The sequence below is a fragment of the Python bivittatus genome, unplaced genomic scaffold (genome assembly GCF_059951505.1).
Source record: "Python bivittatus isolate LINGU-HERP-01145 unplaced genomic scaffold, Pbiv_v1 ctg000610_np1212, whole genome shotgun sequence".
Lineage (NCBI taxonomy): Eukaryota > Metazoa > Chordata > Lepidosauria > Squamata > Pythonidae > Python > Python bivittatus.
The window spans coordinates 6968082-7112260 of NW_028277088.1; the positions used below are offsets into that span (position 1 = coordinate 6968082).

Genomic DNA, 144179 nt, shown 5'->3' on the forward strand with positions numbered 1-144179 from the left:
TGAATCCTTCAAAGAGTAGCTCTATTCCATAGATTAGTTCTACTAAAATCAATGAGACTTAGTTCAGACTAGCTTAGAAATGACTTAATCTGGATTTCAGTGCATCTATTTTAAGTCTGAGTCTAGATCTAAATTTTGGAACAATCATGTGTAAAGGAGACCCAGTAAGAGTAGGATCTTATGGTAAGATTCATTGGGCCAAATGTTTTCAATGGATAGCTGCTTGAAATATGACATACATCCAATCCCTCATCTAGACATGAGTGTCCAGTGGTCCAGGCTAGTTCTGGACTCTATATGAAAAAAAGCAGTGGAAGATTGGTGGGCTGGGGTTGGGGGGGGGATGAGGAAGAATTCCTTGCATTCTTTGAGCTATCCTGCTCCTCATATTGCTCAAAACTGAAAGGGTATAATGACCTGGCAGTCATGCCTGTGATAGTTGTAATGTTCCATTTTTAGAACACTTGTTTCAATACAAAAGTTAAGATGATTGGTGGGGAAATCTCTTATAAGAAATAATCATCTCTGCAACTCAGACTCATTTTTAATATTTGCTATTTTTCCCCAAAGGCGCTTTCCTTCTCACCCACAGTTTTAGCAAAAGCTATTAAAACTGGCATGATGCTGTCTAGGTAAGTAATGGAGCTGTGTTTGTGTGTGTATATGTGTGATATATATACACACACATATCATCCAGCAGAAATATACATAATTTTATGCACTGTATTTTTTGCAGGAAACAAACAAGCAAAAAATAAAAGTTTTTAAGAACCCAACTTTTCTTTTCTTTTTAATTAGGGGACAGATAATTAAGGGCTTATGGAATCAGGCATGGCTTTGCCTTTCTCTCTCTCTTGCTATGCATATATAAATTGAATCATTTTTCCAGGATGAACAAACATCAAAGTTTGTCTTTTGCTGTTCTACGAATCAATATAGTTTTCATTCTGAATTCCATTTCAGTGACTTATAGCTTGTTCTTAAAATTTATTGCAGCTGAACTAGAATCTATTTGTTGGGTGGTTGTGGTCTGCCATACAAGTGCAATGTCATAGTGTTAAATGTGTGTTGCTCATATGAGTGTGACACTGGCACTGCAGCCACAAACATTGTTACTAGACTAGTAAGGCTACAATCCATGGCATCATTTTCTAGAAGTAAGTCTTGAGCTCAGTTGGATTTTCCAAGTATGTGAGGTTAGAGACTTAATCTTTCAAAGAAATATGGGATATGCATTTGGACAGAAGAAACAGAAAGAGGAGATAACCAAGAGTGAGAAAGGTCTGGAACTTAAATAAATTAGCAAAAAGAACCATGAAGATCACTCCATGCACAGGGGAGCAAATGACAACTTGGGTAGGATGATGCCATCAAACAATTCCCATAACTTTCATACTTCCGTCAAAAGTGATGGTGTCACTTTTGTATGTGTGTGTATGTATGTGTGTGTGTGTATGTATGTGTGGCATTTGTGTGATGCCATCACGGCCTGCTCTCAGTTTGGCATCGCTTCAGTTTGTTAAGATGCCCCTGGTCACTCTTTAATGTATTTCAGGTTTTTTGATGTCTCCCCCACAACATGTTTCCCAACTGCTTCCAATAATCCTAGGACATATGACAGATTTCATGAAGAACGCGCTGTCAACCATTTGAGGTAGGCTAGGTCAGGAATAGATACCACAAGAAATACTAGAACTCTTCCTTTATTGATGTAAGCTATAATATTAGAATCCTAAAAGCCTGACAGTGTTTCTTCTTCCTCCCCCCTTATTTGAAAGAGAGACAAGGTGGGGGAGTCTTGAATTTCTCCCTCACTCCCTTCTGTTTTCCTAACAGTTGCCACATTTTTTTTTCAAGGCCATTTCTGTGCTGTTTTACCCACATGCAACAGCTCAGCATTGTTTTTCTCTGTAGCATATATCCATTGTGCTTATTCTTACAATAGCAAGGCAACATTGAAAATCCTCATGAACGTTTCCTCCTTAATCAGGCATCTTCCATATGCGCCGGGTTACAATTCTCCTCATACCCAAATGTGGTCATCATGGTCATTGGCCAGCAGACAATGGTAGCTATGGTGGAAAACATCTCAGTGGTGCTGTACTGGGGAAGGAAGGTTTAGCATAATGTGATCTGTATGAATTCATTAAGACTGTAGAACACATCAGTGAAGCAGAACCTACAGAAGGTAGTTGAATGTGGGGGTTTCATATAACCTACTTGCCTCCTCATGTACGTGCAGCTGGAAAGACTCAGTGACCCACTGGAAAGGAGAAGAACATCCCAGCATCAAAATGCAAAAACAAAATGTGCCATAAATATTTTTATGTCCAGGGAATGATCTCATTGTTGATCGGCTCTAATAAAGATCTTGTTCTCAACCTGTAAGGGACTCCACTGTTGTCTGGTATAATTAGCCGAGGTACAGCACTTCCTAAAGCATGCAGAGGGGTGGTAAGAAGACTTCTCACATAGGTTCCCCACCTCCAGTATTGTTCGGGCTCCCAGTTCGTTTCCAGGGACAAGGCAAACTATGGGCTTTTGCCAGCAGAAGATTGAATGTTGGGGAGAAGTCTCACCGAAGGACCCATCTTCTGGTCTGATTCTTCTCAACCATTGTGTTTAACACTGATTGCCCTACGATGCTCTTTCTGTTATGGATCAAGTTGGAAAATCCAGATATTTTCATCTAATTTAAAGCGGTGTTTTTCAAACATGGCAACTTTAAGATGTGTGGGCTTCAACCCCCAGAATTCTCCAGCCAGCATGCTCTAGAATTCTGGGAGTTGAAGTCACACGTCTTAAAATTGCCATGTTTGAAAAACACTGATTTAAAGCTTTAAGTGAAGTTCCAAATTGTTTTTTTAACTGAGCTTTTAGTCTGAGTTGTGATTCTGTCATCCTTGTTTTTAGGTTGAATTGTTTTATCATCATGTTGGCGGTAATGTATGAAACTGATTATAGCCACTTGTACTGTTATCATTGATTCCCTCAAGGGTTTGGGTTTTTTTGGTTGGTAGGAAATAACAACACCACCACCATCAAACAACATCTGCCTACCCCAGGTCCTTGGGAAGGACTCGATAGGTGGATAAAAATGCCAAATCCAGTCTAAACATCTGGCTGACTGTGCGACCAACAATAATAATTTATTAACATGCTTAGTGATCCTTGGTCCAATCGCAGTTCATAACCGCCTCCCCTAACCTGGTGCCCACCAGATAAAGAATTCTGGCAACGGTGGTACAAACAGAACTGAGGAAAAGCCAAGTTCAGGAAGGCTGACTGAAAGACATGAGTGCATGACTAGTTCACGATATGGATGCAGTCATACTTGCTGTGGAAAATATTGGTGCAATATCAACATTCACCCGCAGGAGTGGACAAATTTTGTGTCCTTTAGGGCAGTGAATAAAAATCATCTTCAGGGTAGACATAGTGACCAGCATGATTCTTTCCAACTATATGCGTCTGTGAATCATAAAACAGGAGCGGTTGTTCTCCCCTTACATCCCTCCAGTTGTACCATTGCCTGTGGGCAGCCATGGGTTGCCTACTCTGTGCTAGCAAAATAACAGTCTTGCCTTCAATGTAAAGACTAGCTTCCCCCTTCCATTTTTGCACCACGTTTTCCGGAAAGCTTTAGAGCAGTTGAATGAGTAGAATGGCTCCATCTTCTCCGCCTTCCCTTCAAACAGCTCCAGGTTGAGAAGGCACCACCAAGCCAGAAAACAGTTCTGCTCATATGTAATCTTCCTGATACAACGTGGGAAAAGTGATCACTGCACATAACAGAAGACTCAGCAGGCATAATGTAACATTTCCTTGATAGATACCTGTGAAAGGGACAGTAACTTTTTCCTTGGTTTAATATTGCAGCTCTCTTGGAAACATTCTTGGTGAAGCTTTCGAAAGATAATCCAACACGCCTGCATTTACTACAGGGATATTTATAAGGAAGTAATACATAAATTAGTTCCATCTTTCATTGGTCTATAAATACCCTTCAAGATGTAGACACGGAGGCGTCTGCATTTCCCCTAATCTGCAAGATGTGATCCAATATCTGCAGTTCTTTTGAAACCTCCTTGAGCATCCAGCTGCCTGTTTTTGATTTCACAACGGAACCAGCATAATTATGAAGACGGTCAAGATATTTTTCCTTTGCACCTCTAACGGCTTTAGGAGTTTGCGATTGACTTGACATTGGACAGTGAAGGTCAGTTTCCATAAAGGTATTGCTTGGATACTCTTGAGGAAATCACACGGGGCGCTATCTTCCCACGGTGTACATCAGACAGACAGATTTTACCGTGAATGAGGTAGTACAGTGTAATAGTTAAAGTTCTGAAGCAGGGCTAGAAATGCCCAAGTCGAAATTCTCAGTGACGAAAATCTCTCTTGTTGACCAGAAAACACTTTCTGTCTCTAGGCCAGTGTTTCTCAACCTTAGCAACTTGAAGATGCGTAGACTTCAACTCCCGGAATTGGCAATCCTGCCCCCTACTGGAGTTACCTAGACATGCAGCTGTTTAGTTTGTGGAAAATTACTGTACATTTCATGTGAATTTAGAACAGTGTTTCTCAACCTTGGCAACTCTTAAATAAGTGGACTTCAACTCCCAGAATTCAACTCCCAGAATGGCTGGCTGGGGAATTCTGGGAGTTGAAGTCCACTTATTTAAGAGTTGCCAAGGTTGAGAAACACTGTTCTAAGCTGTATAAGGCCATTGCAGCAGCTGAATGAAGGTCTGAAGAAAAATGTAGATTATCACAAGATTTGGGAAGTGTTTTTTGGGGGTTTGGGTTTATTTTTTCATGATGGCACCGGAGCTGCTGCAGATTTAGCTTTCTCTGTCCTTCCATTGTTTTTTTAACTCCAGTTTTTACAGAATACTTCTTATTCTACTACTTTCATTCACCTAGTCATTTAATCTTCTTAGCCATCAGCTTTTTTCCATTTTGTTCCATTTATTGCATTTCACTTTGTCCCATTTTTTAGAATTAGCTTTTAGAAGCTTACTCCTAGGACAATAAACTCTACGCCATCTTGATTGTGAAAAAGAAGAAAAGAGCTCAGACAAACTCTGATCAACTTTGTGTCGGGAAAGCCTTCAAACAATCTAAGATGGATGAGTTCATGACAACTATGGATTGAATTTCAATAAGTGGGGATGATTCATTCACTTTGAATAAGCAGTTTGACCCCCTGTGTTTAATAGGAAACAAATTTGAAGATCTACAGATCAATAATAAAATGAGTCCTTGAAAGCAGACTTTTCAGATAACCCGCTGAACAGCTCTGGCACAGAGGATTCACATAATTTAACAGCCACTCTCTCCCAACATGATGTGCTGGCAAGACAGTGCTTTTAATACTTGACATGGTACCTTTGATCTATCTGAACCTTCTAGCCATTAATGAAAAATCTGATGCTGTACAACTTAGCAAATCATTCCTCTGATTGCTGGATAGCTGAAAGATGGAGAGAAGGCCAATTTATTGCTCCCTGGAGAGACTAAAGTGACCCCAGATGGCAACCTGAAGTCCCCACAACCTCTCACCTTTCTGATGCTCCATCTAATTACATTCTACAACCAACTCAAATCATGTTCATTCTTAGAAACAACATTGCCAACCAGTTCAGCGGGACTTCTTGCAAGACTCTGGATGGGCTAGGTGTTAGGAAGTCCAATTTCCTTTTTTTTTTAAATAGTAATTGTATTAAACGTTACAATTAAAATGATAAAAACTAACACAAACTAAACAAAGAATAAAAAGAAAAAAATAGAAAGTATCAAAAAGAAAAAGAAAAAAAGAAAGAAAAATAGAAAAGAAAAAATACAGTGGTACCTCGGGATACGAACTTAATCCGTTCCGTGACTCTGGGCGTATCCCGAGTTGGTTGTAACCCGACGCAAATTTCCCCATAGGGTTCAATGTAAATCCGGTTAATCTGTTCCGCCCTCCGAATTTGGTCGCACCCCGAAGCAAATTTTCCCATAAGGTTCAATGTAATTACCGTTAATCCGTTCTGGCGTCCGTGGACCACGCGTCAGGGGCGGGAAAACGGCCGGGCGCTGCGCAGCAGGGTGGGAAAATGGCTGCAGACCATGTGTCAGGGGCAGAAAAATGGCCACGGACCACATGTCAGGGGCGGGAAAATGGCTGCGGACCACGTGTCAGGGAGGAAAAATGACCGTACCCCGAGGCAGAGTTCGCACATCGAGGTAAATTTTTGCGGCCGGAGCTGGTCGTAACCCGAAAAGTTCGTTAGTAGAGGTGTTCGTATCCCGAGGTACCACTGTAAGTAAAGAAAAATACATAAAGAAATGAATTCCCCTTTTTTCGCAACAAGTATAAACAATTTTAGTAACTTATCACCTTCTCTTAAAATACAGTAAATGATCTCTTCTTCCCATATGCCATCCCTTATCTATAAACAAATCCTTAAAACCTTGTCTTCAGTCCTGATCAGCAAAAGCCCATTAAGGTTAGCAGAGATAACAACATATCTATTTTAACCTTATGCGCTCCAATTTCCCACATAAACACCAAGCAATAGATTGCCTTTGTAGCCCATCACCTGCAAAATCTTACATTCAAAACTCCGGCGGTCCTGTTCATGTCACTCAAAATGCGAAAACATCTGAAATGTTTTCAGATCTCCCCCAAACATGTTTTTGGTGACTTGAACATCAAACCTTTGTTGCTCACATAAAGCAGAGGTGTGCTGCCAAGTCACTTCACTGAAGAAACCATCTGCAGACTACATCAGTTGAGAAGAGAAGCTAGCCTTGAGCACAGATAGCAATGACTTGCTCAAGGACCATTTAACTCTCTCTGCTCCAGGTGCCCTCCCAATGAAGCCTTAGTAAAGAGCTCTTTCACGCAGCTACCCAAAACAGAACGAGCAATTATCCAGGTTAGAGGGCCCAAAACATGTGCTATTAAAACGATACTCTGCGTTGCTTTTAAAACAGCCCTACCTGTTAGCACCAGCACTTGGGCCTCCACAAAACAACGCTTAGAACCTTGCATTATCAGTGGCCGAGTTCCTATAGCCCCTTGCCAATTAATGAAATAAATTTGGTTTCATTGTCCTCCTTCTTTGCCCAAACCTACATCCAGCCTTTCTCGCTATGCTGAACCACAGGAACTATCGTTCCACAAATAGCCCCGGTGAAAGTGCCAAGGCATGTCGTCTGCTAATCTGCTTTTATAGCTGCTTGGACCAGCAAGTCAGCCAAAGGCTGAGTCCTTTATAATTCTAGCAACCCATTTCAAGCTTTACAACTCAAGTACATCAGCATTAGAGACCAACTCAAATACAATTTTCTCATGCCTGAATGACCCACCGATTGCCCTGTCTGGAGCTGTACTCTGGGCTTCTCCAAGAACGCTTCTCAACTCAGTGACTTGGGATTTCCAGCTGACCTCCTGGAATAGAGCTCCAAAGAGAATGACCCGGCTTTCGTTCCTCTGCTAGAGGAGCATGATCAGGGCCAGATTAAGGCCAACTGATGCCCTAAGCACTGCAAGATTCTGTTACAGTAACCTAACAATAAAGGTAGTGTTAGTACTCATGGGTGGTGCTTCTTGTCTGGACTACCTCGAAGGGTTGATAACAATCTTGCAAGTCTGAAAGCATATCTCTCCCCCTTCACTTCTACAGCCCAAGAAACTAGGGAGGGTTCCTGCTGAGATGTTTGGCAGGCCCCCATTCCTTCTGCAAGCTCAGCTCCTCTTATCTGATTGTTGCCCAGTCTGTAGCTCCTTTTCCTCCCCCTCTTCCTGTCCTTCAAGGACATTCTCATAGACCACCACAAATCTAAAGATTCTGTTATTATAGTCATTCTTAAAAAAAGTAGTTTTAGCCTTCCTGTGGAGTTGATTCCCAGCCTTGGTGGGGCTGACAGCAATCTCGCAAGTCCAATTATGCTGTACCTCCTTCTCCTTCTTATACTCCTGTGAATCAGGGAGGTGTCTATCTGAGTCTCTTCCACCTATTTTCTGTCTGTTGTGGACTTAAGATATGTTTCCCCCCTTATTGCTTTGGTAATGGAGGTGGTACATCTCCGACAAGGTCAACTTCCTTACTCTCTACAGCACCCCAGCCAAGGCCAACTCAGTGGCTGCCCTAAAAGCAGAATGCAAGCCACTCTTAGGAGGCAAAGAAACTGTAGGGGCAAAGAGCCAACTGGGAACGACTGATGTGTGCAGCCATCTTTTGCCACTCAGTGGCCAATTCAGTCCCTGGGCACAGGGAACTCAAACACCTCTGAGGCCTGGATTAGCAACTTTTGCAAACTATTTGGCCAACTCCCTAGGATGGGAATGCTGGGAGTTGAAGTCCACCTAGCATGGGAATTCAGGGAGCTGAAGTCCACCCATCTTAAAGTTGCCAAGGTTGAAAAACACTGGACTAGACAAAGCCATGGAGATAATTCTACAGAGAGTCCTTGAGTTGGATAAACAGAAGGACAAATCCGTCCTTCTATCTTGCTCTCACCCCCCCCCCCCACCATTACCTCTCTAGAATTACTTCTGCTGCGCATCCAAGAGTGTTCACATTTGCCAGGTTTCGTGCCTCCTTCTCAGGGTTAACTAGGGGAGATGCAATAACCTCTCTTAGGTGGAATGTCTCTGCATCTGTTCTGTCCCTGCAATTGAACCGGTAGGCCACGCTTCCCTTCACTGCTTCTCTATTGCACTTGGCCTGTTGAGCTTATAACCTCATTCCTTTCCCACTGTGCTGGCTGGTCTGAAATGGAAGTTATCTCCTTTTTACTTGCTGAGTTCTCCGCTGAAATTATCAGGAGTGTAACAAAGTTTTGCTCAGTTGCAACTGCTATTAGAAGGCACTGGATCTAACTCTTAGGCTGGTTAAGGCAAGGCTGCTGAACATCTCTATATCTGTCTGTCTGTCTCTTTCTCATCTACCTATATCTTTTATTTGTAATTTTTATTCTATGTGATATGATTCCATTTTTTATAGACAGCTGTTAGAGTATTATCTCTGATCTATTTTTGCAACCTGCTTTTTTGTCCTTTGGGTGAAAATTAATAAAGTAAATGCTTTGGATTTGATTAGGAAGAGATGCTTTGGAATGAACAGGAAGATGCACACCTGTCTGGAACTCATTAAAGTAGACACATCTGTTTCTGGGTTGTGTGGCTGCAGCAGAAGCCTCTCCTGAAAAAAAGATGCGGCTGCTTTAATGAGTCACAAAGAGATGCTGTCTTTGCACCCATGGGCATTCCATAGAAGCTCTTCCAAATCAAATCTAAAGCAAATCATTAGAGGTGCTTCCAAAGAACATTAGCAGAAGTAAAGCCCCTCTCCTTGAAGCCCTGAAGCAGCCAGATCCTCTCAAAGACTCACATAACTCTTTTGACAATTTCCCAGTTGGTCTGCATGTGCATTTACTTTCTCTTTCTTTTTTTAAAAGCCTTTATTTATTTAATTAAACTGAAGAACCATTTAAAAAAGCAGTGTAGTTGTGCCTATAGAGAATATTGGTAAGAGTTCAGGTGCATCTGGGGGTGAGGACTGGGGAGGAGGTATTTAAAGAAGTCAAGATGCAAAGCGTGTAAAATAAGTGAGGGGTTTTGGCCATGAGGTGAAAGTCCCCACTTCTCATGAACTACAATGAGAGGGGTCTTGGAGGCAAACATTCTCTGCAGAACCTCCCCTCCCATTTGCCAGATGAAGTGATAAAAGAAACCTCATTTATAAATAAATAAACAAGGACATCTGATGCATGCATATATGTATGTAGAGTTTTATACAAAAAGTTTAAGTGAGGACCATATTTCAGTATAATCATCCGTACATAATCTATGCCTGTAAGCAACTCATTCATCAATCAAACGTCACATCAGATCTTCAGTCCACTGAGTAATTGGGTCCATAAATTTATCATTCTAATGTTGAAGAACAAATCTGTTAGCAGCAAGAAGGACACAGAGAATCTGTTTTCATGCTGCAGCTGTCAATTCCATGTAGCAGGTTCAAAGAACATGGACATCCAAAAATATTAAAACCTGTCTCAAAGCCAATATTATGTAATGATGTCTTCCTAAAATATAACAGTGAGGACACTGGAGAAACATATGTTTGACTGAGGTATTTTTTCATTTCATGATTTACTCATTCCTTTTCTGCTCAAACACAGTACGGTCCAATCAGTCAAAATAATATTTTTGACTGAATAAGCTTGATTTTTTTCTCATTCAATGTCATAGTCTAGGGCAGTGATTCCCACCCTTTTCTATGCCCCATACCCCTAGGAAATGTTTGATTAATGTTCGCACCCCCTACAAAAGGAATATCACATTTGAAGATGAAGAAGTCTAAATTGTAATGCGGGTGAACAAATTGAACTTAAAAAAAAAAAGCTTTGAACTCAGTGCATAGTTGCACTCCCTGAAATTCCATGATCTAGGGAATCAAAAAAAAAAAAAAAAGGATTAAGAATCCAGGCATCATGGTTGATGTTGCAACCATATTGGCTGCAATGTTTGCCAGATAACATCTACCATTAGAGCCAGCCTTGAATGAAGGCCAAAATACCAGTAGGAAACAATGAAAGGGCCAAGAGGAGATTTAAAGAGGTTTCACATGTAGGTAATCCAGTTCTAGTTCTTCCAGTGATGGTGGATATTCTACTGTTCTCTTCTTCTCCTGCTATTATTTCTTAGACAACTTGGGTCATCCGTTTTGTTAGACTTCCTACCAGGATTTCCTCACTCATCTATACCAGTGTTTCCCAGTCTCCCTGAGGAATTAGGGGAGTTGAAGTCCACACATCTGAAAGTTGAGAAACACTGCTCTAGATCACCCCAAAGCAACTCAAGCTGTACCAGAACTAGTCCCATTTCAAAGAACTGTTTCCATGAACGTTCTAGCAGCAAAACTACAACCACAAAACCTCAGAAGGGTTTTGTTCTCCTCAGCTATTACCAGAGAATAATCATAATAGGTTGAGTCAGGTTACAGCCACAATTTCAGGTGCACAACTGGCTCTCAGAAATTGTTGTAGCTCTTTCTGGGGACTGTTCAGGACTGGCTATCCTTCCTTCTCTGGATTCAGCAACACAAGCAACTTGATTTGTTGTCCCCAGCTCTGCATCCATGACCAAGTCTTGCTACTGTCAATCGTAGCTTCTCATGACCCCTAGTTGAGAAACAAATGCAATTGTCCAGGGTTTACAAATGCACAACCTCCATTTCATGCTCCAAGAGAAAGCCAGGGTTGAGAAACTTGATCTAATTTGTCTCCTGAATTTATAGCTCTGATTTGATTTGGGCCCTACTGTCGTAGCATCTGTGTCTGTAAATCCATCAAAATTCACAGTGATTTTTTTTTTCTTGAAAGAAGTTTCCTCCTCTTCCCCAACCTTTTGGACCAATGCAGTTTTGGTTCCCCTATTGATTCCTTTCAGATTTCTAATGTAATCTATGTCAGCCCCTTTCAGTTCAGTTGAATGCCTGGGGCAGAGCAAATGTGCGTTTCCGTGGCTTTTTTGCTTTTTAAACTTCCAGAATTAACATGCCCGTTTCCTCTGCCAACGCGAGCTACATCAGCATCTCATTGCACTCTGAGTCTTGACTAGAAGGTCCGTTGCTCCGAGTGCAACTTCTGAAGATCAATGTTTAAAATGAATGAATGTGATTCATTCTCCTGGCTGTCAGGGCTCTTCCCACTGACTTTCAGTCTGACTGCTAAATTTCTGGCATTGTGGTTAGCTGGTGTCTCTGCTCATCCTCATTCACTGCTGACCCACATGAGACACCATGCAAGTTAAGCAGGATTGACACAATCTTTGTGCAAAGGCTGTTGAGGTAGCATTGTGGTCAGGATGGCTGGGGGTGGAGGGTATGAATGGGGGAATTATTGCATTTCAGTTGTCCCCTGGGGGGAAATATGTCGAGATTGTTTATATATATATATATATATTCAGAGTTTGATTTACTGGACTTGGTTGTTTTTTTTTGAAGTTGACTTGACAGTTTGTGAATATTGCCAAACAGATAATCATGTATTGTTCTTTATAACCTGCCTTTATTTTTTTTTCACAACTTAAGATGGTATACATAATGCTCCTTTCTTTTTTTTTCTCCACAACAACCCTGTGGGGTGGGGTGGATTGGCCCAAAGTCACCCTGCTGTCTTTCATGCCTAAGGGAGGACTGGAACTCACAGTTTCCTGGTTTCTAGGCCAGCACCTTCCCCACTGCGCCAAACTGGCTCTCTATGCATATGCTTCTACCATTCTTATATGCATCTTGTTTCTAAGTTCGCCTAATATGCATCATTTTTGCAAACACTTGCTCCTGATGTCATGCATTTTTCTACATTATTTTCATGAATACAGGTAGACCTCGCTTAATGACTGCCTTGTTTAGTGACTGTTCCAAATTACCCCAGTGCTGAAAAAGATCAAAGTTACGACTGGTCCTCACACTTACAACTGTCTTAGCAGTCATATGATCAAGATTGGGGCACTTCACAACCGGTGGGCATTTACAACCATCACAGCATCCTGCAGTCACCATTTGCGCACTTCACAACCAGCTTCTGACAAGCAAAGTCAATGGAGAAGCTAGCAGTAAAATTGCACGCCAAGGTCACATGATGTCTTGCTTAAAGACTGACATCATAAGTCCGTCCTAGTCACGTGATATTTCACTTAGCAACTGCACCGCTTAGCGACAGAGTTGTGGGTCCCCATTGTGGTCAGTAAGTGAGGACTACCTGTATGAGCTTTTTTGGCCATAAGTTTTCTCTTTTTTCATTATTGGCAAACTGCATCAAACAATTAGAAGAACAGCCACTTGCAACAGTAACTAAGTCACCATTCCTGTATTTCAGGAGCAGGCAATAGTGTTTCAGGGAGGCCATAGTGAGGTGGGGCTGCATCACACATGTGGGTGGGGCTTGTTTGTTTCAAAGAGTTTTGGGAGGAAGGTTTTGTTTTTGTTTTTATTTTCTTTTTCAACAGTGATCTGCCATCCCCTGAGGTGTCTGCAGGGGTGGGAGGAGTCAAAAAAGTCAAGGTGCTGGTTGCCACTGCACGTAGCTCCGCCTCTTTTTTATATGTGCTATAAGTGTGACACACATAAAAAGGGGCAGGCTTTTGATTGCATGGTTGCGGCCGCCCACTTGACTTTTTTCCCCCGTGGACCTCCCCTCCCCCGATTCCCTTGTTCTGCTTTCTGAATTTTTTTTGCTGTCGTTTTAAATTAAGGTGAGTATGATTTCAGACAGAAAACCTCCTCGATAAATGCTAAAATAAATAATATATAGATGAATGGCGGAATGAACGGAAGTGTCCAAAGTTAAACAAACTGACAAAGAAGGGCCGACCTTAACCAGGATGGTGGCCTAGAAATCAAGGCCTGTCCCCGGTTTGTGCATTTTCTCATCTGCAAGAGAAATGACGCATCTGCTTTGCTTAATTCATTTGCGTGCTGCCGTGCTTCCTTTTTATTTATGGCTTCCCCACTGGGGCACGGACCTGGTAATATGTCCTTTATATTGCTTGGCCAAGTGCTGTGTTGTGGAATAAGTTAAAAGAAAACAGCCAGCGCCGTGCATTGCAAGCACTGAATTTAAACGCGGCCATTGTCCCATTTGACAAGAGAACCCATCTTTCTGCTTATTACCAAGGAGCATCTTGTGATAAACCTCTGACAGGAAATGCAGCATAAAATGACACTCCTCCTCTTGACGTGCACTCACCTTTCCATTAGGGTTTGTTTAACAAACCCAGATTCCCTTAAGGTACATCCACTGCGAGGTCACTTGGCTTCTCCCCCTCTACTGTTTGGGTGCGTGCCTGTGTGCGGGCGCATGGATTTAAAAAGGGCAAAGCCCTCTAAACCATATCAAACCATAATCTTTATTTTTAGCCCCATTTCCTAAGTGATCTTGAGCAATTTCTTCTTCCCCTCCTGTGGTTTGGATTACGTCGAGCGTGGTATTGATTGGGAAGGGTTTGATGAAAGGCACTGGTGAGTTGTAGGTATTGTTTACATCTTTGTCATTGCGACATCATCTTGCGAACATTTTCAGGAGCACTCGGCATGGCTTCCCAGAATAGGCTTTAAGTCTTCCATTAAAAAAACAAAGCGATACCCAATTCTCTTTGCAAGCAGAATAAATAGCTGTGGTAGATCAAGACATTATAGAATGTGGAATCATTAGCAAAAGCCTTCATGGTTCAAGGGCAAAGAGCTGGGTCTGTTCAAAGAGGGATCTGAGCCTGTGGCTGAGATTAATTGCATGTGCTTTGTGGCAGTAAGGGATTTGAACTAGGCCATGCAATTTAACTGCATGTAACTCAAAGGTGTTTCATTGTACACCTGAACAAAGGCCAGCTTCAGACAGGCAAGCAACCTCAGGGTAAGCAACACAGTTGTGGATTTTCAAATGATGGGCTATGGGAATGATGTAGAAGGAGATGTTGCACTGGGTATACAAATGAAAGCGACTGAGGTCTTAACCAACCAAAAGAGTGATTTGGATAATTTTCTTATATTGGATTTACAAAAGAGACTTGTTAAAAGTTTTGAAGAATGTTGGGAGAAGGGAGCAAGAAAAAAATGGAAAGAGATCAAGTTCTAGGACGTTACTTGAAGGGATTAAAGATCAAGATTGTGCAAAGTAAAGGGAAGGAACATAAAGTTGGTTTATTTGATCAAGGTTAAAATAGGTATGTTATTATCTCTGGTAACCCTTAATGGACTTTTGCTGATCAGGACTGAATGACAAAGTTTTAAGGATTTGTTTATAGATAAGAGATGGCATATGGGGAGAAGAGCTCATTTGTTGTATTTTAAGAGAAGGTGATAAGATACTAAAATTGTGTGTGCTTGTGATGAAGGGGGAATTCATTTCTTTATATATTTCTTTTCTTTTTCTTTATTATATTTTTTTCTTTCTTTTCTACTTTTCTTTCTACTTTTAATTTTCTGCACTTTCTATCTTTTCTTTTTATTCTTTTCTTTTTCTTAAGTTTGTATTAGTTTTTATCTTTTTAGTTGTAATGGTTAATAAAATTACCATTAAAAAAACAGGTAAGTGACCCAGTTCATCCCTGAGCTGATAGAACTATTTTGATTTCTAACAGTTAGACTAGGCACAGTTCTAGAGCAGTGTTTTTCAACCTCAGCAACTTTAAAATGTGTGGACTTCAACTCCCAGAATTCCCCAGCCAGCATGCTGGGAGTTGACGTCCACACATCTTAAAGATGCTGAGGTTGAGAAACACTGCTCTAGAGATATACAACCTTTTCTAAGGTTCAAAGCCAGGTCTACATTCTTTCAGTTACATAGCTCTACAACTCCCACGCTCGCAACAAGTACCAGGTTTGAAGGTATGCTGTAGTGTAAGAGTGTTGTAACTGGTTCTGGCAATCACAGGGATGGAAAGATTCCTCTAGAATTTTAAGACAAGTGGGCTTCAACTACTGCATTGGTGAATCCTGGCTGGGGAATATGCTGGCTGGGGAATTCTGGGAGTTGAAGTCCACACATCTTAAAGATGCTGAGATTGAGAAACACTGCTCTAGAGATATACAATCTTTTTCTGTCCAAGCGGTTCCTTTGGCTTTTGACTGAGGCCCTTGGAACCCTACCCCCAAAATGCAGGCAGGGCCAGGAAGAAGATATAGTCAAGACAAAGCTTAGCACTGGGTTCATCCAATCATACCATGATTATTTTCCACTTCTGACAATCAGATGTACAATTCTGAAGCAGGTTATAGAGAATTTGAACACAGAGAAGGTTTTCTCCTTCATTCATAATCAGGGGCCCTGATTAATACTAATTTGGGGAGATGTGTGTCTGATCTAATCTTTTATAGAACGCATAGTCGAACGGTGGAATTGCTTGCCATAAAATGGGACGATGGCCACCGTTTTGAAAGGTGATTGGACAACTTCATGGAGCATTGCTCTATCAATAGCTATTAACCTTGATGGCTGTTCATTACCCCTGAAATCACAGACAGCATTGTTTCAATTCCAGCTTAGGCCTATCCAACTACATCTTTTTTCCTACAGAACTATAAATGTCAAATGTGTTACCTTTCAATCCAATTCATCTTGGCTCTGATAGCAACCTGATCCAGCAAGAAGTGCAAAAGGAAGGGAGAAGGGTCTGTCTCCATTCTTCTGCCGGCATTAACGCTTTCAGTTTTAGGGACGTTTTTGACATAGCTTGGAAGGTGAAGCATAGAGCTGCTTTTGAAATACTATCCTTCTGGGCATCAGAGAACTGCACTGCCTTCAGGGCTGCTGTAGGGCAGGAACTGGAGTTGCTATTCTGCTGGAAGAGGTAAGTAAAGTTTCATGAGCAAGAGTGCAGGCATGTTGTCCAGAATGGAGGACTCTTCAAATAGGACCTCTATTAATAGCACTTTAGAACTCTTCTTGCTGAACATCCTCTCACTGAAATGATGCTGATGGAAGAGAGTCATCAGAGAAAGCAAAGAATCTGTGCTTTCAGTTCTTCTTTTCTGATGATTATGCACCCAGACACCTAGTCTTCATAAGTTAAGGTAAACATTAGTTGGTTCAGCTTTCTTCCAGGTAGTTCTTCTCAAGGGAACCTGAAGCACTGCAAATAATTGAACTTTGCAGAGGAAAATTAGGGGGAAAACAAATAAAACTGATTCCCTGAAAATTAAGCAGTTAAGCTTTCTGAGCCTCTGGAGAAGGAGTCATCGTGGAAGGTCTTGGTGGTCCTCAGCAAGCCGGCAATGTTCTGCAGCTGTTCAGAATGGCTCAGGATTTGCAATCTGTAGCCTGAGCTATGCCACTGACCATTCAGAGAATCCAGGATTTCATAGCCAAGGCCAGAATGTATTTTAGTGAGCTTCCCGTAAACCTCAGAGATACCTTCAAACACATCGAAGAATGAACAACTAATTGATCAGTTGCTCACTATCCAAAGTGTCAACATCTTTCTTCTTGCATCCATATCATTTGGCTGTAAGAAAAGAGAGGATTTAAATAATCTGATAAAAGGGATCCAAATCCCCAAAGCATATGCCATCATAGATGGGCTCACATATTATAGTAATCTATGGTTTATTCAGTGACAATTCATTAAAAAAACTTGTAGCTCAGCAAAATGTAGAGATCCTGTTGTTCAAGAAGTCGTAAAGGATTGAAACCTTTCTGGGGCAGGTAAAGTCAGTGAGTATTTGAATGCCCAATTTATCTAATTCTGTAGTCATGTTTCCAACAATCCTCCCTCCCTCTCCCTCTTTCATGCCTCTCTCACAATTTCTTTTGTTTCTAGGATTGGATCCAAAGTTGGTTAGTCGTGCATGTTAAAACCTTTCCCCACGCAATGTCTTTTCTATGTGTTTGGACTGTAGCTCCTAGAAGTGCCATTAGCACGTTCTCTATCTTTGATTCATGATAGGGCTCATATTCTACCTGCTGTTTTCAAGACAAATCATCAAGTAGGGGCAATGATGGGTATAAAGCAACTCTCTCTACTGAATATGACTCGCAAGGTCGAGTGAAAATAACACGGGAACATTCCAGATGCAACATCCCTGAATAGAAGGAAGAAAGACCTATTAGCATTCACCCCTAAAAAGTAAATTAGATTCAAGCCAGAACATTCGACACGGAACAGCATTTCTCTTTTCCTTCTGCATGAATCAGTGATTTCTTTTTAAAGGAAATAATCCACACAACACCACATCAGAACACATATTTTAAAATGGGTTTCTCTCCAAATCCATCTTTTAAATGCATTTAATACGTGTATCTTTAAGCTGAGAACTTCAGAGTAACATTCAGAAAGTTTACTCCCAGCCCATTTGCAGCAGGTTTAAGGGGAAGAGCTGGTTTGATCCACTAGCTTGCTCTGCTTCCAGAGAAGTCATCGCCTTCAACATGGCTGTGTGCATTGCTCAAAAAAGTTTTGATTATTTTCAATTACATTTTTATTATTAGGCGACATCAGTTTTAGTTGTGAAATTACGATGTTGCCCTTGCTTCTGTGTCACTTGCTAAGTAAGGGTGTTGTTTATTTTTTCTTTGGTGGAGAAATTGAATGAAATAATTACTAACAAAATTTCTAGCCCACCATTGCGGTTTTTTGGGGGGGGTCCCTAAAAACAAATGTCCTTCAGATGAAAAATCGCTTAGCCTCCCCTTGAAATGTCTGTGCTGGAACTAATTGGGCTTTGACAACAGGCCAGCATTTCAAAACTCTTCCCACCAAGAATTAATCTTTGGTGTGTGCATATTACTTTTGGTACTAGCAACCAAGTCAATTCATCTCAGAATCCCCCCCAAACTGTGTGTCTTAACCAAACTCCTATGTTCACCTTTGTACTGTTATCCTTGCACGCGGGTGAATAATTCCCTCCCCAACATGCACACAGCCAACTGTTGCGCCATCACAAGGAATGGTTATTGACCCCAATCTGGACAAATTACAGTAAGACGTTACAGCATCGTGGACTGCCATTCATATGATCAGAGGCCTGGAATAACGATAAGTTAGATGTGGCCCAGTAAATTATCTTTTTAAAAAATTATATTGACACAGGAGAAGGAAAAGGAAAAAACATGGAAATGGGAGCTGAAGGTTATTTAGGATTTGGAAAACTGTTAAGGTGGGATTCAGTACCTGCCTGATTAAATTTTTTTTTTACATACATTGTGTAAAATTTTATCAACAAGGGCACTCTGGTCCATCTCGCTAAATACCTCATGTTTAAAAAGTTTTTGGATAAATACAGTTAAAAAAAAATAATCAAAATAGCAGGGGAAATTGCAGGAGGGATCCAAAAAGTCAAGATATTGGCCATGACCACCCCCTCAAAGCCCCACCCCCTTTTTATGCGTGCCCTGGGCCACATGTACAAAAGGGGGCGGAGCTTTGATTGCACAGCTGGGATCACCATCTTGACGCCAGTCCCTCTCTCTCAGCTCAACCTACCTCACCGGGTTGTCGTTCTGGAGATTAATAGGAGGAAGGAGCACGATGCATGCAACCTTGAGCTTCTGACAAAAGGTAAGACTTGAATCTAATAAATCTACATAATAAAATATCTGAGTCTCTGTCTTTAGGTAGTGTTAGTGAGTTGAAATAGAAGTTGTGTCTGTGAGCAATGAGGATGGGTTCACAGAAGGCCCTGAATCCATAATATCTAGAGTTTCATGTGCTATGAGCTTTTTAATACATCTGCATTTGCATTCTATAATCACGCATAGGAGGTAGAGATAAAACATTATACCCATCAGTAATTAAACATTAATTACAGTCTATTTTATGGCAGGAGCAACACATCCATTTCTTCTTTTGACCTGACTTCAAAAACATGCCTTCCTTCTGCTCTGAAACATAGGTGACAGCAGGGGGCAGCATCTAGCCGATCTTGGCTAAACCCAGGTAAAAAAGAGGGCGGGGCTTCGATTGCCATCTTGACTTTTTTGACACACACAGACCCCGCCCCCTGCAGAAGCCCTTGTTTAGACACCTGTAGGTAAGTTTCTGCTTCATGTAATCAAAGGCAACGTGAACTGACTGTCTCTGTGGCTACACATCACTCTTTTAAGCCAAAAGCTGGCAAAACGTAATTCAACTCATGCCTCTTATTAGAAATATAAACACTCTAAGACAAGCAGAATGTTATGCTCAGTTTTCAGATTAAACTGTTAATTAGAAAACCAACAGACTGTAGCCTCTATTTTGACTGACAGAATAAAATCCACCATTAACCATTGATAAATGACTCTATTGGGCTTTTTTTCAGGGTGAATATTTCATCAATGATAATCCGTGTGCCGTTCAGTTACCTGCCGGTGCTGGTTTCCAGCCACACAAATTGAGAACTATTATACCCCGTTTGCAGAACTGGTCCCTCAAATATTGCTGTAAATAATAGAAATGATTTGAATTCAGCTAATGGATATTGTTTTCTGGACAAGATAATTAGAAAACGTGCCTTGGGGAAGATAACGCTATCTAGTCCTTCAATTAGTCATGGAAATCCAGATTTTTAATCTTGTGATCCAAAAGAGATTATAGTCTTGATTTTTAACTGGATGGGCTTTAAGTCTCAATTCTGTGATTCAACTATACTAACAAATATTTAAAATTTGATAGTATTAAAATTGTATGATGACCACATGATGTTAGATGAATTTTCCAAACCAGCTAGCAGCAGCGAAGAGGGCTTGGGATTGGAAAACCTGAGTTAGAAGAGAATCTCTGTAGCTCAGGGTTGAACTGTGGAGTCCTTGGTGTTCTCTGAGCTTGGTGGTTTGATTGCAGACGTTTCATTACCCGACTAGGTAACATCATCAGTATGAGTGAGTGTGGGGCTTGCTCCCTGTTTATATACAGTAGCTTCACCTGCTTGTTTTGGTGAATTCCAAAAATTCCATTGATTTAGACTCTGCTTTGAATAAAGTGCAAATTACACAAATGGACTACAGCTTTTATAATTCAGGAATCCAGATGTGATGCACGAATAGCTTTGTTCTCCTCTCTGTTTGCTGAGACTTCAGCCTCCTGAAGAAGTAACTGCAGTCTTGAAAAGTGTTCAGCAATCATATCATCCCTGTTTCTACAATGTGAGGTATCTCAAAACCTTCCTGAGATGATAAATAGACTTTGCAAGCCTCCAAAATGAGCTGTGAATGGATTGTATTGTGATTGTATTGTATTGTGATTGTATTGTATTGTGATGCTGAACTTTCTCTATGGAGTCCTTGGGGTTCTCTGAGCTTGGTTGTTTTCTTGCAGACGTTTCATTACCTGGCTAACCCGGGTAATGAAACGTCTGCAAGAAAACAACCAAGCTCAGAGAACCCCAAGGACTCCACAATTCAACTCTGAGCTACAGATATTCTCTTCTATTGAACTTTCTCTTATAATCTTGAGCTGTCATCATGTACTTTTAAATATTCAGTGATGAATGTGGGTCACTCATAATCCTTAGGCGTGAATCGTTTAGACTTGATAAATATCAATATTTATTTCTTAGTAAGGTGGTAATTATTTATTGCTCTTGATTGTAATCTTTGCAGGATTATAATTTTCCCCCAGCACTGTTTGGCAATCCTGAGAGCTCAGAGTTTATTGATCATCGCCTAGCAAAGAATTTTAATGTAACCACAAGGGCACGGTGAACGTCAAGACTGTGATCCTTTGCGTTTGCAAAGGAAATACTGTGCAAGCAAATGAAGTTAACCTTGACTTTGATCCTTTCTTCATTCCTTAGCAAAATAAATGAAACTATATTGACCACACTGAGTTCGCTCACAGGCACTTCTTAAGTATCTCGCTAAGTTCAATATTCTAGTATCCAGCTGGGTCCCTGTAATTAAATTCTGTGGCTGACAGCTCCTTCCAAACACTGCAACCATAAGTGAACCCAAGATGGAAGTCCATGAAATTCCTCACTGCCATCAACAGCCTGACCTCTCTTTGACATTTTGAAGAACATCTTGGCATGAAATGATTGAAGATGCAAGCTGTTCTACATATTCAGTGTTTAGTAATAGGGCATTTCTTATTTAAAGGAAAATAAAGCGATACACAGCAAGAGTGGTTAACTAAATTATATTTTTGTCAGTGAAGCTTAACCTGATCCATACATGTCCTCACACTGCTTGCTAGGATTGTCATATCATGTCTACATCAGTGCTTGTGATTATTATTATGTTCTCTAAAATATTCTTTCTTTTTTTCTCCAACCTGCTATACTCTTATTTACTGCATTTACAACCCAACTTTTCTAAGAGCACTCAAGCGCTGAAGACGCACCAAATTTCATCCCCGCAACAATGATCCTGAGCGGTGGGGCTAAGGCCCAAAGTCGCCAAGTGAGTTCCATAGTTGAGTGAGATCTTGTTAGCCCTGCAATGTACTCCAGACGAGAAGTACAACCAGGAGTACTAGTGCTATCTTTATTGTAAGGTTATGTTAACAGAATCTTGCAGGACAGAAAGTATTTCTCCCCTCCTTTCCTTTTACTTTCCAGAAAGCTAGGGAGGGTCCCTTCTGAGATGCTTCCCACATCCTCCTTCCATCTGTGAGCTGAGATACCTTTTACACTCTGTTTGTCCAGTCTGTGGCTCTCCCTCCTGTCTCCCAAGGTATTCCCACAGACCATTACAGAACCTGAATGCACGTGCAAAGGGAGACTGAAGCTCAAGGACTATACAAAGAAACAATTATACAAGGAAAGGAAAGGGATTCACACACTTCCCTTACCTGCTTCCTTACTAAATAATGGAAAAAGCCCCCCATCGCCATTCATGGGTGTTTCTTCCAACCCCTTTTCTGCTAGAAAGCAAATTCTCTTTCATCAGACCAGTAAGAACAGGCAGGAAAATATGCAAGATTTTTTTTCTGCACAGTATTAATTAGAATATATGTTTTGGGTAAAAGCTATAACGATAGAGGCAAATTGCTTATCAGCGTTGATGTCCTGCAAATTGATTTGTCACCTTCAGCAGAGTAGAATGGCCAGTTCCATGGGAAAATCTAACTATTTTGTACATGTCAGGTTAGAGATAGAAACATACTTTTAGAACCCACTTGAAGTGATGTCTGAGGATCAAAGTATGCCAAGGATAAGCCTTACAACAAACAATTTCCTCATACTGTATTAGAAGCTTCACTATGGGACTTGATGAACTTCATTTCCTTTTGCTTCAGTTCAGGTCCATACTTGGGAAAACATCATGAGAGAAAATTCATTTGAGAAGAGGAATAACGTTGATTTCTTCTTTAATGAAAACTTGACAATAAGGATCGTGAGTACTCCAAGAAAGAAGGGAATAATACATAAAATAGCAGTTTGCGAGGTTTCATACAACCTATCACTTTCCAAGTTCTCTGTTTTGACTACTTCAGCTTTAACACTGAAATTCAATCTCATTTCATTGCCTCCAAAGATATGCCTAGTGTTGCCCATAGCTGTGGAGAAAAAATTGAGGTGAATGTTACATTCTTGGGTTCGAGCCTCTCTCTCTCACAGTAAATAGGTGTCCATGCATATAGCTTTTACTAGGTACTAATTACTCTCCCCCGCCCCCAAAATCCTTGGAGGGCCTGCACACACGGGTACTAATGGCAACACTTTCCCACTTTTCCTTCCAGTTCTGTTGACAACTCAAAATTGTCAACAGAATGAACTTCCTGCTCCACAGGATGGCTTTCAAACAAGCTTCTAGGCCAGTGTTTCTCAACCTTGGCCACTTGAAGATGTGTGGACTTCACCTCCCAGAATTCCCCAACCACCATGCTGCCTAGGGAATTTTGGGAGTTGAAGTCCACCCATCTTAAAAGTTGCTAGGTTTGAAAAACACTGCTCCAGATTGATGCTGAAGCTCTTTCCTATCCTGTTGATTTTTCTGACCCTGTCAAGCTGCTAGCAAGGTCAATTCCTCTCATGTTAACTCCTTTCAACTGGTGTTAAAAGGATTAGGATTGCTGGTTTTAAATGGTATAGGGATATTGAGAAAGTGTATATAAATTTGGATATTTCAAATAATGTTGTTACTTGGTGATGGTCCGCAGACAAAGAGTAATTTTGAAAAACCTTAACAGTTGGGAAAAATGTAGGAACAAACATGTAAAAGGGGGGATTATCAAGATACATACAGTCAGAGTCAGGGGCATCAGGGAGGGTTAGACAAAATCAAGATGGCAGCTGTAACTATTCCTTTTTTGAAATGCAACCTGACATACTAGAAACAGGCAGCGTGTTTCTCGCAGATAATTTGTATAGCATCTTCCTTTTGAAATTGGATGAAAAGTATCCAATTAGCTGCAAAGAAGCTTTCATGCACTAATGCAATTTAATACACTAGCTGGATTTTCCTGTTCTGACTGAACCCCGACTACTTTGAAAACATTAATCTATGCAAAAATTGTTCTGCATTTTCCCAGTTTTTAGCAATTAATCATTTAGCTGAGAAAAATCACATGCCGTATTAGCGGCCTATTCTTTTGTGTGATGTCTTTACTTCCACCCAGTTTTTAATAGAGCAATTTCATGCCTTTGTAACTAATGTTTTCATTCAGTGATTGCGAGCAGGGTGGGGGGTGGAAAGGAACTGTGATAGGGTATTATACAGTTCTCGGCGCCTCTTACAAGTAGTGTAATAGCATGCTATTTGTATGTGTGTGTGTGTGTGTAACTCCACATCAGTTAGAGTTACAAGAGATTTTTAAGAGTTGTTTTAAAAATGTTTAAAAAATGAAGAACATTGCATTTAAAAGGATTTCTTAAAACCTACAGATAATAAAATCCCCCAAACTTTCATCACAAAGTAGAATTTATACCAAGCTTAAATTATTGAGTATTTTCCCACGGCATTAACCTTCTGTTTTGTCTCTGCATTTGAGGATTGTTCCAGAAAACTCACGATCCTCACCTTGATAATATTGACTAGGTAGTGTAATGAAAAGGGGGACTCACTTTTCTACAAGTGACAGCAAATGCCAGGATAATCTTTCTTTTGAAGTGTATATTCCTGTGGTTTTACACATTATTTGACCACCAGGAGCCAGTAATACATAAAACCACAGGGATATATCCTGAAATAGTCCCCCCCTCTGGAAGGGGGGAGTCATGGAAATTCTACTTTGAGGACCGGAGAGAGAAGCTCTATCTCTCTTGTCTGAGAGGTCAAATAAGGAAGGTTGAGTCTTTCCTCACAATGAAAGAAAATGCTGTAGACCAGTGTTTTCTCAACCTTGGCAACCTGAAGATGTGTGGACTTCAACTCCCAGAATTCCCCAGGCAGCCATGCAATCAAAGCTCTGCTCAGTTTTTACATGTGCATGTGATGCACATAAAAAAAACAGGTGGAGTTTCAATTCCATAGTCATGACCACCATGTTATCCTTTTTTTAACCATACCCTGCAGACACCCCTGGGAGCAAGAGAAAGAAGCTTAGTATTCAAACCTTGGGGGAGGCAGAGACATAGAATCAGATTTGTAGTCTTTACAGAGATTGCTCTTCTTTATAACTAAGCTTGCTTGTACTTGCAATAAGATACCTTCTCTAGTCAAGCTTAGTTCTTGCCTTCTTCTGAGAGGACCCTAGCATGGCCTGAGGCCAATGCTGGACACCATACATTCAAAGCTCCTTTTGACCTCTGAATCTGAAACCCTGCACAGTCCTGCAGTCCTTATCCTATTCCTGATGGAGAAATAAGGATACATGGTTTTGCCCTTGAGTCCAATTCATCATTTTAACTATGGCAAGACAACCATGAGTAGGTAGTACTTACAAGGATGGGAGCAAAACATTCCCGGCCAGCGATATTTATAGTGCCACATGGTTGGGAATGAGTTAATTTGTTCCAGGAACTTTTACTAAAAGGGACTGTGTTGATTTGTTATCCTTAGAAATACTACAGAAATGCAGTAATATCACTTCAAGTCTCAGTAGCAACTTTGCTGTCTGAGTATGCACATGTGACGTGTATTAATGGACGCACTGAAGAACTGGGATGTTTTGAAGTCCATCTGGGATTACTTCTCCTTTAACTATTGATTAAAGTTCTGTTTGATGTGGAAGACATATGTTCTTTCTCTAGAGATGGAGGTTGTTTTGACAGAAACACAGTAATACTGTAATTCTTATAGGCAATTGTCCTACTTTATAGAGGGCATACTTAAAGCCAAATCCTAGATAAGTCTGGAATTTTAAAATGCCCCCTTTGTTCTCTGCCTTGGATTCTTTCCCATTCACAGGGGTCTGCAGGGAAAGGGGAGAGGGCTAAGGGCTGGAACATACATGGTGACATTATGTTGTAAACTTTATGATTTATATGTGACTTCAGGACACAGATGCAAAATGCTGGGAATGGTGCTGTAATGTCCCAGCACACGTTTCATCAGGTTTTTGTTAGCACTATTTGCAATTAATATCTATGTTTTCATAGTTTACAATAGGGATTTCCAAACTTTTTAGGTTGTGAATCCTGTTTTAAAAAAAAGCAAAGCTCTAGTGACAGAAAATTGATGGTGTTTGAGTGAACTTTTTCTTTTTCTCCTTTTTCTTTTTTCCCTTTCCTTCCTTCCTTCCTTCCTTCCTTCCTTCCTTCCTTCCTTCCTTCCTTCCTTCCTTCCTTCCTTCCTTCCTTCCTTCCTCTTCTTCTCTTTCTCTTCCCTTAATCTCTCATGGAACCCCACCAATTCTTGCAGAATTCTATAGTTTCAAGGAGCACAACATGAAAAATCCTGATTTACATCCACATGGCTTTCTTAGTTCCTGAGATAACATTGACCTGAGGTGATGAAACTTGGAGAGACGCATCTTTAAGTTAAAATATGTAATTTATTATATATGAATTGCAAGTTCTTGTACTAAGATTTTGCTTGGGACAACCAGTTCCCCAAGAATTCTTTTACTCATTAATTGGATAGATGGATGCCCTGATTTTACACCAAACAATGGCACATAACTGTTTAACAATAAAAAGAAAAAGGGACAAAGTAAATTAATTAAAGACAGTAAACATAATCACTACCACTGTAAAGCAGTAGACATATAATAAAACGTTATTAAAGGATGGAAACACCACTGAACTGCTGCCTTGATGTGTTACTGAACACTTTGCAGATAAAATCACTCCATTCCCTTGGAGTAGGAAGCTGTCTGGGCAGAATCCAAAGAATTGATGGGGGCAACATCTGGCCTTGTCATCTGGGAACATTTTGATCCTGAGGAAGTTGACAATCCTTGATGAAATAAGGTCTGTCACTGGTATGCTAGTGTGAGCTGGCAGGGGTGTTGGCTCCAAGCCATGGGGAAAGTCTCATGGGAAGTAGAAGTGCCAGATTCTTGAAGAGGACCCTGGTGTGGCCCCTCCTCAAGGAACTGGCTTTAGACTCAGTTGTCCTGGCCAACCACCAGCCAGCTTCCAACTTCTCCTTGGAGGACTTTGACAGCACTGGGTATTATTATAATTATTGAATGTTGGATTATGTTTATATATTTTGTTGACATTTAATATTATCACCTTTAAAGCCCTTCACAGCACAGGACCAGGTTATCTGAGGATCTGTCTCAACCCCGTTATATTTGTCCACCCCACTCGGTCTGGCAGAAGAAGCATGTTGTGGACCCCGCCAATCAAGGAGTTTTGGCTGGCAGGGTCTAGGAAGAGGGCCTTTTCTGCCATGGCCCCTGCCCTGTGGAACAGCTTGCCAGCCGAGGTACAGGCTGCCCCCACTCTCCTGGCCTTCCGAAAAGGTGTAAAAATATGGCTATGCTGGATGGCTGGAAGCCTGATGGGGGCTCGCATTGCTGGAACTGGCTCGTGGGATGACTGATATTGCTTCCCCCATTTTCTTGATTTGTATACTGCTTTTATAGATTTGCTATTTGTGATTTAATTGGGGGGAATTTGTCTTTTTTTTTTTCTGTCTTGATTTTTAATTGAAAGCCACCCAGGGTCACCCTCTGGGGGAGATGGGCAGCATCTACATTGAATAATAAATAAATAAATAAATAAATAAATAAATAAATAAATAATTCTGCCGGCGATATTATGTGCTAGCTGTTGTAAGCTGCTAAGATTCTACTGGTCAAAGCAGCAGAAAAGTACCTATAATTAAATTAATTCAACTTAATTCGACACACCTAAAACAGGGCATGGGCCTTCATTTGCATAGACATGGCTGCCATCTTGAATTTTTGGAACTTCCCTCCCCTCTGCAGACATTCCCGGCAGCGACACTAGAGATCTGAAATGGAAAAAGCCGAGGTTTGTTTTTTGACAGCAGAAAAGACAGGGATAGAGACAAGTGCATAAATTGAGAGACTGTGTTCTGTAGCTTTAAACTTGGTTAGAGGAAGCTGGGTTGCCTGGGGCCATGTCTGCTTAAGGTGAATAGCTCTGTGTGTCCATACATTTTTAGAAATGGAACAAAGGCAGTGATCCAGCTTGTGATGCATACATCTTGCCCATCTATAGAGCTTTGACTCTCTATATGGACAAAGACAACTAATTGATTAATCTATGTTCAAGGCCCATGAATAAACTTTCTTTTCATTTCCTTGAAAGTTTATTTTTGGTTTGTAAGCATTTTTTCCAAGGGGGCTGAAAAAATGTTTCTAGAATTATTTATTCATAGCTATTAAATACTTTAGGTTTTTTTTCTTTGCTAATATAAAATAAAATTCAATATCCTCTAAGAATTCAATGTACAGGATTAATTCAGTATACACTAATCTGATACTGAATGATCAGCTGTCATAAATTGGCAAAGTTACCTTAGTTCATTAGATTATTGGATTTTAATATTGGCAGCATGTGAATTTGAATCTGTTCTGTCATTCTGATGGCAATCTGAGCTTTGATTGCAGCTTGGAAGCAAAACTAGCAAAACTTTTGTAGAAAGAATAGTTCTGGGATTCATTTGGATAAACTAAACTTTAAACACAAAACTTTTGCAAACCTGTTTTGGGATCCTTTTATCTGAAGTTACTGCAGAATGAAACTGGAATCTATACTTGAATATCACAACTTCATTAACTGGTATCTTCCATGTGAATCAATAAACATTTCAGTTTTCTTGACCCAGATGTATTTGGATGACATGGCAAGCTAACACGTGAGTTTTCCAGAATCCTCGAGAATTCTTCATTATATTCTCCAAATGAAGGAATTGAAAGGAAGAAAGAAAACCCAGATCTGTGGTTCCCAGTTTCCAAGATGAAACCTGTAGACTGAATGTACTATTGAGTGACTGTTGGTATCTTCAAGTGCTATATTTGGGAGTTATGCACAGTGAGAGCAAAATGGGGAAATACAGAGTGGTAATAAAGCATATGGAGAAGGTCTTCCAAAAATTACACGAGTTGTGGGGTATCAGGTCACTCAGAGAATTCTCTCTCTAGTCTTCCCAACCATCACCTCCAATGAAGGTTGATCCAAAATGTCTTTGACATCTTACTTCAATGTATGGGCAGGATATTCCGTTAGGAGTACTGATCCCAAGTTGTTAAGGGATCAGCTTAATATTCCCTTGTAAGGGTGTGGTGATACCCTCTGGTTTCAAGAAGGATAGTGAGATACATTTCCCAGATTCCCAGATATTCTTTTTATAAGGAAACTGTCTTGCTAGTAGCTGTCCCTGGAAGATTCATACTAGTCAGGGAAGGAAGCAGGTACAATCCAGTACTTCTCAAGAAGCCAATTTTTCTAGACTTAGAAACAATTGCCTTCTTGCATGTTTCAAGAAGAGTTGATAAAGAGTTCTGTTAAAGGTATTTTCTTCAGTGCACTATTCAAACGGCTGCATCTGGTCAAATGTCACCTTCTTCCCCTCTGAGTGTTCAGTCCAAGCCAGCCCAAGGTCCTTGCATCTCTCATTCAAGCTCTTATTTGTCAAGACAATGGAGAAAATACCGGATTTCTCCCCTTGCAGGAAATGAATGTGCCCTTCTAAATCTGTGAAACAAAAAATGCGTGCCTTGGTTTAGATTTTTACTATATGTTGCTATTAACTCCAGCTCTGTCCAGGTTAGATTACTACAGCCTCCCCCAACCTAGTGCCTGTCCAGGTGGGTTAGAACTACAGTTCCCAGCATTCTCAGCATGGCTATTGGCCCCAGGTGTGCTCTAGAAGAAATAACATAAAATGGCTGCGATGATGTAACATGGACATTCCGTTAATATTTTCATATTAAAAATGAGCAAAAATGCCCATCTTTGATGCAACCTGTGCATGTCCAACAGGCTGTTGCTTTTGATAAGCACTGCACCAATTTAACTTGATTCTGCTAAACATACCAGCACGGCACGTATTTATTCCTCATGTCCCCATTTGAATTAAGGGGAACACAATTTTTTGATCTAATGATCAGATTCAAATATGGGGGAAGGGGGTGTTCCCCCCCCCCAGAACTGGGCAGGGGAAACTAAATTTCATTTAAGTAATTAAGTGGAATTTGATTAAACTTAAAATTAGATTATGGGAATGAAAATGATTACGCACCCTATAACCTTTTAATCTTTTCCTCCCCTCCCCTTTGTCCCATTCAAATTATTAATGTGGTGGTTACTTTAATGAGGCTCTGCATCCTGCAGCTAAGACTTGGGGGGGGGGGGCTTATATCTCTAACAGTACAACTGGAATGACTCTTCCCCATCTTCTTAGGAACACAGACAGTGTTCCTAGCACAAAACACAGCAAAACGGAGCAGTCATCTAACACAACAGAAAGCAAACTTAATCAGTTCAGATTCCACAAAGGTGTGGTACTCTCCTCTTTCAAAGAAGACTATCTATCAAGTGTATATGGTGCCTAACGTTTTGCTTGTACCCCTGGCTGAAGATTTAACCATATATACTTTTATCTTTGGAATGGGGATGGGGGATACGGTTAGCAGCATCTTTCATACTCAGAAGACAAATAAATGAAAGGAATGGAGAACATTTTATTATACCTGCCATGCTTGGAAGTACAGCCAGAAGACAATTGGTTAGAATGTTCACAATTTCCAGTTTAAGGAGCCTTGGAAGTGTCATAGACTTTTATGGTTGTCCATCTAGGACGGATGCATTTTTTGGCAGGATGGAGAAGTTTCAATGTTATTACAAGCCCTGTGAGCCAAAAGGTTTTAAGGTTAGACAGCTGCAGAATCATAACTGATTGAGTGACTTTCCAGAGACCCAAAATTGAAATACAAGCAGCGTGCCTACTGGTGTTCTCAGAGACTGAGATACGGATAAGCAAGCATGTTAAAATTTATTTTCCTCCATAAAGAAATCGACTGCAACAGATGATACATGGGATTATCTAGAGTTTTTAAGTAAATGAAATGCTTTCTTTTTCTCCACAGGTCTCATCTCCTTTCTATGAGAAAAAAAAGCTCTCCTTACAATGCTTTCTTTTTTAAAAAAACAAACCTGCAGGTATTTTTATGAGGATTAGAATATGCTGTTATGATTTACTCAACATACTCAACTCCCCACCTATATCACAGATTCTAGATTAGAGAATGGCATTTTTTTACCTCTGTGATGTGAGATTTGCCCCGTTCGACAGAGAAACTCTCGTGACACGTGTGGTTCACAAAGAAGGTTTACTCATGCGTAACGTAGTAGTCACAAGCAAAGCCAGGACTGGCTTGGTACAATTGCATCACTTGTTATATTCCCCCCTTCCCGCGCTTTTTCCCGCCTCGTGATTGCGTTGCGGCTGTGGGCTATTAGGCCCCCCAATGTCCCCCCTGATCGTTCATGATGGCAGGGTCGGTCAGAGTCCATTGTCCTTGATTGCCAGTCCCCCTCCGGCTGGGTTGGTCCCTCCCTGCTACGTGCAGACCCGCGGGTTCTGTGCTGCGTTGCGATCTTGTTTCGCTGCCCTGCGGCCCCGTTCCTTGCTTGCTCGCGCCGTTATCAGTTCATAATTAAAAGCTTCCGCTGCGGTTTTCCTGTTTAGCTGGCCGCAGGTGGCTCGTTAATTAGCGGCGCTTTCGGTTCCTCTTTTCCCCGCTAGCTACCGCCGGTGGATTCCGCGTGGTCTGGTTGCGAGCTTCCCTGCAGCCCCGTGCTTCCCTGAAGCCTCGTGCTGACCGAACCTGACATGTGACACGTGGGGGTGGGGGTGGGGGTGGGGAATGGTGCCATGTGTATGAATGATAACTCAGTCAAGGTTTTTAAAGGATGGAAAGCAATGAGTTCTCTTATTTTGCACACTGTTTTTCCAAAGACACAGACACAGACAATATCACACAGCTGAAAGCTGATGGTGCTCATCTTGGATTTCAGCAGCATGATCTGGAAGTGCTTAAGGAGAGGGAAACAAAATTACAGCAGAGGGGAACATGGAACTCATCTGGGCTGCTGTAATGGTACGTGGGAATGACCCTGGGAGATGGGGGAAGAGATGCTGCCTAGGGAACAATTAGATAAGAGGGGGCATAGCCCACAGCTGCATAATGGACACAGAAAGAAACTCAGAAAGGATCCTCCCTAACTTATCAGGTTGTAAAGAGAGATGGCGGGAGATTTGTACTTTCAGACTTGCAAGTTTCTGTTATGTAGCCTTACAATAAAGTAGAATTAGTTCATCTTGTTGTGCTTCCTGTCTGCTCTACCTGGGAGGGCTGACAGCTGCCCACTTTTGTTCTACACTATTCTTCTTCTTAGCATTTGTCCCACTTGATTCAGAGTCTGCTTGTTTGTGCACTGTGCTTGCTTAATTTTCACAGGAAAGGTCTCTATGCGTGATGTGACAAGGGGTTTTGTCCAGCCTGTTGCAGAGCCTGATGCTGATTAGGGCTAAGAGGGAGTGATAAAGTCACCCAGTTGACTTTTGTGCCTAAGGGAGGAGTAGAACCTGGTTCTTCCTGATCCTAGTTCAGTACCTTCACCACTACATCACCTTGGACTGAGAGAGTGTGATCGGCTCAAAGTCCTCCAGGAAGCTTCCATGGCTTAGGAGGGACTAGAACTTGAGTCCTCCCACTCCTAGTCTAGGACCTTCCCCACTACCCCACTCTGGTTGTAGGTAATCTGTGTCAGGTTCGGTCAGCACGGGGCTTCAGGGAAGCACGGGGCTTCAGGGAAGCACGGGGCTGCAGGGAAGCTCGCAGCCAGACCACGCGGAATCCACCAGCGGTAGCTAGCGGGGAAAAGAGGAACTGAAAGCGCCGCTAATTAACGGGCCACCTGCGCCCAGCCAAACAGGAAAACCGCAGCGGAAGCTTTTAACTATAAACTGATAACGGCGCGAGCCAGCAATGAACGGGGCCGCAGGCAGCGAAACAAGATCGCAACACAGCACAGAACCCGCGGACTTGCACGTAACGGGGAGGAACCAACCCAGCCGGAGGGGGACTGGCAATCAAGGACAATGGACCCTGACCGATCCTGCCATCATGAACAATCAAGGGGGATTATTGGGGGCCAATAATCCGCAGCTGCAACGTGATCGCGGGGCGGGAAAAAAGCGCGGGAAGGGGGGAATATAACAAGTGATGCAATTGTACCAAGCCAGTCCTGGCTTTGCTTGTGACTACTACGTTACGCATGAGTAAACCTTCTTTGTGAACCACACGTGTCACGAGAGTTTCTCTGTCGAACGGGGCAAACCTTACATAAAGCCAGGACTCACCGTTAGCGCTACCCGGTACCACCGAGGAGCGTTTCCTTTTCCAATACAGGCATGACCAGCGACGAGGAATCCGTGGGTCAGCTGGAGCACGAGGAACCCAGGCTCGAGGAGGGGCGGTCAGAGCCACCCGGGAGCGACGGGACAGCGGCCAGGACCGGGCGCCCTCCAGCCGAGCGGTGGTCGATGGGCGTGAACCAAGGGCCAGACGGTTCAGGCGTCACGATGACCCGAGGTTCAGGGTCCCGGAACCGCGAGTGGGACGAGAAGTTCGCCCGACTAGAGGAGAGAGTCGAGCGGCGCCTAGACGCCATGGAGGCGATGCTCCAGACCCTGCTACAGAGAGTGGGACCACCGGCGGTGAGCGAGGGGGCGAGCAACAGGGGTGGCGGTCCGGCACCTCAGCCGGCACCGCCCACGATGCCCCGGTTGGTGGACCGACGGGCGGCAGATGCCCTGAGACTTCGAGGTATCACTGGGAAGTTCTCAGGGGACCCTGAACAGCTGCCGCACTTTTTGACGCACGTTAGGGGGTTCATGCAGAGGGATGGTCACCTATTCGCTAGGGACGAGGATAGAGTATCCTACGTGGCCGAGCTGCTAGATGGTCAAGCAGCTAGCTGGGTGATCGGACTATACGATGCCAACGCGGCGGAACTACGGAGTTTCCCGGACTTCATGCAGGCGCTCCGGGACAGATTCGAGGACACATTGAGCACCAAGCGGGCGGAGGACGACATCCTGCAGTTCCGACAGCGGGGCAAGTCGGTATCAGAGTACGCCCTGGAGTTCCGGAGGTTGGCAGAGAAGCTCACGGACTGGCCGGAGTCCCTGAGGGTGAAGTATTTTAAGAGGGGGCTCAATCCAGAGATCCTGGAGCGGGCACTGGGGCGGGACAACCCGTCCACAGTGAAAGATTGGATCTGGCTGGCCGGAACGGCGGAATCGGCATGGCGGCAGATCCAACAGAGCGCGAGGCGACGGGACCAGACGAGGGACCAGCCGAGGGAGAGAACCCCCGAGGAAAGGCGGAGCAGTCGGCGGCAGTCCACTGGGGTGCGAGAGGCGACCAGAGCCCCGAACCTGTGCTTCTGGTGCGGAGGCAGAGGCCACCGAGCGGCGCAGTGCCCGACGGAGCGGGAAGGAGCCTCACCGTGGCCTGAAGTCAAGCCCCCGCGTGCAACCGGGAAAAGGGCCGGCGACCGATCGCGGAAGGGGGCAGTGGCGGCGGTGACCGAGAAAGGACGCGGGGGGTGGTCGACCCCGGAGACGGCGTCCTCCGGAGAGGACTCGGAGCCGGCGGGAAACGAGGCGCGCTCGCACTGAACGGCGTCCCAGTGCGAGCAGGGGAGTCGAGGCGCGCGGACCCAATAGGAGATGAGGACTGCCCTCCGTTCCGGGTGAGAATACACATCCGGGGGGTGAGATCCGGAGGGGAGGCACAGCTGCGGGCGCTACTGGATTCAGGCTGCACCCACTGCTTGATGCACCCAGCTGTGGTCTCGGGGCTCGGACTACAGCTGAGGCGCCTCCGGGAGCCCATTGCATTCAGCCAGCTAGACGGCACGCTGGCAGGGGGGGGCCAGCTCAGTATTACACCGAGCCGGTCCAGATGACGATCGGGAGTCACCGGGAAGAACTGAGATTTGTGGTGGTCCCGGTGGCCGACTACGCGGTGGTACTCGGCTTGGCGTGGCTGCGGCGACGGAACCCACGGGTCGACTGGACGGCGGAGGCAGTGCGGTTCGGGGTCGACAGACCGGCGAAGTGCGAGAGCAGAGGGGACCGAGCCGTGGAGACGGGTGCGGCCGCAACCACAGACGGGCAAGTGGAGGGTCCGGGACACCGGGAGACGGGGCGAGAGCAGACGGAGCCTGAGACCCGGCCGGCAACAGCAGCAGCAGCAGCGCTGGGACCCCGGAGACCCGCAACGATCCCGAGGCGTGGGGAGGCAGCGGCGACTGGCGAGACAACCGCAAAGAGAGAGGCCAGGCCCGGGGAACCCACGACGGGCGGCGGAATCCCGAGGCAGTATCGAGACCTGGTGGCAGCGTTCGGGGAGAAGGAGTCCGACCAGCTCCCACCACACCGGCCCAGTGATTGCGCCATCGAGTTAGAGCCAGGGGCGACCCTGCCTAAGCCGAAAATGTACTCCCTGTCAAGGAGAGAGATGGGGGCTCTGCGGGAGTTCATAGACAAGAACCTAGCGCGGGGATTCATCCAACCCACGAAGTCACCATTAGCGGCCCCGGTACTATTCCGGGAGAAGAAGGATGGCTCGCTCCGAATGTGCGTGGACTACCGGGGGCTGAACGCAATCAGCACGGAGTACAAATACCCCCTCCCCCTGATGAAGGACTTGATGTCGCATCTGTCTAAGGGGAGGGTGTTCACAAAACTGGACTTGCGCGAAGCTTACTTCAGAGTCAGGATCCGCGCAAAAGATGAGTGGAAGACGGCGTTCAACACACCGCTCGGAAGCTACCAGTTTTCCGTGATGCCGTTCGGATTAAAAGGGGCCCCGGGGGTATTTATGCAACTAATAAATGAGGTGCTGCACGACCTACTCTACCGGGGCGTCCTGGTCTACCTGGACGACATCCTCATCTACACCGAAACCCTGGCGGAGCACGTGAGCCTGGTGCGCACGGTGCTCCAGAGACTGCTGAAGGCACAGCTGTACGCGAAGCTATCGAAATGCGAGTTCCATCGAGAGCAACTAGACTACCTCGGCTACCGAATATCCAGCCGGGGAATTGAGATGGACCCGGCGAAAGTAAAGGATGTCCTGGGCTGGGAAGCGCCGCGAACCCGGAGGCAACTCCAAAGCTTCCTAGGGTTTGCGAACTTCTATAGACAGTTTATCCCGAACTTCGCCCAAATCGCCCTTCCCCTAACCGACCTGCTAAAGACCAAGGGCACTGGGAAACCCCCCAAGCCCAGCATGGCACTTGCGTGGACTGCAGAATGCCAGGGGGCGTTTGAGGAGCTAAAACGGCGGTTCACAGCAGAGCCGATCCTGCGCCATCCCGACCCAGATCGGCGGTTTATAATCCAAGTAGATGCGTCAGACGTGGCAACGGGGGCAGTCCTGCTCCAGCCCAGCCCGGAGGGGGCCATCCACCCATGCGCCTACGCCTCCCGCAAATTCACCGAGACGGAGAGGAGGTGGATGGTGTGGGAGAAAGAGGCGTACGCAGTCAAGTGGGCACTGGCCACGTGGAGGCATCTACTGGAGGGGGCAGCTGAACCGTTCGAGGTGTGGACGGACCATAAGAACCTCGAGGCCCTGAAGACCCCACGTAAGCTATCCCCCAAACAGGCGCGGTGGTCCCAATACTTCGGGAGGTTCAGGTTCACACTAAAACACATCCCCGGGAAGCGCAACTTCCTAGCAGATGGACTGTCTCGCATGCCCCAGCATGCCAGCCTACGGGAGGAGATCGTGGACTCCATCATCCCTGCCAGCAGACTGGCTGCAAAGGCGGTGACCCGAAGCCAGACCAAGGGGGAGCGACGGGACGCGGCGCCTGAAGTAAGGCAAGGGTTCGCAGAGGCGGCGGAGCGGGACGCTTGGCTCAAGCAGAACCGAGAGGCGCTAACCAGCCAAGAGGGGTTGTGGTGGCACGAAGGAAAGCTGTATGTGCCCGAGGGTTGCCGACGGTAGGTCATGGAAAGAGCCCACGACAGCCGGAGCGCGGGGCATTACGGCTTCGTAAAGACGCTCCACTTAATCCGGCGGCAGTTTTGGTGGCCCACGCTCCGTAAGGACGTGGAGGCGTACTCGGGGGGTTGCCCGGTGTGCGCGACAGCGAAAGGGGCCAAAGGCAAACCTAGAGGGCTACTCCAGTCGGTAGCGGAACCCGACGGCCCATGGCAAGAAGTCGCCATGGACTTCATAGTAGAGCTCCCGGAGAGTAAGGGGAAGACCGCCATTTGGGTGGTTACGGACTTATTCTCCAAACAAGCGCACTTTGTAGCGTGCCGGCGAGTCCCCACGGCAGAGGGGTTGGCGAGACTGTTCGTGCAACATGTTTACCGGCTCCACGGCGCGCCCCGACGGGTCGTCAGCGATCGGGGCGGCAACTTCATTGCGTGGTTCTGGAGGGAGTTCCTGAAGCGGGTGGGGACGAAACAAGCCCTTTCTTCCGCGGCGCATCCGCAGACAGATGGAGCCACGGAACGCCTGAACGGGGGGCTCGAACAGTACCTGCGCTGCTACGTGGGGCACCAACAGGACGATTGGGCGGAGCTACTACCATTCGCGGAAGTGGCATACAACAACGCCGTCCACAAGAGTACCGGGTTCTCTCCGTTCAAAGTAGCCACCGGGAGAGACTTCGTCCCCATGCCGCAGTTGCCTCAGCCGGAATCCCAGATCAACTCCCTGGACGCCTGGTTCGCCCAAATCGACGCGACCCGGCGAGCGGCGCACGCGGCATTGCAAAGAGCCAAAGCCGACTACAAGAAACACGCGGACCGCAAGAGGCTCCCCGAGGAGCAGTGGAAAGTGGGGGACCAGGTGTATCTGTCAACCAAAAACCTAAAGACGCACCAGGCATCGAAAAAACTCAGCCTGAGGTTTGTGGGGCCGTTCCCCATTGCAGAAGTCATCAATCCAGTAACCGTCAGGCTGACGCTCCCGAAAAGCCTTGGGAAGATCCACCCGGTGTTCCATTGCAGCCTGCTAAAGCTGCACCAGCCGGGGAACGCCTGGCACAAGACAGAGGGAGTGCCACCACCCATCATGGTCGGGGGGGAGCAGCATTTCGAGATCAACCAGATACTGGACACCCGGAGGCACAAGGGGCAGACCCAGCTCCTAGTGCAATGGAAACATTTTCCCAAGTCCCACAGCGAATGGGTGAGTAAAACCCACATAAGGGCACCGGACCTAGTGCGGGACTTTTACAAAAAATACCCCGGGAAGCCGAAATAGAGCCGGGGGGGGAATTGTCTTCAGGGGGGCGGTATGTCAGGTTCGGTCAGCACGGGGCTTCAGGGAAGCATGGGGCTTCAGGGAAGCACGGGGCTGCAGGGAAGCTCGCAGCCAGACCACGCGGAATCCACCAGCGGTAGCTAGCGGGGAAAAGAGGAACTGAAAGCGCCGCTAATTAACGGGCCACCTGCGCCCAGCCAAACAGGAAAACCGCAGCGGAAGCTTTTAACTATAAACTGATAACGGCGCGAGCCAGCAATGAACGGGGCCGCAGGCAGCGAAACAAGATCGCAACGCAGCACAGAACCCGCGGACTTGCACGTAACGGGGAGGAACCAACCCAGCCGGAGGGGGACTGGCAATCAAGGACAATGGACCCTGACCGATCCTGCCATCATGAACAATCAAGGGGGATTATTGGGGGCCAATAATCCGTAGCTGCAACATGATCGCGGGGCGGGAAAAAAGCGCGGGAAGGGGGGAATATAACAAGTGATGCAATTGTACCAAGCCAGTCCTGGCTTTGCTTGTGACTACTACGTTACGCATGAGTAAACCTTCTTTGTGAACCACACGTGTCACGAGAGTTTCTCTGTCGAACGGGGCAAACCTTACAATCTGTAGTATTTGGGTAGAGGCATCTCAACAGGATCTCAAATTGCTTCCTGTCATTGTTCTTCTGAAACAAAAGTTGAGGATTTCCTTATATGTACTTTTGGTCTTATTTATTAGTCAGCTCAGTTTCCCCCTTGGCACAATACAGGGTTTCCACCTAGTAAACATGTCATGGTCTAATCGTTGGTCTTAACTTTGTACACTGCCCAGAGTCCCTTCTATGAGGTAGGCAACCATATAAATCATTTAATGACGCTGAAAGTTGCCAGCCAGAAATGGTCGACGCTTCAGCGGTTCGAGTCCAGCCTTCACGTTAGCAGGGTGAGCTCCTGTTTCCTCCCCAGTTCCTGTCAACCCAACAGTTCGAAAACTCACGTGAGTAGATAAATGGGTACTCTCACTCCAGTGGGAGGAAAAATGTTGGCGGCGCCTTGCAAAAAGGAGTTGGGAGCAGTTGCCAGTAAGCGTGAAAAACCACACGCGCCCAAAAAGGGCGCAAAGCAGCGGAAACCCCGCCTCCTGCGCTCACCAGCTGGGCTCCGCTCTAGGAAGGAGGCCATGGCAAACCACTTCTGAAACACCTTGCCTTGAAAACTGCAAAGGACTCGTCCAAGCAGTCACTGCAGAGTCGGTAACGACTGAGCGCAGATAAAAAAAAAATAAGCAAGCAAAGCAATAAATAAATTAGGGACACACTTCTGACTAAGAGTAAGCCTGTTTTACTCTGAGATGATATTTAGGGGCAATTGTGGAAAGGGCAACAGATATGATGGAATCAGATGCCACTTCCATCTGTTGTCTCAATCATGCCAGTTCTGTTGACATAGGCTCTATTCTGCCTTTGATTTAAACTCTTTTTAATTGTTGAGCAACTGACACAAGGAGAACATAAAAAATAAATGTGTGTCGATCTGTTTAAAAAGGAGATAAAACTAGATGCAAATTAAAGTGCTGGTTTTGGCCTATAAAAGCTAAAGGTTTGCCCTTGCCAACCAAAATCAACTCATCCGATACATACATCCAGGGGAAAATGTTGGTGATATAAATTATTAGCTTCCTTAATAGTGTTTATTTCATCATGATGGTGCAAGGAGCTGCTTCTGATGGTTTCCTTGTCTTGCATCTTAACTGCCTGGCAGTGAGAAACCCATTTTAAGCAGCAAGGTTCTTGTTTCCTAAGGACCTTTGCAAAGATTGCTGAAAAGAAAAAGAAGGCAAGAAAAAAAGAAAACTGATCAGAAACACCTCAGTATAATCACAGTTGTAACTTACTGGCCCCAAGTTCAGAAAAACCACCCAGAATATTATGGAAATAGTTATTTATTAAATTTCTGTACAGCCACAGTCAAAAGACTCTTCGTGGTATACAACATCATGAGAACATAAAACATCCATGGTAAGATTGAACATCTATGTTAAAAAGTATTAAATAATAACAGAACAGCCAATATCCATATAAACCAGTGTCACGCATAGGTCCAGTCAACCAATGATGACATTCCCTCTAAAGAAAAGAGGAAGCACTCTGAAAGAGCTCCATCTTACCCAGGTCCCAGAAGGTAATTGATGTTGGGCAATTCTACCTTCTAAATGGAACTTGTTCCATGGCACAAGGGTGTAGAGGGAAGAAGGATTGGCCTTGAGGGACAAGAGGAAGAACCATTACCAAGACAATGATCAGATAAAAGAGACCTGAGTCCAGGGCAGAACTGTATCCCGAGAAAACATCTCAGACAAGACCACCCCCCCAGTTCTCAAGGGAGGGAGGGGGAAAGTGCACCCAGACTTGCAAGATTCTCTTACCATAACCTTATAATAAAAGTAACACTGACCTACCTGACATTGGATTCCTAGTCTGATCTACCCTGAAGGGCTGACAAAAGGCCATGACAGAGAAGCAATGCCTTCTACCAGGGGTGTCTGTAAGTCAAGATGGTTAAAAAAAGTCAAGATGGTTTCCTCGACGTATACAAAAAACCAATGGAACTTTGATCACACTGTCATACTCACCAATCTGACTTTTTTACACCGTATTGTGTGGACACTCCTGCTTTCCACCCTCAGTGATCTGACCTCATGGAAGTAGGATACCACCAACATTTTTCCTTGGATGCATGTACAGGATGAGTCAGTGTTGGTTGGCCGAGACAGACCTGCAAATACCTTGATGTCAACCCAGATAGGGCTTTGTAGGTCAAAACCAGCATTTTAATTTGCACCTAGAAATTTATTGGCAGCTAATGAAGGGCACACAGCACATGTGCTCCTGGCATCTAGAGCCAGGGGTCAAGTCCCACACAACTGGGCAAGGCCAAGGAAGCCAGAGCTGCCCAGATGTCAGGGAGGGATTTAATGCTACTCTGGGGGGCGGGAGGTAAAATACAGAATCTTGAAGAGATATTTCCTAGCCTCATTTACAGCAAATTTACTGAGGCAGAATCTCTTTGAATGATTCAAAATGTTTCTTCCCAGATTTCTCTGTACCTGAGCTAAGCTGCCATTTATGAGATAAGATGTCAAATGACCTCTTGATTGTTCATACCTGCTCTCTCTTCCATTCCTTTCCAGCTTCCCAACAGCCTCTCATAGCCAGTTTTTCTTTCTTTCTTTTTTTAATAGTATTTTATTGGAATTTTAAAGTTACAAAATGACAAGTTAGAAATGAAAAAGAAAATTGAAAATACAAATTATAAAGGAAAGGAAAAGAAAAGAAAAAGTGAGATAAAGTAAAAGAAAAAGAAAAAAGATATGAAAAATAGATAACTTCCAATCTATCTCTGGTTTTAGGAATAATAAGAGTATCATAAGTGCTAGTTTTTAATGCATTAAGTAGGAATAATTCTTTGTCAAAACATATCCCATTACATTTATAATCTAATCTTCAAATCCCCATGTAAGCTTCACCCAACCTGCATTCTGCAAATAGTCCATCAATGGTTTCCATTCTTTAAGGTAATAATTATTTGAGTTTTCTTTTAATAAGCAAGTCAATTTATCATTTTCTGCCATTTCCATCAGTTTTAACAACCGTTCTTGTATTGTTGGTAGTGTCTGGGTTTTCCAAAATTGTGCATAAAGAAGTCTTGCTGCGGTAATCATGTATTGAGTAATTCTAATAAGATGTTTTCCTATTTGAAAATCCATTATCCCCAGCAGGAATAATTCTGGTTTAAATGGAATCTGTATTTGTAGTATGCTCTGCATCAAGGTTTGTATTTGAGTCCAGAATTTCTTTACAATTTTACATGTCCACCACATATGGTAAAACGACCCTTCTTGTTGGTTACATTTCCAACAAACGCTGGAAATTGTCCCATACATCTTTGGTAGTCTTTGGGGTGTCATATACCATCGATACAACATTTTATAATAATTTTATTTCAAATTATAACATAAAGTAAATTTTAATCCTTTAGACCACATATTTTCCCATTGCTGCATATGTATATTATGTCCAATATTTTTTGCCCATTTAATCATGCATTCTTTAACATGTTCTTCAACCATTTCCTCTCTCAACAATAATTTATACATTTTTGCTATTTTCATCTGTTTCATATAATTGAATTTCAAATTCCGATTTATTCTGTTCAAATCCAAATTCTTTTTTATCAGTTTTAAATTTTTCTTTATATTACGTATAAGAAAGCCATTGAAAGGTATGTCCTTCTAAAACCAATTGCTCTTTTGATCTGATTTTATATTCTCCTTGTTCTTTTTCTAATAAGTCTTTGTATCTCATCCATTTATTTTTATCTCTTGTTTCAGTTCTACAGAAGGCTTCTTGTATAGAGGTCCACATTGGCATCTTAGGGCATAAAAGTGGTCTCCATTTAGTCCAAACTTTTAATAAAGATCTTCTAATATAGTGGTTTTTAAAGTCCACATTAACTTTAACTTTATCATACCACAAATATCCACGCCATCCAAATCTCAAATTATAACCTTCCAAATTTAATAATTTTTCATTTCTCAAGGTAATTCATTCTTTAAGCCATACTAAACAGCAAGCTACATAGTACAATTTCAAATCAGGAAGACCCAGACCACCTCTTTCTTTCACATCTTGCAAAACTTCATATTTTATTCTTGGTTTTTTCCCTTGCCATATAAACTTAGAAATATCATGTTGCCATTGTTTAAAGGGTGCTTCTGAAGTCAATATTGGAATTGTCTGGAAAAGATAAAGAATTCGCGGCAAAATATTCATTTTAATCACCGATATTCTTCCTAGTAATGACAATTGTAACTTTTCCCATCGGTCTAAATTTTTTTAATATCTGTCCAGAGTGGAACCTGGTTTTTCAATGATTCTAGTTTCCAAGGGCAGAGGTATCTGCTGGGAATTATGGGAATTATAGTCCAACATATCTATCAGGCACCAGGCTGGAGAAAACTAATTTTAAATGCTGCAGGAAGTGTTTAAATGTAGCTCCTGGAGTGCTATTACTGGCAAAAGATTTTTTGGAAAGCTGATTGTTAACACACAGGTTGTCTCTTGCCCCCCCAATGGAAAAAAATAATAATGAACCAACTGGAAAATAATTAACAAAAAGCAAAATGACTCTGGAAAACAAATAACAGAAGGGTTGGCCACTTCTGACTTCAGGCCTGAATATGACCCAAGTCACTTTTTTGGACCCTTCAAAATACCTACTGGCTATAATTGCTGGAAACTAACAGCAAATATACTACAATTTTGAGGTGGGAAGTGCATCACAATTCTAGTGGAAACCCATTATTGCCAAGACAGCATGGATAGATACAGATGCAGATCCAGAGATAGATATATAGATTGATTGACTGATTAATTGATTGATTGATTTATTATTAAACTTGTATGCTTCCCATCTCCCCCAATGGGTGACTCTGGGTGGCTCACAATAACAAAAAAGGAAAAAGCACCAATCCCTCCAACAATGGGTAAAATCCACAAATAATTAAAAATAGAAACATGCATTAAAAATATCCTTAAACCCCCCTATAAATTCTAGCCCTAAAACCTTCAAGATGCTGGGGGGGCCAACCCATCATCCCACCAGCCATCTCCACAGATGCGAGCCCCCCTCTGGCCTCCAGGCCTTCTGGCAGAGCCAGGATTTAACTCCTTTTCTGAAGGCCATGAGGGAGGGGGCACACCGGACCTCGGGAGGCAAGATGTTCCATAGGGCGGGAGCCACAGCAGAAAAGGCCCTCTGCCTAGACCCCACCAATCGAAATTCCTTGACCGGTGGGGTCTGCAACCTGCCCCTTCTGCTGGACCGAGTGGGGCAGGCTGAAATAGCCAGGGTGAGACGGTTCCTCAGATAACCTGGTCCTGTGCCATGAAGGGCTTTAAAGGTGATGACCAACACCTTGAATTGGACCAGGAAGCAAACTGGCAACCAATGCACCTCCCGCAACAGCGATGTTATATGTGCCCTCCTAGGGGCATTGAGAACTGTCCGCACCGCCGCATTCTGCACCAGCTGTAGCTTCCGGATACGCTTCAAGGGTAGCCCCACGTAGAGCGCGTTACAGTAGTCCAACCCGGAGGTGACCAGGGCATGAGTGACCGTGCGGAGGGTTTAGATATAGATTTAGATATAGATATATGCAATGCAGTGATGTCCTTCTGCATATTCCGACCTGTATGTCCTTCTGCAACCACACTGTTGTCATCTAGGCTGGAAAAGTATCTGAAAAACACTGCAGGCTTTTAGTATTCAAGTTATTCGCTATGATATACAAATTATTTCTAAAAGCTTCTTTTGTTTACAATTTTCCAGTGCAATGAATATATAAATTGAACGTAGTCTGCAAAAAATGATCAATTATCATTTTTCAGAGGTTCCAGAGAGGCATCTGTATTGGCCCGAGGCAGCAAAACAGAAATAACAATGTTTCTCAGGGCACCTTAAAGATTAACAAACGTATTATACCATGGGTTTTGGTGCCCAGAATTCAAAAAAGCCTGTCATATAATAAATATGCTAGTCTTTCAAGTGCCACCACGCTCTGATTTTTAAACATGGTTTGCACAAAGTACAGAATCACAGCCTTTAAGCCACCATACTTCCATGTTCGTTCCATGTGTCTTGTGATAGCTTTTCTGCCTTTCTAAGGTCATCAGAAACTAATAATGATTTTAAAGGGGACTGGATTTGAGATTGATGATTGACATCTCACAAAGTGGGCCCCATATTGCATAAAATATAGTTCTGGTCTTTTTTGACCTTTAATAGCCCTGATGTGATGGATGGGTCTCACCGTTAATAAAAGATCCCAGAGTCCCAGAAATTAAACTTAGGTAAATAAATCTGCTGAACAGAATGGTTGCAGTCAGGCCAAAGGCCCACATCCACAGGTGCACAAATCCTGCCTTCAGAGTAATTTGGCGGCTCACCTCTGTAACTCTTCTTGCAGCCCAGGCTTCAAGATTCATGCAGTCATGCCAGTGGACTTCTGAAAAGATGGTAAATTTCTTTGAAGACTTGATCATGTCACATGATGTTGCAAAATAGATAGGATCTTACATGCAACGTCAGAGTACGTCTCGGCTGAGGCCCCACATCACAAGCCTGGTACGCAATCGATGGCTTTCCAACTGATTAGAACATATTCTACAGAGATGTGCATACTCATGTACGCAATATATTTACCAAAAGTAAGAGACAGTGAAACAAGTAGACTCTTTCTTATTTACTGCCCAGGTACACACAGGGGAATTGGGACATTCCAAAGGGGTCTTTGTAGGTGACTCTTAGCTTTGCTTCCAATTTTTATATGAATTTTGGAACGTGTGCTGGTTCTCCCCGTAACTGTTAGTTCTCATACTTTGTGAGAAAAATATCTCTTTGGGTGAATCTTTGGGTAAAAGAAGCAAGTTTTGAGAGGCCTCAGATGAATGGGATCCCCTTAATAAAATTGAAACATAAAGGAATGTGTAGCACCCTTGAAGCTGGTATGAACTAGGCTGCTTGAAAAGCCCTTATCACAAACACCCCCATAGCAACATAAGAGAGGATGTCTTCTTCCTGGCAGGTGGCGCCTTGAACAATTTGTTTCTTCCCCTCTGACACTATTGCCTTCCTTATAGATAGCAGTCGTTCCGTCCTTGTAGACACCAGCCAAGAACAAGGACAGAAAGTAACTTGAGAAGTATTGCTCATTTAGGTAAGCCTGCATCATGATATGAATATGTATACATATGTGCTCTTTTCCCTTCCCTTTTTTTGTAGAGCTATATAAATATCAGGGCATCCATTTTGCCTACAGGGGAGTGTCTCCCACTCACCTTTAGTGGGGTTCCCCTCCGGTACGTACTGCCTAATAAACATTGCAGTGAAGCCTCGGTTATTTTGCCTCTGTGTCCTGCATTTTGATTCCACAATTTCTTTTTGTTTGCTGTTTCCAATACCTTAAAAATCCTTGTTTATGAATATCAGCATGCAATCCCCCTCAATCGATCTTTCTTTGAGTGTGTTTAAAAGAACTTTGCACGGTGCCAGTTGCTTACTCTGCATTCTTTAATCTAACCCATCTTTAATTCTGCTCCTTTATCTCTTCCTCCCCTTTGCCTTTTTTGGTCACTGGTATAACAGAAAGATGCATAGAATAGAATAGAAGGATTCCTAGAAAATGGAGTAAAATATGAATATATTATATAGAGAATACAAGCATGATTTCATACCAACATTTCTTGGAAAGTCTGTTCCATAATGAAGAGGGTTCAATGCCAAAAAAAAGAAAGCATATAAAAAGGTTATTCAACCCAGTTTGGAAATATATGACTAAGTAAATTGAGAGATTTCACCTGCCTTACTACAGAAGGCCCATGTAATAGCTCTCTTTTCATCTAAAAAAATGTTCTCCCCAATCTGCTTTATATCCCTTTCACATTTACTGAGGTCCCACTTCTCATTTTATGCTAGCATTTTTGGTCGCTGTTGCCTTTTAACAAGGCATGCTATTATTTCTCATGACTGTTATTAGCCTGCTGGCTTCTAATTTGGAAAAGTGGAGGTTCTGCAAATATCTATGCTATTGGAGATCTTCTTTTTCTCTGACAGGTGTTCTTATAAATATAATGTACAGAGAGAGAACAGCCTGAAGAGGAATATTTACAGGAAGAATGAACGGTGTGCACAAGTGAAGGGAGCAGGGAGTTTCATTTTCTTCAGCTCAAGAATACATTGAGTTGGATGAAGAAATAAAGAGGCGATTCAACATGGGAAGGAAGAAAATGAGAGATCATGTAAGTTAAGGATATCTCTAAACAACAGCATAATTAAAGCAATGCGCTTTCTAGAAGTAATACACAGCTGGGAAAGCTGGATACTGAGAACGTGTGAGACAGACACCTTCGAATTATGAATCTGGAGATGGTTATCAAGAGTACAATGGCCTGAAAAAGAACCAGTCAGTCCTGGACCGTATACATAAAGACTGACACTTCCCTTGAGGAGTTGAACAGCAGGGAGCAACTTTCATCTGAAGACTGTAATGTGGTGGACTAGTCAATGGTTATGCTCATCAAGGTCAAGGGCAGTAGTAGAAGGGGAAGACAATAGATAAGTGGAAAGATGGGATCAAAGAGCATATTGGAATGTCTTTGGAACCCGTACAGCTTATTACTGAAGAGTAGTCAAGATGGTGAGCATTTATTGAGACTGTCACCAGGAGTCTCAGTACCACTTAACTCACAGGAAAACTCACTTGAAAACTAAGAAGCAGTAGGGTGGTTGTTATATAAGACAAAAGATTCCCAAAGATAATATTGTAGATGCCTTTTTTAAAAAAAATCATATTAGCTTTCTCATTGAGGACAATGTCGGTGACATTTCCTTAAGATTGTTAAATTGCTCTTCAGGCAGGATTCCATAATGTCAGTGGGGACAAAATCTGCATGCTAAGAACTCCTTCGCTGCTTCACTTCAACCTGTGAAAATGTGCCTCCAGTTCATCGGCAACTTTTTCTCTCTTCCTCTATCAAAATTTCCCTTTTTAAAATTCCTTTGCTCTTTTTTTCCTTTTATGTGGTCCTCCTTTTTCACATAATCTCCATGTTCATTCTTATTTTTTCATCAGTTCCTTCCTTTGTACTCATCCTCCAGCTACCCTACTTACCTGAATCCTGGCTCCCCTATTTCCCAGTCTTTTTCCTAAATCCTTATTTTTCTCCATCCACAAACCCTTTGAATCTATGTCAAAGTGCAGGAAAGCCTAGGAGAACTATGGCCAGTCTTTCTCTTACAGGAAGAGCCAAATCAGGGGATACTGGGTGATGTCAGGACTGGGTAATCTTGGATCCTCCAGAACTAAACTTGAAGCCACACCAAAACCCCAGGATTGGAGCCCATAACCTGGATCTGTTCTGTTTTCCTTTTATCTCTCATTTCAATGGACGGAAAGCCAAAAGAGATGTGTGAGTATGAGTCTAGAGAAAACCTGTCTGCCACCTCCAGTTTTGACCAATACAACTTAATAAGATTTTGGAAGTGGTAGATAGTTTGTTATGTCACTGTATATCCCACAGACCAATGCATGACCGCTCTGTCATTCATCTAAATGGCATAACCAGAACAAATCAAACAAAGGTTTTGTAGGGCGATAATACAATATGACAAAGGTGTCTGTGTATTTTTCCCCAGCTGACCAAATCACAGCTTGAGGAATGTGATTTAGAAAAGGGAAATGCCATGTTTAATGCCATTTAATAGATCCTTTCATGAGTCGAAGATGAGACTATAGGATAAAATAGAAATAAAATAAAATTACAGGAAACCTTTTATGAGTTTGAGGAAAACACAGTTGTTCAGCTCTACTGAGTGGTTCTAATTATGGTTTGTACTCTGGGTTTATATATTTTTACTATTCTTTGCCTTATGTTTTTGATTAATTTGCTTTTGTATTTCATTTCAAATGAATAGCATCTACTTGAAACTGGGGATGGGTGGTTTAGTGGATTCTTGCACCAAGCAGGGGTTTGGACTAAGTAATCAAGAAGGTCCCTTTCAAATCATACATTCTGTGATTCAGTGATTCTAATATGGAGTTTGGGGAGCAATCTATAAAGCTTTCTGCAGCTTGGTACCCTCTAACTATGTTGTTCCAATCAACATATACAGGCTTCTGAAAGATACCTAGATATGAAGGACTGGTCTATGCTGGAGGAAATTGATACTAGCATAAAATATATTAACTCAGAAGAATTCCAGTGACTTATCGGTTGTGTTCATTAAGCAAGATTTTTCAAATAACATCTGAGAGACTCACTTGGTGAGCTTCAGAATCGGCTTATTTTCAACATCTCTATTTTCTTCCAGTCTCCACCAAAATGCTCCAATACCTCTAAGGCTAGGGCTGAGTCCATCAAATTCACATTGCCAACATAAATAAGCCAACAAGTAAGAGAGATGTGGAGGGAATGGGGAGGTTCCAAGAAAGTCTTCTGTGCTCAAGAAGGTATTGTGATTAAGCTACAGATCTATTATGTTGTTGTTGTTGTTTAGTCGTTAAGTCGTGTCCGACTCTTCATGACCCCATGAACCATATTGCGCCAGGCCTTCCGGTCCTTCACTGCCTCCCTGAGTTGGCTCAGTTTCATGCTCATTGCTTCAGTGATGCTATCTAACCATCTCATCCTCTGCCGTCCTCTTCTCCTTTTGCCTTCAATCTTTCCCAGCATCAGGGTCTTCTCCAAAGAGATCTCTCTTCGCATTAGGTGACCAAAGTATCTGAGCTTGAGCTTCATTATCGATCCTTCCAATGAGCAATCAGGGTTGATTTCCTTTAAGATTGACTGGTTTGACCTCCTAGCAGTCCAGGGGACTTTCAAGAGTCTTCTCCAGCACCACAGTTCAAAGGCATCAATTCTTCGGCGCTCCACCTTCTTTATGGTCCAGCTCTCACAGCCATACATTACTACTGGAAAAACCATAGCTTTGACTATGCGGATCTTTGTCGGCAAGGTGACGTCTCTGCTTTTTAATATGCTATCTAGGCTTGCCATGGCTTTCCTCCCAAGGAGCAAGCGTCTTTTAATTTCATGGCTGCAGTCTCCGTCTGCGGTGATCTTGGAGCCCAAATAAATGAAGTCTGTTACTGCTTCCATTTCTACAACTTCTATTTGCCAGGAATTGATGGGTCCACATGCCATGATCTTAGTTTTTTTAATGTTGAGTTTCAAGCCAGCTTTCGCACTCTCCTCTTTCACCCTCATCAAGAGGCTCTTTAGTTCTTCTTCACTTTCTGCCATTAGGGTGGTATCGTCTGCATATCTGAGGTTGTTGATGATTTTCCCTGCAATCTTAATTCCGGCTTGTGATTCTTCCAGCCTGGCATTTCTCATGATGTACTCTGCATATAGGTCAAATAAGCAGGGTGACAGTATACAGCCTTGTCGTACACCTTTCCCTATTTTGATTTACATCGGTTGTTCCATGACCGGTTCTAACTGTTGCTTCTTGGCCCGCATACAGATTTCTCAGGAGACAGGTAAGGTGGTCTGGTACTCCCATCTCTTTAAGAATTTGCCACAGTTTGTTGTGATCCACACAATCAAAGGCTTTTGCATAGTCAATGAAGCAGAAGTAGATATTTTTCTGGAACTCTCGTGCTTTCTCCATGATCCAGCGAATGTTGGCGATTTGATCTCTAGTTCCTCTGCCTCTTCGAAACCCAGCTTGTACATCCGGTAGTTCTCGGTTCATGTATTGCTGAAGCCTAGCTTGTAGGATTTTGAGCATAACCTTGCTAGCATGTGACAGATCTATTATACAAGTAGTATAATAGCAAGCTTCCCCTTTTTTCTCTCTTTGGTCTTCCTGTGCCCTTAATACTTTCGTCTCCATAGTTATAGTCAGTACCACTGTCAACATCTCCACAATTACAGTCAGCATCACAGTCTGGCTCATACTACCTTTATCTTTTGTTTTGTAAAATCCATCAATTGTCTGCACTCTTTAATAATGAACAAAAACATTCCCACAAAGGTCCGGATTGTTTGTCTAATTCAATTCCAATTTGTTCAAAAGCACTTTCACCAAAATATAAATATCAAAATAACTGTCCCCTTTATCTGTTTTAAACTTTCTTACATCGACTCCTTATTAAACTTTTTTTGTCAAAAGTTTTTAAGTCTTCAAAACCTTTTCTTTTTCTTTATCCCTTTGTAATCCAGAAAATTTAATCACTCACCAGGTGGAATTTTCTTACCTTGCCGCTCAGAAAATCTCTCTTTAGCTATGAATTAATTACATCCAAAAGAAATGAGATTCTTGCGAACTTTATGTCCATATAGGCTGCGTTATGGCTAGGAGCTTGATTGGAATCCCTCAACTCCCAGCAGCTCAACTCACAAGCCAACTGCAAAAACCTCAGTTCCTGCAGTCTACTCATGAGGAGCAGCTATCTGGAGTACAAGTGGGCAATCTCTCCTTTTTCCAGAGAAACTTTGCCAGCCAAAATTGACCATCTGGCCGCCAATCTCTGCTGCGATGCCATTCCTGCTCCTTCAGAGACATCTAGTTCACCGTGAACCCTCACCGGAACCCTCTCTTGGGTATATAGTGCATAGTTTCCTGCACTGCATGGAAAGGAATTTCTTGGGACTTGTGGCTCAGCTATCATGCCTTTCCCCTTCAGGAAAAGAATCAAAGTAAGCCACACCTTTTAAATTAGCTTAATAATAAATTTGGCTACCCCTCCCCCAGACCTTAAAATCCTAGGTTTAAAAGTTTTTAAATTAACTTAATAATGAATGTAAATCCCCACCCCCATATTTTAAAGAGGAGCATCCCTAGGGGGAGGTAAAAATCAAACTAGAAGGTGGTTGCAACTTGATTGAAACCCCACCCTTTGTTTAAGTGATGGATGTTAAAAAAGGGTGTGTCTTTGATTATGTGGTTGCACCTGGTAGACCCCTCTTGTGTCATAATCTGCTTCCTATTTCCTGTTAGCTGCCTTGAGTGTTGCATGGTTAGAAAATCCAGGTACAAGTTGAAAAGGTAAAGAGAAGGCTAAACCAAATAAAACTTACATGGGACATCTGAATACATGCAAGCTTATGCACAGAAAACTACAAACAGAATGTCCTAAACCAGTGTTTCTTAACCTCAACAACTTTAAGATGTGTGGACTTCAGCTCCCAGAATTCCCCAGCCAGTCAAGACATCTTAAAGTTGCTGAAATTGAGAAACACTGTCCAAAACTAATAGACTTGTGTATGAAAATAGTTATTCCCTCAGTAAACATCGGCTAATAATATGGCTGATTAATTTTTGTTTTTCCCTTTATATGAGCAGGTGGGTAGGTAAGTAGATGGATGAATGGATCGATTGATCGATTGATAGATAGTTATAGAAGATAGATTGATGATAGAGATAGATAGATAGATAGATAGATAGATAGATAGATAGATAGATAGATAGATAGATAGATAATGATCGAGATAGATGAGAGAGAGGTGATGATGATAAATAGATAGATAGATAGATAGATAGATAGATAGATAGATAGATAGATAGATAGATAGAGCTGGCATTTTGAAATCTAATATCTGATGTAGATCTCTGATTCTTACTCTCTTCGCTCAGTGTTCTTTCTGCAGAAAACTCCTTCATCTATTGCTCCATTGAGGTTTTCAGAGCATAGCGACTTTTATTTGAATGCCATGATAAAATGTCTTGCAATACATTGCTGAAATAATTATTGATGCTCCATTTCCTTCAGAAAATCCCATTACACCTGACTTCAAAAGACAAGGCTTCATCAGATATGCTGAGAGAGTTATGTACCTCCAATAAATCGCCTGTCTAATAGTGCTTCTCTCGCTCTCTTTTTAAATTGAAGTCTAAATTATTATTTCAATTTGTATTGCAAAACGGCAGTTTTGCACCCATATACCTTCCATAAATATGTGCTTGGCAGAGGCCATGTGAAGCCAAGGTAGAAAAGTTAAGCTTTATATTGTAATTTACAAGAAGTTGAACTTATCGCTGGTTTTCCATCATGGAGTTTAGTGGCTGGATTGCAAGTTCTTTTCTCAGTTATTCCTGTGCAAATGGAAACCACATGATAGCTTCTTACAACTTTTGTTCTTCAGAAGATACAATACTGTCCGGTGGTATCCACAGGGGCAGCCCAAAAAATCAAGATGCTAGTCATGGCAATGAAATTGAAGCCCCGCCCCTTTTGTAGATACCATCACGTTGCCACCACCACCACCTTGACTTTGACACTGCTGATTCTGTACACTGTCAATAAAATGGATTCTGCTTTCAAGATCTATCATAATGGACTCAGTGATTTATATTTATGCATCATTCTTCTGCCAATGCATGAAAATGGATTGATTATGTACCATCAAGTTGGTATCAACTCTTGGTGACCACATAGATAGACTTTCTCCATGATCTGTCTTTAACCTGGTCTTTCAGGCCGCCCAATGGTGCACCCATTGCCACTGTAATTGAGTCCATCCAACTTCCTGCTAGCTGTCCCCTTCTTTTTCCTTTCACTTTTCCCAGCATTAAAGCCTTCTCCAGGGAAAGAGGTCTTTACATAATGTGCCTGAAGTAGGATAATTTGAGCCTGGTCATTTGTGCCTCCAGTGAGAACTCTGGGTTGATTTTGTTTGATGATCCATCAGTTTGTTTTCTTGGCAGGCTGTGGTATTCTCAGGAGTATTCTCTAACACCAAAGTTCAAAGGCGTCAATATTCTCCTTATCCTACTTCTTCAAAGACCAACTTTTGCTTCCATAGAGTGTCACAGGGAATACCGTGGCTTGCACAATTCTGATCCTTGTAGGTATAGTGTAATGGTATGTGGGAATGATCTTGGGAGACAGGGGGAAGAGCCATAGCCAGGGGAACAGTCGGATAAAAGGCAGCTGAGTCCGCAGAAGGAATGAGGGTGTGGCAAATGCCTGAGAATGGACCCTCCCTAGTTTCTTCAACTGTAAAGGTGGCGGAGGAGAAATGTACTTTTGGACTTGCCAGATTCTGTTAATGTAACTTCCAATAAAGTTAGAGCTAGTACTTCTGGGTGTGCTTCTTGTCTAGACTACCTCACAAGGCTGACATCAATCTTGCAAGTCCAAAAACACATCCCTCCCTCATCACCTTTACAGCCCAAGAAACTAGGGAGGGTCCCTTCTCAGGCGTTCGCCATGCCCACATTCCTTCTGTGGGCTAAGATGCCTCTTATCTGACCTTTCCCCTGGCTGGGTCTGTTCCCCCTTTCTCCCAAGGTCATTCCCACATACCATTACATTTAGACACATCATGGCATCTGAATATCTTTTCCAAAGCCTTCATGGCTGCTGTACCAGGTGCTAGTCTCCGGTACACCAGGTATTTCTTGACTTCTTGTTCCTTTATTGTTGATGGTTGATCCTAAAAGGCAGAAGCTCCCCACCACTTTGATATGTTCATTGTAAATTCTAAGGCTAGTTGTTCTACCCATTCTCATTAGTTTGGTCTTTTTATATTTAATTTTAGACCCATTTTTCACTGTGCTCCCTGACTTTTATTACTAGAGCTTGCAGATCCTTTGCATTTTCAACTTTCAGTGTAGTGTCATCAGCATAGCATAGCTTATTGATGTTTCTTCCTCCAGTTTTAAAATCACGTTAATCTTCTTCCAATCCGGCTTCCCATAATATATAAGTTGAATAAGTAAGGGGAGAATATGCAGCCTTGTCTCGCTCTTTTGCCAACCTGGAGCTAGTTGCTTTGCCATGTTCTGTTTGTATTTTGGCTTCCTGACCTGTGTATAGGTTTCCCATGAGGATGATAAGATGGACTTGGAAATGAATAAAAATATGTATCTTCAAAGATTTCCTTTCAAATTCCTTCTACCTCTTCAAAGGACATTGACTTAATATCTGGCTCTGTGGGACGGCCATGAATCCCCAGTATCTTTAAAGGCCAGGGCCTACCTAAAAAGAAATGGAACAACATGTATTCCCATCACACTATTGAGCAGGACATTTTTCATTCACCTTGATTCTTGACATTGTAACATCATACCTTTCCTACAACTTTATTCTATAGCAGTGCTATAGAATGAAACCCTCAAATTTAGGGGATTTTCAGACCTGGGTCCAGATTGAATAAGAGATCACAATGACATACTGTGATCTGAGAATCAGATAAGACCATAGCGGGTGGTTTGCAGACAACGTTTTCTGATCTACTCTGTGGTTCAGGGTACGGCCATAACAATGCAACGAATGCCGCTACTCACAGCTTGATTCGGCTTCCTTGCATGGGAGATGTACTTTCAGACTTGCAAGACTGATGTCAGCTTTGTGAGGTAGTCCAGACAAGAAACACTCTCAGAAGTTCTAGCTCTTACTTTACTGTAAGGTTACAGTAACAGAATCTTCCATGTCTGAACGCATATCTTCCCCACCTTGCTTTTATAGTCCAAGAAACTGGGGAGGATCCCTTCTGAGACATTTGCCCCATTCCTTCTACGGGCTCAGCTGTCTCTTATCTGACCCTTGTCTAATCTACAGCTCTTCCTTCTGTCTCCCAAGGTCATTCTCACATACCATTACAAGTTGCCATAATCAGCAACATTCCAATTCAAGCCAAGGTGAAAAATTTTCTGTAAGGAACGTATAAAATGTTATAAAAGTATCCTGAGGGGCCTGGATTGCACCATGAGAGGTCTGCAATTACACCCTAATAAAAATGAGTAACTTCAGCCCTGTCATTTTGAACGTCTGCTTCTCAAATCCTCTGCCTTCAGACAACCAAACCTGGCCTGAGCCAATGGATGATAGAGCCAGGAGTGAAAGCCACAATCAGTAAAGTCAGACTTGATTTTCCTCCTCAGGCTGAAGTAAACCTACCTAGTAGAGTAAGGTGAACCAGGGATACACCTTGGAGAATTTGTTCCAACCAGAATCTGAGACAACAAAGTCTCAGGCATAGGAGTGTCCACTGGGTGTGGGAAAAACGTCAAGGTGATGGCTATGATGATGCGATGGAAGCTTTGCATCTTTTTTACGTGCACTGCATGTGTGATGCACATACAAATGGGCAAAACCTTGATTGCACTGTCTCAGTCACCATCTTGACTTCTTTTTTTTGGCCACACCCTGCGGACACTCCTGTCACCTCAGACTTTGGTTGAAACAAATTCCCTGGGATGTGTCTCTGGTTCACCTTACTCTACTAGGTCCTAACAAGTGAGCAACCAAGCTCTGGCCAGATACCTATTCATTTTGCCTGGCTATGAAAGCCGAAAGGGTGTGGATAGGACAGCAATTCCTTGCCTATAAATCTGCCCCTGTCAGGTTCAGCCCAAAGAACTCCAAGAGACAATGCAAATACAGTTCTGTTGCGTTTATTAGCTACAACCTCCAGACAGAAATCTCCCCAGACTGAACCCTAGCTCCCAAGCCAGCCAGCCACAACACCATGAATTCCTTAGGGAGGTGCCAGCCTCATCTTCTTGAACTTCCCATGCTCCTGCTGGGGGCTAAGAACACGCTTATCTCCCTGAGCCTGGCCTTCATACATCCATTCCATCACATCCCCTTGCCTGTTAAAAAGATCTGAAATGGTCCAAGCCACTTTGAACATACTGAGTGGGTTTTGAATTAGAACCAGAAAGGTCTGGGAAGGTTTTCTACAAGTCCTCCTAGTTTTAAGGTGACTTTTGCTTTGGCGTAAATATCAACACAGCCAACGTGCAATGAAAGTAGGGAGAGCAGGTCTTGCTGTTTTAATTAAAAAAAAAGAAGTTACTCTAACTCTTTGTTGTCATCTAGTAGCCACCAGGATTTTACCGCCCACGTATACTTGCCCTAGCCTTATGCAAGGGGAGGTGGAATTCGCCCAACTGACTAATTCTGGACCTAAATCCCTAAATCTGTCAATCCCTCTTTCCTGAAAAGAAGCTGCATACTATATTATACGCAATCCATTATTCCTGTCCATTAGCAACTCTTTTACATGCAACTGTGTTGCCCAAGAGTAATGCATGCCTCCTCACTTTGTATTTTCAAATATTCTTTAGTCTCTCTTGTTTGTGTGTGCGTGTTTAATTTTTATTTTCTTAACAGCACAGCAGGAGCCTGTCAGACAGCTTTCCTTAACTGCCAGATCATGCCTTCCTTTGCAAAACTCAATTTTCACATGTGCCCTTTGTGGCACACTCAGGAGAAGGCCCTTCTAATGATGATACATACAAGAGCCATAAATCCCCTTCCATATGCTAGGCTTGGAGTGGCAGTGGGAAGGGACGTGGTTAACTCTCCACTTATGCCAAGTTTGACACTCAGCTGGGAGCACAGAAGTCTTTGGCCTGGAGCATCTTTTGGTCAGAATCCGAAGCTGCAACTTGGCTTTCTGCCCTTCTGCTCCGTACTGGCTGCTGGGTTGGGAGGTCTTCCAAACAGCTCTGAGGCTTCAGATCCAAGATCCATCTTATTCATGCCCTGAACAGCTTGCATCTTACTTGACATTGCGTGTATTTCATATTGTGACACGTCTCAGAAAACAGAGTGTTTTTTAGAGAGTGAAACTTCTGAGGAAAGTGCAGTTGCTTGGCAGAATTCAAAGGCTGAGTGAAAACCAACCTTCTTTAGAAGCATCTACATTTAGTCCACTGATGAGAAGAGAGAAAAGTTTTTATTATTAATTCCATTTTGGGGGCAAAATGGGAGCAGTCTTCTAGGATGGTGCAACAAACATCATTCTTTTCATGAGCCTTTATTTAGGAGACTAAAATAGAATTTAAAGACACTCTCAAACTAAGTGTGATTCCTAATGATTTCCACTGACCCGTCTAACATAATGTTATCTACCATGTTGATTGGGTTGATGTAGTACCATAATGTGGTGTATTTAGCTCAGCAGGTGGTGTAAACCAATCCAACGGTGGTTTATATATAAACCGTAGTTAAACAAACCATGGCTTGCTGTGAAGTATGAAACATGCAGAGGTTCTTCTAGATGGAGGACTTTGCCAACCATATGTGCAGCTGCCTGGCCTTGAGTATAATTGTTTTAATGTCCTCCTTTTTAAACAGTTTGCTTTTCAAAGCCGCTTCCATAAAAACATAAGATGCTTAAGGGAAAAAAATAATTTGTGCAGAAGCAAACATAGCAGCATTTAAAATCAGTAGAGGTGAATAAAACAGAAAAAATCAGTCACGAAGCGCTGGCAGAATAAATAGGTCTTCAACAACCAGCTAAAAGATATGAAGAGCAGGGGTTTGCTGAACCTGCAGGAGGAGAAAAGTTTAAATTGAAGTCCACCCAGCAAGACATCCTGCTCCTAAAACCTCTTAAGATCCTTGCTAACGAGGGCCTGGAGAGCAGGACTTCAGATGCTAAATGGCAGGTCAGGATAAGGCCATGTACAAAGTTGAAATTTAAACTACTAAATAGCCTGAGACCTTAAGTACCAAATTCCTGGGTTCCTATCTACAAAGTTCTATTGGGGCACTGTTAATCCTTCAAGGTAGTCCAGACAAGAAACGCAACCATGAGTACTAACTGTCTTTATAGTAAAGTTACTTTTGACAGAATGTTGCCCGACTGAAAGTATTTCTCCCCTTCTTTCCTTTTACTCTCCGGAAAATAGGAAGTGTCCCTTCTGAAATGCTTCCCACACCCCTTCTCTTTTCGTGGGCTGAGAAATCTTTTACCTGCCAGTTGTCCAGTCTGCAACTCTTCCTCCTGTCTCCCAAGATCATTCGCACAGACCATGACAGATCCACAAAGGGAGAAGCAGATGTGATTCTGAACATTAAGAAGAGCAAGAAGTGGGGAAAAGCTGGTTTTGTTTTTCCACGGGATTATTGATCTCCCAGAACAAAACACTCCAGCTGATTAGCCAGTGGCATGGAAGAGGGTTGCAGGATGAAGCAGGAGGGAACACCAGGGATCACCCACTACACCCTGACACACATTCTGGATAGCGATGGGTAACTGTTTTTCCTGCAATGCCAGGTGGGGGGCGGGGGGAGAGAACCAGGAGATCCACCAGACACTGCCCTGAAACTGTCCTGTATTAACTCTGTAAGGACAGTACAGGTCTTCAGCCTTATTGCTAAGGCTAAGGAAAGTTCAGTTTTGATATCAGCACAATTTGTGCTGACATACTGTTCTATCTGTGGAAGGAGGGGAAGAATGCATGTTAACCTGGCCCCCAGGAAGTGCCCTAGACAATTAATTGATGCAATTCTCATATCTGAAAGAACATCTCTCAATGCTGATGCTGGATGTAATGCCAAGTATTGAGGACCCAGGAGGACAGTTGTAAGTTCTTCTGCTGCAAGTATATTGAACTGAGTTCATCATTTCAGATTGGGAACTTTTATGAATTTTGTTAACTGAATCAGTGTAATAGGAAATTCTATTTTGCTGGTTTTTTACTGAGAGCAAACTCAACATTTCCTCTGCAAAGGAAAGGAATTTCTTGATTAATTTGGAAAAGAACATATAAATGAAAGAGAGATGGGTTCAAAAATGATTTCTTTCACACGATAGCAACTAAAGTGGTAGGGAAATATTTATTTAACAGCTTAGTCTTATATCGTCTGTCTGTCTGTCTGTCTGTTTGTCTGTCTGTCTGTCTGTCTGTCTGTCTGTCTGTCTGTCTTTCTTTCTTTCTTTCTTTCTTTCTTTCTTTCTTTCTTTCTTTCTTTCTTTCTTTCTTTCTTTCTTTCGTGCCCTCAAGTCAGTTGAATACATGAAGTGCAGTTTGTTGGCAATATATTTCAGGTGTGGTTTGCCCTTGTCTTCTTGCCAGGGCTGAGAGACAGGGACTGGCCCAAAGTCAACCAGCTTGGTTCCTGCTTAAGACAGGACTACAGCTCATGGTCACCCAGTTTCTAATCCACCAACTGTATCCAGTACACCAAGCTGGCTCTCTCTCTAGATTTACTCTGAAATAAACCAACTTTGGACATACTCCCAGGTGATAGGGTTTGCAGACTAACAGATTACTCTATAGAGAACCAGTTTTGTGTTGTGGTGAAGGCACCCGGTTAGTAACCAGGCAACAGTGAGTTCTAGTCCTGCCTTAGGTAGAAAGCCAACTGGGTGACTTTGGGCCAGTTACTCTCTCTCAGCCCTAGGAAGCAGGCAATGGCAACCCACTTCAGAAAAACCCTTCAAGAAAACTGCAGGGACTTGCCCAGGCAGTCACCAGGAGTCAAAGCACACACACACACAGAGATTATTCTATTACTCTCTCTCTCAGTGACAAATAAAAGTACAATAGAAAAATGCATTAGGAAACTGGAGCTATGCAGACTGCAGGTAATCTACCTTGCATACACATGTCTATTTATTTTACCCAGGCATAGATGCCCAATGTCTTCGTCTACTTTGATCAGCTGCTCTGTTTTCTTTGGTTGTTTAGTCAATTTATATGGTTGCCCACTTGCCAGAGTGACTCTGGGCAGCTAACAATGAAAAAATAGTCATAGATTGATGTCAACCCTTCAAGGTAGTCCAGACAAGAAGCATGCCCAAAAGTACCAGCTCTTTATTGTAAGGTAATATTAACAGAATCTTTCAAGTCTGAAAGTACATCTCTCCCCCCCCCCCCCGCCTTTGCCTTTGCCTTTACAGTCCAAGAAACTAGAGAGGGTCCTTTCTGAGGCGATTGCCACTTCCCCATTCCTTCTCTGGGCTCAGCTGCCTCTTATCTGACCCATGTCTAGCCTACAGCTCTTCTTCCTGTCTCCCAAGGTCATTCCCACATACCATTACAATGTTGGTGTTGCACTGAAACTGTGGGAGGAAAGAGCTGAGACATGGTAACACTCCCCAGCTTTTCTTGTAGAAAAGATAGGGCTTGCTTCATGAAACTCACCAATTTTAATAATCCACAATTTCTACCCTAGAAAGTCACTTCAGTGTGTAAACCAAAAAAGATAACACAGGTCAGGACCTCCTGCTGGAAATGGGATCTGCAATTAGGCTCTTCGTGTAGCAAAGTTTGATAGTAGATTTCCAAAAAAAAAAAAAGTTTGTATATCTCATTTTCAAGTTCAGGAATGGTGGAGGTATAGGATTTAATTTAATGTCATTATTTGTTGGATTTATATCTTCTCTCCTCTAATTTTTTTCCCAGAGCAACATTACAGGTTGGGCTGAGAGACAATGACTAGCCCAAGTCAATGGCTGAACCTGGGACATTTGATCCAAAGTCCAACACCTGAACCTAGCCCTCCACTCATTTTCCATTTCCAGTTTACTGGAATTAGAGAACCGGAAAGATGATAGATTTATGAAATCCTCAAATTTGGCACCAATTTTCATTTGCACCAAGTTGAGTCCTGCTAATTTTGGAAAGTGGGAAATGGTGATGGAATAATTCTTGTTCTGAAGAAAAGAGGAAACTAAACAATGCACTTAGGAGCCAGAAGTCACTACTTTAAATATTGATACAGCACAACATAATTGTTAACAGTATTGCTTTCAGCTTTTGTTCTTTTTTGTCTTTTGTTCTCCATAAAGATTTTTATTTTTGCCTGCAGCAGATAGTTTTATGACAATAAAAGCACTAGAAAAAAGCAATAAAAATAATGGGCAGAAAACAAAACAGAGAAAATGGCCTTTTTGGATTGTTATCTTCCCTGGGCTATATTGTGTATGTGATCAACTGATTTCCTGCTTGATGCAATGGAAAAAAACAAAAACCCACTGCAGTCCACGGCGTTGTGTGTTTCTCGCACTTGTCGGATCTGTTAAAAGCAAATGCCCCTGCCTTTAGGAAGAGCAGACAAGATGCAGCAGATGCAGGAGGACACATGTTGGACCCATGTCTGGCCACCACATGGCTGGTTCTCAGTCCCCAACCCTAGGCTGCTTTTCTCAGATGCAGGAAAGCAGGGATGGGCACGGCTCATCTTTGCCTCTCCGGTTGCACCTGGAATACAACCCCCAGGAATTCCAGCCAGTATGGCTCATGGCGAGGGATGCTGGGAATTGTAGTTTAGGAAACGGAAGTGCTCCAGTTTGCTTGCTTTTTCTGTATGGGCCATTAGCTCATAGCCCTACTGGCCATGCTAAAGTAAGACTCAGCTGCCAATCGGGTTGAATGTTATTTGGGGAGGGATGGGCAGAAGGAACAGTTTTATCCTTGTTGCTCCCAGAAAGATTCAGAGTGATGCTTTTAAACATCCCTATTGCTCTAACAATCATCCAGCAGGAATGGCAGCCTATGGGGGAACCATTCTTTGGGGAGAAGATTGGCCATGGCCAACAAGCTCTTCTGGAATTTGGCATTGCTCTTGGGTAGAGCCCAAATTCCTATGAAGTCATGTTAAGGTCCAACAGGTGTCCTGTCAAACTCTTGTTGTGCTTCAATTGTTTTATTTGATTTATTTTCTTCCATTTGGCCTTTGTCTTTCAAGCACTGCTTTATTGTGGGCATTGTTTCACCCATATTGTTTTTTCACGTTTGCCTAGAATACATTTTTTGGTGGCAACCTCTCCTCTGTTACTGTAGCTCTCTGCTCAGCTCAAGGGTCCATTTATGGTGGTTTCCACTTTCTTTAAGTTTTCACATTATTCCTTTTTTTATCCACGTGTGCATTTTCCACAGTGGAATTTTCCTCCTTTATCACCTGCATTTTTGTAGAGTACTTATTTTTTCATATTTGGAGGAAAGTTGATTTTTTTATTTGTCAAAACCTCTTTTTCTTCAGCTCTTTCCCCTGTTTTTCAATGTCTTATCATCCTGGAGCTAAGTTCTCCTCTTATTCCAAGGCCTTTTCAATTTCCAATTGTGTTTTATTCTTGTTTTCCCCCTTGACTATGCAACAGTTGAGAGAATTTTAGGACTCTTGCCCCATTTGCTGCAGGACATTTTATCTAATCTAATTGTCTGATTTCATAATCCATCTCTGGCTTCTCACAGGATCAGATGATCCAAGTCCTATCTGGCATTTTGAAATCTGCTGTTCATTTGTGTTCAGTTCCTAAGTCCTGGGTGCGTAACAGCAGTTCCTTCAGTCCAGTTTCCTGCTTCACCCAGTGAGAAACCAGATGTCTCTGGGAAGCCCATGAACACTTCATGACGGTAATCATCTATCTCCTATCTGAGCATTTTAGATCCTCTGTATTTAGGACCAGGAGAGGGAGCATAAGAATGAATGAACTATGGCTGCCATCTCACCTGTATCTGTCGCTATCTCATGTTGACTTCCACAAGCGGAAGGGTGAACCTCCAGGGCAGAACCTATTTGAGTTGAATAGTCTCCCTGCAGAATTTATAGCCTCGAATCCCCAAAGGTCCTAGAGAAGAACTTCTTGCTGCAGATGTATACCCTCCAACCATAGAGCATGTCACTGTTTAGATATGGCCCATCAACGCTGCATCAAATGATTATATTGTGGCTAAGGGATAAAAATGATTGGGTTTTGGGCTGGCTTGTTTTTGCTTTGGGAACGTTCTACTTTCTCTCCCTTGCTTACATGAAAATGTCATTGAATGGAGGCCATCTCATCAGCACGTCTTTATACAGTTGTCAAAAACACAGGCGTATAGTGATTTTTAATCAGCCTGCCAGACTGGCGTATCACTAAGAAAGATGAGGGTTTGAGCGTTGTTGTTTTTTTAATACTCAAGATTTGTACTGTTCTGTAACAACTGTAAGACAGATGCTCAGGGTGGCTGGAAAATCTGTCCTATTAGGGGGAAAAAGGAGGCAGTAGCAGAAGAAAGATGTGCTTAAAATTAGGAGCCCTATCCCGTGTCGTATTTGCCCGCTGTGAGTAGTGCTTGTGGTTAAGGATGAGTGTCAAATATATCTATGGTCTCATGCTCTTGGAAATTCATAGGCAAATGGAATCAAGCTAGAGTCCAAAACAGTGTTTCTTAACCTCAGCAACTTGAAGAAGTGTGGACTTCAACTCCCAGAATTCCCCAGCCAGCATGGCTGGCTGGGGAATTCTGGGAGTTGAAATCCACACCTCTTCAAGCTGCTGAGGTTGAGAAACACTGGTCCAGAAGATCCTGCTGGGGGTTCATTCACAGCCTAGGAGGAAGGGAAACAGGATAGTTGAAGGGCAACCCAAGGATAAGCTGGGGAGGGTAAGATCAAGAATCAAGTTCCGATAGGCTTAATCAAGGTAGCAGCAAGATAGTCTGCAATGAGGTGTGAGTTTTAAGGCTTCGGGATTGCAAGGCACAGATGTCACATATTTTTTTCCAGCATCTGCCTGTTCTCAAGAAGAGGCATTTATATCCAAAACTCCAAGACTTTGCCCAAGCTGAGCTGGCATTAATCAACTGTAATCAGGATGCCCTTTCCTGAGTAAGTTCTACATATCTCAGCTGTCTGACTAATGTTCCTGAGGACTTAGTACTATTACATTGGGATCTGTATCAGGGTTTTGGGCTGTGGTGCCAAAGGTTATGGGGCTCAGCACCAACCCAACTTCAATGTTGAGAATTAATTCTTCAGTTTCAGGAGCTCAGCAGACTTTTCCTGTAACTTAGGTGAGGACTTGCCGGAGGGGGCCCTGACAAAGTGGTGTGCACTTTAAGAAATTGCTTCCATTTAAAGAGAGGGCTCACAATTTAGAAGGCTTTTATTTATTTATTTATTTATTTATTTATTTATTCCCTTTGAGTCAGTTTTTGATTCCGGGAGACTGCCCGGAGAAGTCCCTGAAGTTTTCTTGGCAAGGTTTTTCAGAAGGGGTTTGCCATTGCCTCCTTCCTAGGGCTGAGAGAGAAGGACTGGCCCAAGGTCACCCAGCTGGCTTCGTGCCCAAAGCAGGACTAGAACTCATGGTCTCCCAGTTTCTAGCCTGGTGCCTTCACCACTACACCAAACCGGGTCTTTTTCTGTTATGTCTACCCCACTTTTTTCTATGGTGGCATTCAAAGCTTTTTACGCTAGACCTCCCAGGCAGCTTCCTACAAAAGCGGTGATTTGTTAAATATCCCTTCGCTTCAGCAAGGCTTCTGCATGATGCGCCTTCCTCCCAAGTCCTGGGGCTCATGAGAAAGCTGCTAAACAATCTGACATTTCCTTGCTATTTAAACCTGCTGTTTTCTTTGCCTATGACAAGATATAATGTCTCTAGGAATTAATTGCGGTAAAGAAATCAGAGACTGGTGCTTGTAAGAACCTATCTAAATACCATCTCAACCTTGATGCTGCTGTCTAATAGGATTTCAGGGGTATAATGCTATCACTAACCATTTTATACAGATTGGATCTAAATTATAGCATCAAGGACAGCACTTTCGCCCTTGCGTACATATATATATAACTGAAACAGGCTTCAAGGGCAGACAGTTCTGTGTAGCTGCTGAGTTTGCCCCAAAATCAAACTTTCCTATACGGAGGATGTTGAGAATAAGTAATGCAAAAGACCTCACTTCCTTTTTCAGCACATTTCTACTGACGAAGGGACATAGCAGAAGGTTCAGAGCATGATTCCAATTTCATGTTTTTATCTCCTACAGAAGAGAGTGCATAAGGATGAATGCATGGGTAAATGTTCACAGTTCTCCTTTATAATGTGCTAAAATAATTATCCTTGCATAGATAATTATGCAGAAAAGAGAAAGCATCTGCCGGGCAGTACTTGGAGTCAAAGCTCATTGGGCCCTTACAGCACCCAGAAAGTACAGCAAAATAAAGGTTTTGCATGACATTTGCATATGCTGGTTTATATGCAACTTTTGAAATAATTACAATACATTTATCCATAATGGGGAAGAGTGAGACTGAGTAACTAGAACTCTGGGAAGATTTGATTTGAAGAGTCCAATCAAAGATAATTCAATCAAATCGTTCCTTGGAATTAATGCGTCAAATTGTATTAGGTGTCTCTGAATTGATTCAAAGATTCAGTGGAATTTGGCCATGTGAGCGTATATTTTTGTTGTATCAGACTGAGTCAGAGCAACTCAGCTGTTCATGTTCAACTACAGATTTAACTCAGGTCTTAGTTGGCGCATATGAAGTTGACTTATATGCCCATTGGCTGGTCTATTATTCTGTCACTAGCTGTTGGCAAACATCATCAAGGCCTTCTATCATTATCATAAGCTGTGCTTCCAACACAGGATGTCTTCAAAGAAGCATCTATCTTCCCACACCCCTTCAATATAAAAATTATTCTCTGGAAGGTAGGAACCAGGACCTATCCTCATGGTTATAGAAACTGAGCATTTCAACTGAGACCACGTGGTCAGTTCAACAACAGGAATGAATGGATGTATAAGAACATCCACCTTATGCTTCACTGTTCCATTCCAATGGCCGCATTTCATTATTCACTATATTTAATCTATCCTTACAATGTCACAGAAGATGCAGTGGCACAGCTCCTTGTGGCAAGCATACACAAGAGAAGATTTGTTGGGTCATGCCTTTTAGATCAGGTGGTACTTCAATGGTGCCCCTAAAAATATAATTTCAGATTACCAATACGGTTGTTTACACAGTTGAATTGCTCTTGAACACAACAAAGCCAAGGTGTCTTGGTTTGTCTGAAGGAATGCTCCAGTTACTCTTTGACTAAGTCAACTCTCCAAAAAAAAATGAGTTTACTTGACAAGAGACCAGTGACTCTCTCTCCAAAGAGACTCAGAAGCTATGTTTTAAAAGTTTTAAATCTCTTTGAGAACAATACATGCATAGCATAAAGAAATGTTTATTATAGCAGATCAGCTTTGCAATCGCCTAATGAAATTTCTGGCTTGGAATCTGTTTGCTTTTCAAAGTCAGACAGGTACATGTTAACTTTGTTTGAGAGATGACTGACAGTTTAACAACTCTATTTCTTGTGGACACTGAATGTAAAGTAGCTACGGTTGTATTATACTAACCAAGTGTGTGTGTGGGGGGGGGGGTAGTTCTGGAGTTAAATGCTGCAGTTGATAACTGGAGAAGTATTATTCTCTTGTAATTATAATAATATAACTAATGATTTAATAGAATTGAGGTTCGAACTTGATCCATTTTGTACTCCCCAACAGCAGTTCCCCTTTAAAGTGGAAGTATTTTTCTATTGTATCATTTAACCACCCCTAAAAATAGACTTGTGAGCGGGCAGATCTAAACATAATAGTGCTATTATTAAAAGTAACAAGAGCTCCTGAAAGGGTTTGCTGACAAGATGGAGCATTCAGTAGCTGAAAGGAAACAAATCTTCCTATAATGATGAAATATAAACTCTGGTTGCACTATATAGGGATGAGAAAAAGAAAGCAGGTCATTTTTAAAGTTTTAGTGGTAGCATAAAATGAACCTCCTGGATTTGAATGTTCCATACATCAATAGTTTTATTACCAAATCATTTAACCTCTTTTAATAGCAGCACAGAGCAATCTCTCATGCTCAAATCCCATCTGAAAAAGAATGAAACCCTGGATACATTGAAGAAACATCTCATGTGCATTTTAATGCACATCATAAACACCGACCTGATCTTCTAAATCAGTTCCTGCAGGGTTGACAAGGACTGTTACACAGTTATGGGTTGCCTCTGCATACAGATTCATCCACAACTATGCCTAAGTATCTTTCAGAAAGATTCAGCCATCTGAACTGGATGGGATAGTACAGGAATGAAGAGCACTGAAGATCTTTCCTCATTACCTGAATCTAAAATTTATACCCTTTCAGCACTTCAATTTTAGAGAGAATTCTATTGGTTTCATTATTTTTCAAAACTTTCCCTATAGAAATGATTTCATTCTATGGGTTAACTCCCCCCCCAACAAATCATCTCCATTTACTCATTAATCAGAAATAAAATATGCATTTATCTTGATTCTCCCCACTGAGTAAAGGCTTAGCTAATCTTGGCTGAGCTCAAAAAGTTCAACAGGATTAAAGTAGGTTCATTCTCAGATGGGCAATCACTAGAAAATCCCAGACCTTTAAACCATAGGGAAGTTAAAAAACATTCCAGAAGAAGACAATGGGAAATGCTTCCTTATTGTCCCCAAGATGATTCCTTGGGTGCACCCATAGTCATAAGAAGTTGAGCTTGTTTCAAAGGATGCAGAGGAAGCAGTCTACTTTAAATCACCATGACCATCCTTTGAGGACTATGGCTGCAATGGTATGTGGGAATGACCTTGGGAGACAGGAAGAAGAGCTGCAGGCTAGACAAGGGTCAGATAAGAGGCAGCTGAGTCCACAGATGGAATGGGGAAATGGCAATCATCTCAGAAGGGACCCTCCCTAGTTTCTTGGGCTGTAAAGGCAAGTGGGGAGAGATGTACCTTCAGACTTGCAAGATTCTGTTAATATTACCTTACAATAAAGTTAGAGCTGGTACTTCTGAGCGTGCTTCTTGTCTGGACTACCTCGAAGGGCTGACAATGGCAGAGTGTAATGCAAAACCTGGCTGTGGTCAAGGTCCTTTCTGGTAATAATCTGATAGGAAACACTGAGCATAGGATTCTTTGGTCCAACCAGGCATATTAACTTGAATAGGGGCAATAAAATCTTCACCAAAATCCCTACACTGAGGCCTTCTTAACAACAAGTCAACCCCCATCTCGATCTCCTCTGTACCACATAGGCACAAGTGCTACAGGAATGGGGTTGGGGAGAATCTGCTTTTCAGCAGGGCCACAGCAAAAGCCTGGCTCTGATTAGAGGCGATAAAATTAGAGATCGATTCTGCTGAATGGTGCCTCCAAGAGCTAATAATTGAACATGTGGTCAAAGTATTCCCCTTCCCCCCCCCCAAAAACACACACACACACACACACACACACAAAGCAAAGTTGTTGCAAGGCCAGCCTTTGAAGAACAGGCCAGTGATTTTGAAATTATTTTAATTAAATTGTAATATTTCACTCTTAAATGGAAACTCATGACAGAAGATCAAATAAAACCTTCCTAGCCTACATCTTTACCCAGGAACTGGGTAAATATGGTGCAACTGAATGTCCTTTGAACTGGAGATATCAGCTAAAAATTACCGCTCTTTGTGGTAGTGTTTACTAAAGGGAGCTAACGAGACAGCCACTTTGGTGTAGTCCCTCTCTCTCAGCCCTAGGAAGGAGGCCAGGGCAAACCACTTCCGAAAAACCTTGCCAAGAAAACTAAAACTGCAGGGATTAGCCCAGGCGGTCACCAGGAGTCAAACTGACTCAAAGGCGCACGCGTGCACACACACACACAGAACAGAACAGCAAATGAGACCATGCCTTTTACTGGATTAACAACTTTAAATTTAATTTAATTTAATTTAAATTAACTTTAAATTAAATTAAAAAGAGAGAGAGAGAGCCAGTTTGGTCTAGTGGCGAAGGCACCAGGCTAGAAAGCAGGAGATGGTGAGTTCTAGTCCCGCCTTAGGCATGAAAGCCGGCTGGGTAATTTTCGGCCAGTCCTTCTCTCTCAGCCCAATTCACCCCACAGGGTTGTTGTGGTGGGGAAAGTAGGAGGAGGAAGGAGCATCAGGTATGTTCGCCACCTTGAGTTATTTATAAAAATAAGAAAGGTGGGATAAAAAAATCTAAAAAACCACCCCAAGGGTTCTTATTTTACAGACTCAGTCGCACAGTTTCGTTACACAAAAACCCTTTTGCATGCAGACCCTTTTGTTCAGAGCTATAGGACTTAAGTAAACGTCAGAACAAAATCAAAGTTTGTCCAGCAGAGTTACCTCTCAGGTTTGGCCTGAACAAGTAAGAAGCCAGGACACGTGTCTGAGATCTGCATTACTTGATATTAGTAGGGGTGGGCTTTCCAAAGAGGTCATGCCAGGGTTATCTTCTGCAAGGGAGAAGAGATGGACATAAGAAAAATATGATTGTTGTAGTGCTCAGTCAGGAGTAGGCTGTAAAGGCAGGGTTTTTTCTTCCCAGCAGAAGTGAGAGTAAATTTTCTGGAGATATTTGCTTCAGGCTGTAAGAGAGATTACAGCAGGACCCAACTGTACTCAAATCGATGGAATGAGGTACGCGTTCCTGAAACTATGCATTCAACCCTTTGCAAGTGAACTGCAAGACCTACCGCCAGAATAAAATCATCCAGCTAAAGTTATGTGCCTGCATACATGTGCTCAGGCTATGCAACGCTTCAAAAGGATGCTTGTTGTTGACGATGCTTGAAGCAAATCATTATGAAGCTTCTTCATAAAACAGCACAATTTCTGCACGCCCAAAGAGTAAGGCAAAGCTGCCACACTGTTACTGGGATGTCTCTCCAGGACTTCCATTAAGTGGAACAGCCTGAGCGGCTAGAAACCCCAGATGAGAACTTCTGCACTTCTGCAGTGCATCTACAGAAGTTTCTTCTGGCCATTGGAAGTTCTGAAGTTACATGAACTTCTCAGAAGTTCATGAAGCCTCCCAGTGAGGGAACTTGTGTTATGGAAGCATAGGCTTACTATATGTAAGTATGCTTACTTTTTAAAAGACTCCTGGCTGGCTTCTTCGACAATGCTGGCTTCTTCAACAATAGGACAGGTTCAATTGTTGCCTTACAGTTGATGATTGGGATGGAGGTCAGAAGAATGCATCCTGCAAACACCTGGCGTAGCCCTTTCTGAGCCCTTAATCCCAAAAGGTTGCCACCCTTTTGATAATACTCTTAAGCGCTCTGGAGAATGGATTCAACATGTGAGACCAACATCACAACATCCTGTCCCTCTCCAGAGACGTTGGCAATGAAGTCTCAGAATTCCTGGTCAGCATGCTGGCACGGGATTCTGAGAACAGGAAGTCCCATCTTCACTAGCCAGCAACCCGTTCTAGGCAACAGAACAGGAATTCAAATGTGATGCTTGTCCTGTGAAGGGTACCATTTTCAGTGGAGATGGGAGGGTGAGATTCCAAAGACTCAAAACTCATTCTCCGCTTGTCCTCCTGGAGCTATCGAAAGCATGTTGTATAACTCTTGCATGATACAGCTGCTTCCCGTAAAATGTAAAATATTCCACGTGTAACTATGTCTCAGGATGATAAATCCTAAATAAGGTTAATTTGTCTTTTTGGAAATGATGATGTAAATGATTAACCATCTGGTATTGGGGTCTCAAGCAAACACAAGCTTTTGACTCCCTTACTTTTCCTGCCTGTAAATAGATTTATTTTTTATATTGCAAAGGATTCTGACAGTTATCAAATGGGGCTGCTTGTCTAATCTAATCAAGGCTTCTCCAACTGTCCGAGTGAACCATCTCTCACTACATCTGAAGTGTTCAACTTTAAAAATTAGTTGTACCAAAACAACCAACCAAGCCTATTTAAAAATCAATGGATCAACAAGGAGCTGCTTTACTTATTGACTCAAGATGTATTTAATTCTGCTGCTTCCTTGTTGGCAGCCCAGAAAAGAAAAACAATCTGTGTATTCTATGGTGAAGGATGCAAAGGATTTTTTAAAAGAAATAATAAAGTGGTGTTAGCCAATATAGAAGAAAAGCAAACTGAGGCTCTAGGAAAATTCTACCCAGGAGGATCCTAATAACACCAGTTAAAATTTATCATGGTCCAATCCTGTCATTCCTCTTTGAATGGATTCTGTTTGGGGAGAAAACAACAGACAGGAAAAAGATCAGTGACTACACATCAGAAGACAATATTGTCTTACCCTTCCTGCTAACTTTCTGTGAAAGAGGTGGGAAAGTTCTCTATAAATGTGACATGTAAATAAAATAAAAATAAAATAAACTTGCATGAGCAAAGTATTGTCTGGACACCAAAGAAGCAGATTGTCATTACTAGTGCACTTACATTCTCTTTTAGCAACGTGGCCTTCAAATCAAGGGTAAGGAGAAAGAGATGTTCATCTGTCGCTACCAAAGTATGCTTTTTTAAATATAAGTTTACATTTTTGTTAAACAATGGCATAATCCCAATTTAAATTCAACTTTAACAGAATCTGAATGCCAGGTCCATATTCTCCTGCCGGGGAAAGACACATCCATCTTGAGATAGAGATGAGGAATCTGATTGCTCCTCTATTCAATATGCACGGGCATTTTCTAGATGATCTTTATCTATCTATCTATCTATCTATCTATCTATCTATCTATCTATCTATCTATCTATCTATCTATCTATCTATCATATTTATATAGCCGCCCATCTCACACAAGGTGACTCTGGGCGGTGTACAACAAACTTCTGTGAACTCTGAAGGGTCTGCCCTAGTTAGTACATGGATAAGGGTCTACCTGGGAATTCTAGAACTATTGACTAGGCATGGAAGTCAAGAAAACGTCTTGGAAGAAGACAAGGGCAATCCATTTTGATAACACTGCCAAGGAAACTGTATGGATCCAGCCCCCTGAAGTCCAGTTCCACTCAAGTCCATCTTTCCTGTAATAGGCTGTTGTTGACTCTTTCTGAATAATGGATATTTATAATCTGCACTGCTTGCGTATTTGGACACAAGGCCAAAATAACAAAGCTGCCATCTGACCACGGTTTGCTGCCTTGTCTAGCGAAATTCTCTGTACCGTCTTGAGCGTGAGTACTCTAAGTAAGAGGCACAGAGTTCAATGAGACCTAGTCCCAGATAGGTTCCTATGAGGATTGCAGGCCTATATTGGGAAGAAATTTATCTCTGTCAGTAAGTATTTAAAAAGATTAAGGGCTTAAATTTTAAGCAGATTAGTGAAAATATATTCTTCCAAATAGCCTACAGCCTTTCCAACTCTGGAGAAAAAAAAAGAATATGATTATTAGAAGATTGGGAGGGCTAAAGGTTGCATTTATGTATCCATTTATCCAAAAAAATGAGATTCACAATATTGCTGTAATTATTGCTCTTGTCCACTTGGTGCCCGGGACTACAGTTCTCATACTCCCCGGTCAAGAAGGAAGTAGGTGATTACAACTCACCAGTTGTAGGGTCTGTTTATGGGATGATCTCAGAAGACGTGCTGGTGCCCTTGCAAATATTTTTTCAGTGCAGGTGGAGATAATCCTTTTCTGTCAAGCACTTCTGTACTGTGAATTTAGGGGCCGCTCCACACTGCAATAATGCATTATCTTTGTTTACAGATTGCCTTTCTTATTTTACCATTTTCATTTAATATTTTTAGAAGCTCTTAATATTTAAGAACTACAGCTGATGGGTGGATTAGAAACCGACTAAACTGTAAGAATGTTCAGACTTCCTGGAATATATGTAATTTAAATGACCAGGCTCAAATTATCCTACTCTGGACACATTAGGCGAAGACCCAGCTCCCTGGAAAAGGCTCTGATGCTGGGAAAAGTGGAAGGAAAGAGAAGAAGAGGACGACCAGCAGGAAGGTGAATTGATTCAGTTACAGTGGTGATGCGGGCACTGTTGGAAGACCTCAAAGACCAGGTTAGTAAGAGGTCATCATGGAGAAAATCTATCTATGTGGTCACTAAAAGTTGACACCAACTGGGTGGCACGTAATCATTCAGTGCAAAGACCTAGCTCTCTGGAGAAGGCTTTGATGCTGGGAAAGGTGGAAGGAAAGAGAAGAAGATGAGCACCAAAAGATGGATGGACTCAGTTACAGTGGTGATGGATACACCACTGGAATACCTGAAAGACCAGGTTAGGGATAGATCATCATGGAGGAAATCTATTTTTGTGGTCACTAGGATTCAAAAATAATTTGATGGCACATAATCAATCCATCCATCCATCAATCAATCAATGGAATATATATCATTTTTCTCTGCATATCATCTACTAGTTTTAAGGGCTAATGCTGCATACCTTTCTGAATACTAAGTAAATTTAGGCCAATTGTCCACCAGGACTTATAACATCTTCATAGCATCACCCATTGCTGAAGTGATCTATAAAGCCTGTCCTCATTATCATTATTTTGGCTCAAGAGTGTTTGGAATACTCTAGAAGATGCGGGTGGAGAAATGTCCATGGTCCATGATAAGTATCTAAATGAAGTTACCACCACACTTTTGTCCTTCCTCAAATCCTTAAATGAAGAAAAAGCACATCTATTCAACTATACAGCTGAAGCTCCATTGTGAATGACTTTTGCCCAAGTCAGAAGATTTTTTGATTTCTAATCTGTGCCATGTTTAAGGCTTATGACAAAGAATTCCCAGGATTCTAACAACCATAATTCATTTCAGTTCCTACATAGAACTCCACAATACATGATATTATGAGAGGCAAAAACATGTCAGTGAAATCAATTTCTAAAATTACAGCATCACAGAGAAAATTTGTCTTTTAGCAACTGCTAAAACATGCAAATTCAATAACATCTCAGCATCCCACCTTTACAGCTTTCTAATATAACAAATGCCAGCGTGAAATGCTCTTAATGATTGGTACATAATTTCAATAACTTTAGTGCAGCAGTAAATCACATTTTATTTTGTTCTTGAGTTGCAGGGAATGATAGCCTCAGCTGTAATAAAAAGAGCAGGATTAGCAAAGCTATTTCCTTTGGTCAATAACAAACTTGTGCATAAATCTACATGATCATCTAGGTCAGACCTCATAAACCCACGTTTCCTTCCTGTTATCAAGCTGACCATGAAAGAATTTTACAGTTTAAGAGCTGAAGAGTTTGATTTTACTCCCTTTTTATTCCCATGCATATTTCAAGCATGCTTCAAAGATTGTTGGTATGTTAAATTGATGGAGCCATCCTTGGAATGTAATAGCTGATGCTCTTGTTCTTAATGAGAGTCTTCTGTTCTCGGTATGAATAATGGGTTTTGAATGCTTTTACTATGGCCCCAAATCCTATCTTCTTCACAAAAGGAAGAGTGGAGTGGAGTGTTGGGCTGAGTTGCAAAGGAGCAGGAGATCCAAGGGAAATGAAACACAGAGGGTAAGTTTGGACCAGTCATTTTCTTTCAGCCCAACCTTCCTCACAGGGGTGTTGTTACTGCGGGGAAAAGTAGGAGAGAGTGCTAGATACACTGCTTTGAGCTCCTGAAGGAAAAGCTGGAATTCACACACACACACAAACACACATATTGTTTTTCCATGCAGGAAAAGCACCCCATGTTCCTTCATACATGTGGGATTGTCGAAAGCTGCCATTTCAATGAACAGTATTAGCAGGAAGGAGGACTTGGAGAAATGTGCTCTTATGCTGAGATGATTAAGGATGCAATATTATTGTACACCTAAATTAACATTTCCTTCAAGTCAAGCCCAAGTTCTGGTGACTTCATGGGTAAGTCCGTGTAGTTTTTTAGCAACAGTACAGAAGTGCCAATAGAAAAGAACCAAAGTGATTTGCCATTCTTTCCAGCATTTTTTTTTTAAGTTTCTTCCAGGCCAACCTACAACCCTGGGATTTCCTGGTGATGCCCCATCCAAGTAATAAACTGGTCTGACCTCAGTTTTATGAGATCAACCAAGATCAGCTAGGCCCTGCTATCTAGCCAGGCACTGTACACTTAACATTGAGAATAAGAATCCGTTACACCAGGGTTTCTCAACCTTGGCGACTTGAAGATGTGTGGACTTCAACTCCCAGAATTCCCCAGCCAGCCCTGCTGGCTGGGGAATTCTGGGAGTTGGAGTCCACACATCTTCAAGCTGCCCAAGGTTGAGAAACACTGCATTAGACCCAATGGGAATTCTGAGTAAATATACATAGTACAATTGGGAAATATATCTACAGGCTGGACTCTCACCGATCTCATGCTGATGATCCTTCTTCACTGAACTTCATGAAAATTATAGCGTAGGTATCATAAGAGTGTTTGGTTCAGAAGTGAAAAACCAATTCTGAAACTCACAAGGAAGTTTTGGTCACATAATGATCCTTCAGAATAACCAACTTCAGAAGGTTGTTGTGATCCTTGGAATAAGAGTGGACTATAAGAGGGGATTTTATTTCTCTTTACAAAGTTCCTGCGCTCTGTTCTTCTTTGGGGGAAAAAAAGTCCCATGAAGGTTACTGGGAATTTCGCTATTGATCAGGAAATGGGCAACCACATTACAGAACATAAGGATGATCTAACCTAAAGCTGAAAAGCCCCTCTTTGTCTCTTCAGTGCAAATTAAAAGAATTTATTCTGAGTGCAGTGCACGGGTATCTGCAGGGGTGAGGTCCAAAAAGCCAAAGATGGCGGCCATAACCACCTGATCAAAGCTCTGCCTGTTTTTTATGTGAGTCATGACATAGCCCCTTTGTTCCCCCACTTTGGCTGCTCAAAATCTCCTTCCTGTCCTTAAGTGAGAAGTATCTTCAAGAAGGAAAACAAAAAACAGTAGTTAAAACAAGGTTTTTCAACCTTGGCGACTTGAAGATGTGTGGACTTCAACTCCCAGAATTCCCCAGCCAGCCATGCTGGCTGGGGAATTCTGGGAATTGAAGTCCACGCATCTTCAAGTCGCCAAGGTTGAGAAACACTGAGTTAGAGACTCTTTCTTCTCTCCACATTCTGCATGACTTGCATTTTACTCTAGGAAATTAAACTAGATGCAATTATCTCCTCTGCATCTTTTCCTAAAATACTGTCATTTTCAAAGCAGGACCCCTGTGAGACTTTGTACAACTAATTCTGCTCTCCTGAACCAAAGTCCGAGCCATCTGAAAGCTGCAGTGAACTGTTAGGAAAAAATTGCTACAGACCTAAGACAACCCACCCGAATTCTTGGGTCGACAAAGGACTCAGACTACATTTATTACCTTAATGCAGGGAGGTCAAGAAAATCAAGGAAAAAATGAATAGCCGATGTGAGGGCAATCGTAAGCCATCTTCTCCGGAGACGTGGTTACTACATGCTAAAATCAGCGTAGATGTGTTAACAAGCCAGACATATGAATTCATTCTCTTGTGAGAAGAAATGTAAAACCTGCACACCATTTTGTCTCCTTGAATAAAAGCAAGGGTTTTATTTAACCCTGGGTTTATCAAACCCAGGGTTGAATACAGGTTCCATAAACCCTATAAACAGGTTGAATAAACCCTGGGTTTATCCAACCCAGGGTTGAATACGGAACCCTCTCCATGGAGCAAAGTCTTTTCAATTTCAATATGATTGATTTCCTGACCAAATCGACATATTTAAGCAAGGGGAAGAGGAAGGGAAATGATGTTCTGCAGTGTTGCGCGGGTGTCATGACGTCGCATGCATTTACGAAAAGGGTGAAGCTTGAGTCACAAGGCACAACCCTGCTTTCACCATTGTGACAAAAAGCAGGGGATCCTGCTATATCTTTCGGAATGCAACTCTAATCATTATGTGGCTGTGTTCACCCCATGCCATTAACTCGGTTGCCAAATTATCGCATTTTCTGCGGTCACATAATACACCAGTGTTTCCGACCCTTTTTGCTCTCAGGACCCCTTCCCACTTTTAAAAATTATGGAGGACTCCAAAAGAGCTTTTGTTTGTATGGGCTGTATGGATCAAGATTTACCGTATTAAAAATTAAAATTGACCCATTCGCTGCCACTACTGCTTCTCACGATGGTTTGATGGGATTTTAATATTGTATTATTTTTCAACATAGGCTGGGCAATCATTTTGATTTTGTGGACCCCTGAGAGGGTCTTGGGGGAGCCCCAGGGATCCTAGGACCATACTTCAAGAAACAGTGTAATACACTGAACCATAAACTAACACTCTGGGTCGGCATATGACAGAAAGTGTATAGTCGTGATCTCTACATAATACCTCTATTCCTTCTATATATAATATCTATTCTTTATTCTATTCTCTGTGTGTATCGTATTGTATTCTCTGTGAATCCATCTATATATGGATTTTGCTATTTTCTCTTTATTCCATGTGCATTTTATGTGCATTCTATTCTGCATACCCAAAACGTTAGACATTAAAAGAGCCGAGAAATGCAGATTGCAACCACCATTTGATGCCTCTTAGAACTGATAAACAGAAGCAGGCTAAAGACAAAATCTATCATGATTACCGAACTGGTACTAATCAACATTTTCTTTTCTTAAGAAAGGAACTGACAGATCTAAACAAGGAGAGGTTGGAGGCCAAAACATAGCGTGCAGACTTCTGAGAATCAGCAGAGATACCATGACCTGAATAGTATAAAGAATAAAACACGGTGTTGAAACGCTGGGATTCTTCAACAAAGAGCTTTTTAGAAGCTCCAAACTCCCTTTCATCCAGGAGAGGACCACTTTATCTTTCTCTCCACTTTTCTTCCTTTTCTTAGGCATTTTGTATGCGTGTGAATAAATGTGTATGCTTGTGGACTATGTTCTAATAAACTAATTAGAAACCAGTTGATTGGTGTGTGTATGTATATATATATATATATATATATATATATATATATATACACACACATATTGCAACACACAACGCACTAAGCCATAGCAAATCCTAACCTAGTTTAATATTAAAATCCTAGCACATTGAACATATGGATGGTCTTTGACCTATTAAATCTGTTGAATAAACACAGCCACAGAATCCCTATGGAGACTTGCAAAAATGAGCTTGCAAGTCTGACCGCCAGCTTGTGAAAGATCATGCTGAAATAGGGTACGGGCTTAAGCAAAATACGTGTGGAGGGAGCAAAGTTAGAGAATGAACAGAATTGCTGCATTTACTCCAAAAGACAATTCTACATTTCAGACACTTCCCAAGTTGTCCCAAAAGAAAAAAACAAAAGGGATTAGGAAAACAGATGAGATTCTGTGCCGTGCTCAGTTTTAATACCTTTAATATCAATTTAGGGTTGTCATCTCCAGTTGCAAGCAATCTTGGAGGTTTCTTCCCATCCTAAATGCATTTCTCTTTGTGTGTATCTGACAGAAGCTACATTTCCCCTCCAAAAAAAAAAGAAGACACAGAGGGAGAAAGAGTCAAGGAAAAAAAACCCCTAATAATTGATTAAATTTAAGTGCCTATAAAATAACGTACTCCATTCGCAAAATTAATTGATCTCTATCTGCTTATACTGACCATTCTGTTTTTCACATGCAAACCATTCCTACATATATAAACATAAGTTCACACATATCTCCTCCCAGTAGAAACAGCAAAACAAACAAGCAAACAGGATGAAAATGGGGTAAAGATAAGGTGTCAGTGGACTAAGAAGGGAAGAAACGAGAAAGGAGGGACGTAAAACTGAAAGGAAATGAGGGAAAGGGAATATGAAATGGATGGGGAATCAAAAGAGAACGAATGACGCTGCAATATTCTAAAAAGGGTTAAATTCACCAGGCAATCAGCCCTCTTTAAATAGTAATGATGTCTGAAACTCTTGCTTTCAATAGTTTCTTCTCGGCAAATGTAAGACAACCCACTAAATCAGTGTTTCTCAACCTTAGCAACTCTAAGATGTGTGGACTTCAACTCCCAGAATTCCCCAGCCAGCATGGCTGGCTGGGGAATTCTGGGAGCTGAAGTCCACTCATCTTAGAGTTGTCAAGATTGAGAAACACCGTTCTAAATTCACATGAAATGATTATTCGTCTTTCCACCATGTAAATACAGTAATTTTCCACAAACTAAACAGCTGCATGTCTAGGTAACTCCAACCGGGGGCAGGATTGCCAATTCTTCAATAGACTACTACTGTGTTTTTAACCAGTTTTTAATCAGGCAGGAAGAGCCTTTTATAGCATATCCATATAGTTCTGCTCTAAAAGGCTCTTCCTGCCTGGTTAAAAACTGGTTATATGGATATTATTATCCATATCATCTATTATCTATTGGATATTATTGTGATTTTAAAATACATACATACGTACAGAGAAGCTGTTAAGGAACGGCAGCAGGGCATAAACATAAGTCACTAGTACAGGCTAAAGTTCAATCCATGGTGCCTCCTTGATCAATTAATTGATTCATCAGATAGCAGGTGAAATGAAAACCACTGGCAGTGAAAGCATGCAAAACTGGACAAGTAAGGTGATCTGATATCAGACAATACTTGATGTTCCCCATTGTATGCACCCTATAAATATCAAGAGCCCAGGGCCATGCATATATGTGCAGTTTCAAAGTGTGCCCTTCTAATTTTCACCCTTCCTGCCTTTAAAGATGATCTCCAGATGGACAGTCCAGGGATAATGCAGCTATGAATCATACTGAACCTAGAGAAGAAGAAAAAAGAAACGTATACAACATTTTTGCACTGCTGCTAAAGCCAGATGTGCAGGAGAGCAAAATAATGTTCAGGCATTTCATCACTGTAAATCCTTCTCCATCTCTTCAGGGAAAACGGAAAGTCATCCTTCCCATCTGTTCTGGTCCATCACAGGGTGAACAGTTTCTCAAAGGGGAGCCAAACTCCTTCCCCAGTCCCAATTGCTGCTCCATCGGTTCTTCAGAGAGCTGGAGGTGGGAACAATGTCCCAAGATCAGGAGGCCACAGAGACATTGCCCACAAAGAAGAGTCCTGAAGAAAATCCAGCTTCTTTGCTTCGAACAGCAACTTGGGGATGGAGCCACATCCATATTAGATCATCTCCATGCCAGGGGGTAATTTGGGTGCATATGGAACACCTCTTGGCTCCTTCTTAAAGCAGATGTGTTTCCCCCTGAGACTGTGTAAGTAAGCCCAGGAAAAGATGCAGCTTCTTTAAAGAACTTCCGACAGGTGTCATGGGAAGCCTACCCATGTGCTACAAATGTAATAGTATATGGGAATGACCTTGGGAGACAGGAGGAATAGCTGCAGGCTAGGCAGTGGTCAGATAAGAGGCAGTTGAACCTGTAGAAGGAATGGGAGTGTGGCAAACACCTCAGAAGGGACCTTCCCTACTTTTCAGCAGAGTAAAAGTGAGGGACAGGAGGGGTACTTTCAGACTTGTAGGATTCTGTTAATGTAACCTTACAATAAAAATAGAGCTAGTACTCCTGGATGTGCTTCTTTTCTGGACTACCCCACAAGCTGACATCAATCTCGCACCCCTCCTCCTTCACTCAGATTTCTCTTATCAGCCCATTGTTAGGCTGCAGCTCTTCCTCCTGTCTCCCAAGGTCATTCCCACATATGATTACAACAAATCACCTCTTCTCCTTTGAATCCAGATTCCTACATAGTCATTGTAAGGATGGGCTAACTGGGTCTTGAAAATACTCAGCCAAGGAAGCTTATTGGGGTGAGTTTGGGCCAGTCTTGACCTCCCAGCCTAACCAACACCATAGAGGGGAGATTGGAGGAGTGATCTCTGATCGTTGCCTTGAGCTCCTGGAGTGATGGTGAGTTAGAAATAATAATAATACAGTAAACATTTTAAAAAGGAGTACCACATTTTTCTGAAAGTATTTGCTATAGTCTAGCAACAGAGTTCTAATTTCAAGTCCTTTTTTTTCCCCTGCAAAAATATCTCAAAGAGGATGAGGAGTGCATTCTTCTGAAAAGAATTCACGGAGAAGAGACAAGAAGTATGATAGCAAGAGAGGAAGGGAGAAGAAGCTTTTGAAAGACTGTCTGCTTCAGGTGAAGCTCCCACTTTTCTGCTTCAGATGAAGTGCAGTATTGTGCAGTTAGACACTGGAGTTTATCTTCTACTGCTCCAGCTTGGGGAACAAAGTGTCTTGGATGGGCCCTGAATATTCTGTGTTTGCAGTTTCCATCACCTGCCATCTGTTTGCTACAGAATGCAATCTCTTTTTGCCCAGAAAGCAAAATTTGCATCAGAATGAATAGGCTACTGATGCACAGAAGATGCAATATATGCTTGCTTGCTTGCTTGCTTGTTTGTTTGTTGGATTTCTCCCCTACCCATCTCCCCCACAATAGGGGACTCTGGGCAACAAGTCTTTCAGATCCAAACACACCTTGGATATGAATGGTTTTCCATTTTACAATTGCTGATTCTGAATCCTTCCAAGCATTAGGGTTACAGGTGATGTCCGACAGCCATGAAAGGATACAGATGATAAGGCCATGGATTTCACTCCCTGAGGGTCCAAGCACAGATCGATGGTTCCCAAAATCATAGATAGAGGCTAGTTTTTCAGACCTTGGTTGTGGGAAATAGAATTCATTTCTCTTTGCAATTCTTTCTCACTGCATCAATACTGACCCATAGAGAGCTCATAACTGTGTGTGTGATCAGTTCATGATTATTACTTATTTATTTATAAGCTGGGTTATTCCATAATGTACTTGACAATCCTTCTTGTTTGGTAGGATTATAGACACTCATGTCTATTGAAAACGACAATTACCGTATTTTTCCAACAATAAGATGCCCCCATGTACAAGACGACCCCCACTTTTCCAGCCCAAAATTAAAAAATCAATATTTTAAAGATAGTGCAGAACACATTTTTATTTAGTAATTAGTTAACATTTACCTGATACACTCGGTGGGAGGAGGTCCAAACTGTCTCTCTGAAGCTCTATTTCCAGGCTCTTTTGCATAACTGATTACATTCAAGCACGAGTGAAACTGCCGATAGCTTGTCTCTGGAAACAACCTTCCTCTAATTGGTTTGTTCAGCATCAGCTGACATCAGTTACATCAGGCTCGTGATTGGAGGAAGTCTGTTTGGGAGACAAGCTATTTCACTCATGATTGGAGGCTAGCAATAGGAGGAAGCCTCTCTGCAGAAACAAAGTATGGGCAGTTTGGAACCGCACGATTCTCAGCTGGCTTCCTTGAATAAGACGCCCTTCAGTTTTTAGGGTAAGGATTTTAGAAAAAAGTATCGTCTTATAGTTGGAAAAATACGGTAATCTTGGGAAGCCTCAGAAGTTAGAATTTGTGGGACATCTTGAGGTATCAGCAGGATATGGTCAAAAAATCAAGATGGTGGCCACAATGGTGCAATCAAGCCATTTTTTATGTGCATCTCATCCTTGGATGCATCTTCTTCTTTTGCTAGCTCCACTCACTCTTGATACAAGGCACATTTCAGCATTTTGAAGCAGGCCTGGGAACAGAACCTGTCACATGATTAGGCAGAATGAACCGGCCTCCTTAAATGGCAGATTTTGAATATTGTAAAATGGTAGAAAATGGTCTGTTGTTTAATTTGTGGTTATCTTTTCTTTAGCCCAAAGTGTTTGTGGTATGGAATTTATTGAAATGGGCTTAAATCACTTGGGGGACATTGGGTCCCATGAAGCTTGACTCAGAAGAACAGGACCTTGTTGTTTCTGTGGCTGGTTCTGATTGTAGGAATGCCACAATTCTGTGCTAGCAGTTAAAAGGACAGAACACAGCACTGGACATAAGATGCCACTTCCTACCTTCTAAGATTTATGTTATAAAACAATCAGGTTTGATATCCCCTGCAGTTCCAAGATCCATGTGGAAATATGCAGGTAAAACCAGGCAAAATTTCACAAGCCACAGGAATTTCTGAATCAAAATTATGGCCCGTGCTGATCTGAATCTTGATCAAGGCACCCTTGAGGGGGTCCTTTTAAAATATAGCCACATACTCTTCTCCCTTTGGGGCAGGTGAGTGAGGAGATGGGAACTGAACAGCATATCTTTGAAACTGTCCCTTTTTAGGGGAATAACTTCAGGAGGAAGGGAGCAGTTTGAATTGTACCTGAACCGTCTCATTTTTCTGGAATCTTTTCTGGGGAGAGAAGTAGCATTACTAAACCAAGAACTGAATGGTTCCCAGAGTTAGGCTTACTGGATTTTTTTACAGGACCAAATCTCAAGCTTAAAAATAAGGAATGTATTATCTATTTAATTTTCGCAGCTAAAATAATAATTACCCAACAGAGGAAAACTCTAGATAACATAACAATTGAGATGTGGATTTACAAGGTCTCTTCAACTGCCACGTTAGAAAAAATCACAGACAAGGTTAAAATAAGGAGACATCAGAGGCAGGAACCACAATTCTATCAAAGCTGGAAGGATTTAATGGGTTACCTCAGTAGTAATAGTCCATAATATGGTAATACTTTATACTGTATATATGGCAAATCTGTACATGTACTCTTTACTTACTTTTTAGTAGTTTTTTCCCCCTGTATTTTCTATACCTTTTTTCTCTATGCATCTTGGATGTGTGTTAATTTAGTTACCTGATAATGTTTGTTAAATATAGTTCAATTAAAAAAATGAAGAATCTGAAAAAAATAAATAAATTCTGGAGTCTCCACTTAATTCCATAGCTTGCCATTTCCTGCTCCCTATTCCCAGTTCATATGTTCCTCTGTAGAGTTGGGAGAATGATGCCAAGGCAGTTGTAGCCAAAGTTTACTACCTGTGTTGGCACTAGCGTTGGCCCCGATGTCGACGGCTCAGTGCAGCTAAGCTTCTGCCCATTGCCAAAGGAAATAAACTGTCACAGTTCAACAAGGCCATCAACGTTCGGATAGCAGTTGATTCTTTTCCTCTTATCAACACAGAAGAGTATGATCAGTTCTGGTTTTTAAAACAACTTTTTAATCCAATCTCCCACTTTAGATGTCAACATTTGGAAAAGAAAGAAAGGATCTCATGTTGGCATATTTGTTCATCGGAGGGGCTAATGTGAGTCACCTGTATAAGACACAGAAGAAATGGGAGAAATAGATAATGTGAAGGACAGTCTCCTGTGGTGGGCACACTTATAAAATGCTAATTCCTGAAATTATGCACTGGTCTCCTTGTTCTATCTAAAGAAAAGCCAATAATTTGCATTAGAATAAAAATATTAATTTATAAAGACTGAGGTTGATACTTGGGTCAGTACTTCAATCCAGCTTGATTATGAGCAGAATGTCTACGTACTATCTGGAGAAAAGTTTAGCATATTAATTCCATGATCCTTTATGCTATGAAGTTCATAGTTTTATAAAACGTCCTGTTCTTCAGATTAAGAATTTGCAATTTTGCTATTCAGGTGACTCAGGAAGCAATTCACCATCAACTGTATCAGTGTTTCATATCTGGTCCATTTCTGCTGTAAGTTCCAAATTATTGCTCATGCAGGTTAGCCTCCAGGGAGTTAAAAAAATCAATTATTTTCAGAAACACAAAATCAGATAATATTATTAAGGGTTACTTCTCTGCAAAAGAAGTGGAGTAATATTTATTCATTTGACCATACACGAAAAAAGATAACTATTTCTTCTGTGAATTAATTTATATGGAATTTTCATGAAAATCAATTTTTTGTGACAGTTTCCGACTATAGAAATGAGGTGACCTAATTAGCTAATATCATCCTTGGAACCATTATTGCCCTCACTCTTAATTTGCTTTATCCATCTTCAACATTGTCATAGAGAGAAACATATTAGGTATTATCAAGATGTCATCACATCCAATATGTGGTAGCTGATTAGTTGGAATCACTCTAGAAAGGTAAAAGAAACAGGATTTCTGTTAAAAGAAGAAAAAACGAATAGCAGCAAAATAAACCAAATTGGGAAGTTATAGATTTTTTTTTAAATCTAAGTAGTTTATTTTTGGTTTCCAAACAGAATGGGAGAGCGCTTTGTGTAGTCCTAATTTTAAATGCTTCTGTAATACCATGGAAAACTTCAAAGTACTCAGATTTTCATTAAGCTTCCAATACAATTATTCAGCTGCTAATTAAAATAATAAGGCACAGTCATGGAGGTGAAATTCATTAGCAGAGATCTTAAAAAATTATCTAGTGTTTCAAAGAGAAAAATTCTTTCTGTGGATGCCTGTAAAAACAGTGAGGGATAAAACTTTGCAAGGGATCAGCCTGGGAATACTTCCTTTGTATTTGTGCTGTCATGTATAATGAGGCTGGAATCCAGATTTTCCAAAGTAGATAGAGTGCAACAGACTCCAGGGTGATATCGAAAGGACAAGTGCAATTAAAGAGACAGAAAGACAAAACAACAGTCCTAAAACCAAATATCAGAAGTGGAATTGCAACATGAAAATGCCCCACCGAGCGTTTCTAAGAGTTTTGGAGTGTGTGATGGAAGGATGTAAAATCAAAGCCGGCCTAGGATTGAGTAGGGTTTCTGAAACAGCATGCCCAAAAAGGAAATAGAATATACAGTGCATTGAAAAAATGGTGATACTGCTGCATTGCTGTATAAAGGCACCAGGTCTAGGTGACCCAAAGAAGCTACAGTGTTGTTTTCTTGGAAAGACTTTAGTTCCCCATAATGCAGCAAGCTTGGCGCAAACAGAGAGTAGGTATCTCAAGAGCTTCTGAACGATGAGCAAAGCAATCGAAAAGGAGTTGTGCTTTGTTTAAGGGGTTGAAGCCTGCATGGTTAATAAGATCCTATGGCTCTTCTCTATTGCTGCTGATACAAGGGCTTGAAGTAAACAGTTCCCCCAGGTGAAATAATGGAGGGGAAAATACATCCCATTCAGTAAACTCTAATCCAAAGGGACTCTCCATTGCAGGTGGAAGACAGAATAAAAGCACAGCACCTAAAAGAAAGGAATCAGTTTGTCAAGCTGCACAGGAGTGAGAAACGCAGTTGCAACCTCTCCCTGTATATGGAGCAGTGAGCTGTCCTAACCCCCAATTATTTGACAAAATGCTGTATCTGTGAGATCTGCAGAGACTGGAGCCAATGATTATGGGTAGGCAGAAAAAGAGCATATTCTTACACAAAAGCACCCTTTTCCGCTTCTTTTCCCGATTAAGGAAATCAATGCCATAATCTTCTAATCTTCTGGATGGATCTAACTGCATTTAAGATAGCCCATAAACCTAACCAGGGACTCTACATCTTCATTTTCTAGCTTATGTAGTAATTGAATGTTCAATCATTGTTCGGTCCACTTTTCTGTCAACACTTATTAAAATGAAGTAATTAAGTATTGTCTTAAATGGAGTTTAGAGTTAAGGATCATTAGTTTTAGACTCATTACAATTAACGGGGATGATAAATGTAAAATTGTTTTATTGCAGGCGCTGTGCAGAAAAGTTTCCGAGCTTGATAATCTTGCGGAGATGTTCATTCGGGACAGTAAGCTTAAAGTAATGTTTCTGCTCAATCTAAAATGGATACCATTAAAAATGCTAAATCTGAAGTTATCCCTGGAAGTTAATGTACAGGCAGCACCGAGCGCTCGTGCATTTTACCCATGTAAATACTCATTGCTATTTAATGAGGTAGCTTTTAGGCTCCTGATAGTATTGGCCTTCAAACCTTCCATCCACTTCCTTTTTCAACCTGTTTGCATTCATTTGTTTTATTGCATAAGATGCTTACCAAAATAGCAACTGATTTGTATTTTATGGATTGGCAATGTTCCTAAATTACTATGAAACAGCCTTTTTTCCATTTGGTATCCTCGTCATACGTTGGGACTACATCTAGAGAGGTTGGCTGGGAATTTGGGGAGGCAGAGTCCAAATCTATCTGCAGGGCACCAGGAAAGCTCCATCCGTTAAAAAAAGAATATTCATCCCAAATGTTTAACAATAGAAACAATCACCAAATACTTTTTTTTCCTGCCATTTTAATGCATGACACCCCTCTACAAACTGGGTTTAGATTCCATTAGTTAACTGACGTTAAATCATAGTTCCCCATAAGGTAATGGAAGGCGTAGCGTAAGAAAACCAAGACTACAGCATCAAAGGTAGTCAAGCCATTCAGAGGAAATGAACGGGTTAACAAAATTCAAAATAAAGTCTGTTAACTGCGAGCAGTTATACAAACTGCAAGTCTATAGATCTTGGCTGGATCCTTTGTGGGCTTGCAATCTTTTTCAATTGATTTTAATTTCTCATTTGGGTGAGTTTTAAGTGATGAATCTAATAATATACCTTTGCATATATTTGCATAGAATTAAAACAATATTTCTGAAACAAATCATACCCTATTTTAAGATCATGCAAAAAACACATGAGTTACTGTATATCGCTGTTGCTTGTTGGAAGATAATGCCTCTTTACAACGGTGTTATTAATTTCAAGACATGGCACAACACTCTGACAGTTTAGAATTATAAGGATAATAAGAATGAATATCACACAACATAAAAACTGAGAGACAAGAACGAATAAAGCAACACCATAAACGGAAGATGTGCAGACAACTCAAAGTGCCTACACAAAACGTTTCATCCCAACGCTGGAAAAATTGTAATGGCCACACTTGTTGAACTTTCATAGGTAAGGTGGTCCAGAGTCAAGGATATTGCAAAATGAGAGAGAGAGACCGAGAGTTTTCTTTGTCATTCATGCATTTTTTCGACTAATTATACTTCTTAGGGCCTTGCGTTGAAAGTACTTAAATAATTAGTTTTGTTTTTTTTTAAGAACAGCCTGCTGCCATAAGAAGATTAATAAAATTTGTGAGTGATCCTAAATGCAAAGTAGGTTTTGGGTGGGTTTTTTTTTTTTTTTGGAATTTCAGTGCCTTCTTTAAAGAACATCTGGCCTGTGTTTTCTTTGAAAAATATTCTGATGATTTACATATATAAATCTACAGTATTTCAATAATCGTCATGTTTAAGTACAAGACTTGGTGCCAATGCCGATGAAATGTTTTAGCAAGCCAATTAATCTTGATACCCCGATAGAACTTGAAAGAGTGAACCAAAAAAAAAAAGAAGATATTTGCACATCTTTGTTACACTTTCTGGCTCTGTTGCTGCCTGTTGTAAAGATGCCTAAATTCCACTGAAATCTGTGGGACCTAAGAAGCCAATCTGTGCTCAGGCTAACAGCCAGAGTTATTGTTTCTATAGCACGGTTCCTCAATCTTGGCAACTTTAAGACGGGTGGACTTCAACTTCATCTTTTGGTACCTCCCATCCATATGGCATGATTTGCCAACAGAAGTTCAAATCTTGGTGATTCTTGGATTACGTGGTAGAAGTTGGGAAAGAACATGATCGGCTGGAGACCTTGAAGAGCATCTACCCCTCCTGGCTCTCTTGCTGCCCATTGTAAAGATGCCTAAAGGCTGGCTGGGGACTTCTGGGAGTTGAAGTCCACCCGTCTTAAAGTTGCCAAGGTTGAGGAACCCTGTTCTATAGAACTCTTTGTATCTTTGCTCTAGCCTTATAAAGTTCAAAAAATGCTAGTTAAAGGAACGCTGACAAACATTTACGATATTTCTGAACAGATATTGAGGTCCAGGATTGCAGTCCTGAACAATTTACCAGGAAACATGTCCCACTGAAAGACTTTAGAAAGCTGCCTTCTATCAGGTCAAACTGTGTTTTCATCTGACTCTGCGTGGAGGGGTAGATGCTCTTCAAGGTCTTCAGCTGATCATGTTCTTTCCCAACTTCTACCACTTAACGCAAGAATCACCAAGATTTGAACTTCTGTTGGCAAATCATGCCCTATGGATGGGAGGTACCCAAAGATCATGTGGATTACTGAGTTTCATTTCCAAATTCTTTTTCTTCTTGAAATCAGCTCATTAGAGGGGGGCCTAGGATAATCCCCCAAAACCACATGCACCTTAAGTTAATGTTTTGATTAGTTTGTTGCATTCTCTCCAAGGCTTCTCCTTCTGAATGTTGAAGAGCCTTCAACAAGGGGCATCATCAAGTCAATCTTCATTCCCATCAAAGGTGGTAATTCCACCACAGCCCAGGATCACTTGTTTTTTTTCCATTGAAATTAAATGCGGTTATCCTGTCTATCAAGCAACAACCAACTTTCTCTGTTCTCCCTTGTAAAAAGCAAAATGAATTACGAGTTGTTGTGCAGTGTATTGATTTTTCATCTATAATTAATTCTGATACTGAGATGAAAATAAATAGTTATTATCTTTGTGCTAGGAAACTTTCCTTGCTCCAGGTGATGGAAAGATGATTTGAAAGTTAATGTGTATTTATACCATTTTTCTTAAGGTATTTTTTTTAATATACAGGAAAAAGAGACAGAAAAACCCAGGCAGGTTCCAAGTTTGGAAGACCCATAAAATTCCATGAAGTAAAAAAGAATGATTGCATAATTAAAGCTTTATCTGAAAGAACCTCCAGGTTTCAGTGAGAACAAATCCACCAAAATCAGGAAATCTGTACAGGTAGTCCTCATTTAGTGACCAAAATCAGCACTGGCAACTTGGTCATTAAGCAAAGTGGTCGCTAAGTGAAGGCCACAACTGTGCTCATGATCTTACTTCAGCTTTCCTTTGCTTTATAGATCTGCAAAGGTCCTAAATGTGAGGATTGGTTGTAAAGTTACTTTTTCATCACCGCTGTAACCGTGAATGGTCACTAAATGAGGCAGTTGCTAAACAAGGACTACCTGTAGTGATTGGTTCCAGCAGACAATATTTTGTTGACCAAAATGGTGGTGATAAAAATGCAAAATAGCAAGCTTATTATATATTAAACTATTAATATATATTAATGGTAATATAAATCTATTAACCATGTGTTGTAATTCCTATAAACTGCTCTCCCTTTTTAAATAGTCTGCTCCTTATCTGCCTAGTTGCTTCCTAGATATCAAACAACTCTGTTGTTACAAAAAAGCTCACATGTATTGTATTCACAGAGCAACCACACAAGAAACAGGATTTGCCGACAGGCAAGATTAGAGACACTGACCCTTGCTTTGTCTCCTCTTCTCACTCAAGTGACTGAAAATCATTACTAGTTATCTTTGAATGGCCCAAAAGAAATCAAGACTTAGCAACCTCAACCAAGCATCTAATTCCTAAAAAGGAGAGTTGAGTGGTATTGATACAATACAATGGTGTGCAAAATGAGGATTTCCACATAAAGCCAGCACCTCTCATGAAATATAATTAGCCAAATAAAGGGAAAAAAGGAGATAGAAAGCCAGCAATGTTGCAGTGGGCTCCAGCTTGTCCATTACTGAAGCAGAAGGATCACAAGTTGTCATTGCCAGATAGTGTGGTAGACTTGTGGGTATTTATGCATAGTATGTATTTCCTTCTATTTCAATAGAAGAGAATATCTGTAGCTCAGGGTTGAACAGTGGAGTCCTTGGTGTTCTCTGAGCTTGGTTGTTTTCTTGCAGACGTTTCATTACCCAACTAGGTCACATCATCATGAGCACTGATGATGTTACCTAGTCAAGTACTGAAACGTCTGCAAGAAAACAACCAAGCTCAGAGAGCACCAAGGACTTCACAGTTCCCTATATTTAAACTGTAGCTTTTAAGATGGGCATTTACTGTATACTACTTAGGTACAAAGAAATTTTCCATCCTTCCTTCCTTCCTTCCTTCCTTCCTTCCTTCCTTCCTTCCTTCCTTCCTTCCTTCCTTCCTTCCTTCCTTCCTTCCTTCAAACTGGCCTGACCATGTGATTAGTGGAAAGTGAGAATCTGAAGCAAGAATGGGAAAAAAAACATGTAGGGATGAATAGGGGATGATGGCAACTGATTTAAATTCCCCTGGAAAATGACTTTGGGGAAGGGCATACCCTTGCATGAACTATACATGTGAGGAACTGGGAATGGTGAAAGAATCTTCCATGCCATATAAATTGTGGATAAACCCCACCTGGTGGGATTAGAGATTCCACAAATGTCAAGATTGAAACAGAGAAGATCTCTGCAAGAGAATAAGGAACATTTTCAGTGGCAAAGCTTGAACTCAGATTAGCAGTGAGTTTTGTTAGTAATATCCCAAAACACAACTCTTTGGTACAGAGCAAGACTCCTTAACCCAGGGTCCACAGGCTCCTTGGGGAGGGGGTCTGTGGATAGATTTCAGGGGGTCCAGGAACCTGAATGGGAAAAAACACAACTTTGTTTTCACTAGAACACTACCTCTAACTAAAATTTAGTGTTTCATTCAATCATGTAGGAAGGCAACAAGTAATTGTTGGCCCCTAGACTCCAAAAATGCTTGTTAACGTCAATAAATCTCACTATCTAAAATCATTATTCCCTAAAAATGGTATTATTGATTTAATGAATTAATAAAGAAGCCTATAGATTACTATATTATGTATTTTAAAAAATATTTTGATAACTGTATTTGAGCATATTTGGTTTCCTATGTATTTTATTTATGCATTTAAATACATTTTTCTGAGAAGGGGTCAGTAGGATTCACCAGACTCTCAGCGGGGTCCATGGCACAAAAAAGATTAAGAACCCCAGGTATAGAAGAATGATAAACAAAAAAACAAATAGTTTTTTTGGCATTTCCAGCCTTTTTTCCCCTTACATTTGTTTTTCCTGAGTTGTTCATGAATAGAAGTACAGTAGTGTGTTCTGTCACTGTGCGAATGCACACTTCTATCACTCAGTTGCATGTTTCCTGCTCCATATCTGATCCAAGGTCATCTACCTCCATCTGTTATCCTTCTATTTTGGCAATACGACTTGGGTGTCTCCCTGCTTTTCTTTATAGAATAGTTATTTCCCCCCCCAGCTTTGGATGTTGTAGCTCTCTTTGATCTTTTACCAAGAGTATCAACAACTCTATAAGAAGCACTTTCAAAAAGTTCCCATGAAAGTAGAATATGGTGTGGCTGAGTTTGTATATTGAGTATATAATGTGTGATTTCTTTATCTATGCTTTGTGGAACAAGCTGGGTTACATAGCACACTAAGCCAGAAACCTTGGTTTATGTACCAGTGTTGCTGAATTCACACACCAGACTGTCAAAGCCAAAAAAAACCCACATTATACAGGATGTATATTTATGGGCAAAAATGGAGTCCTCCTTAATTCCTATGCTTTGTGTTCTCCACTCTCTATATGTGCTACCTTCCAAGATTCTCATATAAGTGAAGCCTGATGCAGTTTTCCTAGCAACAATACAGAAGTAAATTATCTTTCTTTTGGAACTTTTTAAAAAACTTGCTATTCTTGCATATAGCTCAGGACTTTCCTGGAAGTTTCCCACCCACATACTAAGCAGGCCTGATCCTACTTAGCTTCTGAGCTAGTCAACTTGGCCAAGTGCTACCAACTGCTAAGATAACTCCAATTGATTTAATAGCCTCATGGATAACAGCTCATTTTCTCAGTTATTGTCATAATAAATCTGTCAAGTTAGTGTCATGGTCATAACTTTAGTTCAAGTTTACAACATGAAAGCAAGCTCACCAAGAGAGCAACCCTGAGAGTAAATGAAATGAATCCAGTTAAATTGAGAGTCAAGGCTGGCCTCCAATTACCAATATTGTTCCAGCAGACTGTGGTGTGCCTTGGCTACTTCCTAAATACCAGAAGATCTGATCCTGCCTAAGGCCAGTTGGTCCTGGTCAGGCCAGGCCAGGTATCAGCAGACTACTCTCAAAAGCCCTGTCTGATCCAGCTGTTTCTCAATGTAGCTGAGCACCCCTATGCTTCTATGTCTTCTGACTTTCAGCCCACAGAGCTCAGCATTCACAAGCACAAGGTGGGAGAGTTTTCTGGCCTAGGTCAGGATGAGTTGTGTCTAGGGTAGGGATGGCAGGAGTTGTTGGCTCAATGTCAGCAATGCTTTGTAAGGGACAGAAGGCCATGTCTGGTTCCTGGTATGCTACCTCCTGGTCTTCTTCCTCAGTTGAGAAGGCATCTTGAGACTGGATTAGGACATCAATGTCAACCACATATTAAGGGCCTGGATGTCATTTTGGTGGTGGTTGATCTTTTTTCTAAAATGACTCACTTCATTCCCCATTGTGGCTTCCTTGCCTCTCCTAAAAAAAAAAAAATCAATATGATATACATTCAACATTTTTTACATAACCACAGCTTGCTCAGTTAGCTGGTTTTTGATAGATATCCACAGTTTACACCACAGGGTTGAAGAACACATCAAGGGATTGTGGGAACTGTTGTCCAAAACAGCTGAAACACACAAGGTGACCTATATCTTACGTATATCCTTACTGCTTAGATCAGTGTTTCTCAAGCTTGGCAACAACTCCCATATGCTGGCTGAGGAGTTCTGGGAGTTGAAGTCCATGCATCTTAAAGTTGCCAAGCTTGAGAAACACTGGCATAGATAATCAGCCTTCTCTCACCTGTACTCCTCAGATGTGTTGGAACTACATCTCCCAGAATTCTAGGAGGGGTTAAGTTGTTGGACTAGGACTGGAGGGACTGAGTTCAATTCCATTCTCAGCCACAGAAGCTCACAGGATGATTTTGAGCCAGTCATTCTCGCACAGCCCTGTCTTCCTCACAGGATCTCTGTTTGGAGGAAAAAATTGGAGGAGAGAGGGTTGACTACATTGTCTTGAACTCCTAGAGGAAGACAGGGATGTCAATCTAGCGACTAATTCAATCAATCAGGAGAATACCACTTTGGGGCCTAGAGTTTAAGACATTAGCCATCCTGGTTAGTTACAATGGGAACTGTAATTGAAGGCCATCTTGGATAAGGTTAAGAAAGGATGATATAGATGTTAAACATTAATTTCTTGGTTGAGTGAGTAATTGTTTGATTACAAAGGAGCATAATGCTACCCAGTGGACCTGCTCCACAGTGGATTTGAAACTGGGCTGTTAGTAGCAAACTCACAAAATTCTGACAGATCAACTTCCTCCCTATGGATGTTATACAGAGTTATTATCTGATCCCTGTAGGGTCTTAAAAATTAGCAACTTCTTGCCTATTTAAGACAGAACAAATAGTAAATGCTGTTGTAATGTTTAAAGCCCAAAGGCTCTTATTTCTGTAGCATAGCAGCTAAGACAGAGTACTGGGTTTCAGAAAGCCCATCGTATCACCCATCTCAAATTCAAATAATCCAAGGCTGAGATCTACAGATAAACAAAACATTTTTTAAGAGTTAGGCTTTATAACCATCCATGAGGAAACAAAATGCTATTAATCTGGGTAAACCTCTAAAGATTTTATGTGGAAGAATAGAGGAAGCATATATTTAATTCATTAAGCAGCAGAAGTAAATTGGCATTTACTGGAAGTAAATTTACCTTCAGTTGGGTTTCAGGCTTAGGTATGGGGCTAAAACAGCATTGGTCACACTTGAAGGTGACCTCTCGAGGGACTGGCATGGGAGTAATGCATCATCCTTGATCTCTCAGTGGCCTTCAGTACTACTGACCATAGTATCCTTCTGGACCAGCTCCAAGGATTAAGAGTTGGGGGCACAGTGTTATGCTGGTTCTTCTCCTTCCTCTGGGGTCAGTTCCAGTTGCTGTTGATGAGTGACAAAGTTCTGCCCTTCAACCCCTCTTATGTGGGGTGTCTCAGGGCTTGACTCTGTCTCCACTCCTGTTTAACATCTACATGAAGCTGTTGGGTGAGATCATCCAACCCAGCTTTATATTTTCACATACACACACCGCCCAAGTAATGCTGTGGAGGTTCTGTCTCCATGTCTGGAGGCTGTGAAGTCTGGATGTTGATAAACAGGATTCAGGTTAACCTGGGAAGATGGAGTGGACTTGGGTGTTAGGACCTCCTGGATTTGGTGATTTGCCATCCTTAGTTCTAGAAGGGGTTGCACTACAGAATCGTGCACAATTTGGGGTCCTCCTGGATTCACAGCTCCTGCTTGAAGAGCAGGGTGCAGCTGTGGCTTGAGGGCCTTTGCATAGCTTCATATTGTGCACCAAATGCACCCCATCCTGGTTCAACAGGCACTGCACACAGTCACTCATACTTCAGCCACCTTCCTAGGGTATTACTGCAATGCAATTTATATGGGGCTGTCCTTGAAGAATACCTGTAAACTTGAGTGTCTCTTTATACGCATGTTATACCTTTGCTCCACAAGCTGTACCGGCTCCCAATTTACTCCTGGGTGCAATTTAAGGTGCTGGTTACAGGTAGTCCTCGCTTAACAAACCTGATTGATATTGGAATTTCTGCAGCTAAGTGAAGCAGTCATTAGCAGCAAACATCACATGACCGCACCTGTGATGGAGGACTTGAGTGAGGAGATCCAAGGTCATGGGGAGAAACATCTCAAGCATCTCCTCAGCCTGAGCATGTGAAAGCTAAGAGGATGAGACTGACACCACCCTAAGGAATTTGTAGTGTTCAATTGCAGACTTTGGGAGTTAGAGTTAGTCTGGTGAGATTCTGTCTAGCAGGTGTAAGCTAATAAAGTAACTGAGCAATTCCAGAACTGTCCTGTGGAGTTTCCTGGGCTGAACTTGACATCACCACAACAGCAGTTCTGATAGTCCTGGTTGTGGTTAGTAGGCCAGGACTGCACCATTGTTAGGCAAGAACTTCCCGCTTCTCCTGCCCTGCCATGTTCACCTCCACTTCAACTCCCCCACCTTCCTATCTCCCCCCATCTCTGCCCTTGTGGCCACCCTGCACTCTGCCACCTACCCCAGCCACCCCCCCTCACCCCCAGCTGACTTTTGCCATCTTCTTTGGGGAGGCTGCATGAGGGAGGAAGAAGACAATGAAGGTCAGCTGGGAGGGTGGCAACAAGGGTAGGTAGAGGTGGCAGAGTACAGGGAGGCCGAAAGAGCAGAGATGGGGGGGGGGGGAGATAGGCAGGTGATGGGAGTTGAAGCACAACCTGCAGTTGTAAATGCAGGTAGGCTGCCAAGCACCCAAATTTTGATCATGTGACTGCAAGGGCACTACAACAGCCATAATTTCAAGGATGGTCATAACTACCATTCGTTCAGCACTGTTGTAACTTTGAACAGTCATTGAACAAATGGTCATTAAGTGAGGACTGTCCTGTTTCAGGCTTCAAAATCACACACACAGTTGCTAGGTGAAAATAGCAATTTACTCAAGGCTGAGCAGATAAAGGCAGACAAGAGAAGGAATGTAAATCAACAAAGTATCTTGGAAAGAAAGCTTGCCTGGGTGGTTTTGCTTTTGATAGGAGCACACAGAAGGGTAGTCAAAATCCAGTCCAAAGTTCAGAGAGCCAAGTCAGTGTTGTCAGCCAGTCTAAAGTCAGAGTTTCACGAGCAGAATTCATAGGAATGACACACCAGAGCAGGAAATCAGGTGGTTGTTTCCAATGGAGAAACATGGGTCAGGCTGCCCCTTAAATCAGGCTGCAGCCAGCTATCTTCAAGTAAGATAGTTCCTCCTTTGCTTGGCAAGGAGCCTGACTGAGCATCTCATCTCTGCTCTCTGCTCTATTCACATCTGAGGGCTTGGAGACCATACATCATCATCTGACTGCTCCAGCTGTTCTGATGATACCTGTGTTTGATCAGCCTCAGGTCATTCCGGGCTTGGTGTCTCCTGAGGCTGACACTCCACAGGTTCAGCTGGAGCAGCTTCTTCAGAGCCAGAGTCTAAGTCCTGGGCCATGACAATTTTATTATTTATTTATTTATTTATTTATTATTAAATGTATATGCCGCCCATCTCCCCCAAGGGTGACAAGGACTACCTATAACTACAGTATAAATTCCTACATGGCATGGGGCCAGAGTATTTGAGGGACCACTTTAGTCCCATTGTTTCTACCCATCCTGTTAGGTCAGGCAGGAAGGGCACATTCTGGATCCCATCAATGAGGGATTATCATCTAGTGGGACCCAGGAAGCACACCTTTTCTAGAGCTGTGCTTGCCGAGATTTGGCTGGCTCCAACACTGCTCACCTTTCAGAAAGCCTTGAAGATCTGGTTCTGTTTTCTTGGGTATGGGGGCCAGGACAGTAATTGAGCCTATGCTGCTGGTGTAGGGTGCCTGTGTTTAGTTGGTTGGGCAATGATATCTATCTGTCTGTCTGTCTGTCTGTCTGTCTACCTACCTATCTTATATTGTATATAAGATATGATATATATCCTTGTCAGCCACCCAGAGTTGCATTTGTGAGATGGGTGGCCATATAAATCAATTTAAATAAATAAATAAATAAATAAATAAATAAATAAATAAAAGAAAGGATTCAGAATGGTGAGTTGTAATTGGAAATTTAGCAGGACACTTTGAAGCATTTAGAATTGCAGTGACAGTATCAGCCACATTTTATTAACTGAACCACTCCAAGCCTGCCAGTTCTGCTGTACGTTTATGCATGTGAAAGTATGTCCCTCTGATATCAGTGAAGCTTACTTCTCTCAAAATGTCACCCCGCACATCGGGAGTATACCTGCTCATCTTCCAATGTGAGATGCGCCGTGTGTGTTTAATCATTCATCTGCAATGCACCATCATATTCTATGGGGGTTACAACAGTATCAGTTACATCGAGTACCTTGGGAAGAAAGTGGTATATAAATTGAAACTATAGTAAAGGTGACATCAGAAATCATGCTTTCCCAAACCAGTGAGAAGAACACCCATACTACCTAGCAGGAAACTTCATGATTGACCTCAAAGTAGCCATTCCTTGAATAAAATAATTAGAAAGACTGATTTCATTGTGTGATTGAACCTTGTGTGATTGAACAGCTTTCAGGTCATATGGATTATGGGTCAGACAGAAAACGTTATGACATTCTGGCTGGGTTTATTTAACACGCTCAACTTGGTCGCAAAATAAATCCATTTTCTGAGTTTTCCCCAATACCCTGAATCATAAACCAACCAATTAATCCATTTCATGGGTTTTCTCAACATGCTAAGCCACAAAAACTAGCCCATGTTAAAACTAACATATTTTAAAGTTGTGAGATTGCAGCTTTTAGGTCTTTAACTGATCGGGGAAAGCATGTTGAATGAACCTACATGTTAATAAGTTTATTAATGTAAGTACCATGTACTTACCTGAACATGTTTTTGGGAACAGACATTATCAAATAATTATCACTGTTTATATCTTCCACATTTCATTTCCCTCCTACTTTACTGATTACTATTTCTCCCCTCCATCCCAGACATGTGCCTATATGCAGAAGTGTGTAAACACACACATATACAAACACTTCAGGGTAATAGTTCACGCTTTAGTCCATAAAAGGCATTATATTGGATCCATTGGAAAGAAGCAGAGGGTGCTGAACTGCTAAAATGCATCCTCATTTTATTAGAAAGACACCATCCATTCGGTGCCAGTGTTTCAGTATAGGTCCTTATTATCCAGCTTGAAAGAGCAAAAATGGCAAGTCTGAAAGTACGACAGAGAACAAAATTCATGATACTTAAATAAAATGATACTCTGACAAGTAACCATGACAAGCTGATAGAGAATCTGAGAAGGAAATTCTGTAAAGCATAGCAGGCAATAACAAAGAAAGGTCACTTCAAATGTTACTTGTCAAATACAAAAGTGAACAAAGATTAATGTATGACAAAACGTTACCCAGGGGTTCTCCTGGAAAAAAAAAAAAGGCTTTTGATAAGCAAATAATTTAAAACAGCCATTCCCTCGACGCAGGCCTTCTCAGCCAGCTCTGATAGATTTCAGAAACTCTACACTGAATTAGCATGGATGATAGGCTTCATACATCATATTAAGCCTGATGTGGTTGTTTTGGTGTTGGCTTAATTGTTATGTGAACCAAGGCATTGGTGATCATAATGTTTATGTTACATTTACGGCTTCACAAGATGGGTTAGCATAAAATGTACATGTTACTTTATCCCCAGCCATGCTTTCGACTGATATGTCTAACTCCTTGAGGCAAAAAAAAAAGGGGGGGGGGAGAACAGAACATGGCAAGTCAAATGGCCCGTGCCAGTATAATCGCTGGGCACAGAGTTGCAATTTTCTAGAGGTGGCTGAGTCACAGATGTGCAATGAAATGGAAATGAGTTTTGCAATTCTAGGCAGTCTTCTCTCCTGGGCTGAGATGGCATTCTCGTCAATAACCTGCCATCTTGGTGTATTCTAAAAATACTTCAAGGATCCCAGCAATATCCCTCCAATGACAATTTTGTTTTGTCCCCAAAACATTTTTTACTCAAAGATCAGCAGAATTAGGTTGTTGCAATTCCATGTATCCTTACTTAGGGATCAACCCCCCTGAAGGTTTAACCATACAGAGAAATGGGCTGCCTAACCAGAGGAACCAGCAGAATCTGATGTTTTAGTTTAAAAGATGAAAGGATGTTGCACCACTGCAACACCAGCTCCGCCCCTTTTGTCTGTGCATGCCAGATGTCCTCTTCCTCTCTTTCCTTCCACCTTTCCCAGCATTAGAGCCTTTTCCAGAGAGTTTGGTCTTTGCATAATATATCCAAAGTAGGATAATTTGAGCCTGGTCATTTGTGCCTCGAGTGAGAACTCCGGGTTGATTTGTCCAATTGTTCATTGGTTTGTTTTCTTGGCTGTCCACGGTATCCTCAGAAGTCTTCTCCAAGTTTCTCTTTGAGGAAAGTGAAAATCAACAACAGCCACTCCCTCCAACCCTGGAGTAAGAGAGAATGGAAGCCATTAGCATTCTTGAGAGATCAGATGCCTCCCTTAGTTGTTACCTGGATAGAAGTCATTTGAAGAGACTACAGAAAAGGGAGAGAGGAGAAAAGAAAGTTTACGCCATCAGTTGCTTCTAGATCCCCTTAACTGGCACCTAGCAGGTACCTCTTCCATCAGGCTACATGAACTGGCTGCCTGTGATAAGAACTGTAATTTTAAGTCTTTCTTCCTTCCTCCTCTGCCCAATCCTTTCCCTTGTAAGCTATATATTTTAGACTGTAAGCTAGTCTAGACCAGTCCCTTACCCTTATGAACAGAGTTGTAAATCCAACGTCAAATTGAAGTTTAGCTTTTCCAGGTGAAATCTACCAAATGCATCTGTTTGCATCAACGTAATACTTTCTAAGAGAGCCAAGTTGATGTACTGTAGTGGTTAAAGGCCCTGGGCTAGAAACTAGGAAACTGTGAATTCTACTCCTGCTTTATGAATGAATACCAGCTGGGTGACTTTGGGCCGGTCCCTCTCTTTTGGCTCTAGGAAGAAGGTAAGGGCAAAACCACTTCCAAAACTCTTGCCAAGGAAAGTGCAGGGACTTGTCCAGGCAGTTGCCAGGAGTCAAGAGTGACCTGAAGGCAGCCAATGCCCCCTGCAACCTAACCCAACCCAAACACCATTATGCTTTCTAGGTCACTTGGAAGGAGCAACTATGCAAAATGCACCCCAAAGAATCATATGGATGGATGAACGCATCATGCTAGGCCATGTTTTGTGTAATGATGATTATCAAATTGACCACAGTGGCTGGGTTCACACGACATGCCAACCCAATGCTATGCAAATCACATAATGACTTAGTGAAACTCAGCCACTGTTTATGACTTAACATGCTGTGTGATCCCAGACAATTGTAACTGCTTCAATAAGCTATGATTCAGAAAATCATGGTTTAGTGTAATGTGTGAACCCAATCATTGTGCATGCCACAGGAGTTCACTGCTGCAATACTACATGGAAAACCAGCTCCCAAACAGAAATGCAGATAGGAAGGTACAGTGAAATCTTATTTTAACAAATTCATTGGTGGGAGGGCAGGGGGTGTCTGGTATTCACAAATGTCCACTGAATTGGAAAACAAGCCATTTGTATCAATTTTTGTCATCTGTGTAATGCCATTGTTACACAGATGATGTAAATTGCCATGGACATTTGATCCACTACATACTCTGTTGCATCAAGGTTTTCCTGTATTCTGATTTAGTGTTTGAGCACCACAAATCTTCCAGTTCTCACAAACTTTTAAAATCCATAAACATCTCTGTTCTACAATATGTTTTGTCTGCATAAGACAGGCTGAGGAAAGTTGTGAGACATTTTAAATAACACATCTGTGCAAATTCTCAAGAAGAATGTTTCATCATCTGTGACAATTTGTACCACATTAGAGCAGTGTTTCTCAACCTTGGCAACTTGAAGATGTATGGACTTCAACCCTCAGAATTCCCCAGGCAGCCATGCTGGGGTTGAAGTCTGCACATCTTAAAGTTGTCCAGGTTGAGAAATGCTGCATTAGAGCACATAGGACTAGTAGAACTTGGCTGCAAATTCTGGCAAGACCACTAGGGAGCAGCCAAGAGTTAAACGTTTATGTATCTCTTACTGCCATCTAGTGTTCATCTAGATTTTCACAGCCCAGATCTGGCAGCCCTCGAACGTTTTGTGCCTCATTTCTCCCTGCCCTGGCTTTTGTTGTTGTTGCCTCAAACAACCAGTGAAAATTAAAAACTTTAACTATGGATAACACTATATTAAAACTTTCACGCTGCAAGTTTAGGCCATTTCCTTTTAATATTAATTAGAATGAGACACAATCCGATCTTTCCCCCCACCATTGTTTGGATGCATTCCCCTGAGTCCTTTATAACATCTTAATGCAAATGAGTCTTTATTGATCTCTGGTGCCTGGGAAGAAATCAAGATTGGATTTTCTGTAAAGCAGCCTGCTGTTTAGGGAACCAATACATTGAAATCAAGCCGTGTTACGGATCAGGACGTAGATGAGCTTTGCCTGACATTCAAGAGTGTTTGTTCAAATGGGTTTCTTTCGTTAAATAGAGAGCATTAAACTGACAAAAGTTTTCTTTTCTCCTCTTTGTAACAGGAACGGACATCTGCAATGTGCCGTTTGATTAATTCCACTGATAATACAATGGAACTGTATCATTTAACACATTGGATGGACTGCCAGCCTCTCTTAAAATAGTTCCCATTTTTTGCTCTTCACAAGTTAATGCTGAATACCTTTATCAAATGTCCTTATGACCCTTCCATTGTCCATACTGGGAGGGCGGGGGGAGAAGAGTTCCTTTCTGAAGGATCAAGACAAAACATTTCTCAGCGCTGTGAGTTTCATGAAAAATGTTTATGGATTTAGTGAATCATGAAACCCTGTATGCTTTAAGCTACTGTACTATATAATAATAGATTTACATATTAGTGCTTCAAAATATCTCAGACAATGATTTATCTACAGAGTGGTACATCTGCGAAGTACAGGAAGGCATAAGAAGCAGAACTGAAAACTGCAGCAAACTGAACATGGTCAGCCTTTGGTACGAAATGAAATAAAAGCCAGAAGAACAGAGAATTCTGAATGGAGCATCAGTTCCATTTAAGGGACAAGACTAAATCACCCCTTCCTAGATATCAAAAATCTAGGAAGACACATGGGTAGAAATAGATTTTCTTTTCTATTTATTACTATAGATTTTTTAAAGACGACTGCATCAATTTGTAGATTAAATGAAATGCCACCCATGTCACATTTGAGAAGTGTTTTACTTACAATTTTTAATGTCAAAATCTTGTCTTCTGTCATCTTTTAAAAAGCCTTAGCGGTAAACCACATTTCTTGTTGCCTTCTTCACTACAGGGGGGAAAAAAGTCAATAGTATCTCTTAAGATAATTATAAAATAAATTATGTACAACCCAGTGCAATCTGTAACAGACTCTGCAAAGTAAAACACTTAAGATACACAGAAGCCAATTTATTTCTCAGCAATTATTGCATGCTTATGTGGTAGCATTTAGGATATTACTGCTGTTGGAGATCTTAGAGGCAAAACATCCTCACTTCCACCTATATTAAAAAAGGAGATTAATTATTATTCAACTGAGTTATACTGCAAATAGTACAGCTGAAGTTTTATATTGCTTTCAGGGTACAGCCTTCGCTTTTGCTAGAAAGTGGATTTAGGATACAAGACTGTTTGCTGCAACAGCAAACTCTAAAATATTCCACCGCTACATGAAATATGCAGGCACATTGATTAATGACCTGAATAATGGGATTGATAGGTTGCTTATCAAATGTGTAGAGGACGCAAAATTGGGAGGTCTAACCAACATGCAGGAGGGCAGAACAAGATTACAGTCTAATTTGGACTTGTTGGAAGACTGGGCTGGGAGGAACATGGTGTCTTTCCATGGGGAAAAAATGTAAGATATTACATTTAGGGAGGAAAGAATATAGTTCACACTTACAGGATGGGGGATTCAGAGCTTAGAAGAATTATCCACACTGGAGAAGAATGTGGATCTGATTATTAACAACAAGGTGATCATGAGACAGCAGTTTCATCTACCAGAAGGAGCTAATGCATTAGAAGAAGCACTGAATCAAGGACATGCAAATTCCTTATTCCATTCTTCTCTGCACTAGAGAGACCACATCTGGAGTATTGTGCATGATTCTGGACACCACCTTCCCAGAAGGATATTGACAAGTTAGAACAGGTTCAAAGATGATATAGGGATCTGAAGACATGCCCTAGGAGAACAGGTGAAGGAACTTGGAATGTTCTGCCTGGAGAAAAGAGGACTAAGGGGAGACATGATATCAGTGTTCAGGCACCAAAAATGTGCCATAAGTCAGGAAATATTTCTTTTGCTACCAAAACTAAGAACAGAAATAATGGGCATCAATTGCAGCTACGTAGATTTCATTTAAATACAGGGCAAAACTTTCTGACAGTTAAGATATATACAACAATGGAGACTATGAATTCTTATGCTCTGAAGATTTTTGAGAAGCCACTGGACAGCTACCTCTCATTGATGGTTTAACTGGTTTTCCTGCACATTGCAGAGAGATGGACTAGCTGATCCTTGTGGTTCCTTCCAACTCCACAATTCTATGGTTCTAGATGATTCAACATGATAAGTCATCATGGTATCTGTTTGCTTTAGTAACTGTGTAAACCCTGTTACTGTGGCTTGTAAAATATGGTTTACAGTTAGTTAGGACTACCAGTCTACAGTACCTTGGACAGACCACTCGTTGGCAGCAAAGAGAGTTTGCTGTTTTCCACATCTCTTTGCTGCGATTTCATGTTTGTGTGGTTCTTTGCAGCCTAGATCTATAACTATAATTTAGTGTTATGACCTCAGCATATATGGCTCATTCAGCAAACCAGGGTTAACAAAACCATATCTTAGCATATGTAGACCCGGTCACTCTGCTGGGTGTCTAGTTGCCCTCTCCCATGTTATGGCTTTCTTTTGGGATCTATTTCACAGAGTAAGCCAATCAATGAAGTGTTTGACCTGGTTTCACACAACATACCAGTCATAACATGGTTTTGCTTGGTGTCAGCCTTACTAGGTAGACCAGACAGGAAACACAACCAGATGAGTTAATTCTACTTTATTGTAAGGTTACATTAATAGAATCTTGCAAGTTTGAAAGTACTTCTCTCCTCCACCCCGTCCCATTTATAGCCCCAAAACTACGGAGGGTCTCTTCTGACCCTCTTGCCCTGCCCACATTCCTGCTGTGGGCCAAACTGCCTTTTATCTGACCATTCCCTTGGCTGCGTCGTTGCCCTGTCTCCCAAGGTCATTCCCACATACTATTACATCTAGTGTGTTCTTTGTACCCAGCCAGTGTGGTTTGTAAATCCTGGTTATGACTTCATGTTCTATATGAACAAAGCCACTATGGCTTGTTCAACAAACTCTGCTTTTTTACTTGCACTTCTTATCCTTTAGAGCAGCATTTCTCAACTTTGGCAACTTTACACTGTGTGGACTTCAACTCCCAGAATTCCCCAGCCAGCCATGCTGGGGTTGAAGTCCACACAGCTTCAAGTTGCCAAGGTTGAGAAATGCTGCTTTACAGCATAAATCTGAAAGCAAAAGCTATCATATCACTGATCTTTTAACCCAAAGAGATAGATAAAAACTCAACTTATCATTTAAAATGTGTGTGCCTTGGTGTGTACGTTTGGTAGAGAGGGAAGCAGGGCGATCTTGGTAGGATGATCAGCGTTCTTAATTTGGGAACAGCTTTTGCATCTCTGGCTGGTGTGGGTCTTCTGGGTTGTGTGGCTGTGGTCTTGAAGTTTTGTTTCCTAACGTTTCGCGAGCATCTGTGACCGGCATCTTCAGAGTGCAGGAGCACAGACAGGAGCAGTTCTCTCTGTGCCCAGGATGATGTGACCCTGTTGTGGGTATTTATAGATATGAGCGAGGGTGCCTGAAGGGTGTGTGTGTGTGGGAGGGGGGGGTTTGGGTTAACGATTTTGCATCTCTACTTGTTCCGTTTTTTTTAGATTCAGTCTAAACATTAGTTTAATGAATTCTGATTTTTTTCTTCCCCCTCCACAAATGATGTAATTAAAAATGTAAATATTGGCAGCTAGAGCAATAATGAAGTTTTGTCTCCAGCAGGTGGCAGGAGGAGGACTGCTAAATGTTATGACTAATTTTTTTTTCCAGATCTTACACTTTCACATATTGAATTCCAATTACCTAATTGTATTAATTAGATAGTAATTATGGTTTCTTGCTTTCTCTGGAGAATAATAATAATAAAAAGGGAGTGGGGGTTAATCTTGAAAAGTTTGAATCTCACCCAGTAACTGCCCCAGTCCAACTAGAAATGCCCTGACAATGCTTATCCATGGTTCATCTAACTATGGTTCAAATGAATAAACTGGGGTTGGCCCTTTCTGTGTCACATGGTAAACCAAAAACCATGACTTACAAATGACAGGGCTGCGTTCACACAATCTACTAAGCAATAGCAAAACAAAGAACATTCATTCATTCATTCATTCATTCATTCATTCATTCATTCATTCATTCATTCTTCAAACTTAGATACCGCCCATCTCACAAAAAAGTGACTCTGGGCGGTTCACAATAAAACAACAATAAATATTAATTAAAATACACATATTGGCATAAGTGTCCAGAAGCCATGATGACATCACAGAAACAATGATATCATCATGCAAAATACACAAATAACATAATTTGTGTCATTGGTGTGATGTGTGACATCATACGTCCCCCTCTTGACCTCCCAGTACACACACACACACATTGGCCTGGTGTGATCTGTGATACTATGTCTGCTACGGCAGCTTAAGGCAAAAGATGCTGAGATGTTGGGAGAGTAGAGCTGTGAGTCCTAGCCTGCTCCTTCCAGAGTGGTGGAAAAGACTGCCCCAGGACCGATGCAGAAAGTTTCCATTCCATTTTTTTGTATATCATGAAAAGAACAGCCTTGCTGGATCAGGCCAAAATCCTTCTTAGTCCAGCAGTTGGCTGCACGAAGCTCCCAACTCAGAGATAGCATTGAATGTTCATGACTGATACCAATGATACTGTAGGTCTGTCCTCCATGCATTTATCCAATCCTCACAATTGTGACCATGTCCATATAGTGACCATGACCGTATCTTATGGTAATGAATTCTGTGGGTTCATTATGTGCTGCCTAAAGAGGTGCTTCCTTTTGTCAGTTTTAAATTTCCTTCTAATCAGCTTCACTGGATGGTCCCTGGTCCTAATGTTTTCAGAGAGGGAGAAAAAACTCACCCTCCCCTTTGTCCACGTCATTCATGATTTTATGCAGCTCACACATGTCCCACCTTAGCTGCCTTTTTTCCAAGCTAAAGAATCTCCAAACCTTTAGTCCCAGCATGTTTTGGGTTGGCCCCAAAACAAGTTACATGCAATGATGTGTATCTCATATTTAGTCCCAACAATATTACTTTAGCTCATCACTGGCATGCGCTTTCCAAAAACCACCCACCATGCTGTAGCCTACAAGCATCCTTCCTTACTCAGGCACTAAATGCTGACAGTTCTGCATTTCCCTCTGATTGTTTCCCAAGGGTCTTTCACTTTAAAAAACAAAAACAAAATTACTGAGCTCCTGGTTAGACAGAGTTATTCTAAAATCAATGTTATTTCATTATGAAGGTAAGTAGAATGAGAACTTTATGGGATTGCAGCATTTAAGCCATTTTAAATACTCAACACTTGCAAAGACTAGAAACTGGGCACAGCCTTAATGGGACTGCAACAGATCCTCGAGACACAGCAGGAGGCTTCAAGTCTTCTTAGATCTGGTCTTGCAACACAGTGTCACGAGTGCGTCATAGTCTGCCCACTTTATCTCCTCCTTATTTATTTATTTATTTATTTATTTATTTATTTATTTTTCAAATTTAGTCACCGCCCATCTCGCTCAAGGAGTGACTCAGGGCTCTTTACAATAAAACAAGAATAAATACTAATTAAAATACAATAAAACAATGTACATCAGTAAATAATGTATCCCAAGGAATTGATGGTAAATGGAAGTTATTAACTTACAGGAGCATCTTCAGGGTGCCAGCCATCCCCAGGGTTGGTTACCCCTCCTCATGCCCCATGCAAGTTGGCAAAGCCAGGTCTTCAGCCCTCTCTGGAAGGCCAGGAGAGTGGGGGCCCGCCTCACCTCTGGGGGGAGAATGTTCTATAGGGCAGGGGCAACGGCAGAGAAGGCTCTCCTGCTGGGCCGCACCAGTTGACGTTCTTTCATAGATGGGGTAATGTACCTTCTCTTCCATCAGACTTGGTCATGGCAAATGAGAGAATCTTTCTAGTAGAAAGCACACTGGGTACCCATCTGCGTGAGATACAAATCTACCATTATCCAGCACCCAAACCAACAATAAATGGGGGGAAAAAGAAAATTAAAGCAGATAGGTTGTTTAACCATGGTTTGTTGAATAAATGGGAATGGGCAAAATTCATGCAACATGCTAAGACATGAGCCATAGTTGACAAACCACAATGGCTTGGATTCACACATCTGAAACCAAAACCGAACAAGCCATTTAATAGCAGTGCAATGTATGAACAGGTCTAAAGATCTAATGCAAAAGCTGCACAGTCACAATATACATTTAACAACCATTGAATATATTCAGATTAGCATTAGGAATTTTTCCCCCCAGATCAATATTCCAAAGTGCCTATTTAGAGGGGAAGACATTCCAGCAAATATGACTGTAAAAATGGCACACCCAAAGGTGTCTTTATGGATTACACTTCCCCATGACTAAGTATCAAAACAGATTATATGAAAATGTATTCAATGCACTATCCAGGAAAAAGAATAAATACAATCTACCAGTTAACATGAGCTGGCTGGATAACAATGTGCTTAAGATAACAATATGAAGGACTCTCCAAAAGATCCTGTTTTGCAAATATCTTGAGGCATGATATTTGGTGAAAAGGATTTTATATCAGCTCAGCTAGCAGCAATATTTGTGACAAGGAATATTTTACAAACTGATTCAAGGATCAGCTTAAGCTATGTATAACATTTTTTCAGAAAACTCAGAAGTGATTTAAAAACAGATATGGTACTTAATTTTTTTCCGCTGAGTTTTCTGAAGAGGAAAACAGCCTGGTTCTTTAATTAGTTTTAAAAATTATATGTGGACGATAAGACTGTACTTTCTAGTATTTAAATAATTCAGGCCTGACGTTGCTTGTTTTTATTTTGTAACTGATAAGTGGATAATATATAAAAAATATATTATTTTTATGAACATATGAAATTTAAAAGAGGAAAGTTAAGGCAAAAATTCTTTCATGCTCATAGAACTTTCAGCTTCAACGAAAGCAACAAAATTATCCCAATATTTATTTTCAAAGTCATAAGATCAAGCTAATTATTTAATTAATTAAATTTAGAGGCCAGCTGACTCCAGAAGACTCTGGGTGGCTTACACTTTAAAAAATAAGAAAAATATGCAGTTAAGAAAAAAGAACCATGTATATCCAAAAAAAAAAAAATTAAAGAAACTAACCTAAACTTAACCTAAAATGAATAACAGTCTGCTTATCAAATCTGGGGCTGCCAATATTTATCTCCATCAAGATAAATCCATACTTTGGATCATAAGGCATCCTTGATATTTATTAATAACATGGAACCAGACAACTTCCAGAATGCTTTGGATGATCTTTTAGGAATGTTTTATTAATTGTCAAGGTCATCCTTTTTGACACCTGGTGCCCTCAAGAAGTGTTGGTTGTCCTTCCCCATTTTTCCAGCCAGCAGGACAATTTAGCTGGTTGAACTGCTCTGTATTACCCTTAGTCCAACTTAGCCACAGATCTTGTGTTGTCCATCATCTCACATCAGTAAGATACTACTGGAACTAAATAGAATGAACCCCCTCAATCACTAATAATCACAATCATAATAGATCCTGGATGTTATATCCTGCGACAAGACCTTTAATATTATTCAACAGCAACATCTGTCTATCCCAGGTCCTTGGGAAGGACTCAATAGGTGGACAAAAATGCCAAATCCAGTCTAAACATCTGGCTGACTGTGCGACCAACCATAATAATTCAACCAGACAAGCATCTGCCACACAACACCCCAGACTTAACAACTGTTGATAAGAAAGACAAAAAAGTCTGGATAGCAGACATTGCAATACCCAGAGACAGCAGAATAGAAGAGAAATAAAGACCTGCAGATAGAACAACTATGGCAAAAGATGGCAAATATAGTACCAATAGGTGTCTTGGGTGCAATCCCAAAGCATCTGGAGCACCACTTGAAGACCATTGGCATTGACAAAATCACCATCAGTCAATTGCAAAAGGCAGCTTTACTTGGAACAGCTTACATCCTGTGACGATATCTTTAATATTATTAAACAACAACATCTGCCTATCCCAGGTCCTTGGAAGGACTCGATAGGTGGACAAAAATGCTAAATCCAGTTTAAATATCTGGTGACTGTGTGACTAACCACAATAATTTATTAAATTTATATGCCACCTGATTCCCAGTGTCTCTGGGCAGTTTGTTAAAACATTTAAAAACAAAGAATGATAGAAAAAACACAAAAACAGCATAAAACGAAAGAACAAAGATGGCAAAGAAAACAAACTGAGAGGGGAACAGAAAGGAAGAAAGGAGCGTCTGTCATCCTTGCCAAAGGCCTGGGCAAAGAGCCAGGTCTTTAAGGCCCCTTGAAATACCAGTAGGGTGGGAGCCATTCAAATTTCAGGGGGAACTGTGATGGAATGTTGTTATGAAGGCCGCGCTCAGGGAGATAAGCATTTCCTTAGCCCCCAGCAGGAGCGTGAGAAGGTTAAGAAGATGAGACTGGCACCACCCTAAGGAATTCACGGTGTTTTGGCTTGCTGGCTTGGGAAGTTAGATTCAGTCTGGAGAGATTGATGTCAGGTTCAGCCCAAAGAACTCCACAAGACAGTACAGATACAGTTCTATTGCATTTACTAGCTTCCACCTCAAAGACAGAAATCTCTCCAGACTGAATCTAACTTCCCAAGCCAGCAAGCCAAAACACCGTGAATTCCTTAGGGTGGTGCCAATCTCATCTTCTTAACCTTCTCACGCTCCTGCTGGGGGCTAAGGAAATGCTTATCTCCCCGAGCGCGGCCTTCATCAAACCATTCCATCACAGGAACCTCCTTCCACAGGGCAGGTGCCACTACAGAGAAGGTGTGCTTCTGGGGTGCAGCCAGATGGCATAGCTTCATTGATGGAGCCCGGAGTGCGCCAACCCTGTCAGATCAAACCGATCGGGCAGATACTATGGGAGATACTAATGCAATACAAGTTATGTTCAATCTATATAGAAACTTACAGAGAGAGAGAAAGAAAGATAAATATATTGTATTACAATTTAAAAAGTAAAATTCCATATGTACCTGAAAGGAAGAAACCCTGTCTGTGAACTGGGGAGATTTATGGATCACCCAATTCATTGCTACTAAAATAATTAATGGAAGATGCTGTTGAAAGCAAGTGACTAGACAGGAAACAGCAGACAGCTGAAACAGGAGGCATGAGATGAGAAAAAAAGGTACTGTCCTCACTTCAGATGCTAGCCCTGACCATCTTTGGCAGCTCTCCTTTTATTTCATTTTATTTCTGATATTTCTATGCCACTCAACTGCAAGTGGCTCCAAGTGGTGATATAGCATCCATGATGTATAAAGTGTAAGGGAGCAACAGAGACCCTCCTCTACCCATGAAATTCCTCCACATAAATGGGGATCCACAAAAATTAAGATCCTTTGATAGATATAAAATCCACATTGAAAGAGAGGTTCTCCACTACAAACAACTGGTGTGCGTACGTATATGCAGATGGGGGATCAAATAATTTTACAACCGGTATATAAATTATATACGTATGTATATATCCATTTCACAAGTGTGTCATGTGCTGGTTTCTGATGGAGGTGGCAACCCTGGTTGACAAGGATTGGGTTTTTTGTGTGCTTACCTGCTGTTCCTTGGGGAGACATTGTCTTAAAATCAAGGTCATTTTCCTTTGGAAAAGAAAATAATGCATCAATTTTGCCTCTGCTTTTTTAACAGTTGGTTGTTAATAGAACTGCTATCTCCTTACTGCAGTGTTGTCCAAACTTGGCCACTTTAAGATGGCTGGCTGGGGAATTCTGGGAGTTGAAGTCCACTCATCTTAAAGTAGCCAAGTTTGGACAACACTGCCTTATTGGAACTGTCCCTGGTGCTGAACATGTCAATGAATTTAGATTGGGTTTTCTCACGTATTTTAAGAATAAATATTCTGGATAATATATTTGCCATTGACATCACAGACTCAAAAAATATACACATTGGTGGCTACTAATTTAACTACAGTACACAGTTCGAATATAAGCTATAGAGGAGTTCAATTACACTTTTTAAGCTCAGTTTCAATTTATATTGCTTCCCACTGAGAACAAAGTACAAAGTAGCCCAAATGGGTTACTTCTTAAAGTCATTCTCACTCAGGTTTCTGAAGACAAACAATCAGGTAAAATATCTGATACTTGAGAGGGATTGACTTATCAGTGCATTAAATGTACAGTTTCCAAATATAAGCCTTAAAAAACGGTGATGAATTGGCCAGCTATCATTTGAATTCCAACCTCACTTTCCAAACATTGCAGATTTATGTATCCTTGGACATACTGAATATCTACATCATTGCCAATCTAATTTCATTTTACTTGTGTTTAATCACAGCTCGGGTAAAAAAGAAAAAGAAAAAGCACTGAAAGTGATATATAAATAAATTGATAAAAATTCCTGAGCAATTTGTAACCTTGGAAACATTTTTGGCACTGGCCTTGATTTTTATTCAGAATATTACATATTGCCTTCTGATCAGAATCAGCTCTGCAGCTAACATTGTGTTGGATACAGTTTAACATTAAATGCCCTATACTTTTTGGGATTGTAATGCTTCTTTTCATTTTTGAAGTTTTGTTTATTGCCTTGTTTCATGCCAAAGTAGAAAGGCAGGCTATAAAACAAATAAATTAAAATAATAAATGAATAATCCTGCCATCCAAAGCTAAATAGTGAAGGCATACTGCATAAATAGGCATTCCCAATCATTCTTAAACAGTTTGAAAGTCTATTCCTGTACTATTCATGAAAGTTTAAGCATTAAGGCTACATAAATATGATAAATAAATAAATAAAATTTTCAGAAGTAAGGTAGTTGTTTTTCTCATCTGTTTGCAGCAAAATCAAGGTAATTTGGATTTTGAATATCTACCTTCACTGGATGTAGCTATTCATTCTAATCCTCAGGGCTAAAGTGAATACTAAATATAAATACCGTGCACACATAAATAAAACTCTGGAATCATCAAGCAGAGATGTCAGTAAGTTTCTTTTAGCCAACGTAGAACATCAATGTATCTTACTCTTAAAAAGTTTTAACTGTCTCCAACTTCTAGTCTTTTATATTAGTACTAGGAAGTAAGTCTTTAGAAGAGAATATATGTAGCTCAAGGCTGAACTGTGGAGCCCTTGGTGGTCTCTGAGCTTGGTTGTTTGATTGCAGACGTTTCATTACCTGACTAGGTAACATCATCAGTGCTAGTGACTGTGGGGTTTGCTCCCTGTTTATATACAGCAGCTTGCCCTGCCAGTGTTGGTGATTATTGGTTGGTAATTAGGGATTAACATCAGACAAACAATCAAGCAGAAAACAATACTCTAATCAAGGAACTATCAGGGAGAAAACCACATCCCCACCAACACTGGCAGAGCACAAACCCCACACTCACTAGCACTGATGATGTTACCTAGTCAGGTAATGAAACATCTGCAAGCAAACGACCAAGCTCAGAGAGCACCGAGGACTCCAAAGTGGGTCTTTATATATTAGCCCTTACTCAAGATTCAATTTAAGTCTGTACTTTGATATTTGAGGACAAACTGATTTAACTCAAGCCATTTCAGTTTTAACGTTTAGTGGGGGGGGGGGAATTATTCATAGGTTAGAATGGGAAGCACAAAAAATCTGCAGCCCCTTCATTTTCTGATGGAGTAGGAAGGAAATAGCAGGGATGGTAGAATCTTTAGAGACCATTAATCCTGCCAGGTTTCAGGTGGATATCTTCAAGCTGGTTTTATTGCGATCAAGAGAAATTAACATTCCTCTCTGTTCTGTGTGGGTCAGACCACACCTAGAATAATTCTGGGCATCACATTTTAGGGAGAGCATTGACAAATGGGAACATGTCCAGAGAAGAGCAGCTAAGATAATCAGGGACCTAGAAGGAACATCTCATGAGGCACTGGATGTGTTCAGCCTAGAGAAGAGAAGACTGCAGGGAGGCACGACAGCTGTCTTCAAGACAGAGAAGGGCTGACATGTAGAAGAGGGATTAGAACCTTTCAGAATTGTTCCAGAAGAGAGAACAAGATACAATGGGTTTAAATTTTAAGGAAGCAGATTTCAGCTGGATTATCAGGAAAAAACCCTTACAGTGAGTGTTCAACAAATTGTTCATTTCCACCTCAGGAAGTGGCAGACTTGCCTTTGCTGGAGATGTGTAAATACAAGCTGGATGGCCATTTAAAGTCAGTGATACCATAGTACAGGTAGTCCTCAACTTACGATCACAATTGGGACCAAACTTCCATTCCTAAGTGATGCGATTGTTACATGAGTTGTGCCCGATTTTACAACCTTTTTTGCCACAGTTAAGTGAATCATGTGGTTGTTAAATGAATCCAGCTTCCCCCATTGACTCTGCTTGTCAGAAGCCCCCTGGAAGGTCGCAAATGACAATCATGTGACCCTGGGACACTGCAACCTTCAAAAATACATGCCAGTTGCCAAGCACCTGAATTTTGATCGCATGACCATGGGGATGCTGTGACAGTTGTAAGTGCAAGGACCAGTCATAAGTCACTTTCTTCAGTGCCATCGTAATTTTGAATGGTCATTAAATGAATGGTCGCAAGTTGAGGACTACCTGTAGGGGATTCCTGCCCTGGGCAGGGAGTTAGACCAGATGATCTCCAAGATACCTTCCAAACCTTACATTCTATGGTTTAATGAAACTGATTATACCCCTTCACCTCTTTTCCAAAGACAGGGATGAGGAAAGGACAGCATAGCAGCTTCCAAATTATCTAGCAAGGAGCCTCTAAATCATGCTGATTAAACCAAAGCAGAAACTGTTCTACTCCAACTTAAGAATAAAAGGTGATGAAAATACTACTACTACTAAGGCATAGTGCAAAACACAACACAACAGAACATCTTAAACAACATCCTGGAATAGGACCAAGTTTATATACATCTATAATAATAATGTAAAACAGGTTGTAACCTGAAGCTGTCGGCTCTACACTAACCCACAAAAGAACTTTAAACTCCTTTTAAAGGCCATCAAATTTCAAATTTCAGCAGAGAGTTACTGGGGAGTTTGTGACTGAACAGCTCTAAACAAAGGCACCAGTAATTTAAACTGGCTTCTGGATCAAACAGGGAGCCTGTGTTATGCTGAGACAAGAGAATGATGTGGAAGGTTCAGAATGGCCAAAACAGCACTAAAATCCTGATCAGGAGATGGAGGGAAGAAGTAGGAACATCTGACACAAGATTATTACAATAAGTTACAGTAGGTATAAGACAACAGAGGCATGCAGCAATAATGATTCAGTCTCCACCATCTGAAACTCCTGTATCCTATGAATATTCATCAAGGGAAAATCAGCAACCCTACCTGCAGAATAAGAAATGTAATTGTTGTACGCCACCCAGAGTCACCTTGTGTGAGATGGGCCGCTATATAAATATGATTAATAAATAAATAAATAATGGGTGCAAAGTCAACTAATCTTTGGTCAGGTCTGCAGCTGGAGGGAACTGGGGTAATCTAGGAGCCCTGAAAACAAATAGAAGGAAGAATCAGTAGAGGGGGAGGGCAATCAGGATAAAATGTCACAATCTTAGCCTTGCATAAGACAGTGGGAAGACATCCAAGAGGCAATGCTAGTAAATATTCCATCATGACTCACCATACATTATCATCAAGAGCCACAAAAGGCCAGTAGACTTGAATATCATCTGTATAACAATGATATTGGAGGCCTTGATCATGAATCAGGGCACCTAAAAGAAGGGTAAACAACCTAGAACCCAAGACTGATCCCTGGGGGACCAGAGAGGAAATGTGTGGACCTAGACAAAACAAGAACAAGACACAAAAAAAAAAAAATACAAACCAATCAAGTGTGCTGCCAATGATGCCCAAAGCCTGTAACCTGAATAACAATATCTGATGGTCTTGTGTACCAAATGCTGTGGTCAGATCCAAATGGATCAACATTGATATAAAATGTTGGGACTTGGTTATCAGAATGCCATTCAGAATTCAAGAAATGAATGGCCTGCCTGAACTCCTGATTAATCTAGATCAAGAAGGCCACTAGAAGACAAATAAAAATGTTGGTGTCACAGGCCAGGAATTTAGAAAAAACAAGAAGGAGAGATGCAAGCAGAAGACCAAAGGAGGGTTTCTTCCATGAGGGACAGAGAAGATCATGCTTAAAAAACTGGAGCATTACCAAGAGTTAAAGAACAGTTCATCAGGTGGGTAATATTGGAGAGGAAAAGGAGCAGAATAGGATAAAGAAAGGAAGGAAAAGAATTAGCAGAGGAGGTAGTAGAAGGAAAGACCTCCATGATATGTTGAATGCCATTCTCCAAGATAGGGATAAATTTCAAAGCAAGAGCAGTAGAAGAAGACAGAGAGAATGGGGGAGAACAGCTAGTAAGAGGAAAAGAATGAACAATATTCACCTCTTTTTTAGATAAAAAATTATCCATAGCCTTCATCTGAAAAGCAAGTTCTTACTTGCTTTTCTTGCTACTAAGCTTTGGCATAAAAGTGAAAAAGGGTCACTGACTTGCCCAGGTGAGGACAGGTAGCATTGCTGCCTCTAATCACTGGGCTTTGTGGGGAAAGTTGGCATAACTGGTTGGTAAGCTTATCAAAAATTATTTTATTCTGCTAAACTAATCACTGGAATCACAGTTTAGAGAGAAGAAACCAAAGACTCTGATTTTTCCATAGAATCATAATAATTAACCTATCAATTTGCTTAAAATCATCAGCTTCTCTTCTACTTAGGTCAACTTTAATTGTATTTTTTCTCATACAATGTTACTGTACTTCACTCATATCCAAAAATTCAATTAAACTAATATTTTTAAAGGGATGCAATACAAAATCGGTGGCTTGATTTATTAGAAAGAAAGTACTTTGCTCAGCAAAGAGTGAACACCACCCTACTAAACCGTGAACTTAGAGCAGCACATTTTAAATCTTATTTCGTGTCAAACAACGATGATTCAACAACACTGTGTACAGAAAAAGGAGGAACCACCCAATTTATAGCACAGCCTGTCAGGCTATACATCCCACCAGTGGATTTATTTTTCCAAATTTATAGATCAGATATTACAGACTCTGGTATTACTTTCTCTCAAGAACTCAACAGTCATGGAAGGAAGTTTTCCTTTTTTGTAGCTGAACAATCTCACAATCAACCCAAAGATTAGGTTGTGGATATGTCATCTTAGTCCAATACCCATGTAGCAATAAGCCATAATTCTTTATAACTCTATAATCACCCTATCATGCTTAATTAACACTGATGTACACTGTATGATTGTTCTGTTTGGACAGAACAAAAAAAGGAAATATTATTTATTTAACCATTATGTGAAGTCCTTATTCCTCTACTAACAAGCTGGAATTCAAAACTAAGGTGTGTCTTGTTAGCGTATAAAGAAGCTGTTGTGCAAATAATCTGCACATAATAATCTTCATGTTTTAGTCTGCAGAGACAACAACAACAAAACTGGGATTGGTCAAATAGTTTAGGTGGGACAATATTCTATTTGGATGGAAATGTAACTTTTATTAGACTGTAATCCCACATAACACCTGTGCAACAATATAATTGACAGTTATATAGCATGGGAATGTCAATGTCACATGGCGGTTTAGAAAACCTGCTGCATTTAGGATAACCAGAGAAAAAGAAATGCAGTTCCTTTTAACAGTTGCACAGAAAATGCAGCTTTTCTCAGGGGTGATTCATAAACAATACCCCCCCCCCGCAAAAAAAGCAGTAGATATAGATCTATGGGGGAAAATTCAACCTCTACCGCTAGATAAAACTTTTATTAGGAGCAGGCAAAAGATCAGAAACAAGGATATCTAAAAATTGGCGTAGCCATTCCAATCACGAAGCCCACACTTTGTACTGCATCGATTTGTATTTGTGGCTACAAATAGCTGCTTTCCCCGCATCGGTTAAGGCAGTGTTCCTCAAACTTGGCAATTTTAAGACATGTGGACTTCAACTCCCAGAATTCCCCAGCCAGCCATGCTGGCTGGGGAATTCTGGGAGTTGAAGTCCACATGTCTTAAAATTGCCAAGTTTGAGGAACACTGGGTTAAGGGTTCAAGAGCTTTGCGGTTTTACCGAGGCAAGTTACCACCGGCTTTCCCCAACTTTCTGCCCTCAGGAGAGCTGTTTGGAACTGAGGACTCCCTTCAGGCCCGCGCGCTCCCACGGGGGACGCGAGGGGTGATCCGACCGCTCTCAGGGGACCGCGGTGGCCCGGCTCCTTTAAAGGGCCGCCTGCTCGTGAGCGCTCGAGAACGAGGCGCAAACCAGCATCCCCGAGGCTGCCGGGGAGGGGAGAAGATGCCCGTAGTGAAAAGTGCAGTCCAGCTCTTAAAGTCACAGGAGCCCGAAAGGAAGGAACTTCCCGAAACACGCTCTCTGGGGAGCCAGCTGTGGGCACGCGGGCATTTTCCCCGGGAGGACCTGGCCGGTTCCTGCTTTCCGCGAACCAGGCTTCTTGGGGTCCAATGGGGTCCACAGCTGGCTCAGCCTATGGGGAAGGCGGGCTGTAGGGTTCAACCCAGGAGCAAGCTCTGGCCGGCGAGCTGTGGCGGGCGAGGGGGCTCGCCCGGGGAAGAGGAGTCCCCCTCCGCCGCGGCCGCCGGCCCGCCTCTCCGGCTCGGCGTAGCCGCCTGGCCGTTAACAGGCGCTTGAGCTCCGCGTCGGGCTGGGTCACGCACCGCTCGTCGGAAAGCGCCTTCTGCGGCAGGGCAGGAAGCCCGGCGGGCGAGGGGGCGGCTCAGTTTCGCGCCTTCGCCGGCCGGTGGAGGAGCAGAGGTCGAGCGCCGCGCGCGCTGCCAGCAGCCTCGCCTCGGAGCGGCCGGGCGCGAGGGAAGAAGGGGCGAGGGGAGGCCGAGGTTGCGCTCCGGCTGGGAGGCAGACCCCCCTCCACACCCCCCGAGCGAGGGCCTGGGGGACACCGCTTCGAAGAAGAGGCGGAGATGCCGCGGAGCCAAGGACGGGGAATGGACCCATTTCATTGAAGAGCGGCGGCGGCGGCGGCGGCGGCGGCGGATCGCTGAGGCAGCGGCATCTTTGGCGGCGCGCCTGCCCGCGCGCCCTCTCTCGCCGCGCCCTCTCCTCCCGCTGAAACTTCGGGCTCCCGGCCGGGTGTAGGTGGAGCGCCTCTGCTGCGGAAAGGGAAGCCGCTCTCGGAGCAAAACCTTCGCCACTGGGGCTGCCGCTGCTCCGAGAGTCTTGCCCAGTCCGACCTCCGTACCAGAAAGGGGAAGGCGCGTTTCCTCGGGACTCCCGCCTGGGAAGCGCGGTGCCGCCTCGGCCACCCTCTCCCGCGCCCCCGCGCGAGAGGAATCAGCCCGCCGGGCTTCCCCCGCCCTTCCAGCGCGCCCCTTCGCCGGGGAAGGAAGCGTCTTGCTAAAAACTTCAAAGGAAACCCCCCCCCCCCGCGAAACTTCGCAAGATGAACCAGACGGCCGGCGTCTCCAACACCGTCCGGTGCCCCAGCAGCAAAGGAGGAGTGAAGGTACGTGCGAAGTTGGTGGCTTCTGTGGTTGAGAAAAAAAAGGGGGAGCCCCGAATGTGCACTGGGAAAGTTGAGGTGCACAAAGAGGAGGGGAGGAAGGACGAGGGGGAGAAAACGTGGGCATCTCTTTGCTCCCTACACAGCCAAGTTATTTGCAGATTGAGGGCGCGCGTGCCTGAATCCAGTTGTGCTTTTTTAACACACACGCACGCACGCACGCACTCTCTCACTCACTCTTAATGTTTCCCGGGAAAGGTCTTGGATCTGGCGGGAGCGGCGCGCTTGCCTGAGAGATCGGGGCGGCGCTGGAGCAGGTCTTGCTGAAAATGCAGCGCCGTGATTCCCACCCCCCCCCCCGTTTTTTTCGTCGCTGGGGCTGCTTAGAGTAGGTTTGGAAGAGCAACGCGGGAGGTGCATCGCGGCGACGTGCGTCGTTTTCCAAGTTTTTTTTTTGTTGCTGTTTCCCTCCCGGGGAGGGGGTTTTGCTCTTCCTTTTATCGTGTTTCCCCTTCTCCCTCTTCCTGTACCGCGTCTGCTTTCCTTAACCAAGCTAAGCTTAAGCGAATTCCTCCCGCCTCGGTGAGGAATGAGCGCGAATGGCCCGGGACCAGCCTGGATCCTTTTGTATCTCCGCGTCTTCCGGCTCGTAGAATGGGAAGGAGCGAAATAAAAGCTGCGAAGTGTGCAGATGTGGTCGTCAAAGGTGTGCTGGGTCTTGGGTGTGGCATCTCTTGTACCTGGTGAGACGCAACCGGTTTTCATCTAACTTACCGGGTTTCAGATTCCCTGTGCAGGAAGGAATCCTCTCTGTTAACTAGCACAAAAACGTTTTGAGAAAGGTCAGGTAAACAGCAGGATGGTTGTTTTTATCTATATCATAAATCCTAAAATATCCCCTCAAACTCAGCATGAAAAAGAAGTCAAAAATACAGTAAGGTAGAGTAAACATCTTAAAATACCCATGCCAACAGAAAATTTCTAGGATGCTGGGTCGGAGATCATGGTATCTTGGTGGCCTTTCCCTATATGAGGTGCCATAAGAGAGAAGAGTCAAATAGCCACAATCCTACCTGCAGATCTTAAGATGAGACAGGCAGGTACAGGTCCTTAAGTGCTCAGATGCACAAATATTTTACAGCTTTAAAAATATTAAAATCTTGAACGGGATCCCAGAGCAAATAGATGATCTGTGCAGCTTCATCAAAATCACTGTAATGTGGCTACTCTTAACATTCTAGCAGGTACAGCTGTCTACATTAGCAGATCTCTGCCCCATTAGGTAGGCCAGACCAGGAAATCAACTTCACAGGTAGGCTAAAGCTACTTATATTGAGATTGGCTATACAGTAATGACTCTTGCAGGTCTGATTGTTCTGTACCTCCTCCTCCTCCTTATAGTTCAGCGAATTAGGGAGATGTCTGTCTGAATCACTTCTAAATATGTATCTGTATCCTTGTGGACTTAAAAACTGCTTCAGCCCCTTGTGGATTTACCTCCTTGTGAACTAAAAACAAAATGCTTCAGATATGCTTTGCCTGCATCTCTCCATCAAGGTCATCTTCCTTACTCCCTACACCTGACACATCTTATAATCTTCAAGGGCAGCCCCATGTACAATGTGCTACAGTAGTCTAGCTGGGAGATAGCTAAAGCATGGGCCTAGGTAGGAATAGTTATAGCTGACAAGCTAGTGAAAAATGGTAAAATTTATTTATTTTTTATACGTTCAATTTATTCTCCGCCCATCTCCCCCAGTGAGGAACTCTGGACGGGTCACAAAGTATATAATCCTAATACCATTCTTAACGGTGACACAATTCTTACAATTACAATTACAAATTTACAGTGATATATATTACACTATGTGACCAGCAGTGGTCACTAGGGAGTCACAGTACATCTGGGCTTTTCCTCCTCCGTAGATCTTTCTTGCCGCTCGCATGGATCATTGCTTGCACCGGTTGCGTTCGAAGTTTGGTCCAGCACCGGTATCTTGCTCCCCTACGCAGCACCACTGGTTCCTCCCACCAAGATGGGAGTCCCCATTTACCTACTCACAGATGGAATTGCTTTCGAACTGTTGGGTGGGCAGAAGCTGGGACGAGTGACGGGAGCTCACCCTGTCCCATGGAACCGGGCCCGAACTGCTGGAGTGCCGACCATTTCTGACCGGCAAACTCCAGTGTCATTAAGCCCTGTGCCACCGCGTCCCACAAATGTACTGTGAGACCCTTAGACCAGCTTGGACATCCAGTGTTGAAGTAGGATTCAGAAGTACTGAGCAATGTATCAGGTCTTTGAATAGTCTCCAGTTTCTAAACATGTTAAGTGCTATCTAGAATGGATGATACCTACACCTGAAGAGTTCCAATAAGGACAAAACCAATTGTGTAATGCCTTCTACTGGTCAGTAGCTAATATAGCATCTAAAGCTATATAAGCCCCCTCTACTTAAGGGGAAGTGGTCTTGAGGCCTCTAGCATGAGGCCCAGACTAATAACAATCATAAAAACTCTCAAGAATGAGACAATATTGGGAAAAAAGGAAGGCTTACCTGCATAGTTTTTATAATCTTTAGCCTGTGTATATTTCTCTAGATCTGTGTATATTTCTAGATCAGTGTTTCTTAACCTTGGCAACTTTAAGATGTGTGGACTTCAACTCTAGAATTCTCCAGCCAGCTACCGGGTTAGCATGTGTCTTTTTCGAGCTGAGTTAGCTAGATGAGCTGGTCTAACAGTGAAGGTTTTATTTAATGGAAAAGACTTTTGAGTTATCCTTTCATCCTCAATAATCAGCTTCATCTTCTTTTGTGTGCCTTTGAGTCACTGTTGACTCCTGATGACTGCCTAGACTGGTCCCTGCAGTGTTCTTGGCAAGATTTCGGAAGTGGTTTGCCATTGCCTGCTTCCTAGGGCTCAGAGAGAGAGACTGGCCCAAGGTCATCTAGCTGGCCTTGTGCCTAAGGTGGGACTAGAACTCATGGACTCCCAGTTTCTAGCCTGGTGCCATAACCACTACACCAAATTGGCTCTCAATCAGCTTCATAAAATTTAGGAAAATTGCATTATTTCTTATAGAGCTCTTCTTTTGCACAAAGAATCTTTAAGCGACCTCTGAATTTAGCCTTGGTGTTCCCCATAAGAAAGACTATTACTGTATTGCTGCAGATTTCAGCACACTGTATTCCTAAACATAAAGTTACAAGAACTTCTTTCTTAAAAATTAAGAACTTAAAATCATGGACCTTGAAAATTCTGCACTAATTGTTATGAAATTAGGCATCTTTGTAAAGTTCTCATTAACATGTCAATTCCATCTCATTCTTCTGAAAATAACAAATTACGTCTGTTCCTCCCTGTCAGACTTTGAGAAAATGGAGCTCCATTTAAAAAAAATGGATCCGGGCATTGTATTGGATAGATTTATTTCTGGATTAATCTTGCCTAGAATCAGTTCTTTGGATTGGGCCCCCAGTCAAGGTTGGAATATCTCATAATGAATCCTTCATTATGTTAGGTGTCTTCAATGAATTGTTAACTTTATAGGGTTTCTTCTTTTATATATTATGTACTGTTACTTAGGAATGTATTAATGGTATGTTGTATTTTTAAATTCTGCGACTTGATCTTGGACTGTAAATAAATGAGTCCTTACACGGAAAAACGGCAGTGTCATTCTGCACGTTCTGCCTACTGTTCTTTTGGTTCCTGGGTGAGCAGAACATTCTGTATATGTGTCAATACATGGCACATACCTTCTGATTGGTGGGACGCATGCAGCAAAGATAATCTCTAAATTAGAGATCCTAGCTTACACAGTATAAGCATGTTTGGGATAAAACTGAGCTTTGGTTGGGCTTGTCACATGGTGGCCAAACTGTATCAAGACTGACTGGAACTGTCATTATCATTAGTAGAGAACACAGTGTACACAGGTAAAGGTAAGGCTAATAACTAATCTGTACCTTCCCTGTCTTCCTAAAGAGTTTTATGTGAAAGTCTTGATTGACCAAAGCCATGAGTGATGGCAGTTAAAGAACATAAATTAATAAATGAAATAAACAAAAATAGATATGTGTGTGTCTGTGAAGCTAACAGTAGGGGTGAATAGATCACAGAGAAGATGGTATGATCTTGTGGAATTGATGAATGCTGCAGAAAGTGAAAATGTAATATTAACTATGAGTAAAAGGGCTAAAATGTATGCATGAAAGTATGATTTGGTGTCATCTAAGGTACTGTGGTTGTGTTTGAAACTTGGAGCCCATACAAGGGTAAGAGTTGTACATTTCACTCTACTGAATGGTGGTAATAGAAGAACTAGAAATGAATTTTGGAAAGAATATTGTGCAGTTCTCTGAGTGAATGTGACCCAGGGCAGAAGTTCCTCAACTAACGTGAACAGATGGATGAAAACATGATGAAAGACTACAGAAGAGGTGAATAAGCCATTTGGAGACCCAAGAATGAATGAGAATGATATATGTGAGTGTCTGATTAGAAAACAAAGGTCTGTTTGCTTCAAATTCATGTTTTAAGCATAATTCTGTTTATGGTTACACATAGCAAAGTAATGAATATAAATCCAAAAGTATGATTGTGATGAAGGATTTGTGAAGGAGACCAAGGATATGAGTTCTTGGTATCTGAATGTGGGTTGGGTGTGCAGGCCAGAATTTTACTCTCCAGCAGGTCACTGAGAAATATATAGATATCTGAAAGAAAATGTATATTGAGTAAGAATCCACTGGAGTTGGGTGGCCAATAAATTTAAACAAACAAACAAATAAAAATAGCATGTGTGAAAATAAATGGAATGCTTAACAAAATGGTTAAACATGATAAGAGAACATGATAGATAGTTATGATGTCTCCTAGGCTGTTTAGTGCATTTGTTGTTGTTCAATCGTTAAGTCATGTCCAATGTTTAGTGCATAGTAAGTGCACAGTAAGCCTTTAATTTAACAGACTGTTGGTAAGGTTTGTCCATTAAATCCAAATGTTTCTTAAATCCAAAAGTTGCTTTTTCCAGCAACAAGAAATAACTCATGCTAAAACCAACTCAGACAGTGAAAACAGCCCATGAGTATAAACAGCTTTTCAGTTTTTGCATCACATCCAGTAAAACTGATCTTTTCCTCCCTATCACTGAATCCTTTGAAAGCATGGTAGCAGCACTCCAAGGTTAAAGCCAACATGCTAACAGTAGCAAATACCAACAAGCCAGGATCACCAATACATGCCCAGGAGACAGAACACAATTGCACAGTATGGTGAATGCTGTTGGTGTAAATTAGCTTTAGCTATGTTTCCTTTTTGTTTTCTCATTCCTTTGCTCTTCCTTACATTAATTTTTAAATTATACCATGAGACTTGAAAGCCTGCAACTCTTAAAATAACGTTGATCATGGAGAGAGAACTTTCAGCAACGCTGTGCTTCCCATTTTGTGTGAGCAATAGGCATAATTTAGATTTTTCTTCAGGGAAAGGGCCAAAGATGAACAATGAACACCTGAGTTAGTTTTACTTCTCATTAGCAATTTCATGCCTTTATCTTGACCTCACCGAGGCATTTTCTATAAAAACAATTCATTAATATAAAATTGTTCCTGAGCTAAGACACGTGTGACTGTAGGGGAGGCATTTAACCTTAAACATCTCCTGCTTCTGGAAAGTGGATGCTAATAAGAATAATTATTAGTGCTCTGGGTTTAGGGGCAGAAGGGGATCTTGAAGCACCTGGAGTGCTCATGTAGCATTTGTCAGCAGTTCTTTAAAGCAGCTGCATCTTTTCCTGGGATTCTATGGCTGCCCTGTGTGGCTTCAGCAAGATTATGAGAAAAGGCGTGCTTGTAGGTGTTGGCAAGTATTACCTAAATGCCCTCACAAGCTCTTGCTTTCAGACACAAAGTATTGCATAGCCGTAGGGTTGGGTGGTGCCATCCTTTCAAGGTAGGCCAGGTCAGGAGAAAGACTCTATAAGGATTACTGGAACTCAGCTTTATTGTTGCAAGATATAACAACAATCATAAAGCCTGTCAGAGATACATTCTCTCTCCTCTCTTTCACCAAGGCATTTGGGCAGGACAGTCTTGAGTTTCTTCCTCTCCCTTCTTCTGTTAAGGGTTAAACTGGTGTTTACCCAACAACTGTTGGTTATCTTCTTCAAGGTCATCTCTGTACTTCTCTAGAGGTTGGGGGGTTGGCTGGTTTTGCTTTATTTGTACTCTGTCCAACACAACATTCTGAGGTGATAATTTGTGACAAGTTGGGTTTTTTTGTGGGTAGATAGTGGTAAAGTTCTGAAAAGCCAACAGTTCTCAAGCCAGAATTGATCTATCCGATATGTCTATCACAGAAGAAATTTCAGTGAATCCCATTTCCATGAAGTTGGGGGCTGGAGCCAAGAGGAAGTTCTTCTGATTTGGAAATAGCCTTCTGGAGATGAAATTTGCCCCAACATTGATTACTTTCTGCAGGATAAGACAGGCCTCCTCTGTATAGCTTTATGGGATGATGTCATCATGTGATTGTTCTAGTACTGTATGTTGCTCCAAATGTTTTAAGATATTATTTTACCATTTTACTGTGGCTGTTTTACATTGGAGTAGTGTATACTGTTGAGATTCTTGCAATTATGGTGGTATAAAAATTAAATGAATAGTAAATAAATAGTGAAATTCTGCTGTTTTTCAGTTGTTTAGTGGTTCCCAACTCTTCACGACCCTGCAGAAATAGTTATTTTCAAGATTGTCTGCCAGAAATTGCTGATCATGAGGTACTTCTTTGTAACAGTGGGTCTGACACTTTTTGATTACAAGTAGTCCGCGACTTACAACCACAATTGGGACCAGAACTTCCAGCATTAAGTGATGCAGTTGTTAAGTGAATCACGCCCAATTTTACAACCTTTTTTGCTGCGTTCATTAAGCAAATCCAGCTTCCCCCATTGACTTTGCTTGTCAGAAGCTGGCTGGGATGGTCGCAAATGGTGATCATGTGACCGTGGGATGCAGCAATCGTCATAAATACATGCTAGTTGCAAAGCACCCAAATTTTGGTCATCCAGCTGTGACAGTTTTCTGCCATGCAGCAAACCAATACTAAGAAAAATGTGCTAAGATACAAGACTGGCCAAACAATTATTACTTATTTGCAAAACTGCTTTTAAAAAAGCCCTATTCAGCATTTCTATAACTGACTTTTAGGAATTAGATATCTATTTTATTTACTAAATATCTATTCTATCTTTTCAGTTAAAGTTGTATTGAAAGTAGCTAAGGTAAAAAAAAAAAATCAGACAAATACAAAAAATTAACTAAATTTAGGAAACTAAATTGAGAATGTATCCAGCAGAGAAGAGGCCTTCTTCTGCAAACTGTAGGTTTCTAGTGAGTTTCATCATCAGTTCAGCGGTCAGTCCATAGTGAGGAGTGAGTAAGTTAGAGCCAAACCATAAATCAGATGTCATTCTAAAGCAGCTGTAAGAGAAGCTCGTATAACATAAACCAGGAAGAGTAATAGTAGAAACTAATACAGCAAGCTACTACAGCTGAGAGAGTTAAAAAGGAAGGTGCTGTTGACTAGGGCTGGATTTGAAAGGCAAAATTTGGGGCATGCAGGCAGCATTCATCAGAAACATCTTAAAACAGCCATGTCTCTTCCAGACACACATGGCCACTCTCTGCAGCTGTGGCATGACCCTAGAAAAGATAAGTTTGCTTTAAGTGCATGACCACGTGTGCTCCAAATCATATTTTGCCCCTTAAATCTGGATCTGTGCATATTCTTCTTCCTCCTCCTCCTCCTCCTCCTCCTCCTCCTCCTCTTCGGCGCTTCCTCTTACTTTCCAAGCTTCTGTGTTCTTTATTGGAGGAGATCACTTCCTTCCACTTCTGAGTCAAAGAGAAAGCCACCCAGCTGTGTTTTGATTTTAGAGACAGGTTTTTCTGCAGGTAGGAACTGCAGAAAGAATGGGAAGACTCGTGCATAGGGTTGTCATATGGAAGCAAGAGTGTTTCTAGAGCAGTTTTCTTTTCTACATCTGTTTAGATTCATCCTTTCAGCAGCATTCGCCAGGCTAACACCTACTTCATCTCACGCACATCAGTTCAAATTCCCCCAAGCCTGTCTAAATAAGCACGTAATTTGTCCGCCAGCCAAAGTATAACAGAAGCAGGGAGCTGGCCCACTTTCCTTTGGCAGCAAATTCCAGAACATTGGTGCAGTCCCTAAAAAGTCGTGCTCTCACATTTCTGCCTCTGATAACAGTGGGACCCAGGGAAAGTCCTCTCCTGGAAATCTGGAAGTTTAGGCAGTCAGATAAGTGAGAACACAACCTTTTTCAATAGCTTGGTGCTAGGTCATAGGAACAGTATACCAGCCAGATTTTGGACTGGGTTTAGAAGGATCTTGACATACTCATGAAAACTAACACTGATCAATGTTAAAGGTGACATTGCAGAAATCAAATGCATTTAAATATAGTAGCCTTAGCTTGCATGCTTTGGATTGTAAAAGGAACTGGAACTGGAGATTCGGAGAGCTACCTAAGGAAAAATGCAGTCCTAAACCATGTTGCTTCTTAAAACATCAAGTCTGTTTGCTTGTCAGTATGCGGGATAATTCAGTTTCTTTCCTTGGAGCAATTTCTCCTAGGAGTTCTTGGCATTACTCAGCATTTGCTGTAAGGAAATAATGACTTGCTGATGCAGTGTAATGACCTGGTGTTCTGAGTCTGGTTGATGTCTTTCCTGGCTAACAAATACATCGTCTGCATCAATGGTGGTGAGGCAAAATGTTTTAAGGGTGTTAATTGGTTGATGCATAGCGAATGGCATGTATGGTTCTCCATCCTAAAATACAGGCATTTCCCTGGGAATCTGCCAATGGCTGTGCAAGATAGGTCTGTCTGTCTGTCTGTGTGTGCGCATTGGGGAGTATAATAAAGTTTACGCACCATGGCTCTATGGTGGATTAAGTAGGAAAAAGTCATTATTTTCCGGAATGTGAAGGATAGGCCTAATACTGTTTCAGTCTTGGATTCCGTGCAGTGCATGATCGAGTCATCATTATGTGATCAAAGCACAACATTGGAGCAGCAGGATATTCTGGTGCCAATGTAAGTCACAAAGGAGGAAAAGGCCTTAACCCTCTCTCCACCAGCAAACTTAAGCATGTTCTATTTTCTCTTCACAAACATTTCTGTTTACGAAAACAACCTAAATCATACCTGGTTCATGGGTCCTGTAATCCATAGCTATCTTGTTCTCAGCCTTGTCACCTTCCCACGTCTTACTGTACGATGTGATTTTGTTGGTTTGTTCATGGCAGACACAGGGAAGAAAAGTTTTTCCTTCTGCAGTTATTATCTTCCTGGCAAAATGAGGGGATGTTCTTTTGTAGTACGTAGAGGACAAGTCAGTTATGATGAACAATACAGTTAAGTGCTTCGGCAGTTTGAAGGGAAGAGTAGAGAGATTAATGGGTTTTACACAACCGTTATGGAAAAATGGATTAGATATGTAAGTGAAAAGAACCTGCTCCACATCATGGAGATTGGTGGTGGAGGTGAGAGATGAGAGAGAGAAGTTTGGAGGAGAACGTGATGGATGGGAATGGCACGTAATAGTCTTTTGGGGACTTGGCTCAGAATGGGGTCAGCAATCCAAAAAGCATGAGGCTGAACCTTTATGGGACCCACTTCCTTTTAACTCTCATGGTACAGGGTAATGCTGATGTGGTATCCTCTGTGTGAGATGCCTTGGACAGTTGTTCTCTCCACTTTAAAGGGAGCCCGAAAATGCCTGCTGAGGAAGCTCTAACAGGCAATAGCAGAGGTTGCAATTCCAAACACTGCATTTAAATCGCAGAGTAGGTAGGAAAAGTGCTGTTTTTGCCTTGGTTGCATCACAAAGGACTGAAATTAAACTACAGTATGCTTTTAAAGATACCAATTTAAAATTTGCTTTTAAAGATACCAATTTAATATACTCTTGAAATCCCATGCAGGTAAAAATAGCACTTCTTGATCATTTGCCAGTAGCAGTGTTTCTCAACCTTGGCAATTTTAAGATATGTGGACTTCAACTCCATGCTGGCTGGGGAATTCTGGGAGTTGAAGTCCACATATCTTAAAGTTGCGAAGGTTGAGAAATACTAGCCTATAGGGTTAAAAAAAAGTTGTCAGATATAGCAGTGAGAAAGGCTGTGTGGTGCTTCAGATTCCAGAGAAAAAGTGCTTCAGAGCTGATGGGGGTATTCATGTAGCACATGTTGGCTGTTTTTTTTTTAAACCAAATGTACCTTTTCCTGGGATCATGCTGCAGCCAAGGAGGGCATCTGCCCCATCCCTGGAAAAGACACAGCTGCTTTAAAGAGTTTCTGACCCTGGCATCCCAAAACTGAACAGGCTTTGCAATGAATTTGGTAAGGATGTTCAAAATGAAAAAGAGATACAATAGGCACTTGTTTGAAATTGGTCAAGCTTTTTTTTTTTTTAATAAAGTGTTACTGCCACCCTTAAAAAGTCATCTACTGCGCTTATGTTTTAGTTTTAGCCACTGAATTATGACCAGGGATAGTTAATGAGAGAATTGGATTTCTGTACTGAGACATGGGCTGTGAGTGAATTATGCACAGGGAGTGGAATGGAACTTGAATCAGTCCAAGGCAAATTGTGTTAATTATTGTGTCAAAGTACAAGTTGAATTCTGTTATTAGTGCATACTAAAACAACAACAAATGATCCAGTTTGGTGTAGTGATTAAGGCACTGGGCTACAAACCAGGAGGCCGTGAGTTCTAGTCTCGCCTTAGGCACAAAGCCAGCTGGATGACTTTGGGCCAGTCACTCTCTCAGTCATAGGAAGGAGGCAATGGCAAACCACTTCTGAAAAACCTTGCCAAGAAAACTGCAGGGACTAGTCCAGATAGTCTCTAGGAGTCAAAAACCTATTTGAAGGCACCTCCCCAAAAAACCCAAAACAAAACAAAACCACAGATAATCTAAGTAGGTTTGGAACCTCATTAGTACCTGGATGAGATATCACCTGGAATTTCCTAGGATTGTAGACTAGACCAGGAAATGGAAACATTTCTCAGAAGAAGGCTGTAGAAAATGGTGTGGAAGCTAGCACAGCTTCCGAAAAAGGCAAATGAAAAAAAGGCAAAGGCCATGTTAAAGGCCATTAAGAAAGGGATTGAAAATGAATTTGTTGATGCCGTAAGACCTTGGAATCCACATCTAGAATATTGTGCACAGTTCTGGTTGCCGTATTTGAAAAAAGGATATAGAGCTGGAAAAAATCCAGACAAGAGCAACCAAAGTGATGGGAGGTTGAACATCTTCCATACAAGAAAAGTCTAAAATGTTTGGAACTCTTTAGCTTGGAAAAAGAGTGATGGACAGGCAAATATGGTTGAGGTACATAAAATCATGTGTGCTATGGAGAAAATAGACCAGGAGGAATCCCTCCCCCCAACACTAGCATTAAGGGTCATTTAATAAACTGATTGGAATTAGATTTAGAACAGACAAAAGGAAGCATTTCTTCCCATAGCCTATAATTAACCTGTGGAATTCATTACCAGAAGAAGTGGTAATAGCTTTAAAGAAGGATTGGATAAATTCATGGAGAACAGGTCTTTCAAAATCGATGAGCCTTGAAGATTCACTGTTACCTCTGAGTTGGGGGTAGCATTCCCCCAGATATCAGTTATAGTAATAGGAAAGGGTTATGCCTTCATGTCATATTTGTGAGCACCCAAGAAGCATATTTTTTTTTAGATTTTTTTTAATCCCACCTTTATTCTTTTTATAAATAATTCAAGGCAGTGAACATATCTAATCCTCCTTTCTCCTCCTATTTTCCCTACCACAACAACCCTGTGAGGTGAATTGGGCTGAGAGAGAGGGACTGGCCAAAGTCACCTAGCCGGCCTAAGGCAAGACTAGAACCCACCATCTCCCGGTTTCCAGCCTGGTGCCTTCACTACTAGACCAAGCTGGCTCTCTTGTTGGACAGTCATGAGAAATAAAATGGAGGACTAAGCTGGGCCTTGGCCTGACCCAGCAGGACTTCATGTTCTTACAAAGGCAGCTTTCACTGATGTCTGCAGGGGATGGGATGGGATTAAAAATAAATCAGGATGGTGGCTTTGAGGGCATGATTGAAATCCTGCTCCATTTTTACATGTGCCTTTACTTTTTTCTCCATACGTTGAAAGTGTGGGTGAATGATGAGGAGTTGCAAGTGGCAAAGGTCACGTTTTAGGTGTAGATTTCTAATTGGTAAATTGGGCCTTTCCTCCCACCTCTGTATGTTCGCTTTTAATGGCTTGGTATTAAAAAGGGAATCCCCAACTTGAGTGAGAGTTATGAAAAATAGCAAATGTGTTACTTGGGGGCTTATTAAAGAGCTTGCTTTGATGTTCCTGACAGCTGTGACTAACACTAATGATTTTTGTGAGAGGTTCTTTCACACTTATAAATGTGTTGCAGCACTTCTCCTTCTGTGTCACAGCTTCTATTACCATATAGAGGAGCAGTGTATGATGATTGCTTTTAATATTCAATCTGTCATATCCTAAAAGCTTGGGGACTGACAGGTAATCATAAATTAATTGGGCATTCTGGTAGTTATTCTTTCTTCCCCTAAAAAAATGAAAACAGTTCTGAATTAACTTTTTGAAAAGTCACCAAGCATGCTGGTACCTCACCTCTGAGGGGGTCTGGCTAAAGGAAACGCGTTTTACAAGTTTAATTTTTTCATTATCTAAAAAGATCAACAACTTGTCAAAAATGTATACTGATTCCTCCTGGGCTCAGTCTTTGCTAATCACTTCCTATACAAAGGGTTGTGGTACAGAAAACCTCTTGAAGTCCCAGAAAATGAAATTTGATATGAACTTCCATGCAGGTGAATGGTTCAGACCAGTTCCTTGGAACCTCTCCAGATAAGGAGAGGATGGGATATTGCCCACATGTGCTCCGGACAGCTGCTTCTCATGTGGAGACCTCAGCAGAGTGGTTTTCCGCAGGGTTGAGCAATGGGAGATGACGGGATTAGCCATCTTGTAGTATTAGAGGAAATAAGGCAACTACTCTTGGTGTTAGGATACTGAACAGTAAATTACAGATCTCCTGACTCTTAATGGCTTAGCGTGACTCCTTGGCTAGAATAAGCAGAAGACTCACAGACATGGCTTGGTTAGATTAGAATATTTACTGAAGACAGGAATGAAGCTGAACCCAGACTTCCATGGCAAACTAAAGATAGCTGATAAGCACAGCAAAGACCAAGGAACTGGAGAGCAGATCAGTTCCTTGGAACCTCTCCAGATAAGGAGAGGATGGGATATTGCCCACATGTGCTCCGGACAGCTGCTTCTCACATGGAGACCTCAGGAGAGTGGTTTTCCGCAGGGTTGAGTGATGGGAGATGACGGGATTAGCCATCTTGCTCACAACCGTAATGGAGACTTTTAAAGGATGCTAAGTTTGCAAACCCCACTTTCTAATCACTTTCAGAAATTGCCTATTAACTATTTTAAAGCTACTGGAGACCTTCAGAAAGACAAATCTGAAAATGCTGGGTGAGTTTGCCTTCAATCCTGAATGAAAGAAAATTTTAATCATAAGCTTAAGAATTTAAAGAACCTGAAATGAAAAGCAAAAAGCTAAATAATGTTTTGATCTTAGAAAATTATAAACAGACTAAGGGTCCAGATAAAATTGGAATATTGAAACTTTTACAATAAGATTTTGGAATAAAGGACAGCTTCTCATGGGAAATAGATCCTGTTTCGGTTTTTACAAGACATAACAAAGATAAGCAATTTCATGATTTCAAAAACTGGACCCTAGAGGGGACTAACAATTTTAGGTAGAGGAAAGATATACAAGCCTATAAAATGATGCAAAACGTTATAACAATAAAAATACTGAAGGAGACTTTACATCTGAGACTTCTCCTCCTGAATTAATGGATAGTTGGTATGACACTTGGTAGCCTTGAAGCTGAGTAGCTATTGTACATGTAAGGGCCATCTCTGCCCTGGGAACCACTGGGCATCATTTTTTTTGGGGGGGGGGCTCATGTGCATCTGGGGAGATATTGTGCAAAATCCTGGCATCCTTATTTGAGATTTTGAATATTGAATATTTTATTTTTAATTGAATAGATTAATTTTGAAGGACTGTGGGCACTCTTTATGGGATTATGGATATTAACATGAGTGCTTCGTTGTTGACTTATACTGTAGTAGTACTTGCTCTAACTTCCCAGCCCACTATATCAGATGCAGCATTGCCATTTTTTAAAAAATTATTATTAATGCTTGGAGATGCTGACTGAAATGTGCTTGTTTTTCTGAAGTAAGGAAGCAAGAAATAAGAGGACATTTTCTGGTTTTCCTGCATTGTATAGCACATCACAATGCATGGAAAGACAGGAAGCACCCAGGAATGGGAAGACAAGTGCTGTATTCTTTTCTGTTGCTGCACTATACTTTTCAGTCATAAATTTTTCAATGATGTCTCCTGATTCATAATATCGTAGCTGTCTATCACTTTGAGGAGAGTAGAAAATATGCCCAGTTCTGTAGTCCATCTTTTACATATTATGTAGGAGAATATTAGAGGAAAACTGAGATGAAAATAATCATATAAAAAAATCATACAGATTCGTTTTTTAAGCTAGTTGATGTCCAGTTGAATGTGGTCCCAATTCAAAGCATTAAAGTCAGTGATTTACTACAATATGAATCAACCCAGACTGTGTAATTTCATAATTCTCCATATTAATATATCTCATGGCCCATCAGACTTTGCAGTGTCTTCCAAGTCTTTGATTTTGTAGTAGAAAAAGATATTTTTTTCAGCATCTTAATGTATTTCATTCTGTAACGGTATGTGGGAATGACCTTGGGAGATGGGAGGAAGAGATGCTGCCTGGGGAATGGTCAGATAAGAGACAGCATAGCCCATAGCTGCATAATGGGTGGAGAAAGGAACCTCCCTAAATTATCAGGCTGTAAAAGAGATGGCGGGAGATTTGTACTTTCAGACTTGCAAGATTCTGTTAATGAAGCCTTCCAATAAAGTAGAATTAGCTCATCTGGTTGTGTTTCCAGTTTGGTCTACCTGGGAAGGCTGACATATTTTTTCTGATGGATTAGAACTTCTGGACAGTTGTCCAATGCCCCAATAATACTGAATGTCAAGTCACTGAGATAGTAGTTTAAAATGTCTCCTTACTCAAGATGCTGTGAGTCCGTTCCTTTTAGTGGTGTGCGATTCAGTTCTAATCAAATTCCATTTTCAGATTCTGTTTGACTTTCCACTTCTACTTGGAAAGTCAATTTGATTCAGTGATTTGAATTAAATCTCCAAAATAAAACTTCACACAGCCCTAATCTCTTTATTGTACATACAGGTCATACATATTTAATTGCCTTAAATGGATGACGTCTACATAAAGGAAGATTAAAATAGGTGTGATTAAACCCACATCAGATAACACAGTTTCTTGCTTATGGTCTCATTTTTATTTTGGGATATTGAGTTCAGCTGTTTTTCATTTTTAATGAGAGCTAAACACATAGTAAAATTTTATTTTGTTTTTACTTGCAATATTAACTAACAGTTGCTGTTCTAAGCATTCAGGAAAAGCACTAATTGTACATGTCTTGCATATATAAAAACTTTTAAAACATGCCCTTTACCAATACATAACCCCAAAAAAGCCATTTAACTATGAGTTGCACTATTTGAATATTAACATAGTTACCTCAAGACCGTGTAATTATAAAAGTTAGAAAAAAATCTAAATGTTTCTCCTAAAGTGTTAAGTCCTGATTTTTTTTTCAGTTGTAATTTGTTATTATGTAGTTTCTTTGGAAAGAATTGTATTTTTAAAGGTGAGATATTTATAAATGTAATATATCAGCTTAACATTATTGGATCCCATTTTCAACTAGTTTTGATAACATAATAGCACATTTGGTGCATAATGTTATTTTATTTTAGTTTGTTTTTGTAATCTGTAGTTTTTTGTAGAGTTTCCTGTTAGTCTTTGAGGTTTGCCTGTTCATTTGATTTAAATCCCATTTTTTTCATCCAAGAATTGAATGCAACACACATAATTATTCTTTTGGATTCTCCTCACACTGTCCATGTGATAGGTCAGGTTGAGAGAAACTAAATGGCAGAAAGATATTCAATGTGCCTTGTGGCTGAATGGTGATTGCATATGAATCTCTTCCGCTTTAGTCCAACACTTTGGGTCAGTTCCCTTCTTAGCATAAAGGTTATAAAGAGGGGGGAAAAAGAGGTAATTATAAAATAAATCCCATGTGTTTCTGTGGTCAATTTTCCAATACAGCATGGATTTTAAAAATCCATTTTAAAGAGCATGGATTTTAAAAATCCATTTTGAGTAGGGGTACTCAAATGTATGAAGTCATATGCAAAATATGTACTTGAAAAGTAGCAATCTAGTTTGGTCTTCCAATTTGGGGGGCTGGTACTAAGCTTTCTGAAAAAGGATAAAGCTGTAGACCTGCCATAAATCAAAAGACGCGCTTAGAGGATGTCGTTTTCAGTAAGCACAAAACCACATTATTCCAAAATAACATTAATGGAACTACATCAGTTTAGTCAACCGTTGAAGTGATATAACAGCCATTGCCAAAAATGTGGCCATTTATTCAGAACTAACTACATTACAATTTGAAAAAAGGAGGAAGCAAGTGTATCTAGCCACTTTAGTTAATATGAGCATAATATATATGGGACCCCAAAATTCTGTAAAACAGACAGTCTGAAATTCCAGGAATCACCATTTCTGCTTTTTCCATATCACATAAACACACTCCAGAAGAAGATGCTGTGGCATCTGCCGTTCCAGAAGGCCAGAGGTAGAAAGTTGAAAAGTGTGCTTGTGTAAAACTCTTCTTTGGTTCACAGCTCATGAATATATTGTGCAAGAGCAGAATCTATTCTGAAGGAAGCCATTCTAAAAGGAAAGAATATTACACTTAAATCTTCCTGAAGTTCAGTATCCCATGTTCCTTGTTTGAGGGACAGTTTGGAGCTATCGGAGCATAGAGAAACTTAAAAAAAAATCACAAGTAAATCCATAAAACTATCGCTTTTCTACTAGAGAATTCCTCTGAGCAGAATGAAAATTATCTAATAAAATTAGAGGCATTGAACCATCCAGGAAAAGAATTAATTTAAGCAGTTAAATAAATAGGCCACTCTTCTTTCCTTGATAGTGACCATGTCAGTCTGCAAGCACTTTAATTCAGTATACATTTGGTAACTAGAAGATTTTTTGTGTGTGTATGTACCTTTGAGTCACTGTTGACTCCTGTTGACTGCCTGGACAAGTCCCTGCAGTTTTCTTAGCAAGATTTTTGGAAGTGGTTTGCCATTGCCTTCTTCTGGGGCTGAGAGTGAATGACTGGCCCAAGGTCACCCAGCTGGCTTCATGCCTACAGTAGGACTAGAACTCACGGTCTCTTGGTTACTAGCCAGGGGCCTTAACCACTACACCAAACTGGTATATATAATTTACATTCTTTAAACTAAGACAATAGTGCTTAGGAATTCTGATCACATCACTACAGCCTTTGTATACCTTGGCCTGGACCTAGTAGAGTAGAGTAGAAAGCCCGGTAAAATGGAGGAAAAGAATTGTGTGGAATAACATTCTCTCTATCATACAACTCTCAGATATTATTGGTACTAAAAGTTAGTCTAATTTGTCTACTTGTCTCATATTTGACTTGAGTAAAAATGTAAAGGGAAGCCATCCTGCCACAGCCAGAAGAGATGCTGTTCCCATATCAAATTTATTTTATGCTGACTGTACTTTGTATTTATGAATTCAGAATTATATTATGAAAAACAGTAAAAAAAAGTGGCTTGAAGTCTGAGGGTTCATGTTATGTTGGATCAGCTATAGCACGCAGGAGAATAAATGTTTCAGTCAAGTTGGTGAGTCCCCTGAGTATTGTGGATTTTTGTGTGTAATTGAAACGTGGCTCGAGAAGAAGCTTGGCTGGGCAAAACCACACATCAGTTTGGTGGTTTTCAGTCTAATTCTAGCATCTTGATGGAGTTCACTTCAGTGGGAGCTGTAACGGTGGTACTCCTTGAATTGTATTATTTTGGGCTATGGTGACCTTTGAGGATCTGCAAAGGCATGTTGCGGTTTTCCAGTCGGCCACTACGGCTTTATCATGATGCAAATTGTAGAGAGAGGAGCTGAAAAAAAATAATCAATAACTGGAATTGTTTCTAGAAAGGAAATCATCCAGACTGTCCCAACAATAGTGTATCTGAAATTAAAATCCATTACATAATGATTTTTCTATTGATCAAGAAACACAGTGAATATATGAAAAGCTATTTTTATGCCACACTGATAGCCAAGTGTCGAAGTCAAGAATTTTGCTCTACGTTTAGTGAAAATATCCATGGGCAGGTTGGCTCAAAGAAAGCTTTCCGTAGCGTTCTCCAAGACACTTTTTTTCCTTTGAAATCCTTCCCAAGAAAGAAAAAAAGATACAAAGAAGTGGCTTCTGATATTCTTCACAGCAGTTATCAGTACAATTATATTGTAACCTCTCTCTAAAGTTACATCATGATACTCTTCTTTCTATAATCTATCCTGTCTCCTCATCAAAGCCATAAATCACAAGTTCATTTTTTTCATTTTTACATAAAAAGTCCATAAAGGATTTCCAGTCACCAATAAATGTAGATATTGCCTTTTCTCTAATCAGATAAGTTAGCTTATCCATCTCTGTAAGGTCTGTCAATTTCACCAATTATTCCTCCGTTGTGGCTTATGTTGAATCTTTCCATTGTTATGCATATAATAATCTCTCTGCAGTAATCATATATTGAAATAGTCTTCCATTACTTTTTTCTAACTGTGTATCCATCAATCCTAAAAGGAGAAGTTCTGGCTTCAGTTGAATATTAATCTTTAAAATCCTCTGTATCAATTTATGTATTTGAATCCAAACTTTTTTAGCATTTTTATACGTCTACCAAGCATGATATTATGTCTCTTCATGTTGTTCACATTTCCAACATACATTTGAAGTGCCTTTATTCATTCTAGATAATTTTTCTGGCGTCATGTACCAACAATACATAATTTTATAAAAGCTCTCTTTGCGATCATAACACAATGTAAATTTCAACCCTTTTAACCACATATTTTCCCATTGATCCATCTGTATGTTATAACCAAAATTCTTAGCCCACTTTATCATACATTCTTTCACTTGTCTTTCTCTATTTCAAATTTCAACAAAAGTTTATATATTTTAGAAATTACATGTTCATCATCAGTGCACAATTGTATTTCAAATTCTGTCTTACTTTGCTCCATACCATAAGTCTTTTTGTCCATTTTGAATCTTTCTTATAACTGAAAATGAGGAAACCATTGATAACTATATCCTACTGCTATTAGTTGCTCTCTTGATTTAATCTTAAATTCCCCTTGATGGTTTTCCAATAATTCCTGGTACGTCAATTATTTGTCTTTGCCTGCTGTTTCTCTTTTATGATATGCTTCTTGAGCTGAGATCCAGAAAGGTGTTTTCGGGCACAACCTGGGTTTATATCTATTCCATATTCTCAATATGGCTTCTCTAATAAAATGTTGTTTAAAATTCACATTAATTTTAACTTTATCATACCATAAATATCCATGCCATCCAAACCTCAGGTCATGATCTTCTAACTCCAGAAGTCCTTCGTTTCTCAGCAACATCCATTTTTTCATCCAGACCAAACAACAAACTGCAAAATACAATTTCATATCTGGTAAACCCAGTCCTCTTCCCTTTGCATCTTGTAACACTTTATATTTAACTCATGGTTTTTCCCTTGCCATATACATTTAGATATATCTTTTTGCCATTGTTTGAAAAGTACATCTGTTGTCAAAACAGGTATTGTCTGAAACAAAAACATCATTCTTGGTAAAACATTCTTTTTTATCACAGAGATTCTCTCCAACAGTGACAGTTTTAATTTCTCCCATCTTAACATGTCCTTCTTAATTTCATTCCATGTCTTAATGTAATTATTTTGAAATAACAAACAATTCATATTTGTCATAGTAATACCCAAGTATTTTACTTTTTCTCAATCTTCTCCATCAATTCTATTTGATCTTCTCATTTCATATTTTTGTTAACATCTTTCTCTTCTGATTATTAATCTCAAAACCTGCTAATATACCAAAGTCCTTTAATTTTCCCATTAATGTTTCTACTCCCTCTAGTGGATCTTCCAAAACTAACACCAAATCACCCACAAATGCCTTTAACTTATACATTTCTTTATCATTTTGTAAAATGTCAGGGCAAATAAGTAAATTTTAACTTGGCACTAGGGGGATAGTCTGGAGACAAGAAACCCCAAAAAGAGCTTCCACCAACAATCTCGAAGATAAGAATAGTTTATATTGGAACATGTCCTCTTTCAGTCATCCACAGATTCTTCCATTTAAAAAAAGAAGATTGCTTTGCACAAGCTAATCCGTGAAATTGATTTTTCCTGTCACTAAACTATGAATAATAAAAGGCATCATAGGATACTTGTGAGAAGAAGAAATACAGATCTTTTTTTTAAAAAAACTCTAAAATGCCAAGATTTAAATATCTGGTAAGGTAATGTTTATACAAAATGGTATTCCAGTTTTGGATTTGTGTTGCTTATGTAATAGCTCTTTTAACAGCATCACAACCAAAATATCTCCCTCTCCCTCTCTCTCTTTCTGTCTCTCAAGGGGGGGGGGGGCTTTCAGAGAAATTTCCATTTAGGCCATAATGGCAAGAAAAGCGTTATTCAAAGAAGACAGTTTTTAAAGTCCTACTAGGCTATTGCAGACTCTGTATATCCAAAGTAGCTTTTGGGTTCTGGCCATGGCCTGTAATTAGGTGAAGTTAAATCTTGTGTTTAGCCTAAGTACCAGTGCTGGACAGTGTTGAAAGTTTACAGCAGTTTTGTTAAATATGCAAGAAAGCTATTTGCATGACAGATTTTTAAAATCTGTATTGCTCTGGAGAAGAACTGTGTGACACTCATAGAAAGAGGTTTATTGTAATACATCTTTTAAAACAACACATGTTTAAACTACTTTGTGGTAAAAGACATGCATTTTTGTTTCCGTTCTTTTATTTCTTCTTGAATGTGGCTCAGTGAAAGGATTCTGACTTAGCATGAAAAAACTAGGTTAAATCCTATGTCACAGTAGGAATAAAGCTGACAGTTGAGTCTGCTGTGCTATGATAGGATTGAAATGTATATGTGGGAGACAATTCCTGCATAAGCCTGGGTTTCTTTTACTTCCTGCTCCCCTGAAAAAATAGGGTCATGTCACAATTATTTCGGTGAGAAGAAACTGAATACCTGCCATGTCCATATGCTGAAGGAAATGCATAGTTAATTTTGTAGCAAACTGTAAAACAGTTAGCAGAGCTCCTTTGCAGTAGAATGGAAGACTCTTGAACAGTAGATAGAATTAGGTAGAACTGCAAACATGGATGATGAATTGAGTCCCTAACAACATCTTCAGTTAAGTGGTCAGAAACCAGATGATAAGAAAAGTCTCTGATGCAGCATCTCTTGTCAGTCAAAGAAAACAGTACTGGGTTATTTAATGGACTAGTGATCTGAATTGGTATAAAATTACTTCATGGTTCCTTATCTTGTGCCTTATAATTAAAGCTGAGATAAGTCAACTCAAATGTTAGAAGCCAAAAATCATGAAATTGTATGTAGGGTTAATGCTTTCACCCACCATGTCTACCTTTACAAATAAACCATTTGTCACTTTGCTGCATAGCACCTGTTTTGAAATAGATGAGATCTTGCAAAAATAGTTCCAATTGCTAAACTGGATTTAAATTGGTACTGATACAGGTTGCCTCAGTAATTTCTCTTGCTTTTCCCTCTTGAAAAAGAGCATCAGGCAAGCTAGAACCATAATCCTATGTTCATCGAATCTTGGAGGAGATCCTACTGTGAATTTGCATGGTTTTATAAGCCCTGCATCAGTGGAGAATAGATGGAGAAGCGAAATTGCTGACCAGCCAAACAATGGACGGAGTCTTCTAGGACTGAATTTCTGTGCATCAAAAGGACATTGAATTGGTGGTATAAAGTCTGAATTGTGTCAAGTATTACTTCAAAAGCATGTATGACAAATGATAACCTTCTTAAAATGGCAGTCAAACTTTGGATGTTGATGTCCGTGTTGCTAAAACCACAGCCAGAGTACCATAATAGTTGTTAAATAACATCATGACAGCAGACTTATGATTTTAAAAAGTGGATCACATTGTGCCTCTCTTAAGTAGCACAGTTGGAAGAATCTGACTCCAAGCACTGATATTGCCTTTCTTCCACCCATCTCCAATTTTCTTGGCTCGGCTGAAGATGATATCCCACGGTGAGAAACGGCGGTGGTGGTGTTAATATGCAGCCTTTCCCATCAGAAATTGTAAATCCTCTTGAGTTTTGACCCAGACTTGGAGAAGCTTGAAAACCTTGACAGGTTTACAGGCACTTTATTAATGAAAGCATGCAGCAGTCTGTATGCCAATCTTGCTAAACATGACTTTGAACAGCTTTGGTAAATGTTCCTGTTGATTTATACTTTCCAGGGACAGACTGGACCCACAGGAGTAGGATGCTTACACTAAATATGCACAGTATTATATCTGGTCTTTTCTACATCTGTACAGTACATGTACCTAGAGTCTGTGTTTATTCCAGACTCCTGCTTGGTCAACCAAAGGCCATTCAGGCTGAGGATTATGGCAATTAAGTTCAAAATTTTGAGCAGTGATTCTCAACCTTGGCAACTTTAAAATGGGTGGACTTCAATTCCCAGAATTCCCCAGCCAGCTTGCTGGCTGGGGAATTCTGGGAATTGAAGTCCACCCATTTTAAAGTTGCCAAGGTTGAGAAATACTGTTCTAGAGTATGCTAATTTAGGAAAGGTGGGTTAGTTGCAAAAACAGGAAAGTTGGGATTTGCTAAAATGCATTTGAAAGATGAAGTATGGTCTTTTTTTTAAATTTATTTTTTATTAGTGAGAAGAAGAAAAAAACGCGTAGAAAGTGCTTTGACAAAAAAGTTAAAGAAATGCAACAAAGGGGAAAAAAGTTAATATGTCATATAACAGTAAACAATTACAATTCTATATATACTTATCTAATGCAAATATTTAAGGACGTACATATTTCGTATACATTTATATGACTATCATGTTTTTTTTAAATGTACTGTATTTTGTATAAATGAGTCCCATATTTCATTACCTTTGTCTACGTCAATAGGCAATCCGCTCGAACAATGTCTACGTCTATAGGGAATCCGCTCGTAAGTAGCAAGTGCAATCAGGTCTTCAATCTGTTGAGTAAATGGGGCCATACATTTATCTTTCTGCAATCTCTCTGTTCTTTGACCATAGTAAGGGCACGAAGAATCCATTTACACTGTCTGGTTGTCAAGTTCCATGGACTAGGTATATAGTTCAAAAGAATATTGTCCTCTGAAAATTTTAGCTTTTGTTGCACAATCATATTTTATATAGTCCACTACTTTCTCCCAGAACTTGGTAAGTATGGGACATTGTAGAAACATATATTTTAAAGAAGCATTATCCTTATTACCTCTCCAACAAAATGCTGTTTCTGACAATCCTTTTCTATACAAATGGAGAAGTATAGTCTTGACTGTTACAACACATTTAGATCAGCATCACTTCTGAATTTATGGATAAGAAGTTGTCCTTTTGCCACAATGGTAAATTGAGGAGCTGTTAAGCAGAAACAGGATCTAAGCTAAATGTGATTTTAGACTATTTTTTTAAAAAATGTTTTACTTCCTGTCCTTTCCTCCCCAAATTTTAATTTCCTTCCTTGCAGTACTTGGAAATTAAAATGTTTCTTCTGCCACAGTTTAATGCAGACACTTGTATAGTCTGCAACATTTCTATACCAGGCTAACATTTCTATACTTCAAATAAAACACAGCGGTGCATCGTAATAAGATTCTATATGGATGTCTTTTTATAATTTACATCTTCTGTGTATGTATTACCTATAGGCACAGAACTGCCATAATGTATGTCCATGTTTTTAGGCTTAGTAAGAACCAAAAAACCAGCCTACAACCAGTCTTTTCCGCAGCTGGAGATGGTGCACATTTAAATCCCACTTAGATTCTCTGGTTCACATGTATTCAGTCCTACAGGTCCCAGCTTAAATCTGTTATGAATGATGCTCTTTGACTTTTCACAATATGACTTAGCTATCTGGCTGTTTGTGGCAGCACTTTCCTTTTTTCTTAGAGGCTCCCAGCGGACTTACACTTCTCTGGCATGCCTGTTGCAATTAAATATGTAATATCTTTGAGATCTGGCATATCAGAAAGGAGTTAATCAGATCTTGATGTTAGCAAGGCTGCTGAACTGCGTCAAGACATCAGGAATGAGTTGTTGAATGCAAAACAAATGGAACATCCTGCTCTTGGACTATTGTCCTCTTTTTACCGATATGGAATGCCCAAGAGGTCAATTTGCATTAATTACTCTGTGTCACAATGGGTGACTGTCATGCATGCAGCAAACAAACTTTTTGGGGGGGGGTTTGAAGAAGAAACTCCAGAAATCATACTTATGAAATTGGATGGCAAACTGTTGAGCAGAGGTGTATTTTCTCCCCAGTTTTGGCAAGAATGAAAGTAAAAATGGTGTGTAAACTGTTGGATAATCTTAGCACAACTGAAATGAAAGTAACCACACATACCCAGAAACAACCCAGAACTTGTAGCTTTGCCCATTTACAAACTATTACAGTGTTATCCCATTTAGGGACCCAGAGTTATTGAGAGCTAGGTGGCATACAAGTTTAATAAATTGTTGTTGTTATCAT

The 144179-nt window shown here is 41.4% G+C and overlaps 1 long non-coding RNA gene across 1 annotated transcript; it reads left to right on the forward strand.

Moving 5' to 3' along the window:
• The first annotated feature begins 62636 nt into the window (after nucleotides 1-62636).
• LOC112541844 (uncharacterized) lies at nucleotides 62637-77807 on the forward strand. The gene is made up of 4 exons (XR_015797818.1): nucleotides 62637-62739; nucleotides 72835-72973; nucleotides 74615-74801; nucleotides 77552-77807. It is a non-coding gene; the product is annotated as an uncharacterized LOC112541844 (long non-coding RNA).
• Nucleotides 77808-144179: the final 66372 nt, after the last annotated feature.